Source organism: Limanda limanda, chromosome 1, assembly GCF_963576545.1.
Source record: "Limanda limanda chromosome 1, fLimLim1.1, whole genome shotgun sequence".
NCBI lineage: Eukaryota > Metazoa > Chordata > Actinopteri > Pleuronectiformes > Pleuronectidae > Limanda > Limanda limanda.
This window is the reverse complement of record NC_083636.1, coordinates 14,353,055-14,470,881: the sequence shown is the minus strand read 5'-3', so window position 1 is coordinate 14,470,881 and position 117,827 is coordinate 14,353,055. Positions and strand designations below refer to the sequence as shown.

Below are 117,827 nucleotides of genomic sequence, written 5' to 3'. Positions count from 1 at the left end.
TTTTCCTGTTGTGGGGCCAATAAAGGAATCTTATCTTATCTTATGTTGTCGTATTAGTGTAATCCAGTGGTTTTCAAGCCAGGGGGCATGAATGAGCTGTGGAAAATATAAAGTGACACCAAGTTGCATTAGTATGTTAGAAAAATAGACAAAAAAGTTTGCGTGATGCTGTTGACCTTTACCTTGTGTCCTTTTTAAAAAAATGAATTGCTTCCCCAATGATTATTAATGAGTGATAGGAAACTGTAGGGTCTGGTGGTTTGAGAACAACTGGTTTAATCCAATATCAAATATCTCTCTTTTTTTTTATCCCGTCCAAGGACATAAACATCGCAATGCTCTGCATGAACATGTGAGTTTCGGTTTAAACTAAGTTCTCAATAACAAAACCCAGATATTTCACTCCACATGTCTTTCAGAAGTTGAACTAATTGCTGCTGTTCTATTCAATAACATACTCATAATTATAAATATATATAAAAACAGATTCAGACTTTGTGATGCTAAATTTCTCCAAATTACATGACATTTCTACATATATATATATATATATATCTTTATATTATTGACAAATACATATATAACACTGACAAAGTAGTTTTGCTCATAGGCCATCAGCAGGGAGCAGACAAAATAATTTCAACATTTCTTTAAAAAAAGGAATTTGACCAAATTTAATTAGTTATAAGCTGTTACAAATCTAAATGCTAATTAGCCATAGAACAAACAACAATGAACACTTTTTCTTGTGAGTTTTCACAATAATAAGAAAATATTAAAGTGTATGTAAAAGTCACAGAAATCAGGATAAAGTGAAGAGAAAGGAGTGAAATATGTGACAGATATAAAGACGGGGGGGTCGATGAATACGTCTATTGGCATTTACGACATAATGCACAATTGTAGAAGTATTTGCCCTGACATATTTTACTTCACAGTAATACTGCATTTTCCCTGAGTGTTCACAGTATTCTGTCTACCTCCTCTGCATTATTATTGAAAACGTTAACCACAATCATTTAGTATCGTGTAACAAAATAAGTTAAACATTTCACGAATGCACATTTTCACAAAATTCCAAAAATGAAAATCACACAGGTTGGTCACTGAGAAGATGAGAAACAACAGTAGAACACGTAGAACTCTGTCCGCAGCAGGAAAACAGTGGAATGAAGGAAAATCTTCCCATGTTTCATTGATTGTGTTTTGGAAGTAAATCACTCAAACACAGAAAATTGTTATTGAAATACTAACCATCCTCTGCAGATGAGGCCACATAGCCTGCGGTCTGGAGGGATTCTTCGCCTGTTGATTCATAGAGGATCTGCCGACATCAGTCGTGTTTGTAACTGGCATTTCCTCCTGCCTACGGCCAGTTCTTTTGTGGCGAGAACAAGCGTTCCTTATGCTCGTGGCTGAGCTCATCCCATCCACCCATTTATCTATCTATCTATCCCTATCTCCCTCACTCTCTCTCACCCCGCCCGGCCCGTCTCTCGCTCCCCACTCCCTCTGTCATGTACAGTACGAGCGTGATCACACTCATGTTCCAATGACTGAACGGGGATTGACTCAGTGAATGAAACATTAAAAACTCGAACACACCCGCTGAGGCCGAGCAGCAGCTATAGATCACTGGGCAACAGCTTTGAGATACAATGACTGGATTGAAAGGGCCCCTGGCGATGGCTATCTGCCATCTGGTCAGATCTTTGACACACAAAGTGGGACGCTTGTTGAGCTGCTCTCGGGTGTTGTTTGCGACTAGCAGGTTCACATCTTGTAACAGATCACAGATCACAGAAGTACAAGACAAGCTGCTGCTGCAATTCAGTTGTTTTACTAAAGACTGGTTTGGTAGGAATGTGCCTCTTTGCCTGTTCCCCTATGCATCTCTGCAGGAATCAGGAAACGGGAGCAGGATGCGGCCGACAAGTTGATGACAGGTTTAGTATCTTGGAATGAAATGTCCTCAAAATGGAGTCATATCATTTTGATCTCTGATGTTTGATTGCAGCTTTAAGCTTGAACTCGGTGTTCCCTCTGAATGGCACCAGTGCAGAGTGGCAGGGAAAGTAAAATAAATCAACGTGATCTGCTCTAATGAAGCCAGTCGCCGGCTGATAAACGCCGGCCAAGGCGAGACGATACACGTCACCAGCCATGTTGGCAGATAACCTGTCGTGTGCATCTCTTAGCTTGGTTGGGATTTAGAAATGCTTGAGGGAAGTTTGCCCTTCCTCCTTCGCAGCAGGTGAGTTTCTATCATGGCCGCTGTCTCAAATGAGTGAAAGCAGGAGGAGGAGTGTCAGGCCACACCCGTTCCCATCCAGCAGGCTCCTGCCAAGAACTGGCCAACCTGCAGAGAGTTTTTCCTTCTCTCCTTAATTCCTGTGCTTCATCCACTCTCATGCTCGGGCATCGCCTCCCCCGCTGGCTGAGTGTCGGCAGCGTGGGTGAGTGTTTGAAGTGGGATGGAGACAGACACACTGGGGACCGTGTCAGAAGATGGCGTCGGGTTATTTTCGGTGTTGCACATTGGTAAGCGCCTTCGAGACTTGACCTAAAAAAATGGAAAAATTGAAAATGACTCTTCTATCCTGTTTTGTATGACGGACGCATGACATTATAAATCTCCAAAGCGAACATCATTACATTAGGTAATAACTGCGCCTCAAAGTACTGCTGAATATTTGATGAGCAGTTATTAACTTTACAGATTTGACTTCCAGGAAGTGCTGACTGAAACAAAGGCGCATTATCATGCAGGTTTTATAAGACTGACCAACAGAGACCGCGAGAGGCACAAGAGGCAACGTGGTCGATGCTGCAATAAGAACAAGCTTTGGGTGGAGGCTTCTCATAATGTATAACGTTAGAAAAGCCAGCAAGCCACTTTAGTTTAGGGCGTATACAGTTTATGGGATATACCCAGAGGGGCAGCTTCTCTGAATAAATAATAATAAAATGCACCCCAAGATCATTTTTCATCCTATGGAAGCAGCAGAACCATAAAACACTTGCTGACAAGTGTTGATAGTAAAGATAAAAGTAAATGCTTATCGTTCTATAGAAACTATTAAGTTCCTCTGGGTTTGACATTAGTGACCTTTCATACATACATTCAGTTGTTAGTTTGAATAATGCGATGATTGTGTTACAGTTACAGTGTTCGCAGTAAAACTGTAACTGTAATCTTGTTATGGTAATCATTTTCTAACATTGTCCGCTTCTGACGAATCTTTTACGTCCCGAGATGTTTTTCAGTTTTACGTCCGTTAGCTGTTAGAAACGTCACTGACACGCCCACTCTCACTGCTATTTCCTCACGTGGGCTCACTCGGACATTTTACTTGAAGAAAAAGTTTTTCAAAATTATCAGGATCTTGGAGAATTGCGTTCTCACATGCAGAACTTTGGGGGAAAGTTTTAAAAATGTTCGGACATGTGTGAAATCAGCTTTAGTTGTTTGTGCTACACACTTTCTAATGAGTACTGTATTTTCATTATATTTAAAAAAATAAATATATGAAAAATACTGGGTCAAATGTATCCTGATGATGGTGATTCTCATTGAAGGTTCACCTCAAAACAATCTCTCCATGTTTTCTATATTTCTTGTGTAGTGGTAAATACACACAGCATTCAAGGTGAAAATGTGACGGTTCATGTATTTACCTGCCACACTATGAGAACCACGCAGGCTATGAAGGGGATGAGAGCCAGGAGCATGGGCGTTCTCTTGGACCAGCTGTATTTACGTGCGTCTTCCTTCCCCCCTTGGGAAAGAAAATATTTTTTAAATTTAACTGAATACATAGTTACACCTCAGAAATCTGATAGAAGGAAGTCAGAAACACTTGTTTATTTGAACCAGTGAAGAGGATTCAGGTTGGACCAGTTTAGACGGTTTCTTTATTCACATTACTTCCCTCTTGAGATGTTGATTGGCATAAACAGGCTCTGCCAAATGGCTTCATGAATCTTCTCTTTAGATCATATCGTTTTTCTATTTATCCAAAGTATATGGTTTTAATTCCATGACCCCTAAATCAGTATCTTCTCTCGCAGGGCCGGCCCTAGCACATTTGGCGCTCTAGGCAAGCTTCACTCCTGGCGCCCCCCCCCCCCCAAAAAAAATAAAAAAACGTTTTTTCATGAAAACGGAATTGCAACTCTGTAATGCCCTGTAAGACTGCATTTATTTCAAATAAACGCAACAACGATCGCAACAATGAACAATTTTTAATTAAAGAACAAAATTACCGAGATAATGTTGAACAATATAGAATCCAAACAAACAATAATAATAACAAACAATACAATAATATATCTAAATGTAAGAGTGTTAAATAATCAAAATATAATATTAAAAATAAACAAATAAATTGTATAATATAAAAAGTGCAAATGAACGTTGTCTAAAAAACTATATACATTTCACTCCCTTCACTTCAAGTGTTACAGTGCAGACCTTCTGGCTTTCCTTGCTGCGAAGTCATCAATTACATCATTGTTTTGAATCTGACCACCAACTTCATGGTTAATGCTGATGACAGCCAGACCACTGAAAGGTTCTTGACACGTTTCTCTTCTTCTTCCTTTCTTTTCTTCTTAAATTGCGCCCCGGATGGCTTTTGCCTCTTCATTTTTTCTTTCCCTGAGCGACGCAACGCTGTGGAGGTGCATTGACGAGCAGACCGTCCCGATCGATGCTCGTAACAATATCAGCGTCAAGTGCGGCGGGCGCGCGGCCGCTGCGGGCCAGCAGGTGCGCGGGGCCGCTTGCCACCGCTCATCGTCAAGGGCGGCGGGCGCGCGGGCCCGCGGTACGTGCGCCGAAGCGTCCACGTAACTGCCTCTTGTCCAGTCGTGCGTTCGACCGGTATATATTGGTTGGAGATATAAAAGGGGGCGCAAAAAACTCTTTTTTTTTTTTTTTGCTGGGCGCAGTTTTGGCGCCCCCTTCTGAGGGGCGCCCTAGGCAACCGCCTATATCGCCTGTAGGAAAGACCGGCCCTGTTCTCTCGGCTACTAAGCTGGTTTAATTTTTGAGGCATCAATTGAAAATCAGAAATCACCAATGCAAATGAATGGTGTACCTGGTGGGTGTTGTGGATTGAGACACGGTGGCGGTGGCTTGCAGGAGAAGCCGGATGTCCCCGGAGCCGCGGCTTGTAAAATGTCTTTGATGTAGTCGAAGTAAAGTCCAGACATCAAGCTCCCTTCCCTGTAGTGACACTGGAATACCTGCATGGTGGTTTCCTGGTGGGAATCAGACCACAGGAGATCTCAGACGTAACTCGTTTATAGTATTGATTGTTCAAAATATGACAAACTCATGTCTAAATCGAGCTGCTGATGACTCACCAGCTCCTCGTGGTCGAAGGTGAAGCGTAGACTCTTCAGCATCGCGATGAAGACGATGATGTTTTCCTTGTTGGAGGAGATGGCCCCGAACATGCCGGCCAGCTTCCGAAGACTTTGCTCTAGAGGATAGATGTTTAACACCACCCAGCACGTGCCAGCCTGGAGACAGAGGAATGAACAGAGTCAGATATTAAAGTTTAATCTCCATTTAACAGGTTCACGCCGATTCTGCTGTCAGAGCTTCATACCTACCACTTCTTTGGGAATGTAACTAACAGGAATTTCATAATCGGACGGGATATTCTGCTTCTACGATGGAAAACATGACAGAGAAAGATTTTTTACAATCTAATATCAACAACATAGATTATGTGACAGCCATAAATACTGTAGTGTCTATAACTCTGTTAGCTCACCAGTAACTCCAGCTTGCTCACATCATCAGTTATCGGCGTGCCGAATTTTCCAGAGCAGAGATTCAAACTTGTGAACAGACTCAAGAGGAGACAAGGTGCTTTCAAGATCTGCAGGAGGTGAATCATTGAAAACATCACACAGTGTTTTATATATGAGATAGAGTCCACTGTATTTATTATACTGTAACAATGACCATAGACAATGCTTTTTTTTTCAAAGGACTCTCACTGACACCCACAGTGCCTTGCTCAAGTGAACGACGGTAAGGTTAGTCACCCTGATGAAGGCCAGTGTGCCGCAATGGGAAGGTGCATTGAAAAAAATTATATTTTCCATCCATTAGCTACAGTGATAAAGGCTTTTAATTTTTCCACATCAAGAGTACCTTGGTTTATTATTACTTTTTGCATCAAGCTTAACCACCTTTCAACAAATACAATTTTATGGAATTTTTTTATTATATTTCCAAACAGACTGAATTAGTTTCCCTGCCCAGGTAGGATGAGGTTTCCGATGCATTTTCCTAAACATATCGGCTGCTAAGTACTATGTCTTTTGATGTTCTTTGTGTATTTATTGTGTTGATAAAGGAAAAGGATGAAAGTCCTGGTGTTGGGGGGGGGGAACTAGGAAACAATTGATTACAAAACTGCAGAAACACTCGCACAGTGTATGCAGTAATGTATAATATTTTATCCTCTTCATAATACAGCAATCATTTCATGGTATTGTGCAAAGAAATCTTTCTTCACATTGGTTTGATGTTACATTTCCCAAGGGCTCAGTATCAGATTTCCTCCATTAGTATCTCAGCAAATCTCAAACAGAGCTGCATTGATTAGTCAATTAATCAATAAGTCAAACAAAACTTAATTAATCTGCTTCTATTTCGATAATCGATATACAATCTGGTCATTTTCTGAGCTAAAATATTAAGTATGTTCTGGTTCCAGCTTCTCACATGTGAATATTTGTTGTTGTTTTTTGCCAAATTTTAAGACAGTTAACAAAACGTATTGTATTGAACCATTAATTAGACAAAACTGGCAATGTTAAGACATAACCCAAGGCAGTGACACATTTTTAGTTTAATTGTTGTGAGTAGGAGCCCTAATCCAAAATATAAACTATTTCCAGATAATACTAAATAATAATTAGTAACTAAGAATGTTTTAGTGACAAGTGAAGAGACTCTTCAAAGATATTAAACAAAGAACTACACAATGAGCAAGTTTCCCTTAAAAATCCATTTCCTTCTCATGAGATATCATCTCACAGCAGACTGGAGTGAACTTGCAGTTGGATTCCTGGGAGGGAAACACATGCTTATCTTCCTCATTCAATATATATCGAGCAGCAGGATGTGAAGCAGTTACTACAGAACCCTGATCTCATTCAATACCAGCAGCAATGTTACTCATTAAAGGTGTGTTCTTCATTGCAACACCTTTAATAGAAAATGAACTCCACTATAAATACTACAGGAATGCTTATTTAAGGTAAGAGTTCATAAATATATGTGTACTTTTTCAGTTAATAGTAAGTAAACAACATAATATCAAACAACACACGCGAAGACATTTGTAAATTAGAAAAATTCAAAAAGGAAACCAACTCTATAAACACAAACAATAAATTCTGTTACTTACTTTCTTCCTCATATGGAGCAAAAATAGTGTGGTTGCTCAAATCCAGTGGATGAAAGTCAGTGTTTCTCTTTCAAAGACAGAGCTCATCTCTCCCTCTGTGTGTGTGTGTGTGTGAGAGAGAGAGAGAGAGAGAGAGTGAGTGTGTGTGTATAGTGTCCCAGCGTGTAGTGAAACTTGCGGATGGGCTGGCAGTGTGCTTTCACTCCAGACACATCGGTGCAGTCTTCTGACGCGGCGGAGAGAGGCCGCCTACAGGCTGAGTCACTGTGTCACAGGCTGACGCTGTCTGAGAGCTTTTTTCCCCCTTTTCCATAACTCCCACGTATCAATTTGTTTGTCAGGAGAAAGTGGGCACTCATTCTCTCGAGGGAAATATTTCGCAATATGCCGAGGTTATTCTGCAAGCTGGTGTTTGGAAAGTGGAAAAAAACACAATCTCATGTGGAGGATTGGTGCTCAAACTTCATTGTTGCTATCTATATTTCATCATTTCCTGTTGTTGCAGCTCAGAGAAGACATTTCTGACATTGTGGCTCCAGTATGAGTGTGTGTGTGCAGATGTGAAGAATTCCTGTTGCATAATCTCCTCATGACTTAAATTGATGAAGTGAATTCAAGTAAAAGCTATTATCCATAATTGATTCCGATTATCAAATCAATGGCAGTCACAGAGGATGCATTTGGGAAACACAAAGGGGGCAGATGAGTTACACAATGGTTCCTCGCACGGGAAACGTAACATGAGAAGATCTTGGACATGTAACGTTCTGCAAACGTGTAACGTGGGCTTGGTTTGCTGGAGCTGAGCGTGTGACAGACACACTCTGAGCTGAGTCAGATCGTCCACACTCCGCAGCAGGTCACGACTAAATATAACCCAGAGGGCTCAGGAGCCTGCAAAAACAAAAACAGGCAGTGCAGTGTGCGAGGTGGAGCGCTCAGCAGAACACCGTCACGTGAACAGGTGAGAGGAAAACGACCGGACTAATATCAAAAATATCACTTCATTCGTGGGATCCAATCAGATGCGAGGGCACACACTGATTTACTCACATATGAAGGCATTTCAAGCGTGAACGCTGCCAGAAGTCAGTCACTGATAAGCAAGTTGCACGTCTGCAGGACCGGACAAGGCACCAGCAATGCAGACATGTTGATTTTATCGAGTCAAATCTGCCCGCACATGTAGCAAAACTCTCATTAATGATTAGAAATCATTCAGGAAGCTCAGGGTTGGCGTCTAAAGAAGAAGAGCCAGTTTGTAACAACTTTTCCCTGCAGGCCATAAAACTGCTTGATTTACACAGTCCAAACAAGCTACTTCTACTGTTGTACCCTAGCATCCACTGTGCCTTTAATCATGGGTTTTTTGTGTTGTCTTTTAACTCTCTGCGTGTGCGTGTGTGATAAAGTCAAGTTCGTTCGACTGTCTGTTTTACAGATGCCGTTGGACAGATATAGATAAAGTCTAACTTTAAACCTGCAAACATATTTCACTGCTCGTCATAATAGAAATGGATGACTTGGAGCGAGAAGGTATAAATGAGGAGCTGATTCAGTTTGCCATCCGAGAGAGCGTTCAAGATGCCTTCAAGCTGCCACGTTCAGCACAAACACACAGGTAGGAGTCCAAAAGAGTCCTCTATGTCATCGTCCAGCCATGAAAAGTACTTCTTCTTAATTCTTTATTACTGTCGCTGATTTATTCATAGTTCATATTGTAGAGTTTTTATCTTTTTATGCGTGTAAGCATACCTCTATATGTTGTATGTGTGTTTTTATGTAGGTTTTTCATAATTTACAACTCTTGCAGTCTTTTAATGTTTCCCTTTTTGCTTAATTGCTTGAGAACAGCCCCGACACTGTTTTGACGCAGTTTCATTGTGTTTCTGCAGTAAAATATTTAATTTGATCCACTTTTCTTCTCTTGCTCACCAGAAAAGAACCAAACAGTGAAGACTTTGTGAAGATAATGGCGGCCATTTATAAAGGCAAGCTTCCTATTTCAATTCTTCCGCTTCCCTTCCTTGTTGGGGCAAAAAAATATATCTGCATCTGCTGCTGGGGTAAAAACAACAGGTGATGCTCTGTTAAGTTGTATCAGGTAGAAGCACCTAGAGATTAATACAAGTAAAGTAAGTTCCTGTTCTTGTGAGTGTATGTGCTTGAAATCACTGTTAAGCACACATATCACAGATGTATGTGTGTGTGTGTTCTGTGTGTGTCTTGGTTTGTTCTCCACAGGTGATGTGTGTGCACTGCAGGAGCTGTCAGGTTGTGTGTCGGCCTTCAGAGTGAGCGACAGCAGCGCCCGGCTGCCTCTGCACGTAGCAGCTGTGCAGCCGCAGCCTGAGATCCTGCATGCAGTGCTGCAGGGTGAGAGCTCAGTGCAACAGGCGGGGGGTGTAAAGTGTAAAGGGAAGAGCCTGGAGATGTGGAGTGTAACTTATTATGGTGTGTTCAGTGGTGATGACCTCCACAGAGCTGACCCTGGAGCAGCAGACGCAGGACGGGGACACGGCTCTAACTCTGGCGGTGGAGGCCGGCCTGGTGGACAACGTCAGGATGCTGCTGCAGCACGGAGCCTCACCACACAGCACCAACAGCAGGAACGAGTCTCCTCTGCTCATTGGTGGACACACACACACACACACACACACACACACACACACACACACACACACACACACACACACACACACACACACACACACACACACACACACACACACACACACACACACACACACACACACACACGCAGCCAACGCTTATACATCGGTCACACAAACTCAGCTTATTTAGTTGTTACCATATTATCAACTACTAGCATACTAACATGACTACATACAACAAAACTGAGATAATCCTAAAGATGGACGACATTGCAGCTCCCCAAAGTGAAGCTAAAGCATCTCAATCGCCAACTGGTGGCCGGCTGCTGTACAGGTCATAAACCACGCCTCCTCCATGCTAAGGAATTGGATATGAGCCAAACTAAAAACTACATTTTCAGAAAGTTCTTATCATGCTGACGTATGTTCAAGTGTAAAATTGTTTGGGGATACATTTTAATTGGCTTGACGTAATAAAATTGTGGTGAAACGTAATGATTGACAGTTAAGACATGATTGGTGGAGCACATAAGTATGTTTTCTCTGTATTCTGTTCATTTTGCAGCCGTGAGAGAAAGGTCATATGACATGGCTCTATCCCTCATCATGGGAGGGGCCCATGTGGAGCAGGTGTGTCTCACTAGGTGCACGGCCATCCATGAAGCTGCAAAGGTGATTAAGAGGCATTAATGGCGGCTACAAATGACAGAATCAGAAGGCGACACGTTCTCCTGTCTTCAGCTCCTCTATCCTTCCTTGTTTCCTCACCTCCTCCAGGTGGGTTGTCCAGCCATCGTGGCGCTGCTGCTTCGACATGGAGCCAAAGTGACGGGCCGAGACGGACACGGGGTCACGCCTCTGGGGGTGGCGGCTGAATACGGCAACACTGAAGCGTTGGACTTGCTCATACAGAACGGTAAACGTGCTCAAACGCTGTCAAGAAACCCACTGTGAGCACAGTGTACGCCTTCAAACCCTGCCGTATTGTCCCTGTCCTCCACTAGGTGGCGACGTGGACGCCCAGGCCAGCAACGGAGACACGGTCCTGTATGACGCGTCGGGATCTGGAAACCTGGACTGCATCAAGCTGCTCCTGCAGCACGGAGCCAACCCAAATGTGGCCAGCTATGCCTGCCAGCTGCCCATCCACAGAGCCGCATACGAAGGACACACACTGCGAGTTAACCTTTGTTTTTCTGAATCTGTGTGACTGTGCACGCACCAGAAGAACAGTCAGTCACCCTAACACAATCAAATCTGGCCATATTTTCGTGCCAAAAGCTCAACGCAGTCGTGAAGGCCCGAGAGAAAGAAATTGCCCAAGACAAATTAACATGAATTTCGAGAACATGTCCGTCTCCACCTCACAGCTGCTATGACAACTTAATTTCCCTTCGGGGATGAATAAAGTACTCTATCTATCTATCTATCTATCTATCTATCTATCTATCTATCTATCTATCTATCTATTTCCACAAAGAGCCTTCTGTTGATCGCTGTTTTTCACTCCCATCAAACCACAGTCTAATGAACATTTTTCTCTCTGTCCTGTTTTCTTCCTCTCGCATTTTCACTGTTTTCTACCCGCCCCCTCCCCTCACTCTCTCTCTCTCTCTCTCGCTGCAGAGCCCTGAGGACTCTCATCCCCATCACCACAAAGCGAGCGATCCGTCTCTCAGGCCAGAGCCCCGTCCACTCAGCAGCTGACGGGGGACAGGTTGAGTGTCTGGAGCTGCTCATACAGAGAGGATATGATGTCAGCGCCCTGTTGCACACGCACATCTCTGGTATGGATCAGGAAGTGTATTGATGAAACATGCAGGTCCCGAGCTCTGGACACACACATGTACTAATGCAGGCAAGACATTTATCTTAGAATGTGGAGCGTACGCACCATAGTACTTTTTTGTCTATTTGTTTGTGAGCAACATTACATTGAAAATACTTTACAAATTTCCACGAAACCGGGTGGAGGGATGGGAGATGAGCCAAGAAGGAAATCATGAAATTCTTGTTTGGATCTGGGCAAAGGGACGGAAAGAGGGTTTTGGACATTTTTACCAATTTCCCTTGAAAAATTTCATGGATCATGATAACAAAAAAGCAGCATAATCAGAGGAATGACAAGGAGTGTCTTAATACTGTTGGACCTTGGTGGAGGTGTGTGCTCTATTGAGTGCCATTCTAGTTACATATAGTAAAAAGTGTAAACCAGGGGGTCCCAAAAAGGTGAAGCTATTTGCCGATAATAAGCTAAATCTACATTTAAACCACTGGAAGTCCTTCAAGTGTGAAAAATGTAACAACACAATAATAACACAATTGTCCCTTTTAAATGAATGAATAAAATGAAATAATTTGAATTCCTAATCTTTTGCAGAAGTTCTAAGCAACTTATCTTGTGTAAATCTGGTTTCAGAGAACTACGGGGACCTCAGGAAGACACCTCTGTACTTCGCCGTCTCCAACGGTGACATGACCTGTGCCGAGATGTTGCTGGCGGCTGGAGCGAGAACCGACCTGGACCCGCTGCAATGCATCCTGGTCGCTGTACGAGCCGAGAGGTGCATTGTGTACATGTGTTTTATGAGTGTGTTTATTCACTGATAATAAGTGGTAGCAAGGTTGTTGTTGTTGTTGTTGCTGTAACCTTTTCTGTGCAGGTTCGAGCTGGTGCGTCTGCTGTTGTCCTACGGAGCCGAGGTGAACTGTTACTTCAGGGTGATCAGTAACACAGTGTTTCCCACGGCCCTGCAGTACTGCCTCAGCGACCAGGTCATGCTGCGGCTGCTGCTCAACAGCGGATACCACGCTGATAAGTACGAAGAGCTTCTGTCATATTAAAAGTCAACCCAAATTGAATAGATTTAATTTAAGTTTTAACTTGAATTCAATCGGAAAAAGCAATCATGTAGAAAACACTCTGCGATTACAATACGTCTGTGGTACAACGCCCCTGCTAGGTGTTTCCAGTGTTGCCATGCCGACGGTGAAGAAATGGACAGTACCTGGATTGACCTCCATAACCAAGTCTACCAAATTTACAGTCAACCTATTGTGGTCCCAGTAAGAGCAAGACACAGAAAGATATCAGATAATAAATGAACTGTTAATAATAATCTAGTTATTTTACTTTTGCTTTTTCAGTTCTGTGAGTTTGTGTCGGTGTCGTGGCTCACCCACCTGGCCGGCAGCGTGGTGAGGATGCTCCTGGACTACGTCGACTACGTCAGGATCTGTCCGGACCTCAGACACATCCTGGAGAGGAGGCCGGAGTGGGAGGAGATATCTGACATAATGAGTAAAAAAAAAAAAAAAACCTGTTGTAAATCTGTCTCTACATACAACTGGAGGTTATATGTTTATATGTGTGTGTGTGTGTGTCCCAAGGCAAACCTCGGTCCTTGCAGCACTTGTGTCGCTTGGTGATCAGACGTCACATGACCCTCAGGGCGATGAACGACCCCAAAGCCATGGCTGCTGCTCCTTTTCCTCCGAGACTGAAGAGCTTCCTGACCTACAGAGAGTACGACCTGTACGCTGACCTCTCCTCTACGTGAAAAGCTCGTAAATAGTTTTAACTAGAACATCTTTTATATGTCACGTGTTTATGAGAATATTTCCTCAAAGGCTCAAAATGTCCGATTAGCTCATTTCTACCCATCTAGTGAATATTTCATACATCATATCATATCACATAGCTATAAAATGCATTATTTATTCCTGTATAGATGAGGTGTAAAATGTTTTGGAAAGATATAAGCTACAAATTCAGTGTATTAATTATGTAGTATGAGATTTGAAATAAGAAAATGTTCCTTCTATTTTGTAATAAAAATGGCCAAATTCACCGTACAGCAACATTTTCCATTTTTCATTCTGTAAAAACAACTATTCTATAAAAGATCTATGACCATTATTCATCCCTCAACAGCAGATCAGGACAAACACAGCTATAAATGCCTGGAACAATGTCTCTATAATTCTTTCGTTATGTTCTCTGTAGGCGATGTGGAGCGATGACCCAGGTGATGAGCTATGTATGTGTGCAGCTCATGTGTCTGCGTTTGGAAAGCATGTACATGTGTTTTGTCTGTGTGTACATGAGTAATACAGTGTTGACCACACGGCAGGTCTGCGTGTTAATAACTTCCTGATGAGTAGATATCTGTTCTCGACCAGATCTACAGCAAAGGCAGAGGAAAGTGATAACTTTTGGAAGTCCAATCATAAATAAAGGAGTTGAAAAGCTATGGGATCTTCAACTCTATCCGGCTGAGGAGGGTCACTTAAAAACACAGATGTTAACTTCACTGTGGCTTTAGAGGTAATTCAGTAAGATTCAGCCTTTGTGGAAAATATAACTTTATGGCAATCCCAAAATATTTCTAGTTTGGACCAAAGTGGAGGGGCGACCAGGTGACACACAGACTGTATATAGGTATGGACCACATGACAGCCTTCCAAAAGTGAAGCCAAAGCATCTCAATCGCCCCCTGGTGGCTGGCTGCAGTACAGATTGTATTTTATCAACATCCAGATTAGTTGACGTTAAGAATGGAAGATGAGCCAACACCTCTGGACTATTGGACATGCGGAGACCAAGCCTGTGTCGATATTTGGGGTGACACATTATCTCTGTTTATCTTTCTTGTTCCGTGTGTCTGTTGGGTCCAGTTGGTCTTTTTTGGACACGGACAAATCCGCTCAGGCCACGTTGACAGACTGCCACGTTGACAGGCCTCGCAGTGTCTGAGCTCACATGCTTTTTGTGGCTCTGGCTCTCAGAGCACTGCCTCCCAAAAAAGACGCTGCATCATGGGGCCCGCACTTCGCTATGCTCCCCTCTGATCCCTCTCTTAAGGCCTGAGCAGCAGCTGGGGAGATTAGAGAGGAGAGGACACTGACACACACACACAAAGGTTCTTCCTCACAGCGAAACAGGCAGTCAGGACAGATCGGGCTGAGACAGGAGTGGATGCTCATCATCACAAGCACCCAGCTAGAACACGAATATCCAAACACCTTCTCTGGCAAAGATCTTCTTGACTGGACTAATTGGACTTTTGTCCTTGGCTCACCAGCCGCCTCACAACGGACCTCGTCTCTTGTTGGATTCTCTATCCCAATATTTCTCCTTTATTTTGGGGTCAACTCTGGGTCACATGCGACTCCAAAACGAGTCTATCTGTGTTATTTCAAAGTGATTCTGACTGGTCTGTGCGGCCCCTGCTTTGGCCATGAGTTGTTTCGGATACAGACGAGAGCTGAGTAAATATGAAGATGTGGACGAGGACGAGCTTCTGGCTTCCCTCAGCCCCGAGGAGATTGCCGAGCTGGAAAAGGAGCTGGCGGACATCGATCCTGACGCCAACGTGCCCATCGGACTCAGACAGAGAGACCAGACGGACAAGACCTCGACGGGCACCTTCAGCAGAGAGTCCCTCATGAACTACTGGGAATCCGAGACACGTAGACTGCTGGAGGACGAAATTGGTGGAGGAAGCCCCAAACTGGTCAGTGGTGGTGTTTAATTAGATTTGCTTGGCATTTGTAAAATGTGCCAGAGGCGGTGTCAGCTTGTTTGAAGTTGTATCAGATGGAACTCAGGACAGATTAACAAAAAAAGCTAAAAGTAAGAAGTTGTTTAGACTACTACTAGGAAGTCGAATTATACCAAATACTCACAGCTTCCTTAAAACCATCTGTTATTTATTTATACAATATGTGTATGTTCCATACGTTTTAACGAAAAAACGGTACTCATAATAACAATATTGCATTTCCAAACACTTTTAAAATACAGGATGAAGAACAGGAGGAAGAAGAGGAGTGTGTGACAGAAGAAAACAGTGAAGCAGAGGATGAAAAAGATGATGAAAATGAGAAAGAACTGACAAAATATGAAAGGAAGGAAGAAGAGGAGGAAGAACAGAATGATGAGGATGATGAAGAAGAAGAAGAAGAGGAAGAAGAAGAAGAAGAGAGTGAGGAAGAGGTGGAAGCTGCAACAGAGGAGGAGGAGGAGGAGGAGGAAGAGGAGGAAGAAGAGGGGGAACAAGAAAATAAATCAAAACTTGAACCCTCAAAAGATTCTGGGACGTCATGGGCAGAAACCCCAAATCTACTAAAACCTCAGAGGGTGGAGCCTGTTAGACTGACTCCTCCCCCTCCACCCGCTGACCCCAACGCGACCGGAAACCCAACTGTTGTTGACGAAGCTCTGCAGCGAGTCCTGAGCAACGATCCTGAACTCACAGAGGTCAATCTCAACAACATTGACGACATCTCAAAGGTACAAACAAGGACGAGACAAAATGTAAAACTACTTATGGAAAAAATAAAATTCACTTGAGGGAACGTTCAATATTATAGCAACATTTGCAAATTTTCCACCCGTTATGTTAGCCGCTAATATAGCCAAGTCTGACTCCTAATGAAAGCCAATCATATCAATAGGGGACAGGAAAATAAACCTTTAATGAGGAAAAATGTCTCATCGTATTTCTAGACTGTTCCACATCACAAAAGAACAAAGAAGTTTAGAAAAATCGTAAAAAAATCAAACAATCAAATCTACCTAATTTTTCAAGAAATTGGACCCATTTAATGTGTCTCTTAAAGAAACTGCTACAAATTGTGTGGATATCACATGATAAGTTAGAACATATTAACAATTTCTAATAAAGTTATGACTAGTGAATATCCTTCATTCCAACATACAAAGGACAAGTTTTAGGACATTTTTATGTAACAGCTATCAGTTTCCAACCTGATGGAGTTCTCTCCAAGGTAAACAGCTTCCTGCTATCTAGCATCCAGCTCCTCATTGTTGAGTTACTTTTGACCGTATGCCAACTTTCATTTTAGAACAAAGACTCTCACTGTGGTTGAGTAATGGACGCCGCACTTACACTACACATATGATACAAACACTTTGTGACTGGAAACTGAACAAAAACACAGAGTCCTCTGAGGTTACTGTTGAAATGGAGCAAGTGGTTTTAGTTTGTAAGTTGCAGCTAATTGCTTAATGTGCTCAATTTAGTATTGTGGGTAACGATTGAATCGCAAAAGAGCAAGAACTCTTGTGTTGACTTGATAAACACTGGTTCCTCTGAAGTGTTGGATAGTTTAAGTGGTGGTGGTGGAGAGTCAATGGTCCTTTATCCATCATCCCATTTAATGAACATTACGCTTCCTAAATATATATTTGTTGTAAACAGGTCAAACGGCATTCAATATGCTTTCATGCTACTTAAAGTGTAAACACTCTTTTCTTTCTCAGGACATCCTGATCCGATTTGCTGAAGCCCTGTGGTCCAACACACACGTGCAGATCTTTAGCCTCGCGAACACTCACGCCGACGACGCCGTGGCCCTGGCCACCGCCAAGATGCTGAGGGAGAACTCGTCCATCACCAGCCTGAATATAGAGTCCAACTATGTGACTGGAAAGGGCGTAATGGCGCTGGTTCAAGCACTTCCAGGAAACAACACCCTGACTGAGCTTCGGTTCCACAACCAGAGACACATGTGTGGAGGACAGGTTGGTTGTCTTCCCTGATCTCCTACTTTGGTTCCATCACCAAATCAGCCCATCTGTAACCCTGTCTTCCGTCCTGAAACTTCGACCCACAGGTGGAGATGGAGATGGTGAAGATTCTGAGGGAAAACTGCACCTTGATCAAGCTGGGATACCAGTTCAACCTCCCTGGTCCCAGGATGAGCATGACTGGGATCCTCACCAGGAACCAGGACCGCAAGAGACAGAAACGTCTGCAGGAGCAGAGACAGCAGCAGCAGCAGCAGGGACAACAAGGGGGGGCAGAGGGAGCCGTCAACCCCCGGACCACTGCACTAGTACGTAACTTTGCCCCAAAACGAGATTTATCACTGGTCCGACTGGAAGATGTCGATAATTAAATTGATCTATTTCCCTTGTCTCTGTCTCTAGAGAGGAACACCTAGTTCATCACCCTACAGCTCACCTTGGTCCTCACCCAAAGTCCCCCGGCGTGACCTGCCAAAGAAGCAGACCCCACCTGCTCCACCTCCTCCTCCACCACCACCTCCTCCGCCACCTCCTCCCCCGCCACCGCTCCCGCAAAAAGAGAAGACGAAGCCCACCAGGATGATCGCGGAGGTCATCAAGGCGCATGAGGCGGGCAGCAAGAAGTCGACCAAGGCCAAGGGGAAGAAAGGCAAGAAGGGCAAGCAGAAAGAGGAGACAAGCAGCATCCTGACGGAGCTGAAGAACGCGCTGAGGCCCGTGCTGCTGGAGAGGAGGGGGGCGGAGGAGGGCAGCCGGCCTTCCACGCCACTGAGGTCAGCCCACGACCAGCTGATGGAGTCCATCCGCAGCAGCGCCATGTGCAACCTGAAACGGGTGAGTGGAGCAATTGGGACGGTCGAATTATGTTTCTATTAAGCCCCCAAATTTTGCTGTTTCTCTTTTCATCAGCGGTTTTGTTCCCTGAATACTGGATCAGATTGACGCTGGGTAATTCAGAAACATCTGCAAGAACCCTTTCTCCTCCACAAGCAGTTCAGAAAAGTGCTAAAGGGAAAAAAACAGTCCCTCTAGAGGCAAAGTGGCGAGTAGGAAGTTGAATTTAGATGAGGATGACACAGAGTCATTGGTGTCTGAGTCATTGTGTCTCTACACAGCCTTTTGTCTGCCTACCACCGGCTTTCACAGCCCGAGAGACACAGGAAAGAGAAACAAGCGGCCAATGAAAATGTCAAGTATTCTCACACTGAACCGGAAGATACTTGAAAACACAGACAATTAGGCGAAGAATAAACGAGAAGGACTCGGTTGAAAACTGAGCATGTCTCTATTGTTGCATCGAGTGTTTGCTATATTTCACCCGGCGCAGAGAGATGAACATTACCGCGGCTGAAGCGCTAGCGAGGCTTGTTAGGTGGTTGGAGTGGAAAATCAGCTCTGCCCTCAGATGGCTGGGTGTCCTAGCTGTGAAATTCCAGCCACTTAGTGCAGGTATTTATAGAAGCTGTTCACCAGAGCTTTGATAAAGACCTCTACGACACGTTACCACAACAGCACACAACAAACAACACACGGGCGACAAATCAGAACGATAAAACCTTTATCTGTTTACATCATGACGCAATGTGGAAGGGTGTATCCGTCCAAAGCCATAAACTCAAAAGTTGACAATTGATTCATTGCTTCTTCTCATTTCTATATTTGCTCTCACCATAATATTGTTTAAAGGGCACAAATATATTCTTTGAAACTTGAAACTGATGAACTGTTGTCGTTTTCTAGGTGGAGGTGCCACCTCATCTACTATAGTACAAGCTGGGATAACAGAGGCCCATTCGTTACTGTGGAAATCTGATGATGATGATGATGGAGCGACTAACAGTGATGAAGGTGAAAACACGATGAGATGTCTGACGAGGCACAAGCTGATTTCTTACTCATTCAAACAAATATACTGGATATTTGCACTGCAGTTATCGCTTTACATTTGACGTATTATTTAAAAAGTACTCGTGCATCTAGACAACAGCATTTTGAAATGAGCTGAACTGTTTACTGGTAAATTGTCTGATTCACTGTAAAATTGTAAATACGATGTGTTGTTGGTTGAACTGTACGTTGAAATATAACCATTTGGTGTTTTCAATACGACTGTTTTCTTTTTCTTTGGTTGCTGGCGGGTTCCAAAGATGATTCATAATTCATCTATATTCAGCGTATCAATTATTTAAACATATTCAATAAAAGCATTAATTAGTGGTGTGAGTGGAATATGGAGAAAGATATATATGCTATATTTAATAACAGAACTGAGTTTGGCTCACATACAGGCTTCACTCCACACAGCACGCCGCTGGTCAATGACCACAGCGGCGCCGAATGCACAATGAATTCCTTCAGCTAAGTGTCTGAGAATAAAACTTCCTCTACTCAAGCACCACACTTTGTCATATCCGTCCAACTGTCAATAGAGGGGCCGTAAAATGCACCGACTTCCTGCGTGTAAGTGGGGTCTGTGCACTCAGGGTGGTCACTGCGTCATCAGGTCAGGACATTATCGTCAGGATGGACAGAGGTGTTCGTGCTCCTCAGGGAGATGTAATACGAGTCTCTGAGCTGCAGCAGAATCACAGCATTTGAATGTGTTCTGTAAATACTGAGCTACATTATAAGCCTTTAACGCCCAAGCTGATTCATTCATAGAAAGAAAATCTAGGAGCAAGTGCCTTTGGGAAATTTTCTTCTTGGGATGTTTTAACTTAACAACTAGCTAATTGGACATCTGACTGCATTGTATTAGCAAACACACACACACACACACACACACACACAATTGATTTGTGTAGGACATAATATTCGACTTGTGATATTCTGCTTTGGGCATCTCAATGCATTGTATTGGCATACGCTTATTTTATACATTTTATTCACTAACACAGATATAAATGCGTAATATATAACATATCTATATATACATACACACACACACATATATGTGCATTATAGATATAAATATGTATTTGACATAGCATTCTTCTTGTGAAATTCTGACTTTGATGTTATAGCATATCTGTATTATATATATACCCATATTTATATAAATACATATATTTAAAAATATACTAATATACCTATATGTTTGTGTATTTATAGGTTTACACTGTACATCAAGTCAAACTGCATGCATGCCGTGGCTTCTCTAAATGATTTATGTCTATCTGCATGAGTCTCTGTGTTGGTCGGGGGTCTCTGTGGAATCAGTGTCCATATCATCTGGTGGAAAGTACCACACCTGCTCTAATCCCCCTCATGAGCTCTGCAGCAGGGAACTGATACCAGGTCAGTGTGGTGGACATCACCTAAAAATAATTTGTAAAGGGGACCGAGTGGTTGTTGTCGTTTAGTCCCTGGCTTGTTTTCCTGGAAGGTCACTATGGTCATATTGTGTTCTTTTCTCTCACAGTTGGTGTATTTTTAGCTCACATGCACACTGACACGTGGACTCAGTGTTTCATTCTGCTGTGCTCATGTGTACCTGGAAAATAAATGTGACAGACGTCTGGTATCTGTGTGAGTTAGCCCCACAAGACAAAACCAACAATGTCTTCAACGTTCAACTATGTCAGTCCCTCACACACAATGAATCACTTTTATAGCCCAGAATGATATGCGAGTGACTTTTCTTCCTCTTTATGTGGAAACTGTAATTTTACACCCTCACACAGGAGTTTAAACAAAGATCTGTCCAACTCCCCATCTGTTGCAGATGAGGCCTGTATTCAAGATTCACAACACACACATATGAACAAAGAGATGCAAATACTCAAATTACATGACATAAGATCAAGTTTGTGACGATTAATAAATTAAATGTAAATGATCACGTCAGACAATAAAAAGCTGTTTTTCAAACACCTAGAAGCACAAATTATATCAACGGCCTGAAGATAAAAGAATCCAAAATACCACGGCATTTAAATCTCAACCTTTTTATTGGAGTGTACAACGTACGAGTTCATCATTTGTCAGGCCTCTCTGATGAGGCCCAGCATCCACATCTTATTAACCCACAGACGCGAACATCAGCGTAAACATGGCTAGGTTTCTATTTCCCCCCCCAAAAAGTATCTTGATATCCGACACAAGAGGTCGGTTCTTACATCTAACTAGTGGCAATTTGTCTCTCAAAGACTTTAACACCAACAGGCCTCTTTTGGCTGACAAGAGAAAAACAAAACAATTAAACAAAAGAGATATTTCAGCGTAATTATGTCGTTTTTCTGACACAGAGCGACAAACATTTCTGTATTGGCTCTTCTATAACCCACAGCCCCTTGTAGTGTTGCAAAACTTTCTTCAAAATATCTTTAAATATTGTTGTGCTAATGTTTGGTCCACAATATCTTGGATTATCAGGCGCCAAAGAGAAATAAACCAAGAGTCTGGTTGAATGAAAGAGCGAAATTCTAAACCTGCTTTAGGTCGACAAAGCAAGAAGGAAGGTTACAAACCAACTAACTACCGAGTTCTGAGGAGCCAAGATGGCTTCCATTAAAGCAGGACCACACAGCTTTTCAAAAGTTCAACGAACAAAGAACAAATTATTCCTTTAATTAAATTAAAGGAAAAATTTGTTCCTTTAATTAAATTTAATATTGAATCAGTAGAAAAACTCAATTTATTTTTATTTCAATTAACTCTGTATAAATAATATGGTTATAAACGAATGACAGTCTTCGCTTTACCACACTGAGACAATTTATAATCCAGGGGCAGATGTCGGCCATGTTTTTTAATCCATCCCTGTTACTGATTAAATAATTAGCGATATTTTAGCTTTGTGGCAAATCCACATACTCCAAGAATAACTGGGAAAAAGTAATTACACGTCGCCATGTGATAACTTGGTCTCTGCAGGGAAAGGTTGCCCACTGTCTGGTACAATGCCACACGCACTGGTTAGCCAAGACACTGTCGATTATTATTGAATAATGCCATGAACCCAACGATTGTCCCCGTCTCAGCACTTAGTGTCTACAAGAGGGACAACACCACCTGGCTGTCTCTGTACAGTAACTTAGTGTATGGACCCATTACAAGCATCAGAAGTGTAAAACGAAAATGTCTTTATTCCTCAAACTGAACATGATGAGATACCTGATTCCAACAAACAGGCATTTATCTTTCTGTAGAATCTGTAGTGTGACAATGACAAAAAAAGAGAACTAGAATTCACAATGGGTAGGCAGACATGACGTAGGCTGCCCCCTTGTGTTTACTGCATGTAGTGTAGTGAGATAACGGTTTCAAAAGCTTGACGTCCATATGGTCTTTGCCTCGTTTCCTAAAGCATGTCCATGTTCCAAACACAGACCTGGAAATGTCCTGTACTGAGACTCCACTTTCACTCGGTGTGCAAAAATATAACGAGACTCAAAACTCTGGAGCAAATTTACAGTCGACAGAAAACAGAGCTAAATATTTCCATTTCTTTTCTTCTTCTCAGTTTTAAGAAAATATGAGTGCTAAACTAGGATCATTTGAATAAGTAAAAATAAACTACAGAGCGATAGGGTATGAAAATAGTTTCTTTTTCTCTTCCTGATGGACAACGAGGACACGACTATTGAAGGTTTTGTGGCAACTGGTTTCGTAAAGCCCTCCTCTTCAATCACTGACCAAAGGGAAACATGAAACAAAGAAAATAATTAAGAATAAAAAACAAAAAAAACGTTAAACTCTAAGGTTCAAGAGACAACTTGATGTAAAATTGCACATGTTGATTCAAGGACTGGGGAATATGAGAGGGAGGGAACATGTGCGACGGGAGGCTGAGTGACAGATGGAGGTGATTAACATCACAGAGTCGGGGACGTGGGAAGAACACAGTTAAAATGACAGACGAGACATTTTACTGTCCAGAGACGGAAAAGGAGCCAACAAGGAACAGACGCGACGAAGATGAAGAGAAAAAACCTAAGATACGAGAGTGACAAACATTTACAGGTTAAATGAGGTATTGCACAGATTAATAAAAATAAAAAATAAAGCATAAAGGCAACAAAAATATACAGAAAATTGATAGAACATTTATCATTTTGAAATTAAAGATTTCTTTTTAGAAAGACGAGAACAATTTTTAGTGTCATAGTCATCCAGAGGGATAGGAAGGGGAGAAAAAAAAAAAGAAAAGAAAAAGCTAGTCGTCCCATTCGTCATCCTCTTCATAGTCATCGTCGTCTTCATCGTCATCGTCCTCGTCTGTGGAACAGAAGACGGATTTCACAGTAAGTGACGATGTGACAGCATTGCTCTTTTTATAGGTTTAAACAAATTCTATTCTCTATATATATATATATATATATATCTATTCTATCTAATTTTAAACGTGTTTCTGTAAATATGTGTGTTCTCGTCATGTTCCTTCTCCTGATGCATTTAAAGAAACTACTGTCGAGCAGGGAAGAGACGTTTCCACAATGAGATGCTTGAAATAGAATATCACAAGTTTGTTTGAGACCAACGAGGAAGAAGTGAAAGTTTGATTTATTTTGGAGACAAAACGTCACCTGACACACTGAATTACACAAAGTCTAGTTTCAATGTGAAGCTGATGCAGCAATTTTGTACAGAATTACTCATATGAAACACATGTGTTGTGGAATAAGCTTCTATTACAAAATCCTCTCATAACTGAATCTAAAACAATAATTAGGATCCTTCTTTGTATTAGTATATGACTCACTATAAAGAGTTTAGAAGTTATAATGACATCTAGTGCTCGTTCAAGATTCACTACATCAGTTACATAATAGTAAATTGAATATTTTGTTTTGGGGCTGTTAGTCGGACAAACCAAAACATTTCATAGTGTCACCGTGTCTGTTTTGTGTGTTTGTACCTGAAGAGTGAATGGCCTTCCTTCTCTGCATCACCTCCATCAGCGCTCCTACGATACCTGCCGAGGGACCTTGGCTGGCAGGAGGCGAGTCTGTATTGTCGTCTCTCTGTAAACGAGAAGGTAAAATCAGCCGCAGTTAAAGCACAGGATTCAGATTATGATGGTTGATTGACAGGCGAGCTGTGCGTGAGGATTGAGTGATTAGCTGACCACTTTAAGTTGGATTCCTTGTCGGATTTGGTCCAGAAGTGCGTTTCTGGGGGTGTTGGACACTGGCCTCTCTTTCTGCTCAGTCTTCTTCAGCTGCCTGCCCTCTCGGATCTGATCCAGCAGGGCCGATGTGCCGCCGGAGGCCGCAGCGCAGTCCCCTCTGTTATGCTCCTGGGGCATTGGAGGAGCAGGGGGTGGAGGGCCAGGGGGCGGGGGAGGAGGAGGCGGGGGAGGCGGTGCGCCGCCACCGGATGAGGATGAGGGCGGTGGTGGTGGAGGAGGCGGCGGGGCCACAGGAATTGAGGCATGAGCCGGCGGAGGGGGAGGCGGGAGAAAACCTCGGCTTGGAGGGGGGGGCGGCGGCGGGGGGGCAGACATGCCCGGTCGAGATGGAGGGGGAGGTGGGAGCGTGGAGATGGGAGCTCTGGAGGGAGGAGGTGGCGGCGGGGCACCTCGCCCTCGTGCAGGAGGAGGAGGGGGAGGAGGGGCCGAGCCGTGGTGTGGGGGTGGGGGAGGAGGACCACCTCTGGATGGAGGAGGTGGAGGAGCTGAGGAGAGAAAGAGAAATAAGAAATAAAATGTTAGAACAGACACTAATGATCAGTTTTCATCTTTCAGAGCTAAAACTGCAGCTGGAAGAAATTCATATTCGTAAAGATACTTTGGTGAAGAGGAGTAGGAAGATGTGGACATTCACAAAAAACTTCACAGCAAATCTTTTCAAAATGCTCATCAGTTCCCCACTTCTTGCTTGTAGCCATGCAGTTATAAAACCAAGCCACAGGGGGCAGCCTTCACCTATGTAACCAATGTTAATCTGTTGAGGAAAAGTTTCACAAAATATTTGTCAAATAAAGTCCAGTCAGACGTTAATACGTTGAAATTGTCCCTTCAATCATACAGACTTTGCATTTTCATGATTTACTCTTGAGAGTTTCAATCTGGTTTACTTGAGTCTGTCTACTGGTTGATAAGTTGCCAGTTCACATGCAGAATTCATTCACAGAGTTTACTGTAAAGCAAACCACAGGGAGAGTTTTACAAGTGTGGCTTCACCTCGTGTCAGACTCAGAGAGGAGTTGCACAGCAGAGACATAATCGTTGCATGATAACAACTTCGGGAATTTGACTAAAACACGATGCAGCCTGGACCGGAACGCTGTATTTATAGTGTCTCTGTTGATATTAATTAAGCCCGAAGACGGGTGATAAAAGCACATCCTCCTCAAGTACAAACAAGAGTAGAACAGCAAACACTGAGCTGACTTAAGGAACAACGAAAGCCTCACACGCTATCATTTATTGGCCTTTTTAAAGTGGAACTCCACATGCAGTCATGAGCTGTCACAGCAGGTCATGCATAGAAACCTACCGCTCCACCGGGGCGGACCTGGGGATAAAACCACCACACTGGTTAGATTGTCTTTAAATTGACAATCGGTGCTTTAAAAACACATGATGCCAATCCTGAAAAGTCCACGTCTGTCGTACCTTGTCTCCGCAGCTCGTTCTTCACAGCTTCAACGCCTCCTTTCTTCTCGATGAAGTCGTAGATGACCTTCGAGGTCTCTTTGTCTTTCAGCTGAGCCTCGGAGATGCCGCACATGTCAAAGAGGTTCTTCAGCTCAGGGTCCAAGTTATTCAACTGGAGGGGGGAAAAAAAACAGCAACTTTAATAGACAAGTCATATTTCTCACTTCTCTCCTTCGACACTGGCTATAATAAAAATATTATTCTGTTTTAATGAGGTGAACGTGAGACGTACTTAATCTTGTTCAATATTTATGCTAACAAGATTAAGTGTAAATTTCTGTGTGGAGACACTTTCTGCTCTCCCTGTAAAAACAGCTTAAAAGATGACCAAAATATCAGAGGGGATTCTGCCTCCTGGTGGTGTGAGGTAACACTACATCCTGCGATGCTGGAAAAACATATTTTTCATTCACCTGGAATTTAGATAGAAGTTCGAACAGGTCTGGCTACTTCAGCGCAGACGATAAAGTGATTAACTTTTAGGTTAGCTATGTGAAGGTGGACCAGTTAACACCCTTTGTAGATGTATTTTTTCCCCACCATTATAACTATATGATTCCAAATTGGTGTTTGATTATCTTTTAAGAAAAGGGACAAAATCTGAAATCCTTTAAAGTCCTTTTTACTTTATCTAAGGTGAAGTGCTTTATATTGGTTCCTTTGATATAAGGATGGAAAAGAATAAAGAGAAAAATGTATCTACTTAGAATATAAAATCTACTCCTTCACCAGAGTGTGAATCCACTCATTTTAAGCCCGAGGTTCTGAGAGGCGAGCGAGCTTTGTTTGACTGACGTCACACATTCAAATCAATCTAAGTCCTTGCAAGCATTACCTTATGAAACCAAATCATCTGATTCCCCCCCCATTTATGAACAGAGTAAGTCCTCTGACCTGCGTTATCACGAACTCGCCATGCAGCATAATTACTGACGCAGCTTTTTGGGAACGAGTCCATGGATTATGCAGATGCAGGTTGACTCTCTTCCCACCAAAATCTCCTTGTGTAACCCTCATGGCGACTTGGCCACGCAGCTCGGCTTAATATTTTGGAGCTGCTACTAAATTTGAAAAATGTGTCTTGAGGAGGAGGATGAGGGGGGCTGGTCTGACAAACGGATAAGCTCACAGGCCAAGTTTTAAGAATATCAAAGAGTCACGAACTGCGACATGTGCAGAATGTAGTTATGTCGTGTGAATTCTGCTTACATCAAAGCCTGTGTTTGGATCCCATCCTACGTGGCCGATGTGCCTGTGAGAAAAGAAAAACAAGAGGATGTGAGGTCATGTAAAGGTCAAAAAGAGCTTGCACCACACTGACGGAGGACAATAAATCTGTTTACTAACCCATCTTACAAACGCTGACACAGTTCCTGAGAGCACGGCACAGATTTGTCTGCATTGTTAAGCCTCATCACATATTTCACAGGATAAGTAAAGACAGCCTGGATTAATACCTCCCCCAGATTCAGCAGCACTTATATGGAGAGTAACAGGGACGGGATCAGACTGGGGGCAAGCGTGGTTCATATGGGAAGTGTATCTACGATAAAGCCAAATGTCCCCTACATTCAGCAGGTCTTTTACACTGACGTTTATTTATTTTAATGCTGATAAAACCATGACACCAATACCAAAATTCTGCAGAATATGTTTTAAGAGCATGTTCTTCATCTATTCCAGGGTCACGGTATAAAGGCAACCACATTGCGTCCCCCCAACTCACTGGAAGTTGCTCGGCGTGCCGATGTCCGCCTTGGTCAGCCTCTTCTTCCCCCCCTTGACCTTTTTCACCTTCTTGGGGAAGGCGGAGTGCACAATGTTGTTCACCTGAGAGTTGCTATGGTAACGATGAACATTGCTGATCTCCGGGTTTTTGATGTCGACCGTGGCCATGGGCAATGAGGGACCTGTGAAGGGGACAGAGTTACGGCTTATGTAACAGGGCACATGTAATTCATTAGAGAGGTTTGGTTAAAAACACACACAAAAAGGGGTTGTGGGTTTTCCATCATGTCGAAAGGTGTATTATTAAACAGTTAATACAGATATGTTTTTATATTTAAAGGGTCACAGGTGATAAAAGTCCGGTAATTGAGAAAACATAAAAGCGTTAAGTTTGTAACAAGTCATAAAACATGAAAAATGACCCCAGCTCCAGGGCCAGCAGTGTCCATTTTATTATGTATTCAATTATTTAATGGATTTTGCAGACTTTGGCTCACAGACGAGAAAGGTTTTATTGGGATTTAAGGGCGTGAAAGTGGCTCGGGCTATGTGGGATTATCGTGTCATCTCATTACTGCCACAAACAGAAATGTCAAAACTTGTTCAGACTGAGAGCCGATACTGAACGAAATCTTATTACAGTCAGACGGAAAAATGTCTCCGGGGTATAAAAGTTTGTAAATCTGGGGCAAAGCTTGTTTTGTGTTTGGTGACATACCATCTTCACAAAGGTGATCATTCCATACCATCGTTTCTCATTCTAATGCAAGATCCCTTTACAGATAATGCGTGTCTGAAACAATCCTTCAAACTGTCACTTATGTAAAACAACATTCTCTCACTTTTGAGTGAGGGCATTACACAATCTGAATGTGAAATCACTAAGTCCTGTTCCCAAGTTAAAAGAACACACTCCTAAATAAAGATAGGAAAAAAATGTCAAAAGTGCACTGAGATCAATTCTGACCACGGTGTTTGTAGAGAACTACAACACAGAGACATTACAATCTGGATGCTTTTTTTTTTTTTTTTTTTTTTTTACATTATTATACCATTAAACTAATATCAAAGCACAGTGGAATTGGTGTTTAATGAAAGCTAACATAATTAAGACCTACCGTTGCAAATTTAAGACTTAGTGCGTTATATTTAAACAAACGTAAGACTTTTTAAAGGCCTAAAATTCAGATGATTGAATATCATTAGACTTTTTAAGACCCCACACATACTCTGTAAATAATGGGAAACATGTTCAGCATTTCTAAATCAGTGTGAGGAGTAGGATGATTTTTTCGTTTGAAAATAAAAAAAAAAAAAAGAAGAGAAGCTGGGAACCTGGACATGGCCACAAATCATAGAACTGTACACAGTAATGTGGACAGCAAACAACCAATCAGATGGACCAACAACAACTGGACACGTGCAGCCAAACAACATGGGATTTAAGTCCACAACAAGAGGTCAGCATGCTGCAAAAGGTTCACTACACGCACCAGTCAGTATTTCAGTTTCTCTTATGGCACCAACCCCAAATTATCTATTTATGTCTGGTTTGTTCATATATACCATGTTTTCTCCACATGTTCCACAAGTCTCATCGTCTAAAAACTGAACACATTCAATATGGTCTCATTACTTCTTCCACCAGTGCCTCAGCCGTAGCACATACCTTTGACCCTCTCACTACAGGGACTTTTAGGCGTTTTGCTGGGTGAAGGCGAGGCCGAACGACTGCGGCGCCTTCTCACCCGGTCCCAAATGCACCCACTCTCCTCTTTGGCCGCACAGGTGGTCATACTGACGTCCAGGAGCATCGCGCCCACCAAGCTGCGAGCTCGCTCTTCGGGGCCAACTGAGCGCCGAGCGGTCTGGTCAGAGAGAGACGGGTAAAGATCGTCCTGAGGGAGAACGAGGCAGTGCAGGGAGGACAGGCAGCTACCTGGGCCCAAACCTCCACCTCCCATTGCTGTTCCCCCTCCTACGCCACTGCCCTCGGGGTTAAGTTCCTCAGAGGGAGCAGACAGAAAGGTGGTGCAGAACATCATTGTAGACGAGAGCTGGGCATGAGTGGTAAGGGAAGAGCAACTAAAAGTATCTTGTTCTGACGATTGATCTTGTGTCTTGGGCAAGATAAAAATGTACAGAAAAATAATAGAAGTTCCGATTGATGTAAGAAGTTTCTCAACCTCAAGAGGGGAAGACTGCTTCAGAAAAGAGCACCTTCCTCTTAGATGCAACTCCTTACGATGAAAGAAATAATAAAATCCACTTGACTCGTCTCAGCGATGATTCCATTCTTCTCAAGTTAAAGAGAACAAAGCGGATCCTCGAGATTTCCAAAACATCAGCCGAGGAAAAAAGTCAACGCGCGATGGACTTGGTGCATTTACTGACTAAATAACTTCTGCAGACATTTGGTGGAGCTGAAACACATGCTGTCTGAGCTGTGAAGGCTGACGTCCAGCAATGCCATGGGAAGGGAAAAGCGCCAGCCAGCCACTCAGCCAGCCAACAGCCGGAGTTGCTCTTCCTCTTACATTCCTTCCATTACTTTAACAGCGCTCTTCCATGTCTCCTGTTTTCCCAGTCCCTGTTTCTTTGCTGGGCCAGCCTGTCTGAGCTCTGCATATTTGTGTATCTACTTTGCAATCATTTTTTTCTATTCCCTTATTTCAACAGGGTGCACTGTTATATTATCGTGCTGACTGGCTCAATGCGATCCAGTTCCCCGCCCACCTCGGCCACAATCTCCTCCCATTCCCTGCAAAACACACAAATGGATCTAATCCCGGCAAATTATTAGGGATTTAGCCATGGACTTTACGTAACCATTAAACCCCCAACCCATGGCTTAATCTCACGTTAATCTCAGGGGTTTCTAAAGCATGATGAATCTGTGGGGTGAGACGATGGGCAAGAAAGGCATGGAGGCAGACAGGAAGAAAGAGAGAGAAAAGAGGGGAACTTAGGAGAAATTAAATGAGGAGCAGAGGGCAGACGGGGACAAACGATAAAAAGGGGTGAGCAGAAAGAGAAGAGCAGAAGAGAAGGAAAGACAGTAACACAGCTATGATGCAGTGGTGGAAGAGTGAGAGTGAGACAGATGGAGACGGAGGGAAGAAACGTCTGTGTGAGGACATCAAGGATGATTTCCTTTGGAACTGAACCAATTCAGAGACGAAGATGCATTTATTCTGAAACTGAAACCATGCAGGACTTATCCGAGAGAAACTCGCATAAACAGTGAGGCATGACGGCACGACTGGGCTCAGACACGTGTACTGCACAAGTCAGAGTCCCTCTCTGTAGGAAGTCAACCATCAGCGCAAGATGGTTTATCGCATCGCTCCAGGTTACATGTTGGGTTAGTGACATCATGACCATATATGGCATCTGAGCATGTGTGACCCAAATCAAAACATCCACAGGCCCAGTGCTGCTAAGCTGCTCGGAATATGAGCATCAGCTAAATGCTTAAATGTGTCAAATTGTGTAGTTAAGACTTCTGCACGGCTGCTCACACACACACACAACACACGCACACACGCACACACAAACACACAAACACACACTTTAATAAGCCCGCTCGGTGAAACTGTGCAGCCTCTTTTAAAAGCTGAGCTCATCTCCTGCTCCTACTGGCCCAAACTAGGCTGTGTATTTGACCATATGTGCAGAAAAAACCCAGATGTGTGCTTATCTACAAATACATTACATCTCTTAAGTCATCCGATCACACTCAGTGACAGAGTGAAGCCTTGAATGACACACAAGTCACAAGTTAAGACTCTACTACAGTGTGCTGTAATATTATGTTGTACTAGATGTAATCACAGTGCCATAATAATTAGATCATGGGGTTATATCTCCTCTGGTTTCCGACAGTATTCTATTTATTCTGACTTGAAATAAGTAGTCAATAGCACGGCTAAGAATTTCACACAGTAATCAAATGCCAGTCTGAAAAAAACCCTGAATAAAAAAAGACAGGGTTTGTGATTGTGGGGCTTAGTCCCGAACTGAACAGCAGGTGGCGCTGTGAGGGTATGGAGACTGGGAGCAGCTGCAAGGCCATGTTATCATATTCATTGATCCTAGTCAGGAAATGAGGAAGTAAGGTGTGGAATTACATTCAAGCCATTTTAAGGGATTTTCTTTCACAACAAACCCTTTGAAGATGAAATTTGTAGGAACAAATAAGAGTTTCAGGGATTCTAATAAGCTTTTAAAGTGGACTTGACTTGTTCATCTAAAAGTTTGCTTCTGTCCTCAGCTGAATAACATGTGTTTTTCTAGGTTGCTCTAATCTTCATGCGCTGCAGTAAAGAGTATAAAAAAAATGTACAGGTGGCAGAACAGATAATTGTGTCCAACTTCCAAAACACACTGTACTCGTCAGTCTTGAGCATGTAGTACAATCGGAAAATATCACAAGATTTGCACGATACGTATCAAATAATCTACAACGTCAATCTCAAGGTTTTTCCCACAAATGTATCACCACCGTTTACAGGTAGTTTTTCCTTCTATAAGAAGAATCCTCACTTTCCTCTGTGCATTGCATTGAGGGACAATGGTGTCCATCAACGTAGCACTAATGTTTTGACTTTGCTTTAAGGACAACTCATTGATAAAATTCTATGTATGCTGCACAGCCTTGACATGTTGCCAAGTAAAACAAATATTTGAGACCTCACCCAGCTGACATACCACACAGACTGACCCAAACGTTTCCCAGCATCATCAGACACACACCAGAAGCGGGCTTAACACTCCTCCTCTGTTCATATCTGAGGTTATTTTCAAGAAATGGTGAATAACGTACCATTTGGAGGGTCACGTCTCTTCTCTGTGAACACACAGACAAAAATCAAACCATTACAATCCAGCGCTGAGCAGCGGATTGGGTTAGTGAGAAGAGAATGTGCACGAGAGCACAGAAGAAAGTGTTGTTTGTTTTAAGCGAAGGGCTCGACGGGATGTGAAAGTTATTCGGAGGAAAAATTGCCAAGCAAAGTGTTCGATTAGTGCGTTAACGGGACGTAAATCAGACATTACTTTCATTCACTCACACATTACAGCTAATGTGATCCATATTATATAAATTATATCCATATATGAATGCATAACAGTCAACCATCTATAGAGGGCAATATGCTTCCTCCTTTCTGTCTCACATAGCACCAAAAATATACCATAAAACACTCAGACATTAACCTCACACATAAACAGACATAAAATACTTATGGGCTTGTGGATAAGATGAGGATCCAATGCAGATAGCTTAAGAGGAAAAGATTAAAGAGGACGATCCATTTGAAAAGGTCAGGGAATGACCCAGCGGAGGAGGAAGAAGGAAGACGGACCGTCGTAATCAAGCAAGCGATGATAAAAGTGCCAGAATAATAGGGTTAACAATGTATCCGTGTGGTTTTGCATGAAGTAGGTGTCTTCAACTGAATCCTCACTCTGTTCAGACCCACACAAACATTCACAGCTCATTTCCTTAGATGAGGAGATAAGATAGAAGGTGGAACGCAGAACAAAGACAGTGTAAATGTTCCATTAGGTCTTGTAGTCCCAAAGTTTAAATGTTGGTGCTGGATAAAAGCATTTAATATTTTATTGATATTGAAAAGTCACCTTTTTCTATATATCAATCATGCTCATTTTAAACTGAAACTATAGCGCCCCCTTTGGGCCAGTCAACATAATTTTCAGAACCATTCGATCCAGCAGATTCTTCATATTGATCCAGAATGTCCCATTGACTGTTGTGTGTGGGTTGGGAAAGATAAAATTGCAGTCCATGGTAAATGTGAGGTTTTCCATACAGGGAAACATTTGTTAGATGACTTTAAATTGTTAAAATGTGCATTTTTAAGGAGTTTGGGTTAAATTCTGACCGCATTAATTTATACATGAGGACCTGAAGAGCGAAGGCTGAAGGAGGGTTTGCAAATTTGCAGAAAAAGAAGAATGAGTAGTGACAGTACCAGGCAAAAATATATGATACTTTAGATCAGACGTTTAAGTCTATGTAAACCGGAGAACAGTTCACATAGCAGCTAGAGGACGTCAATCTAGGACCTCCACATTTATTTTCTTCATGTATTGAAATGTTTTTGCCCAGTTCTGTATGTGCAAGAGCTTAATAAAAATGACATGTTTAGAAATGAATTTGCACTTGTGCTCATATCAGTCAGATAAGTTCAAGCCAAAACCTCACACTGCACCTTTTAATGTTCATTACAGCAAGACGTTTTGGCTTGATACAGGTTTTTAAAAAGCTGCTGTATTTTGAGCAAAGGTTTCATAATTACTAAACATGCATTTTTTTTAAATTGTGTTAGGAGAGCAGGTAGGTTTGTAGAAGAGTCTGCTGCAAGAATAAGTTGGTACCGGTTTTTCTCTGTCTTTTCCCCACCAGCTCTGTCAAATGGCCGTAGAAACGCTTGGTCTCATCTTCACTGGCAAAGTTCAGACCCACTTGGCATGTCTGTAAACACACACACACAAACCAAACAATAGTACAAATTCAACAAAAGTACATTTGTAAAGTCAGTAAGGTTTTGTGAGGTGCCAACAACCTCCCTAGCTATAAGTTTTTTATGACTGCATTTACAAATCCATCTCCAGTGAACTATCCCGGTCTTATCAGCACAGACAGCAGATACCACATACCTCATGGTCTGCTGGAGTCTGAGCCACTGAACCCACCAGCTAAGACAGTCCACAAATAAAAGGGGTCTTATCACGTAGATTTAAAATAAATGTTGTTTTAAATGATGGGAGCAGACGTCATCAAGATTATGACTAGATTTCTGATGAAGGAAATAACTTGCACGTGTATGTTTTGTTAAAGAATATAACAAATAGACTCAAACTGTGACTCCGTGAGGAAAAGCATTATGACATGAGAGGCAGAAATTGTTGGTGAGGCTTTTTCATTAAATAGATAAATAAGCAAAATGAATAGAGAAAGGAACTCACGTCTCCAGCGAATGTAAGAAAGTAGGGTTTTGGGGTGTTGACACTGAAGTTATTGTACAGCTCCTGTTCAAACAGAATTTTGCCATCCTATGGAAAGAAACAGACAGTTAAAGAACAAATATACATGGACACCAATATACCCATATTAACCTGATTAAGACAATCGTCTGAATAAGATGCTGCCATGTAAACAGCATTTTGTGATCAACTTAACCCGAATAATAATAGTGAAAAGCTTTGCCTGAAAGAAAACACAGATGCATTTTGCCTTAAAGTATTTCAGTTTGGGGTTTTAAAAGTTTGGCTGGAATGTCGCACATATTACAATGTGGCTGTTAAGTTGACAAGAGAATGAATTATACTCAGTAACATGTGAACGTGAATATGAATGGAATATTCCATGAGCAACTAATAGCGAGTAAGGTTGATAGAGTATTGGTGTACACAAAAATACAGAGGACAATAAATGCTATACGCCTTACGTTTAATAACAGACATCCCACAGATTGTACTGTGTGGCTACGAATACATAAAGTTGAACATGGATATCGAACAGTGGTGCACCACCGCTGACGTTCATTGTAGGGAGTTCAATCATCTCTTAACACCAGCTAGCGATAATCACAAATTGTCAGTAATCCTCAAAGTGTCTTTTTGGCTGTTTGCTGCATCTTCACTTACCTTGAGCTCAAGGACCCTGATGAAGTAGGATCGCAGCGGGTTGTCTTTGACCAGACAGGCCACCCCACCGCATTTCTTACTCCAGCTAGAGTTCCTATCTGCTACGAACACCTGGGCCACTGCTGAGGACAAGGACTGCAGGGAGGAAGACAGAAAGGGAGAGTCACACTGGGCCTGTACTGTGTAATGGACAGTCCCTCAAGTGGTGTGTTTTTTAGAAGCCATGTAAAGGTCTCTCGCCGGGGTTTTAAAAGATGCACACCACAGGAAGAGAATAAAATAAAATCCGTACAGGAACTGTGAGATGTGAGTACATTTTAGCAGGGAACACTGAATAGGGGATAAATAAAAGTAAAGGTCTTAAGCTTAAGAATATTAAGAATTTGCCCAAAAAATGTATTTAAATCCTCCACAATCATAGCTGAAAGAAAATCTGACTTGACTGAAACTTTCACTACAAGCCGCCATCCAAAAATGATTTACCACTGTTTGGTGGGCAGCATCAAAGTATTACGACCATATTACTGATGACTGAGTGACAGTGACTCTGTGGGCTGTCGAGAGCTCTGCCCTGGGGATCGGTCAATGCCAAACGTCCGACAAGCAGAAACTAAAGCTGATTTTGTGTCACTATCAGCAAACACTTGTCTGTCAAAGAGATCGAGTCTCTTGTTTGACAGGAAGGGCACACTTGTCCAGGAAGTCACCAAGGACACACACTACCCCCAACTACAGCTGCAAGAGATGAGCTCACTCTTGTTGTGTTTCAAGGACACTGCAAATATTTGAGCATCACCTGAAGCAGGAAAACCCTCAAGGATGAATGCTATATTAAGACTGAACATACACCATAAAAACACCTTAGTGACTACACCGTGTGAAATCAACTATAACAGACATATAAGCAATTGTGGGGCATCTTCTATGGTGTGTAACAGTCACTGGAGGTTACATAAAACCACACCTGCAGCGAGCACAGAGACACGTCTATGATCACAAGACCAGATCAGACTGCCACTGGTTTTACAGGTTGCTCCGAGGGACTCCTCACGCTGAGGGGTCCGTGCTCTCAGTCATTACCACATAGATGAAAGCAGGAGCATCAACGGGGGGAGACGCCTGGTGATTTTTATTAGTCAGCACTCAGCACAAGACTTCCAGGAATTCTTGCATCAGTGCAGCATAGAGACTTGTGGGGTTTATTTTCTGCTTTGGCTTCTTTTTTGCTTGAATTTAGGCTGGCCCGACGCTATTCTGTCTTTTTGGGTCATTCGGGAGTAAATGGTGTTAAGTTGTGCTGACACTTGACAGACTGGCCCCTTGCCTGTGCCAAATATCACATAAACACGCCACCTTTACTCCTTGTACTCGCTCGTGCTTTAGGTGCAGCCTTCAAATACACAAGGGGTGTTGCTGTTGTAAAAACAAAAAAACACAACTACTGTTTCTACAGTGTTCTACACTCATTAAAATGATTTTCCACTGATATCACACATCTCTTCACTAGAGTGGAAAAAAATGAGTGTTCTCATGGATTTGGCCACAGCTCTGCATATAGGAGATAATTTTCATCTTCACTGTTTGTACAGCCACAGGGAATCAGCTGAAAGGCTGATAATAGTCGGAGCTAATGTAGCTTTGTTCAACATTAATATGCACATTACACAGCCTGTGTGAGATAACAGAAGCACACGTGCACTTGCAGAGGAACCGTTACATCATAGTGATAGTTTGTAAGTCAGTTTTAAACTCGCAACGTGAATGACGCTGCAGAACATCGCGGACTCTCTCACGACCTCATAGCTGCATTTATCAACACTATAGTGTTTGTTTCAAATGTATAGACAAGTCCCATTGTGTTAATAACAGGTATTTAAACTATGTGTTTATATGTATGTGCAAAATATTTCTATTTATATCTCTACAAACATAGAGTTTGTTTGTTTGTTTCTAAAACATTTTGATTAAAAGAATAATATGAATTCTGCTTTATTACTAAATTTCTCTTTGAGTGTAGCAGTGTGGAGGCTCGGAGGCCCTGGGGTTTCATCTGCCCGTGGAGCAGTGATTCCTCATGACGGGGCCAAAGGCTGCAGGAAGCCAAGCTCTATGGCATCATCAAAACCCGCCAAAAATACACTTTCTCACGGACAAATTCTCCGTCTCTAGAGCACAAACCAGTCAGTAGCTACAGCTACACATGACCTGATCTACGGTGATGATGATGATGTAATCACCTGGGCAAGACACGCATGGGAGGTGTTTTAACTAGAGTTGAGCTGGACAGTAAGAGGGAACTGCTGATATCTGTGCAGGTTACATAATTTTTAATTTTTTTATGTTTCTATATGTACGAACCATACATTTCATCAATACAGTATTTAGGAGTCAAAAAGAGATGGAAAATAAACAGAAACATTGTGATGAAAAAGATTCACCATTTAAAAAAAATCTGAAACTCAGGAAGTGGGTGTGTCAAAATTAATAAAACTGTCAAAAAGGAAAACATTAACAATTGGATCTGAAACACAGTGTGTCAAAAAGCTGTACAAGTCAGACAAACAAACTAGGGCCTGTGTCCTGATTTGACATCATCCATTTTGTCAAGCTGTTCCATCCTGACACAAACTATGAGCTATTCCACGTCTTCACACGATCTCCTGGGGAGGAAGCGGGTGAATGATGCGATGGAGTGGGAAGAAACAGAAGACGCGATAAGTGGCTGACGCACAAAGGCAGTGTGGTAAAGAAGAGACAGGAAAGGAGGAAGAATGGGAAAAGAAGCAAAAGATGGGTTGAAGGAAACTGTGAGAAATGTAGAAAAGCAAGGGATTGGATCAGATAATAAAGAAAGAGCTCAGGTGAGAGTGTGGAAGGAGGGCATTTTATAAAGAAGGAGAAGCGGAGGAAAAGAGGAGTCATGTTCCACTTCTCCAGCACAAATCACCAGAGGAGGCCGACCACAGGACTTCCTGTAGGACAGGACTGCTGATCAGGCAGTCTGTGCACACACACACACACACACAGTGCAAATTGGACCTCTTCCACCTTTTGCCCAGTCAGGCAGCATTGCTGACAGTGGAAACAGCACAAGGAATGCCAACGAGTGAAACCAACAAGTACAGTTGACTGCGTGTGCACCTGAATGCGATTACGACATGCAGCACGCAGGGTGTGTACACAATTCCCAAGTTATGCATTTGCCAATAACTGCTGCAGAATGACACACACAGGAAAGAATCAAATTGGTGCTCTTAAAATCCTAAACCACAAGTTGCAGCAATAGAACAATATGTGTATTTAATGAGAACTTGCCATTTTTAGAAGTGGCAACATATTTTAGGCACAGACCGAGGCACTAAAAATTCACAAACAGGTAGGGAGAGCTTTGCTTTCACAGACTGTATGTGCACACAGGCAGCTCAGGCCTGGGCTAGACAGCACAAAGAAATAAAGCCAAGGCGACTTTCCGATTCTTACATTGTCTGCATAATAAGAGCATTACATAACACACAATCACTCAGTCAGCCACTAAATCACTGATGGGCATTTTAATTAGATTGGTCAGGGAGACACACAATGTCCTCTTTCGCACTCTCTCTCTCTCGCTCTCAACACACAAAAACACTCTCTCTTTCTAACCCACTCTGCATGCAAAGACGTGTACAGACACACAAGAGCGTAGGACAGTGAGGAATGTTCCCCGATTCCTCGTCTCAGTCACATGTCGAGCGACACAGTTGACAGAATGCCAGTGGAACGTCGTCAGTGGATTTTTAAAACAGGTTACAGAGACGTAGGAGGACGCGCCTCTGAGAGTTGTTTGTTCGTGTAAGAAAAGGGGGGGGGAGGGGCAGGACATCCCGCCATATGACCACACACGGGCCTGACATACTTGTGTCATGGGACAGGAAGTGTGTTCTTTCCAAAGCACATGTGAGGAACTACAGGTACCTCACGAACCGAGGGCACAACTGGTTCACGGCCGAAAGTTTACAAAGGGGAAAACTTCCTCTGAGTCTGTACAATTAATAGGTAACTGTGGTCACTATGAGGAAGTGACCTGAGTGAACATTTACAGAGGAACTGTTGCTGCGCTTCTGTCTTTTACCTGAACTGACCAATATCCACAGAGCAAAGCTGAATGTAGGTCACACAGCTCCACTTTAAAGCCCATCTTATCTGTGAAGGGGATCGGTCACAGGTGAGGTTGTGACAGTCTCTCCGGCTGATATCTCCACGTGTTATTTGCAGAAACGGGACGGCAAAGAAAAATGACCCAATTTCAAACCCTTTTGAACCAATACAGACATAGTGGTGCATCACTGCCTTAAAGGTGGTGGCGCACTGAGCAGAAGACTCATGAGGTGACGCAAAGGGTCCCGATGATGTTGCTGTAAAACACGCAACCACTTATGCCACAGTGCCCGTCTGCATGTGCATCATTTAATTAAGTCTACATACTGTGTACAACTACTTAAGACAGCATACCGGTAATATAATATGATGTATTAGTTTGCTTTCTAAGCTAGTTGATGAATAATATATTGTACCATCCAGTGAGGATTATTGAAAAGTAAAAGCTGTCTTGTAAGATCGTAGAGGGGGGAAACCAATCATTAAACAAACATGACCACTAGTTTTTAAGTCTACTGGTAAGCATGAAGCTGAAAACGTTTCATTGGGGCTGGATAATAAAATAATAGCAAATAATTATCACAATTGTCATAAATCGATATGAGGCTTATTGTGCAGAAACCATGAGGAGGTATAACACATTATTGATTGTTCTCTGTCGATGCAGAAGAGCTTAGACCCACAACCTTGACTCAGGAGCAGAACTCAGTCTTTTACCTTTGACAAATATTGTAATATTATCAATGATATCAACATTTTTATCTTGATATACTTTCTGGCCATATCGTCCAGCCCCAAGTGATAGAAAGACACACAAGCACTTACGCCCCAGAGCCCAGGTGTGTCGCCAAGTACATAAGGATCATCTATAATAAATCTACATATTGTTTATTCAGCAGTGGAATGATCTGTTTAATTCTGGGTGTGAAACGACAAACCACTTAATGCTGGTAATATATTTGTAATATACATGTTCCTTTCTGAAATAAGGGCCTTGCCTACCTATGAATATGAAATTGTCTAAGCCAGTAGGGATGTTTGACTAATATTGATATAAGAAACTGTCCTGCATTAGAATAAAGTGGGAAAACCAATAACTAAAGACTCGATTTAAGTCCACTATTATTCATGCAGCTGCCAACGCCTCACCTACAAGGCACGTACGCTTACTGACAGTGTAATTCTAGGTGTGGAACTACAGGCATCCACTGAACGCGTGTCATGCATTTTATTAGTTTCCTTTCTGAAATAGTTCACATGTGTTATTATGATTATTATAGTGTGCGAGTCAGTGAGGTGTATTGAAAAGTAAAAACCGTCGTGTTGACTATGCTGCAGTATCATAAGAGGGAAAAGTGATCACTGAACAAACATGAGGTCTAGATTTAAGTCTAGTATTGATGTAGCGGCCAACGCCTCACCTGCAAGGCATGCACATTTACTGTTTAGTCAAACTGACAACCACTCAATGTTGGTGATGGATTAGCAATTATTACATTATGCCAGCCGGAGATGATAATTGACTGAGAATTATTGAGGAGGGAGAACTGTTCACTAAACAGTCATGAACACTAGTTTGAAGTCTACTAGTGTTCGTGAGCAATCCACGAGCAGCGAGCTGACGGTGGATCGTGGAGCTCGCTGCACAATCCACGATGCACACAAACATGATTCAGCAGGATGCAAAACGTGCTACGTAATGAGACTGTGGGAGAGTGTCGAGTCGTGACGTTGCAGTAATGTTGTGACGTCAGGTCCTGCAGGAGGAGGACGCCACACACACACACACACACACACACACACACACACACACACACACACACACACACACACACACACACACACACACACACACACACACACACACACACACACACACACACACACACACACACACACACACACACACACACACACACACACACACACACACACTTCCTGACAACAACCCAGGTGCAGCTATGTTGTGGAACACCAATGCAATAAAAAACAACATCATTGTTTACCACTGATGGATTTAGCAGACCGCCCCATTATAAACAGAAACACACCCAGGGATATGAACCCCCCCTGCTGGCGGACCAGGGTGAGTGTGATCTGGGTGTCACAGGAATGTCTGGGTGAGTTCAGGTGTGTCCGCGGCGGAGAGGACACCTGGAGCTCGGGTGGAACTTGCCATTCGCCCCCTGAAGAAAGGTCCCAAACCGGGCTACTTAGCTAGCTCCCATCACTCCCTCCCTCCTCGGTCGCCCAGGCTGTCAAAACAAACCCACCTCCTTCACCCTATCATCACAACAAATAGGTCCAGGCTCACAAACACACACACATGTACACCTCTCCGCTCGCCCACGTCCCCGGACAGGAAACGAGCTAGCAGTGTTAGCTTGTTTTGGAAGCTAACTAGAAGTTCAAGTTTCCTGAGGAGGAGAAGGGGGAAACTTACGATGCATTTCCTGCCGAGGTGCTGGAAGAGGAGCTCGTTCTGCTGCGCGGACAGGAGCGTGGAGCCCGAGTTGGCTTGCCGCCGCTGCTGCGGGTGTCCACTCATGGTGGCTGGGTTCGTGAAGCTACCAGCGACCGGGACTGGTTCCACAAGATCCGATATGACACTTTAAACAATTCCCACCGGGAGCTCCGTGGCCTTCCTGCGACCCCCTTCCTCCCGTCGCCTCGCACCGGCTCGTCCCTCGTGTTCCCCCCGGGGGTAGAGTGCGCTTCCTTCAGGGCAGAGCCGTGACACGTCGAGCTCAGCTGCGACCGGAGCCGAGACGAGAAGTGTTTAAACTTTCCTGGGAAGTCGTGTCGCTGCAGAGCCGGAGTCAGCTCCGAGCAAGATGGCAGCGCCGGTGTCGTGGAGATAAAAGGATCCTCTGGCAGAAGGCGTCCACGGGAGCGCGCACGCAGCCTGTCGAGACAGCGCCGCCCCTTTTATTTCCCCACAGTTGTGTTTTCTTATGTTTATGTGACAGAATGATCAGAATTAATTGAGACTTCCTTTATTAACATGTTGGTGGGTGGGTGGCAGTTTGTCTCCAGCAGGTCTGGAGCTGGTGGGATCTCTACTGGGAGTGGAGGGGGGCTGTCTGTTGAGCAGCTCCATAAAATGTAAAGTCCATCTCTGGAGTCGACCTTCCTTTATTGTGCTGTTTGTGTCCTTTATGTGTAATTTGTGAGTAACTGTCTTTGTGGTTAAATAGAGTTCATCTTACAAAGGACTGGGTGAGTTTTAATTACACTTTTAATTACAAACCAGGAGCTGCATTCACTTTTTGGCAAGAGGAAAGGGGTGTGGATTTCAAACATCCATAATCTGCTCTTGCAGACATGATTGGCTATTAACCTGGTCCCAGAGCAGGTCAAAATAATGCAGAGTCACAAAGATGATGTGGAAAAAGATAATGTCTTTATTTTATATGTAGCAAATCCATAAATCTTGTTAGTTACAGTCTAGTAATATTGTCTGAACATGGATAATAGATAAAAACATAATAGACAAATTGTGATCATTCGGTTAAGATAAACGTTGTTGTTATTATTATTATTGTTATGATTATCACGTTGTAATACTTTGTGTCAGATAGAAGCAGCTGTGGACGAATAGAAACGGGGCGATACAACTTTAACAGCCAGCGGGCGCGCTCCCGCGGACGGAGATCAGTTTCTGGCAGAGGATCGTTTTTGGGCAGAACACCGGGACGAGACCACTGTCTGTGCATAGAGGGGGGGCACGCTTTCCCCCTTTGTGTTCCACATCACTACTTATAGGGAAAATCAGCACTGAAAACGACAATAAGCCTCCTTACAAGTCAGTTCAACATTATAATGTATTTATTTAAAGGGTGAGGTGGTACAATCTAGCTTCATAAAATTCTCTGGACGACTTCCGCGGAGATGGTTTGGTCCAGTCCGCTTTGATGACAGGAATGTGAGCGAGAGCAGAAACAAGGTGCACGTTGCCAGGATCCTGTTCTGACGCTGCCTGTGAGATTTAGTAACATTTAAAATGAATTTAAGTAACATTTTAAATTAATTTAACTAACATTTAAAATTCATTTAACTAACATAAATTAATTTAACTAACATTTTAAAATTAAGACAAATATTTCTTTGGTATAACCACTGACACTGTCACTGCAGGAGTGGAGTTGTTTGATGACGGCTCAGTATCAAAGGATTCATGGTCCATGTATGTCCACGATACAGAACCTTGTGTTTTAATGGCGTGTCATCAAACTTTGAGGCCACGCCACGGTCACACCGTGGCGATCTTTGAGTTAGTTTGTATCTCCGTCTTGTTGTCAATGTGATGACACTCACTGCACATTTTGGTAAGAATTTGAGAATGTTAAAGCCCTCAAAAAGCAAATTAATTTGCCTGAAAAACAAAAATAATAATCCTTACAATTTCAATAGGGCCTCACTGTCTGTCAGTGCCTGTCAGTGCTCAGGCCCTAATGAAAGTAAATATCACAATAAATCAATCAATACTTATTTCTGTCACATTTAAAAGACTTGATTAAGGTTTTGATTTTAAACTCTTCTTTACGAGCAGAGAATAAAAAAACACCGAGGTTGCAAATTAAAACCAATGATGTGTCACAATGCATAAGAAATCTATTGATATATATATATTGAACTATTCTCATATTGCTATATTTATATATTATGATTCTTGTTTTTGGTTGCTGGGATATATAATGATTTGAAATGCCTTTGTTTCACTGAAAGAAACTATAAAGAGTATATAAATAAAGTGAAGTTAAGACTGAAATTAAGACTGCTCCAGTTTCTAAATTCAGCCTCAGGGGGAGGTTGTCAGATCTGACATATGTCTGACACATATTTGTCTCCGGAATCCGTAAATTGAGTCTCTAAAATAAAACACACATTGTTCTTGGTGTATGAAAATAGCTTTTTTACAGGAAACATTTCACTCTTCATGATGAATAGAGCTCAGCCGTGATCAAACAGGCCTGTTTAGTGGCCGAAAACAAGGGCGGACCACATGAAGCTGAACATATTTTAATAATGTGCTGAAGGGCGTCTGCAGCATGCTCAGTCAGGCTCATAAATGGGTTTCGTTTGCAGGATGGGAGACTGAGAGGCCATTCAAAGAAACGCTTTTCCCAATGATCAACAGACCTTTCTAGTGTTCCCATATGTGCATCTTTCATACTTTTTGAAATTAATCCTTTGTCGGGTAACAGATCTCATGTTCTTATGTCACTTTAGTCTAATCATTGTATGCTGTACATTTAAATCAGTCTATATGCTGTTATCTGCCAAATTATGTAAACACAGTGGACACAGTGTGTGAAATGTCACCTCGAGCTTAATTATTCTGCCTCAGATTTAATCAAATGTGCAGCCAAGCCGTCTGTCACTGTGTTAGGGCGAAGATTTTGTTTGGAAAATATTCCTTTCCCTCCAGTCTTTCCCTCCCTTATTACTCACACTTTGCTTTTGGTTGTGTCAAAAACCCTCTTTGCCCTTTCAGGTCCTGAATGTGATTATCTGTAAGGACCCGTTTTTCTTGCAGGCATCCATGAATGAGTGTGTGTGATCATGTATTTTGGATTGAGTGTGGGTTTAGCAGCTCTCCTCTCTTACTGGGTCAGTGTGGGGTGAGAGAAAGTTCCTGTGGCACTTATCACATAGATAAATGATACGAGACAACTGTTGTGAATAACGCGGCACATTCACCAAACAGAGCGTGTTTGTTAGTATTTGATAGATGAATATGAGCCGTATGAACTACTATTAAAATATTTGACCCTTGTTTACAATAAAATCTGCAAAAACGTTCCCAATTTTTTGCATTTTACCTCATTATATTAATGTGAGCATAAGAAATAAACTACACTTTAGAATTGAAAACCCAGATACATTAATTTGTTAAACAGCTGATCGTGAGGTGGTAATGTTTGTTTAAAGAGCAGCTTACACAGATTGAAACATGCCACACACACATAGGCCAAAACCTCAACTCCTCCTCTACATTCTTCCACCGGCTTCAACCGAGTCCGCTGTCGTTGCAGCAGAGTCTGGTCAGACTTGAAAAACCCGACCGACAGGCAGAGAAACACCTCGGGACACTTTGCATCGCTCCACCTGGCCTCCGGTTTAGAGAGATTTAGAAATGACTCATCCTGAATAAAGGACACTGCCTTAATTTATGCAAGAGGGGGTGAGAATAATGGCATTTCAGAGCAGGAAAAAGGTTGAGTGGGGAGAGGAGGGAAAATATGCTTGAGATAGAAAATTTAAAAAAAGTAAAGTAAATGGAAAGAGAAGCTGTAGTTGTTGTTTTGTCGTTTAACTTAAGTTTAGTATTTTCTTATATATTACTGATCATTTGTTGACCATTTGCACTATCTATCTATCCAGAATGATCCAGATGCTCTATTCACAGAAAGGAGTGACACTGACAATACTGGTCGGTATGCACTCACTCACACAATGACAATCAGAGAGCTGGACGGAGGACACCCTGCTGCTTGTGTTAGATACCTCACTGACGTTTATGAATAGCATGGGGGAGGTGTGATCATGAGCAGGAAATTAATTTTAACACGTGTATAAGTATCTATGTGTGTTTCTGCATATTAGGCTAAGATGGTTGAGGAATGGATGTAGGTGTTTACGATGTGTTTGTTTTTCGGGGGGTTATCTGGACCGTTGCAGTCAAACCTTCAGGGGCTGCCCTCGTGAAAAGGTTCGCTTGACCCACTTTCCACAACAAAAGAGAATCGAGGTTACTGGAGAAGCAGGGAAGAGGACGACATGAATATTATATTTGAGATTCTGGAGGAAGATATCCCCTGAAGGCCCCCGGTATGAATATTTAATAAAATTGGCCTTTCCCTGTCTCTTCGGCGTGTTCGACAGTGTGAATTTAGGGTGAATGTCACCACAGGGTCACACACACTGTACAAGCGAGTGTTGTGATGAGTAAAGGTGGCATTTTACTCTGGTTGAGGGTCAGAGGATGACACAGGTTGGCACGTACATGGCATACACCCTGATTCAGAGATAATAGTCAGAAAAGATAAGAGTTGGTGGCTGCAACACTGACGGTGCCTTCTATTGGTTCGTTACCCACAAACTTCAGTTTCAAGCCCTAATTTAAGGTGAATACATCAAACTTTAATTCTTCCCCCAAAATCTTATGCAATATTAGCTTTTTATCTAAAAATCATGGATGATTTTACCAATTAATGCTTTTAAATTTGGTTCAATTGAACAGCAAGGTGCCAAAAAGTGTGTGGAAGCCCAATTTTCAAGATGGTTTGATTTCGTAGAGGCTGCAAAGTCCAAGTTGATGTCTTCAGATTTCTTGTTCTGTCTTGTGCATGTGCAGCTAGGGCTCAGGAGGTAGAGGGTCGTTAGTTAGAATCCCCAAGCACCTCCACTCTCCATTTTGAAGGGCCTTCGGGCAAGATACTGAACCCCAAACTGTCCCTTAACGGTGAGTGACAGAAAAAGTGGAATCCCTGTATGAACGTGTGTTTGAATGCAGTTTATTGTACTCCTGCATTAACTGTCATACTATAAACGCACGTTTAAACCACAAGATGGCAGCATCACATCAGATACACTTCTGCTGCAGGAGGGTGCACTGAGCTCAACGGTTAATATTTCAAGTCACAGCAGGACAACACAGGCACCAAAACACAAAACCTGCTCCAAGCTGTGGTGCATGCCTGCACATGTCATCACACAACAAGCAGTTTGATGAGTCACCTGCACCCGTCTGCAGCAGCAAAGTATGAAGAGCCTTAGGTTGACTCTGAGGTTAACACAGTCTGAGAGTTTGGTGGTTGAGGCTTCATGTGGCTGCTTGGAACTGATTCAATCTTGTGTATTTTATTTTGTCAAGTGACAAATGAGATTTAATCTCTGCAAAAGAAGGCAGAAAAACATAGAGGAGGATGGAACATATTTATCTTATGTTGCATCAGTACATTTTTGTTTTGTATCAACACGTTTCCTGAGTCAACCAAGCACAACAGCATACCGTCTTTAGTATCAGATCTTTAGGGCTTAAAGAAACACCACACAATTTATTAACCTTAGATGTGCAGCTTCCAAATGAGTCTGATGATTCACTGACTTGGAAAAGGGAGAGAGGTGCGGCTTATTCCCTCTGCTCAACCTGAACGTCTGTTCTCGTTAAATGCAAATCTGGTGAGCAGGTACGATTTTCTGTGAGAAGTGTGTAACTGACAGAGTCGCAGCTTCAATCAGGTCTGACAAGTTGAAGTAATTGCTGAGCTGTAGATCTGTTCAAAAGACTTAGAAGTCTCTCAAAACCAGCGCTTATCTCCCGTATCCAGGGAGGAAACTTTTAAAATAATAAACAGAGCTTGGTGGATTTTAGCTCTTCTGGTTGAGGAAGCCGGGGATCATGGGTAATATATATATATATATATATATATATATATATATATATATATATATATATATATATATATATATATATAGTATATGCAGTTGTGTTTCAGTTCAGTGAGTGGGACTACACACTCAACCCCTTGATGGACTTTGGGTCTCTACATGAAAATTGCTCGGACACAGAGAACAGAATTCATGTGGCTGCAGGGGGGGCTGTTGCTCAGTAAAACCTATATTTTATAACTTTAAGTGGGCATTTGAAAGTGCTGAGCTGGAGTTAACCAACAAATCCTTCTAATCCAATCTAACCTAATCTAATCCAAACTAATCTAACCTAATCTGGGCTATAATGAAGTGCAGCCCAGGGTTTCATTCTAGTGCTGCTGTACATCGGAAAAACATCATATTAAGAAAATATATCCTGAAATCATGAACCCCATATTGATCCTAACTGTCGTAGAAATGAATCCTTATTGATGTAGTTCTGCAAGAGGAAATGATTTTTTACTGAGACATAGTTCTGTTTACTTTACCACATTCACCTTCTAGTAGGATTTCAGCAGACGTGCACACAGGTACACACACTTCATTCCAAACAAACACGTAGCAGGGTCACAGGTCCCTGTCCCAATGTTCACACTGTGCCACTAACATGAGAAACAACCACCACCATTTGGTATCACATGACGCAGACACACAAACACGCTACACACACACACAGTACATGCAGGGTGAAAACAAGTCCTATGTTCTCTATGTATACTGCACGTCCCAGACAGTTCCCTGTTATTTACTAACATGGAGGAGAAATGTGCTGGTGTGTGCGCTATTGTTTTTCGTCTGTAAACTTCAGTGTGTGTCTCATGTAATTACATTCACACGGAAAGTTGAAGTGCTGTTATTAATACCATCCAACTCATGTTTTAGCAGCCAGGTGTCAGACTCGCCTGTCTCCAAACAGCAGGGGGGAGCGTGTAAGGAATCTTGGCTGCAGTTAAGCATATGATGCATTTATTTTTAACCCTGTTTACCGATAGAGTGTTGTATAAAGACAACGTTTAAAGATAATTTCCAGCAATAAAATAATCACATTTCTCTTTTATGACATTTAGAATATAATTTTGCAACAAGACAGTTATTCCTGGATCTACATAGGATTTAATTTGTTGGTGATGAAACTAATTTAACCAATCAGGCCTCTACAATGTATCTACTTGGTGTCAAACCCACAACCTGAACTGCAAAGTCCAAATAGCATTGAATGAATGAATAACAGTCCAAAGGGGATGACATTAACATCAATGCGTTTTTACATTTCATTTTACTGAAGGATATCAAACTGCAGTTGCCAGTGTTGTTGTTATTTTCTGAAAACCCGTCCGAGCAGCAGCATCAACACCAGAGCACCAGCAGCTTCCGTCCCAGCTCAGTGGGCCACGGTGCACGCTCCATAACCTCACACCCAGGTGTGCCTCCCTCCTCTGCTCCAAGTCAAACTTGGCACACGGAAAACAAAACAATGTTTTTCTGACACAAACAAGTGGGGAACACGCTCGTGCACGGCTCAGCCCACCGGGTCTCTCCCCTCTTGTTATATCACACAGTGTCACTCCAGCGAGGACACTCTCACCCGCTCTGCTCCTGTCAAGACGTCTCACGGTGACACGGCTCCCCTGAAGGCATGTCCAGGTATTGTGTTCTTATTTACACTGTTAAGTCAGTTTTGTGTTGGTACTGTACATTGTGTTTTGTGATTGTAAAGGGTGTTTTGTGGTAGTTTGTGGTTCATGTGAGGCAGGATTACATTTTGGAGGAGTTGTTTTGTTCTGATTAAAATCAGAAGGATGAGAGCAGACTTGCTGTGGGACTGTAGATGTGAAAGTCTCAGGTTATGAATCGAGAAATCGTGGACCTTCGCCTCGTGGCGGAGCTTCGCCACAAATCAAGGAAACTACAGCCTCAGTAAAATGACTTATATGATGGTTTGTTAAAGTCTATACTGGAACAGTCCCCTTCTAAAACCACATTTGAAATCACCAGATCCTGATTTATATTTTGTATACGTGACAAATCGCACACGCTCCTAAAGTCCTATACAGATACCAGATTTTTTTTATCAAGATACATGAACATAACCCTGAAAAATCAATGACAGGTTGCAAAATGCATTATCTTGCAATGTTATACAAATTGAAAACCTACGATGAGTAGAAACCAGACTGTCACTGCAGGATTTGGGGCCATTCGTTACTTCTGTGCCTTTTCGTGTGCTCTGAACATCTTGTAACATCTTTCTTGTTTTGATATTCTGAAATACAGAGTTTAACAGTCTCTATTCCTTGTCCACAGGCAGGTGAAAGGATGGTTTCCGTCGCACAGAAGAGCCGAAGCTGTGTGCTGCTTCTCCTCTCGCTCACACATTCCATCCTCCCCCCTCAGGCCCTCTTCTCTTTCTTCTCCGTGGCAATCGTTTCCGTCTGGCCTGCTCTCGCGTCAGCCGACCTGAGGACGACAAAGGCCCCGACCCTTCCTGTCAGTGGCATGAACAAATCCACCTCAACCACGGTTTCTACAGCTTTTGCCAACTCGGCGATCAAAAGCTCATCCCCCACATCGCAGGCAACAGACTTCTCTTCCTTAACTGCCGTTACATCGTCTCTGTCAAAAATCTCTATTTCAACAAGTTTGATACCATCTTCTATCGATGTCCAAAACTCGTCCACACTTTCCAACAAGGCCTCTCTGACTCCTGATTCCTTCCATGCTCATCCGGCATCTCATTGTCTTCTTCGACCCCTAAAACCCATTTTTCAGCAGCTACCAGAGTCCTGCAAACATTCGACTATGTCTCTTAAAACAATGGCGCCTCTTTTAAGCACAGACTCTCAGTCCTCCTTGTCCGAAATGTCTCTGCATCCTGCTCAACCTCAGACTTCTGTCTCGCCAACGTCTACATTTTCTTCCTCCTATTCAGTTTTACCTCCCAAACCTTCCTGGTCTTCTACTACTACAAACAAGACACTCTCCCCCGTTTCAACATCATCTTTTCCTGTGACATTCTCGTCTCTCATTTCAAAAACTCTCGCCGAACTTCCACCCGTTCCTCTCCTCGAACCGTCCCCATTTCCCACAAAGGAATCGAACCCTCATCGTTCCAAGCTACCTCTGCTTCGATCCCTCCCTCACACCACAGGTCCGCTGTTCAAGCACCAACCTTTCACTGTGAGCTGGAACATCCCTGATCTGGTGTGTAACAGATACAACATCTCCCTGGACACCTCAGCGTTTAAAGGAGTGGCCACGCCTGCAAAGGTGAGGGGACCAAAACTCGGATGATTTCCGTTGGACATTTTAAAATTTACATCACCTTGTGAATATCTGGTTTGTGGTTTGGAAAGTAGGGCCAGAAAATAAGAGGAGGAAGAGTTTCTTTCCTTCTATATTTTGTAGAATTAAGTGAAAATGCTGATGATAAAGTCAAACTAAATCAGTGGAAGATATTTTTTGGCACAATCTCCTCAATGTCTGAATACTGATCACCACACTGTGTTTTATTAAAAAGAGAAAGAATCTCCTTGTTAATTAAACTGGAGAGCAATTTCACCAGTTCCTCTACTCGTGTCATTTTGTAGATGAATCACTTGCTTCACAAAGTTTGATGTTTTCTTTGCCTTTAATCTTCGAATTTCAAGTTTATTCTTATTTCACCTTAACATTTATTCTTCGTGCTAAAATCCTCCTGTTCCACTTGTTGAAGTTGATTCCTTTCTCTGTCGTAGGTCCCGGGTCAGTTCCTGTCTCTGTTCTACACAGACCGGCTGGGTCTTTACCCACATGTAGACCTTGTTGGTAGAAAACAGTTGTATGGAGGTATTCCTCAGAGGGGCAACCTGAGAGCCAGCATGAACAAGGCCAGAGCTGATATCACCTACTACATCACATCCAAGTGAGTCTCAGAAATCCAACCTTTAGTAACTGGCCATGTTTTGACACTGATCCCTAACCTCCTCTTCCTCCTGTCTTCCTCTGCAGGACCAGCCGGGGTTTGGCTGTGATAGACTGGGAGGAATGGCGCCCCCTCTGGGAAAGGAACTGGGGCACTAAGAGAATCTACCAGCTCTTATCTGTGGCCCATGCCATGCAGACAAACCGCTCGCTCACAGTGGAGCAGGCCACAGAAAAAGCCAAACAACGGTTCCAGGTCTGATTTAACTATGAGAACAAATTCAAAGTAGATATCTGGTTGGTGAATAATCATGAGCAGCCCTTTCTTTTGTAGGTGGCAGCCAGAAGTTTGATGTCAGGGATGTTGACGATGGGCAGAGCCATGAGGCCCAACTACCTCTGGGGCTTCTACCTGTTTCCCAACTGCTATAACTACGGCTGGTTGGAGCCCGGCTACACAGGCCGGTGCTCCAAGGAGGTGAGGAGGCAGAACGATGAGCTCCTGTGGCTGTGGGAGTCCAGCACGGCCCTCTACCCATCGGTCTACCTGCAGGTTGGTTTGTAAAAAAAGGGCCATCCTGAGTGTTGCTTACAGATTTCCGACCTCTCAGGTTGATTTGTTGTGTTTCTGTTCTCAGGCCTCACTGGCAGATAACCCCAGAGCTGCCCTGATGGTGAGGAACCGTGTCCAGGAGGCTCTGCGAGTGTCCACCCTGCCACAGCGCAGTGGAGGCACTGCGCCCGTGTTTGTTTACACACGTCCCGTCTTTGTCGATCAGAACAGACGCTTCCTCAGCCAGGTAAACACGAGCCGAGTAAATGTTGATTTGTTTAATACAGGCCTCACTCACGAGATGCAGACGTAAAGGGCGCACAGCATCAGACCTATTTACCAATCTTTCTAAATAAATAAATAATTATATCCACCATCTTTTGAAAACACCTCATTCCTTTATTACAGTTAGTATAATTAATAAAGTGAATTTGATTTTACTAATCACATTAATTAAGGTTGTGCTCTACTAAGATAGAGCCTTGATGAATCAAACACCTGAGTCAACTCTTTCATGTCAAAATGGCGGCTGTGAAAAAGGTGTTATAATGAACCTATTTTTCTTTTGTGCTTTTTATTTAACATCTTTTTATGACTATGATTAAGATTATTATTATTAGTAGTAGTAGTATTACAGTACCTTGTCTTGAACCTCCCACCTTACATGTATGCTCTGCCAAATTACAGTTTTTTTATTTAGAAAACACACACACAAACACACGCACACACACACACAAACACACACACGCGTGCGCACACACGCACACACGCAAATAAAAAAAAAGACAATAGAAATATGCCATTAGGGAGCGGCCACACGCTGAACTAGATGAGCTACATCTTAAGTTACACCTTCATCTCAGCAGTGACGAGTTTCCCGCCTGAGGTCGACTTTGAGGTGGAGTTTGGTTTCTGTGGTTTAACGACAGCCTGTGCAGGTGGTAACCCTCACCTGAGCGTGTAATCCTCCTCCTCTCTTCTCACCTCGTTTGTGTCTATTCATACATTAACGTGTCTTAAGCCTTACCGTCTGTGCAGTGTGCATGTAAACATGTATTCATCATCTTTAAGTCTACAGAGGCATTTTATAGGGACCGTGTTTAACCATTTGTGTCCAGGGGGACTTGGTGAGCACCGTGGGGGAGAGTGCAGCCGTGGGAGCGTCTGGTGCTGTGCTGTGGGGGGCCAGCGCTGACTATAACGACCAGGTAACATCACACCGCAGACCCCCACTGCTGTGCTGAAAGACATGGAGCTGTAGTGACGGCGGCTGGTCAGAAACAGACAAAGGGTTCAGTAAGATGATATAAGAGTCTGTTACCCATCCAAAGCCAAGACTTACCACAAGCTACGAGACTGTGAAATGATGTTAAACCCTGCTGTAGAACCACTAGACTTCATGGTATCAGCTGCGTTTTAAGAAAAATGGGTTTTATTCACACTACCCACAATCCTCAGGGGTTATAGCGATGTCTCTGATTGGTGGAGCTCGCTGTTACTGTGGAAGTGTTTACGACTGGAAAACTCATGTTGGCTTCAATCAGGTCATTCAGCGTTAGTACACAAGGTTACTATACTATAGTCTGTACAAGGATTCACAATGGTTTATGGGATGTGTAGTTCATTTAAAATAATATGTACGTTATGTCAATTTTACAATATCTTTTATAGTCACAATTACTCCAGTAGTTGGTCGACCTGGTTCCAGACTTAAAACTAAAACTAAAAGGATTTTCTGAAACGTCAGTGAAGGGCCCCCCAGGCTCCTGCGTTTAACAATCTCATCCAACAACAGGATTTCCTATATCCACAAGCTGCTCAGTAACATACATGACGACTGTTAAACATGTATATTTGCTTTTTGAGTACTTCTCCCTTCTTGCTCTTTAATGTCCCTTCCTCCACTCCCCTTCCTTCCCTCCCCAGGCCTCTTGTGAATCCCTCTCATCCTACCTCACCTCAACCCTCAATCCTTACGTCACCAACGTCTCCGCGGCCGCCCAGCTCTGCAGCAGCTTCCTGTGTCGGGGGAACGGCCGCTGCGTCCGCAAAAACTACAATTCCAACCACTACCTCCACCTGAACCCTGACAGTTTCCGGGTCGTGCATATTCAGAGGCGCTACCTGGCCCTTGGGAGAGCTACCTTCGTGGACCTGAAGGCTCTGAGCCGGGGATTCACCTGTCAATGCTACAGAGGCCTGAGCTGCACTCCCAGGACTCCCAGGGAGCTCGCCAAGGCCCTGAGGTTCAGTGTGAAACAGGGGCTGCACCAAAAAGCCCACACACTCAATAAAGCGGCATTGGATGATATGCAACAAGGTAGTATTTCTAAAGACAATACTGAGAAGAACTTGAAAGTTTAGCTTGTTGCACAAATCAAACCAAACTGCTCCTTCAGTTCAGACATGGAGAATCCACAGTCCAGCTGCAGACCCTGAAATCCAGATGATCAGAAGGCGTCTGCGTGTTTCACCCCATTAGACTGATTTTCATTTCCTGTGATTGAAATAGAAAAGACGGCCGGCTTTTGCTCGACTGGAGCTCTTCCTCCCGGCTCCTATCACAAATAAATACATTTAAAGGACTCAGGAAGCCTCACCTCATCAAAGCCTCTGCACTGTGACCACACTGACAGAACCTGAACAAATCTGTCAGCAGTCGGCAGTTAACAACCAAACCAGGAGGAAAGGAATCAAAGAGACGGTGCCTTATCAAACACGTCTTATTATTCACTGTAGGCATTTGTATGTGATTTGACTGTACATGTAAATAAATGGAAAGACAGGGTGCGACAGTGTTGTAATGTGTTCAACTTCTCACGGTAGTTTTTAATATCAAATCCCAAAATATAGTCAAATCCAATCCAATTGATTTAAATATAGATTTACAATTGAGCTTCATTCATATTCTATTTCAAAAGGTGCTGTGTTGTGAGAACATGAGGCTGCTCACTCTTCCTCATAACAATGACAACAGCTCATTCAGGCTGAAGTAACGTGTGCAACATCACAGCTCTGACACTCAAGCTAAATGGAAATGATTTCCTCTTTGCTTCTTCGTCTGTGAAATGTAGTATAGTATATTAGAATATTATGTGTATCATAAAAAGACTAATAATATAATATTATATTGTGAATCTTTTTGAAAGCAGCATCTTGTTGCTACTGCAAACAGGGCGGATAATGTACAGTGTAAACAACAGGGTTTATCTGTTTGTTTCCATGTGTGTGTGAAAGCCTGTTTTCATGTTTGTCTCTGGAGGGGTTGTGTGTTCTATTCCCATCGTGGCGTTGTCAGCAGATACTGTGGGTCATTGGTGTATTAGTGTGGGTCCTCTGGGTGCTGAGTGGGAGGTTGAGACTGAATGTGTGTGGGTGTGTGTTTGCTTGGTTTCCTGAAGAAGTGGTTTGACATGTTGATTTTTGCATCACGGCTTGATCACTCAAATGTGTTGCTTGGTTATTTGCTTTTGTTTGTTACTTATCTATGCTGTGTCTCGGGAGGTAGAGCGGGTCGTCCACAAACCAGAAGGTCAGTGGTTCGATCCCAGTCTCCCCTATGCTGCAGGTGTGAGTGTATGTGAAAAGTGCTGTACATAGTTGCAGCGCAGTGACTGGGTGACAGGTAAAACTGTATTGTAAAGCCCATTAAAATTCATGCAAAACTTGTATTGACTTGCTGCTCAGACCGAGTTTGACATGACAAACAGATTCTGCTGAACTGCTTCCTCTACACTATCCCTGCAATAAAACAGTAATAATAGAGTGCACCAGGAACTACTGTGTGTTCTACTGTGACTAACAGAGCTTAAAACCAACATCACCTGTAATATAATCTGCTTGCTAGTGTCTTTGGACATATACAGAGTATATAGACAAACACAGATGTACAATGAAGTGCTATCTGCAGCTGACGACACCACGTCAGTCTTGTGAGTCAACCAGAGAATGAGGGCACAACAACCAGCATGGAAAAAAAACAAGACAAAGGAAAAACCTGTTTTTCCATCTTGCCTTCGCCTGCTCTGCGTCATTTTCCCCTTTTGCAATCCTGCTTTACAACTAGAGCAGTCAAATTAAAAATAGGTTCAAGCTTTTATGTGGACGCTCCTCATCTGTTTTATGACCAGAGGTAGTCATGTTGGGTACAAAGTGGAACATATTCACTTAGAACTCTGCTGAATGGTGCTCGTCAACATTTGAAGGGAAGAAAAGGTGGAGTCACGTTGCAGAAAAGAATATTTAATTGAAAGTGTGAGTCATAGAGTACATGCCATTGGAAGTCAGCCATCCATTTCTATTCTAACCTTTTCTAAAAGCACTTTGACTAACACAACACAGAAGGAAATCTGAATTACAGTTATTTGACCATTGAAAATCTCAATGTCACTCGCTCATGTGACGATAAAAGGAATGCTTAACAGATAAAATGAATTCTAAGAATCCAAAGTGAATAATTCTAATAAATGTTAATGATGCCTGATAATTTTGAATGATATTCCAGAGTGTACAAGGCCATAAACCTTTTATTGTATTTTGCACTAAAATGGTATATTTTACGACAGATGGATTATCAAACTCTCAAAACAACTTTGTATGGTAAATCTAAAACCTTCAACGTTAGGAAAAGGTTAAGACATTCCCAGAGTAATTCAATAGAAATGACCTACATCTAGAGTTGAATTGAGAACAACCTGCAACCTCAATTTACACAATTGTATTAAAAGGCAGCTTCATACATGGCAAGATTATGATTATTCACAGTGCACATTAGACTAAAGACCACTGTAAAGTCAGGTTTCAAAACAGCTTTAGTAAAATGTGTTCCCCCTGAACTCATGAGTGATATCTACGTCAAGATAAGTTGATCAATTTATATTTGTATTAGATGTTTTCCTCTCTGAGATTTAAATGTCAGCCCTGACGCTGATTGACGGAGATGATATGAAATGTACAAATCCGTCAGTTGGTGATAAACTTGCTCAGTCAAAGTGCTTCGGCATTAATTTGATTCGATTAAGCTCAGACCTATAAAAAACTCTTTAGTTTAAGGACATAGCAATGTTCGAATTTAAACATCACTTGCATTGACATTGGTTATAGTTCATGCTCTTTTCTTTAGAAACAGGACAAACTGAGGAACAGACGGAGACCCGTGGGACACTTGGTCCGTTTGAGTGCAGCCAGCTCGGTTTGCAGAGGAAGGCACTGCAGCAAAGTCACGTTTGGTTCATGAAAGATTCACAGTAACATCTCACTCGGCTCCTCGGCTCTGCTCAGCTACAAGTTTTCGCATTGCTACTCTTGGTTTATCTCTATGTGCTAATAGGTGCCATGCGTCACTCTAATACGCTCATAAAACAATAAAATCTGAAAATGGGGCAAATGGATACAAGTCTCTTGTTGGAACTTTTGAAAAAATATTTAAAAACTGCCTTATAACTTTTAGGTGGTAATATGTGAGTTTTAAATTATAAAACTAAAAGTGTATTTCTACTTCTTGGTGTTTTAGCTACAGTTAAAGCATGCCAGTGCATATAATCTGACCCAAGCTACTCTACCACTGCAGGTATTTAAAAATATTCACACTTTCAGTTGTGAAACGGCTTAATATTAAAACCACAGGTCACGTCTGACAAGTAAAAATGGCAGTAAAGTGAATTTAAACATGTTAAAAAACAGGCTCGTGTTTTTATCCTCAGAAATGGACCCAGAAATATCAGGCTTTAATGTCTCATCTTCATATTTGTCCTCATTCCCGAATCTGAGAATCTCCCCATCTGTTGTCACAGTAACACATGTCCCCTCCCAACAGACTGAACTCAAAGTATCTGAAGCTGTTTTCAGACATGAACTCCGGACTTTCTCCGGAGTTCGCATTTCACACGTGAAACAAGACAGCAGGAGATTTTAAATCTGTCGCGTGTTAGAAACTCTGTGTAAGTCTGAAAGCAGCTTTATAGATATATGGCCTCCAAGACTGGTCCCACATTATAACATACTTTACCTAAACTTTAACCTTTTTGTCATTGAATACGTTTTGAGTAATAAATATAAGGCCTGTTCATTTTCTGTTAGAATAAATAGTTGTCAGTAGGACGCGGTTCAGACAAGTAAGGATTAAAACTTCTGTAAGAAAATATGAAAGTTTTTATTTATTCTTGGAGTCCAGCTCTCCGTTGACCTCTTTGCTCTCCTCGCCCAAGTCATTCCCATCTTTGGGGCACACTTTGATCCTCATCAGTACATTGGACAGGACGTCCTGATACAGGCTGAGGCCGACCCAGCCGGGCAGGTACAGCAGGGTGATGAGCCCCATGACGTTGTAGGGGTAGTGGGAGTAATCCCAGGAGCAGGCGTTAAACTGCCTGAGGAACAGGCCCCAGCAGAACTCCCAGGTGTAGATGAAGCAGACGTAGATGGGGAGCCGCTGCCACGTCCTCCAGCCCCGGCGGAAGCGCAGGTGCAGGTAGAGCTTCTCCACTACGAAGCTGCAGCTGCCGTACATCAGGAAGGACCACGGGGACGTGTGGCCGCTCAGGCTTCGGTCCGACTTCTCCACCAGGTGGAAGATGGCGGTGAAGATCACCTCGTCCAGAAGGCCCTGCATCCCGAAGAAGAGGAATCGCACCAAGCCGGGGAGACCCTCGGGCGCATGCGGGCGCTTGTCCCCCCTGTCCCCCGGGCTCCGGAGGTCAGGGGTGCCCGAGGAGCTGTACCGCAGCCTGGACACCCATCTGTGGAACACCTGGGTGAAGTAGAGAGCCAGGAGGTAGTGCACTACCAGCTGGGACCCGGACACCACCCTCACCTGCTCGGGCAGCGTGCTCAAGCTGCCGATGAGCAGCTGCAGCCCAATGTAGATGGAGGGATAGAAAACCAGGTGAAACACCGCGGGCCGACCCCCGAAGCTGCTCTTCTGCGCGTACACCTTCTCCAGCAAGAAGTGGTTCAGCGCGTGCACGAGGCACAGGTACGGGGAGGAGAAGCCCAGCAGCTTGGGGTCGCGGTGGTCCGAGACCCCCTGCAGCGAGGACAGCAGCACGTCCAGGGACACGCCGTGCATCCCGTACAAGTACACCTTGATCCATCGAGGCAGATCCCGCAGCGACCCCGCCGAGTGCCCGGTCTCCCCGGACGGTTCTTCTCGGCGGGAGCAGCGGCTGCGAGCACCGGCCATGGTCGGTCAGCGTGTGTGCAGAGATCCAGCTGAGCTCCGGCTCCACATTGTTATCTGTTGTGTTTCGCTGCACCAGCACTCTGAAGACCGAGCTGCGCCTGAAAGCACCATACACTCCTGTGGTGATTTATGCTGAGTTCATGTACTTGCTGGAAAATTGTAATTTGGAATTTTCCGCGTCTCCACTTCCCTGTGTTTTTTATAGCATTGAATAACTGATTGAAACCAAACTAACGGAAAACTTGAACGTAGATCAGTGTGATTAGAAGTAAGTAAAATGACAGAAACCATATTTGAGAAAAGCTTAGGTGTTTTTTCACTTTTTTGGGGGGTCCAAGTCCCATTCACTAACATGGAGGAGGTAGGGTTTTTTACCTATAATGTAGCCGGCCACCAGGTCCGATTGAGACGTTTTGGCTTTCTCAAATTTTAAGAAGGCACCATCTTGTCCATCTTTACATGGAATTAAATTAAGCTGTTCATTTCCATAAAAGAGTTTGACCGACAAATCCACCGAAACGACACAGAATTGATTTCATTAGCAGGAGCTGCGTTCAGAGTCTTCAGAGAAATTCCCAGCAGCACTTTAAGATACAACACTAAGGACCTGATGGAGGCTTCATCTCTCACATAATATCTTTAATATTAACAACAGAAAACAATCATGTTGCTATAAGAGCCCCTCAATAAACTAATCTGTTAGAAAAGGAGCTCATTAAATACTATTTGTAAATATTCTTTTATCAAATCACAAAAAGTGCTGTGTGTAAAGGATGGTGATTTAAAAGGGTTTTAAAAGGGTTTACAATAATGCAGAAAGATAAATATAACTAAAACTGTAAAAAAAAAAGATTAGAAAGTACAACAGTTTCACTTTGTGTACATGTGTAATGAATTGGAAGTGCAAATGATGACGGGACGTGGGCATGATTACTTTATACTTACTCCAGATTAAATTGCCATTAATCCTTAATCCAACCCCTGCAGTGATCAGAGGGTTTGCAGTATACCTGGATGGCCACAGGGGGCACTGCTTTCAGAGTGTGTGTGTGTGAGAGAGGACGCCATCTGGTGTTCCAACGCCTCCATTTCTTCTTGAGATGTGTCCGACTGTAGTAAAGATTGTGGATGAAGAGTGTGTGTCAGTGTGTGTTGGATAAACACAATAGTGCGTAGAAAGTCCGATTGGTTTTGTGTTGGTGTGCACAAGAAGGGAGAGAGGATCAATTTGAGCATATTTGTCAGCAAATTCGTGCTTTTTCGAGCAAATAGAAGCAAATAGTAACGACAATTTTTATAAAACAATAGAAACAATGAAGATAAAATAAATAAAATAAGATAAAACAAATAAATAATAATAATAATAATAAAAAAATACAAATTAATTAAATATATATAAACCAGGATTGCTCTACCCTTGAAAGTACCAACTATAAAATACAATTTCTAAAATGTCTAGGGCTGCAAAGCAGCACTGGGGCCCGAGCATATGCATTTTGAAGCATTGCATGCGTTTTGCCTGAAATAAAAATAAAATGACTTGAGGAAATATTTACAGATAGAGCTGTTCAGGATTGGACTCTGATCATGAGACAGAAGTTTGGTGGTGATAGGACAATGCAGAGTGTAGTTATGACAACATCGTCTCCTTTGTCGAAGGATGAACCTTCACCGTACCTCAATGTTTTCACGGTTTGAGGAAATGTCCCAATTCTGAGAGAGAGAGAGACGTCACCTTTGCAAGACATAAATATTCCTTTGATCTTTGACCACTGTCACTGCAGGAGTGTAGTTTGGCGGTGATGACGGGACGTGGGCATGATTACTTTATACTTACTCCAGATTAAATTGCCATTAATCCTTAATCCAACCCCTGCAGTGATCAGAGGGTTTGCAGTATACCTGGATGGCCACAGGGGGCACTGCTTTCAGAGTGTGTGTGTGTGTGTGTGTGTGTGAGAGAGGACGCCATCTGGTGTTCCAACGCCTCCATTTCTTCTTGAGATGTGTCCGACTGTAGTAAAGATTGTGGATGAAGAGTGTGTGTCAGTGTGTGTTGGATAAACACAATAGTGCGTAGAAAGTCAGATTGGTTTTGTGTTTGTGTGCACACGAAGGGAGAGAGGATCAATTTGATCATATTTGTCAGTAAATTCGTGCTTTTTCGAGCAAATAGAAGCAAATAGTAACGACAATTTTTATAAAACAATAGAAACAATGAAGATAAAATAAATAAAATAAGATAAAACAAATAAATAATAATAATAAAAAAAAATACAAATTAATTAAATATATATAAACCAGGATTGCTCTACCCTTGAAAGTACCAACTATAAAATACAATTTCTAAAATGTCTAGGGCTGCAAAGCAGCACTGGGGCCCGAGCATATGCATTTTGAAGCATTGCATGCGTTTTGCCTGAAATAAAAATAAAATGACTTGAGGAAATATTGACAGATAGAGCTGTTCAGGATTGGACTCTGATCATGAGACAGAAGTTTGGTGGTGATAGGACAATGCAGAGTAGAGTTATGACAACATCGTCTCCTTTGTCGAAGGATGAACCTTCACCGTACCTCAATGTCTTCACGGTTTGAGGAAATGTCCCAATTCTGAGAGAGAGAGAGAGAGACGTCACCTTTGCAAGACATAAATATTCCTTTGATCTTTGACCACTGTCACTGCAGGAGTGTAGTTTTTGTTTACGACTCAGCATCAAAGGATTCATGGTCCATGTATGTCCGGGTTACAGAACAGTTTTAACGTTGTGCAATCAAATTTGACGCCACGCCACAGTCACAGCGTGTGATTAAAAAAATCGATCTCTGAGTTAGTTTGTTTCTGCGTCTTGTTGTGATGACACTCATCTCAATTTGAAGTTAATATGATGAAAGCCCTGGTACAAGTACCTCAAAGTAAAAAAGCGGACTATGGCCAAAATGGCCAATAAATGCAAAATAGCAGGCTTCCTGTTGCGTTTTTCCAATTACACCTCAGACTTTTTTGTTTGTCTGGTCATGATACACCTGTGTATCGATTTGTCAAGATCGGTCAATGTATATTCTCACCACTTTCTAATTTACTGCAAACTTTTAAAGATTTTTGAGCATGTTGAAGCCGTCAAAAAGCCCATTCACTACGCTCAGAAGAATTCTTACAATTTCAATAGGGCCACACCTGTCAGTACCTGTCAGTGCTCGGGCCCTAATAAAGATTCTCTCTGTTCATAAAGAAAATAACAACACGGAGCCGAACAATCCTCTATCGTCATGACAACACATCTTCACTAGCAGATCATCTTTTCACCTGTCGAGTACAAAAATGAATTAAATCCACAGAGAAACTTCTGTTAGTTTAAAGAGGCCTTTACCTCCGTGTGTGGAGCGGAGTCAATCTATTCTCAACGTTTTGGAGTTCACTTAATTAGCAGCTTCATTATTGATCCATATTTAATCCTCCTCCTCCTCCACTTTACATCTCGTCTTGTTAGTTCCTCTAACTTTTAGTTTCTCCTCCTCTGTCCTTTTCTCTCTCCATCACCAACTTTAACCGGAATCACAAAGAAGTCAGCCAAAGAAAATTAATAATGTAACTCATAGTTTCTAGTTGCTTTCCTCGCACACGGGTTAAAAACAAACACAACTGCAGTATTTGTGTCTCATTGTGGTGATGACAGCTCAGAAAATTAGAAGAATGAGCAGAAAATATATATAAAGACACACTTTCTTAAACAATCTATGAGGAAACCAGGTCATCAGAGCAAAATGACTTTATAAAGACACAGGGGCAGGAAATGCAAAGTTATTATGATCTGACTCAGTATCCATCCATCCATCCATCTCTCTCTCTCTCATGATGTTTTTAATTCTCTCTCATCCTCCCTTCCCGTCCAACATCACTCCTCTTTTTGCCTTTTACTCTGATCCTTCAACAAATCCTATTTACATGATCCACAGGAAACTACAAGCGTTTCATGTTGAAAAGCTTCAAAGCCTCTTTACGTTCCCCTTATCAACAAGGTGAGAATTAAAATGATGAAAGTACAAAAGGAAACAACAAGGACGTAAACAAAGCTCTTGCTCTGCAGCTACGTTAGCATCACAACTCTTCACGAACAAAAACACAAGAAATGAAACTGTGCAGTACAATTACTCACACAATTACAACACTGAATAAACCAAAGAACATTTAAACAGGCTCCAGGTTCCATAAAGAATTGATGCAGACTCCAGGTGCTTAAAGTGCGTGAAACGTGTATTATCCGGAATGACCAACAGGGGGCGACTCCACTGGTTGTTTCTGTAGAAGTCTATGAGAAAATGTCAGGTCTCTCAGTCAGGTCTCTCAGTCAGGCTCCACCCCCTGTCACTCCATATATGGTTTCTTCTGGTTTCCATGAAACTAAGATGGCGCTGATCACAAGGTTGGGTTGACCCGTGTTCTGGACTCACTGATGCAGATCCTGTCCGAGGGATCGGATCTCTACTCTGATCTGATTGGCTGAGATGCACCTGAACACCAGGTCTGATGTTTGTTCCTGAGCTTGTTGTTTTCAGAGATAAAAACAACCCCAGGTTTCTCTTCAGCACTGTAGCCAGGCTGAGAGTCACACCTCCACCGAACCCAGTATCCCTCCATCCCTAAATAGCAATATCTTTATGACCTTTTTTAATGATAAAATTCTAACTATTAGGAATAAAATCAACCATCTCCTGCCCTCAATTGGCACTAATACCCTCCCAACAACAGAGATCTCAGAAACGGCTGAGAATCCTTCCTATTATTTAGACAGCTTCTCTCTGATCACCGGTGATCAGTTTACCAAAATAATCTCAGGTTCTAAACCAACAACCTGTATCTTAGATCCGATTCCAACTAAATTACTTAAAGAAATTCTGCCCCTAATAGATAGTTTGTTACTTAACACAATCAATCTGTCATTATCATCAGGTTATGTACCACAGTCTTTTAAAATAGCTGTAATCAAACCCCTACTCAAAAAACCCACCCTAGACCCAGAGGTTTTAGCAAATTACAGGCCAATATCTAATCTCCCCTTCCTGTCTAAAATCTTAGAAAAAGCTGTGTGAGTTTCTCCAGGAAAATAATATATATGAAGACTTTCAGTCTGGGTTTAGAACCAATCACAGCACAGAGACAGCCCTGGCAAAAGTCACTAATGACCTTCTAATAGCTTCAGATCCGGGACTTGTGTCTGTCCTCGTTCTGTTAGATCTCAGTGCAGCATTCCACACAATTTACCATCACATTTTATTAGAGAGACTAAAACAGTCAATTAACATTAATGGAACCGCGCTAAACTGGTTTAAATCTTATTTTTCTGATCGCTCCCAATTCGTACAAATTAATGATGAGTCATCTGTGCGCACCAAAGTTAACCATGGTGTTCCACAGGGCTCTGCGCTCTGCCCAATTTTATTCTCATTGTATATGCTTCCACTAGGAAACATTATAAGGACACTCGGTAAATTTTCACTGCTATGCGGATGACACCCAGTTATACTTGTCAATAAAACCTGAACAAAGTAATCAATTAACTAAACTTCGAGCATGTCTCAAGGACATAAAAACCTGGATGACCTGCAATTTTCTCTTATTAAACTCAGATAAAACAGAGGTTATAATACTTGGCCCTAAACACCTTAGAGAAACATTATCTAATGATGAAGCTGCGCTAGACGACATTGCCCTTGCTTCCAATGAAACAGTCAGGAACTTGGGAGTGATCTTCGATCCTGATTTGTCCTTTAATAGTCACTTAAAACAAATTTCTAGGACCGCCTTTTTCCACTTGCGCAATATCTCAAAAATCAGACATGTCCTTTCACAAAAAGATGCAGAAAAACTAGTCCACGCCTTTGTTACATCGAGACTGGACTACTGTAATTCACTATTATCAAGCTCCAGCAGTAAGTCTTTAAAGACTCTGCAGCTTGTCCAAAATGCCGCAGCACGTGTCCTGACGAGAACCAAGAAAAGAGAGCACATTTCTCCAGTATAAGCATCGCTACACTGGCTTCCAGTTAAATCTAGAATAAAATTTAAAATTCTCCTCACCTTCAAGGCCCTTAATAAAATGGCACCTTTTTATCTTAAAGAGATGTTAGTACCTTATCAACCCACTAGAGGGCTCCGATCCCAGAATTCAGGTTTACTTGTCGTCTCTAAAAGTAGAGGAGGAGCCAGAGCTTTAAGCCATCAAGCCCCACTGCTGTGGAATAATCTCTCACTTTCAGTTCGGGAAGCAGACACCATCTGTTCGTTTAAGAGTAGACTTAAAACCTTCCTTTTTGATAAAGCTTATAGTTAGAGCTAATTAGTGCGGCAGAAAGTAACTTGTCCTATATGACACATGACACACGGAGCTTCTCTTTCCTGCTTCTCCTTCCTCTTCTCCAGCCTTATCACATCAAAGTAACTCATCTCATCAGTACATGTTACTAACTTGACCCCTCCCCCGGAGTTTCTGTGCCGCACCATGGATTATGATTGTGGATCGCGTGTCGGAGGTCTCGGTGGTGGATCCAGTTTGGTGGATTCTGTATCGTGCCAGCTGATCGTAGTGGTAATGGAGGATCCTTTATCACGTTGGCATCGGATGGTGGTGGACCACGACCGAGGTGGCAGCTGATGATGGATCCTAACTGGCGGCAGTGGACAATGACTGTGGACTATAGTGGATCCCATCTTGATGCTGGATCGTGATCTTGCTGGTTGCTGACCAGAGACTATGATGCAGCAGGACTGCTTGACATATAGTATTGAAGTTATCCTTCAAAAATGTTTACCCTCATCGATGCTGCTAAAAATCTTTAATCCCGATGATGTTTTCCTACACTTGACATCTATTGCACTTCTGTCCGTCCTGGGAGACGGATCCTCACAAGTGGCTCTCTCTGAGGTTTCTACATATTTTTATCTGTTAAAAGGGTTTTTAGTAGTTTGTCCTGACTCTTGCTGAGGGTGAAGGACAGAGGATGTCTCACCATGTTAAAGCCCTATGAGACGAATTGTTATTTGTGAATGTGGGCTATACAAATACAATTTGATTGATTGATTGATTGATATTACCAGGCCAAAGCAGAACACTAGCCAAGTGGCCTGAGACTCCCAGGTTTACTCTGTGTTATTTGGGTTTTCATATTTTCAATAATCACAAACTTGTTGGAAATTCTTACCAGTGAGAATATCAGCTCTGATGGGTCGTTGATCCCCCACCTGCTCTTTTTGTGGCACCCTGGGTGAATCTCTAGTTTGAAGAATCTAATTGGTTTGGTTATTTCATAATAGATAGAGAACTTATAGGCTGTAATCAACAAGTATTTCCATTCATAAGATGTCTCGAAATTATTTTCTCATTACAGGTTAACATACCATAATATCTTGTTTAGTCTGAAGAGCTGTCAAAAGTTTGAGGATGTTGGGGCTAGTAGAATAGGAAACTAGGGAAAATGGCAAGTATTTAGATTTAGAGAGAACAGATTTTTGGGGAATTTCTTCTTTTAAAAAAGACTTTGATGATTAATTAACTATCAACATCACTGCCAGTTCATCTTCTGTCCACCAGCTAAGGGATTCATCATGAGGGCTCTAACAAAACTATCCACCTTTTAAGGGTCTCTACTCAGAGCACAGAGTTTTTATACTTCATACTTTTACAAGGATCACATATGGATTTTTTTTTTTTTCCCCTCTCAGGTAAATTCCTTCCAATGAAAACAATGCTGGCCCCCAGATACGATGAACGAGTTTCAGTGGTGAACAGGTTCAGTCCAGAATGGCTGAAAAGCTACTTAAAAGGAGAAAAAGTAAGTATCTCCACCATGACTTAAATTATGATTCTGAAACTGAAAAATTAAGCACGTGCTGTGTTGTGGCCGTCTCCAGATGGAAATGGGTTTGCTTGTGAATTGGACGATCGCTTCTCGCTTTTACAACTGCGGAGACTTCGAGACAGAGGGCATAGAATGTCTGCAGTTAGAATGGTAAGAGTGGAGTTGCTGTCATGAGTTTGACAAATTGTAAGTTGTTCCTTCAGTGATAATTATGTAGTAAGTCTAACGAGCCTCTGTTTGTTTTAGCCCAGGAGAAATCCCTTCAGAAGAAACCACTGACCTGTTCATCAGAACCTGCGAAAAATTCATATACCTGAAACCAACAGAAATGATAGGTAAGCGAACCGTAGAAACCGTAACAGTTGGATCCATCTTTCTTTTATCTATACCATGTATCCCCTGGACAGGTCACCTGCATGTCACACACCAACACATGGAGTCAAACAACTATTCGCTCTCACATTCACACCTACAGTCAATTCAGAGTCTCAAATTCACCTAACCCAAATTTAGCTCGTCTTTGAACTGTGGGAAGAAGCCAGAGAACCTAAAGCATATCCACACAAACACGTATGGAACATGTTAACTCCACACAGAAAAACTGTATTCTCACCTTGAATTCGTGTTAATTTGTGAAAAACTAATTGAAGATTTCTATTACAATGTTGTAACATGATTGCATTACCCTATGTTACCAGCAGAAAGCAGCCTTACTCTAACATTGGACAGGTGCGAATGAAAGCAAGGTTATGTCTCATCTTAAAAACAACCCCCAGATACGATGAACGAGTTTCAGTGGTGAACAGGTTCAGTCCAGAATGGCTGAAAAGCTACTTAAAAGGAGAAAAAGTAAGTATCTCCACCATGACTTAAATTCTGATTCTGAAACTGAAAAATTAAGCACGTGCTGTGTTGTGGCCGTCTCCAGATGGAAATGGGTTTGCTTGTGAATTGGACGATCGCTTCTCGCTTTTACAACTGCGGAGACTTCGAGACAGAGGGCATAGAATGTCTGCAGTTAGAATGGTACACTGTAAACCCGAACATAGTACGAACTCATAAGAATTATGGTTAGAGCACTCAAAAACAACTATCGAGTAAACCAAACAATAAACTTCTGAGTTCTGTTAACTATTGATGCTGTTTTAATTTCCAATGGATCAAATTTTCTGAGTGAACATCCAGATATAAATTAAAATGTATGAGTAAACGGAGGAACGTAGCATCTGACGTCGACAGCGTAACGTCTGACGTCATGACGTAACGTAGTTCAGGCTCGGTTTTCGAAACATACAAGATGGCTACCCTGATGCGAGCGAGAGGAGTACAGTAAAAACTTAAGTAAGTCACTTCAGTTACTTGGAGACAGTTGGGAGCGTCGCTATTTCGGTAAGTAATTTAACATTTCTCCATTCATTGAAACCTTTTGAGTCGTCAACGGCAATAAGTGTGTTGCCGGTTTTTGTTATAATCTGTCTGGTCTGGTGGGTTTCTACCGGTTAGTACCGGTAAAAACTGTTTATTGCGCTGTAACGTAGCGCACATACTAACGTTGCTGTCTGAAGTTAGCTTGTTAACTTCAGACAGCAACGTAGCGCACATGCTAACTTTGCTGTTCGAAGTTAGCTTGTTAACCACCATCGTGTGTCAGCACATTTTCGATATATGAGGACCGGTAGAAACTTAATTACGCTGTAACGTAGCTCACATGCTAACTTTGCTGTTCGGAGTTAGCTTGTTTACCACCATCGTGTGTCAGCACATTTTCGATATATGAGGACCGGTAGAAACTTAATTACGCTGTAACGTAGCTCACATGCTAACTTTGCTTTTCGGAGTTAGCTTGTTTACCACCATCGTGTGTCAGCACATTTTCGATATATGAGGACCGGTAGAAACTTAATTACGCTGTAACGTAGCTCACATGCTAACTTTGCTTTTCGGAGTTAGCTTGTTTACCACCATCGTGTGTCAGGACATTTTCGATATATGAGGACCGGTAGAAACTTATTACGCTGTAACGTAGCTCACATGCTAACTTTGCTGTTCGGAGTTAGCTTGTTTACCACCATCGTGTGTCAGCACATTTTCGATATATGAGGACCGGTAGAAACTTAATTACGCTGTAACGTAGCACAAATGCTAACTTTGCTGTTCAGAGTTAGCTTGTTAACTTCTGTTGTGTGTCTCTGTGTGTGTCTCTCTGTGTGTCTCTGTGTGTGTGTGTCTCTGTTTGTGTGTGTGTGTGTCTGTGTGTGTGTGTCTGTGTGTCTCTGCGTGTGTCCCTGTGTGTGTGTGTGTCTCTGTGTGTGTCTCTGAGTGTGTGTGTGTGTCTTTGTGTCTCTGTGTGTGTCTCTGTGTGTGTGGTTGTGTGTGTCTCTACGTGTTCGATAAATAGATAGATAGAGGACCAGTAGTCATTTTCATTTTCATTTAACAAAAAAAGGAATGTCTTCAATCTGGGATATTTTCAGATCCTCTATTCAATTGGAATAGCAGGCAGTTCAAATTTAGCATAGTCCAAAGATTAAATAAGAATAAAATGTGGGACTGATTCAAGGAAAAAAAGGAAGGAACATATACTTTTTGTGAGCCACATGTCCAATGAACCTTTTTTTAGTATCATTAAAATGTTAAACAGTCAAGTATGGGCTCCTAAAATTGTACTTTAGATTGAGTGCAATAATTGAGTAAATACTACACTCAGGGTTCATACACATTTTGACCAATGGATTTCCATGACTTTTCCATGACTTTAAACCAAATTTCCATGACCGAACATTTCGTGAAATCTCGGTGTATACGCGAAAAAGTGACAAAATGTAGTATTCAAAGTAACAATGAGAATTCCAAGGCATACAGTGTACCTTAAATGACACAAACCCAAGTATGCCTGCTTATATTTTGAGCATATTTCTTTAAAAATATATGAATTATTTAAAACTCAGCGTAAATGAACTAGGGATGGGCATTCGATTAAATTGTCTTAATCGATCGTCGGAAAAATTAACGATCGATTTTTCAATTAATCATTCATATTTTTATATTAAAATTCACTATTTATAGCCTATATTAAAATGCAGTGAAAATAGAAAAAACAGCGTGTTTCCTCATTGAGATCTTTATTACAAGATGAACAACTCTTGTGGCAGTTAAACGGGATCCGTTCAATGTTACACTTGAAAATATGCGCTGCTGTAATCTTGAGCCCCGAGAGAGAGCAGCTAGCCGCTGAGAGCTAGCTCGATCTGACGGCTCTCGACCTCTCAGTCCGGTCGTTGTAACGCCCTCACTCCCGGAACCCCTCACCCAGACCCGGGTCTGTCCGGGTTACCCTCCGCGTGGACTGACGGTCCGTGTGCGGACATGAAGCCGAGCAGCGGAGGCTTAGCTCCGGGCTGCTTCCTCCAGCTGCTAACAGCCTCGCTGTGCTGCGTTCAGGGCAACTCGGATATTCCGACCTCCTGCCACATAGCGAACATGCAATAGTTTATCGATGAAAAAATGTCATCAATGAAATTCTTAATGATCAATTAATCAATAGTCGAGTAATTATGCCCATCCCTAAAACGAACGACATGAAAATAGGAATAGAACAAATTTCCATGACTTTTCCAAAACTTTTGGGAGATTATTTTTTTCCATGACTTTTCCAGGCCTGGAAAAACACATTTTAAAATTCCATGACTTTTCCAGGTTTTCCATGACCGTACGAACCCTGTACACTCCTAATAAGCTAAATAAAAAGAGTATAAACTGTAAGTACAATGTTTGAGTCCTCTGTTTTTATGATGAATATAAAATGCCTTTCTATGATCTTGAAGTCATATTTAATAATTTACTAATTGTTCCCATTTTATGTGAATAAATATTTTTTCCTGACCATTAATTTGTATTATATGCCCATTACAGGTTATAGAAACTGATGGTGAGAGCCTTTAATCATCCACTCACCAGAAAACCAATAATTTGTCGGTGAGTTTAATTGTGCAATTCTGTTTTTAAATCTGCATTTGATTATAATGTCCATGACTGTACTAAGGTGACTTATCTCATATTGTTTTTAAATGTGCTCATGCAGGACCACATTGTGGGTGACACTGGTGTTTCTGCAATATAAGGTATTTTTTCTATTTGCATGTCTTGCACGTTAAGAATCTTTACAAGCATCATAAGATATTCCTTAAAATAGATGTATCTTCCTCACTGATAACCAGGATTCCAGTGATTCAATGGAATGGAAGTGCAAGTTGTGCTCTGTATCCCTAAACACTCGAGCAAAGTTATTTAGACACTATCGTTTGCATCATAGCCAGTTTTCAAGAGTTAGCCCTTTGCCATGCCCCTACAGCAATTGCATTTGTACTTTTAAGTCATTTAATGCAATAAAAACTCATGTATCACGGTGTCATAGAGACCCAGAAGAAATAGTCACAGCTGAAGGAGCACATGCATTTTTCACTTGTCCCTTGTGTGCTTTTAAGCAGCCATTTTCTAAGGCAACACTATTTTGTCATTTGAGGGGTCATTTAAGAAGTCATGAGACGGTGGTATGCCCATTCAAGAACTGTACATACAGCACAAATGTATATTCATCATTTAATGCACACCAAAGTAGAAAACATTATGGTAGCTCAGACTTTGATGATAATGTTTTTTCATCAGAAAATAACAATTACCCAGACATGGCGACAGCTGAATGTGCAGGCGAGGGACCTAGCCAGTGTGAGAGCACAGATGCATTAGATCTTTCTGAGGTTGAGAGTCAATGTGACAGTGACAGTTTAGGAGCCCAGTTGCACCATAACTTGGCATCATTGTTCCTAAAAATGCAAACAATTCTTCATGTATCTGACATGGCATCTCAGGAAATTGTGGACCATTTGACTCAGATATTTTCCTTGTCCCAACCTCTTCTCAAGAAGACCATTAGAGAGGTCTTAGAAAGTCATGACATATCTGCTAGTGAAAACACTCTGGATGCAGTAGCCAGTGTTGTTATGGACAGTAACATTTTCATCAGTGCCACAGCTAAAGGGGGGCAATTATCTTCATGCAAGAGAAGGAAAACCTTTGTTGAGAAAAACTTCCCTGTGGTAATGCCTGTACAGTATGTGCTAGAGCCAGGACATACAGCAGTGCACATTCCCATTCTTGAGATGATCCAGAGACTGTTCACACATACTGACATTCACGACAAAATTTTAGAAACAAAGAGGGCAGTAAACGGTCATTATGAGAGCCATCAAGATGGCTCATACTATCAAGATAATGATTTATTGTCTTCCTCTGATGAGCTCAAGCTGCCACTCATTTTGTACATTGATGATCTTGAAATAGCAAATCCACTTGGCACATCACGGAAAATCCACAAACTCTGTTCAGTCTACTGGGTTTTTGCTGATTTACCCAGTAAATACAGATCAGCCTTGCATGTGATTCAGCTAGCAGCATGTTGTAAAGTGTCTGACGTACAGCAGTTTGGCTATGAAAAAGCACTTGGTCCTCTGTTACGAGACCTCCGTACTCTTGAAAGAGATGGTGTATTCATTGAGTCCATTGGTAAGGCAGTTCGGGCACAGTCATGTGTGTGGTGTCTGATAATCTTGCAGCCCATTCCTTAGCAGGGTTCACTAAGTGTTTCAGAGCGCAATACATGTGTCGATTCTGCACAACTACTCGAGGCAAAATTCAGTCTCATGAAGTTTGAGGACGAAAGCCAGCCATGACATCGATGTGCGTGCTGTAATGCATGGGGATATTCAGGGTCAATGTGGTGTTCAGGGAGACTGTGTCCTGAGCCAGAGTCTGGAGTATTTTCATACAGTCACTGGTTTCCCACCCGATGTCCTTCATGAGCTTTTTGAGGGTATTGTGCCTGTAGAGCTCGCCCTGTGTATTGGGGAGATGATCCGATGCAAATACTTTACCCTTGACTCTTTAAACAGGAAAATTGGCACATTTCCATACCTGCACACCGACAAGGTTGACAGACCCAAGCCTATTTCCAAAGGTTTTGCTGTAAAGAAGACTATTGGTGGCAATGGCCATGAAAATGCAGCATTACTTAGACTGATGCCATTGATTATTGGTGATCTAGTTCCTGAGGATGATGGAGCATGGGCTGTACTGATGGACTTGAAAGAGGTGGTTGAGTTGGTGCTTAGCACAGCATTTACAGATGAATCCATCCAGTATTTGCAGACAAAGATACAGGACCATAGACAAATGCTGCAGGAGGTTTTTCCTGATTTCAGACTCAGACCTAAACATCACTACATTGAACATTACCCTGACCTCATACGTCGTTTTGGGCCTCTCATCCACCTCTAGACAATGAGATTTGAGGGTTAACACGGCTTTTATAAGCGTGTTGTGCATGACACACAAAACTTTAAGAATGTGCTGAAAACTCTTGCAACCAGACATCAACACATGGTCGCATACTATCTCAGTGCCCCATCGTTCTTCAAACCTCATCAGCAGACATCAAGTGTCTCTTCTCAGGGCTCCAGACTAACTTTTTGGCTTAGGAGCACTGTGCTCCTAACCCAGAAAAATTGGGAGCACCAGCAAAAATCTAGGCGCACCACTATAAAACGTTGGCCAAACCAAGTAATACTACTATTGATCATTGTTAACAACCTGGAATAACATGTTTGAACAGATTATAAAAGGTAAGTCATGACCTTGCTTAGATAAAGGCCTACATTGATAGGTGGAAAATAATTGCACGGTATTTTAGGTGGTTTAGATGGTAGGGGAAGTAGGACAAATCACACCATTTGTTTTAACCAAATTCTTTATTACTCAGACTGCTCTTGTACCTGCAGTCAACTGTTGAAAAATAAATAACAAGAATATTATAACATTAAGAAACCATGGTGACACTGATTTTGGATTTCAGGATTGATTTTGACATTAATAGCTATAAATATAATCAGTTTTACGGTCATGATCAGTAGAACAACATATTACCAGAGGTGGGACCAAGTCATTTGTTTGCAAGTTCCAAGTAAGTCTCAAGTCTATGCCCTCAAGTCCCGAGTCAAGTCCCAAGTCAAGACAGGCAAGTCCCGAGTCAAGTCCCAAGTCAAGACAGGCAAGTCCCGAGTCAAGTCCAAAGTCAAGACTGACAAGTCTCAAGTCAAGTCCTGCAGTTTGAGTTTCGAGTCCTTTCAAGTCCTTTTGTTCACAGAGTAATAATATATTTACACAGATCATGTATGCTTTTAAAATCTGTATTTATTTATTAAAACAAGTGCAATTGAAATTGCACTTGCGGGGGCCGCTCCTATGCAGTGCAAAAAAGGACAACGGCTCATAAATCCAATCCAAAAACAGTTATTTTTTAATTAAAGGAGATCTTTACAAATTTAAGTGCAATGACATTAAACATGTCAAACATTAAACATTTAATATGTCAACACAACATTTAAGAACTTTTGGGAGTACATGTCAAGACATGAACCACATGACAGCTAAAATAAAAAGTTAAAATGCCGCTGCCCCACTGAATATTTAAACTTTTGGTTAAACTTTGGTCCACCTTTCGAGCACTAGTCTACAAACATCTTGTTGAGTTTGAGCAGCAGCTGATTCTCAAGGTGAGTAGAGCTCATCTGGGCTCACTTTGCATTGAACAGCAATCCAGCGCAGCTGAAGAGTCACCCGCAGGTGGCTGAGGCAGGTATGCCAGTAGGCTATTGAGTTTCAGGCAGTGTTGTGCACTCATTGAACACGTTCATTTTTATGAGAACATTGAACTAAACGCAACTTAATGACAAATAATGAATTTGAACGGTAAACACGTTCATATTATCTGAGGTCAAGCTGAAACGTTACGTAATGTTTTCCTTCTCCTGAGGAGAGACGCTGTCTAAAACGAATGCTTGCACCATGTTGTTGTGATCGTTGTTGTGTTTATTTGAAAAGAAATGCAGTCTTAAAGGGCAAAAATACCGTCTGAAAGTTGCAATTCCGTTTTTCAACTTTTTTTTGTTGAGGGGGGGGGCTCTTGCATAGAGCGCCAAATATGCTAGGACCGCCCCTGTGTAGCGCAGTGATTCTCTGTATGGTGCGCCCCTCCGGTGCGGCGCGGAGGCATAACAGGCTGGCGACCGGGAGGAGAAAATGCGAGGCGGATCTAATATTATAGCCGAACTAATGTTTTGACGTCCGCACTCTTTAACGGCGGAGCAGTAAACAAACAAACAAATCGCTCTTTCGCCGCAGCCAGGGGTCTGCAGCCCGTGGCTCTGCAGCCCCTCCGCAGTGGATCCCTGTGCAGTGTTGTGCATGTCGCGCATATTTTTCGCAAGCAGTGAACTTTACGATCAGTTTTCATATGTTGAATGTGCACGTTAGGGAACGTCATCCACTCCATGCAGCATCTACCACTGCGGTGAGAATTGCCTTGCCTTTCGTTACTTTACACCCCTGACGCACACATACACAATGAAAGAAACAGAGCGTTCCTTAATAACATACTTTTTAATCTTTGGGTTTTGGGGAAAGGAGCAAGTCTTATCAAGTCAAAAGGCTCAAGTCCAAGTGAAGTCACGAGTCATTGATGTCCAAGTCGAGTTGCAAGTCTCTTTACATTTTGTCATGTCGAGTCTAAAGTCATCAAATTCATGACTCGAGTCTGACTCGAGTCCAAGTCATGTGACTCGAGTCCACACCTCTGCATATTACTATCTACTACATGTGCCATAGTGTTACAACACTATATATATAATGTCCTTTAAGTTTCTTACTTACTCAACATCATACATGTACATAAGAAAAAACAACAACGTTAACAGTCAGCTCATTAGACAGGGCAGGGACGGCTGAACTCCGGTCTCCTGGCTCTACGGCCGGCTCTGATTAAGTGGATCAAAGTCCTCCAGTGAAGGACCATCCGCAGAGATGCGGATTAAATCCTCCACGGTGCCCACACCCATGCTGGCTCTAGTGGAGCTCTTGATTCGTCTCTGAATTATGGATCGGTGCGCTGCTAGCGCTGCCAGCGATAGCGCTTCCGGGTTCTGTGTAAACGGGCGAGTGACAGCAACTATCATTCTATCGCTTGTGTCAGAGTAGTTTATTTGATCGCTTGTTTCTGTCAGGGGACTAGTTTTCGCCAGCGGGGCGTGGATCTTATTATTTCTAGCGCTCATACCAGCTTAAGGCGCACACCTGAAATTTTTGCTTATATTTATAGGCGCACGCGTGCGACCGTGATTTCAAATCAAGTCGCACGGCCAGAATTCCAGTCGCATATGCGACCAGATCAGTCGCAGTCACGAGCCCTGCTTCTGTCATGGTGTCAGAGCTTCCTGATGTTGCCAAGGCATACATTAATCAAATAACAGACAGCAGCATGATTTACAGCACATCGCAGGTCAGCATAGATGGAATGGGTTATGGTGTAAGCATGTTTGTGTCTGTCGGACAGGAGGGAGGCCTGCCTCAGTTCTGCAGAATCGAACAAATCCTACTTGTCAACAACTAGGTTGCTTTTCTTTGCAGAGAACACAAGTCACACTACATTGAACACCTGCGATCCTATAACCTTACACCAGGGATTTTGTCTGTTCACACTGTACCAGAGCTCAATGACATGGCACCTCTCTCTGCATACAACACAAATGGAACATTGCTCTTAACACCCAAACGATTTACTTTACTGCACTGAAAAGTAGATTGGTCTTTGTACGCAATAATGAAATCCACTTCAATCGAGACCCACATTTAAGCATGGGTTTTAACGGTCAATGCCAATTCACTTTCATGTTTTAGGTATATTGACTTTAAATAGAGCATACAGTCTCAGTGGCTAACAGGGTTGCTTCAGGATTCTGAATCTTTGAAAATGATACAACCATCAACTTCTCTTCTATGACAATTCATGCACTAATGAAAACTTTGTTTTTTATTTCGGAAACAGAGCAGTGAAACACCAACACATCCCGATATGGCTGTTCCCCAGAAATTTCTGCTCCGTGTTTATGTTGCCACTGATGTTGCCATGAAGCTGATGCTTACTGAACGACTACACTCAGTAGACGATCTGAAGAGCCTAATGCAGGAGAAGTTCAAGCCAAGGCTGGACTTTGACTTTACCCTGGCTTATGAAGATCCAGACTTTGGTGGACAACTTACCGTTCTTTCGGATATTCAGGAGTTGCCTGAGAAGGGCACATTGAAAGTCGGGAACTCTGAAAGATATGATGGCTCAACTGCAAGTTCTGATATAGACATACTTCCACATGTGCCTTTAACACAGCGCCAGAAGTCGTGGCCTGAACATTTCTCCGTGCCTACTTTTTCTTATGAAGTGGAGCACATCCTCGCAGAAGGAAATGCTGTCTTTGATAGATCTGGGACAACACTGAAGCTGTCAAGGTCCCAAAAGCACAACATCCTCGAAAAAATGGCTGAACAGATGCATAGCTTCAAACCATACCCACAGGACAAGGAAGTGGGTAAGGCAGCTGAAGCTCTGATTACAGCACATCCATGTCTCAGAGAACTCGCAAGTCGGAATGGATGGTATGGATGGAAGATCTCCTTGAAATTCAAGATGGGGAATTATCGTACCAAGCTTGCCAGATCTGGGTGTGCAGAGGTGCTGGTCAATACAGGCAGGAAGAGCCAAACCAACCCTTTAAGCCAACCACCCCATTGCAACATCAAACGGGCCAAACGAGCTGAGGTGAACTTCTTACCCAACTTTCCACGCGGAGAGAACCAGGCCAGTTTGGAGCAGATGCAACTTCAAATCCTGCAAGAAGTTGTCAAGACAGAGAGAGACAATGTTCTGATTGAGAATCTAATGCAGTCGACCTTTTCCCTTCGTCGCAAAGACATTGTCGAGGGAAATCCTCAGGTGGGGGACTTTTTGGAGAGATGGCCAGCCCTGCGTGTTCAGTCGCAGGTAAAAACTGTTCCTCTTATGTTTGCCATATAGTAACATGAACATAAATGCTTACCTGTGAAAATCTAAGTAGAAATCTCTCAATTAATCTATATACATGAATGTGTTTTTTTGACTGCAGGTTTTTGCGGAGTTCCATAGAATCACAAATGTGAACTTGCGCAGCCAATTCTACTGCGAGCTTGATCGACACACACCAAAACTACTTGCCCTGTACAGGGAGAAGGCAACCAAGACAGGCAAAACGGCAAACGCACTTCGGGATATCCTCAGGGTTTATGACTGCCAGGTAAGTTTAAGATAAATTTGAACCTGAACAGTACTAACGTGTATTTTGTGTTTGATTCGTTTTGATTTTATGAGGAAGTTATTTAAAAATGTGTGCACCGTGTCCACATAGTTCCTCTGCTAAACTTAACACAACAAGTGGAAAGTAAGGACATGGGTTAAAGTGAGCAGAACGATCATGATCTGACTGACACTATAGATTAATAACTAAATACAGGTGGTTGTCAGTTTTTGTGAGCGACACAGACGGGCAGACACACACACACACACTGCAGACAGAAGTGTTAGAAGTACTTTTCTCACACGTTAAGATTTTTTAAACTTCATTGTTGCAGAAGAAGCTATGCCTTGTTTATCTCGGAAGATAAATATCATTTCTGCAGGTTTTTATAAAAATCTTAAGTTTGAATCATGTATAATTACTTTTCCTTTTATTCAAGGAACAAGTGGATATTGACAAGAAGCGCATCCTGACCCTTCGTGCACTCCCTGTGTACCTATGGGAGGATGGCTCACAATTCTTCAAGACCTTCTGTGTAAGTACTCAATTCAAGCACTGAAATGTCAATATCAGTTACTACTGCAAGCATGACAAATTGTTAATATATGTATTTAAAGTTAAAAAAAAACTTTTGTAGAAATGCACAGAAGAAAAGTAAAAAAAACTCGATACAGATGATGTGACCAGGTTCTCTAAACATGCATTTTGACCTGTGAGTGTTACATCTAGACACACTAGGGGTAATATCAACTTGTTGTTTTTTGGGAGATCACAGATGAGCATACAGTGCATGATTTGCAAACTTGCTTCTGAAATTATCCCTTTAACAGGATTGCTTGTATTTTGCAGCGGGACGATGAGCCAGACATTTCAGATACCCCTGTGGCTCTACTCACTCTGGTCACTGAAGACGCAAGCGCTGCAGTCCACTTTAATGCAGTGAACACTTCTGTTGTGGTGGAGGACGAAATTGTTGTCGGTGATCTCCCCAGGTTGACAGATGCGCTCGTTCTTTGTTTTGGCTTGTTCTATGCACTGAATTTAAATTATCCTCAACAACTAATCAACACATTCACCTTCATACAGAAGATGGTGATGTGTCTTGATGATAACAAACCACTGAAACCGTGCCTACTGAATCTCAAGCACGAGTTGTTAAATGTAGCGTGACTCTAACATGCATGAATACAGTTGCATTTTTTTTTATTTGCACTTTTAAATAACCCTTTATTGGTTATTGTCTTTTATTTGTACTTTTGAATAACCCTTTATTGGTTATTTTCTGTTATTTGCACTTTTATATAACTGAAAGGTTGTTGGAGATTTAGTTGTTTGATACTCCTAAAAGCATTTTAAAGCCAACCTCACAATGTTTCTTTAAATGATGTTCAATTTTCTCTTCTACCTCACAAGTTCTATTGTTTGCAACATTTCCAGTTGGGGTACTTAAGCTGAAGTAAACGTTTTGGGTTGCCTTTTTTTTATTGGTTAATAATTAATTTTATTTGCACATTTGAATAACCCTTTATTGGTTATTGTCTTTTATTTGTACTTTTGAATAACCCTTTATTGGTTATTTTCTGTTATTTGCACTTTTATATAACTGAAAGGTTGTTGGAGATTTAGTTGTTTGATACTCCTAAAAGCATTTTAAAGCCAACCTCACAATGTTCCTTTAAATGATGTTCAATTTTCTCTTCTACCTCACAAGTTCTATTGTTTGCAACATTTCCAATTGGGGTGCTTAAGCTGAAGTAAACGTTTTGGGTTGCCTTTTTTTTATTGGTTAATAATTTATTTTATTTGCACATTTAAATAAACCTTTATTGGTTATTTTCTTTTAATACGCTTTTAAATAACCCTTACTGGTTATTTTCTTTTATTTGCACTTTTAAATAACGCTTGTAGTAAATTTGCTGCAATGGACATTTATTGTTAATTGTTGAATAGAAATGCCAATATTTCAATGAAATAGTGAAATTGCTGGAAATGTTTCAAGTTGATAGTTTTATTGTAAATAAAAAACTTGAATTGTTATAATGGAGTTGTATTCATACTTTTGAGCATTGCTAACTAAGAATGGCGAATTTTGTAAATTTTAAGTTGACTAATAGTAAATGTGTTGAGTGACTTGAGTTAATTTCCCAGCCTTTAAGTTGTGCAAAATCAAATTTTTTAGTCCGGCCCCTCCATCGTCCACCGCAAATGCTTCTAAACAGACTGTTCCTCCTCTCACTCCCCAACCAAACGCCCAACAACTTCAGCTCTGTGCAAAACAACCACACCACACATCTCTCATACACACTCAGGCGCAGAGCCTAGATGACCAACTCATTGGCATGGCTTCAGTTAATTTTGGCGCTTGACTCAGGATTTTAAAACTGGAACGATGGAGACAGTAATGTTTGGCTAGGTTTAAAAAGAAACAGCACCCCAAGGTTCTGCAGTTGCATCTGGGGACTTAGAATTGTACATTTGTTTTTTTTTCTTTAGTTTTTTTAAATGAACCTAAATGAATAGTCAGTGCAATGTAAATCTAATAAGCATTGTTAATTTAATTTGATTGAGCACGTGGAATTTCAAAATTTTAGGTAATGTACCAAATAGATTTAAGTTCAGATAAACTAAATTTCTTTGAAAAATAATTAAAATGTTCAAGTTGACAAATGTACACTTTTTAAGTACTACTTAACTTAAAAGTTATGGTTCTGTTACTTAATTTTTTTTAGGTAATCAGTTACCTCAAATATTTTGAGTACTGTGAACTTATTCGGTTTTACAGTGTAAGAGTGGAGTTGCTGTCATGAGTTTGACAAATTGTAAGTTGTTCCTTCAGTGATAATTATGTAGTAAGTCTAACGAGCCTCTGTTTGTTTTAGCCCAGGAGAAATCCCTTCAGAAGAAACCACTGACCTGTTCATCAGAACCTGCGAAAAATTCATATACCTGAAACCAACAGAAATGATAGGTAAGCGAACCGTAGAAACTGTAACAGTTGGATCCATCTTTCTTTTATCTATACCATGTATCCCCTGGACAGGTCGCCTGCGTGTCACACACCAACACATGGAGTCAAACAACTATTCGCTCTCACATTCACACCTACGGTCAATTCAGAGTCTCAAATTCACCTAACCCAAATTTAGCTCGTCTTTGAACTGTGGGAAGAAGCCAGAGAACCTAAAGCATATCCACACAAACACGTATGGAACATGTTAACTCCACACAGAAAAACTGTATTCTCACCTTGAATTCGTGTTAATTTGTGAAAAACTAATTGAAGATTTCTATTACAATGTTGTAACATGATTGCATTACCCTATGTTACCAGCAGAAAGCAGCCTTACTCTAACATGGACAGGTGCGAATGAAAGCAAGGTTATGTCTCATCTTAAAAACAACCCCCAGATACGATGAACGAGTTTCAGTGGTGAACAGGTTCAGTCCAGAATGGCTGAAAAGCTACTTAAAAGGAGAAAAAGTAAGTATCTCCACCATGACTTAAATTCTGATTCTGAAACTGAAAAATTAACCAAGTGCTGTGTTGTGGCCGTCTCCAGGTGGAAATGGGTTTGCTTGTGAATTGGACGATCGCTTCTCGCTTTTACAACTGCGGAGACTTCGAGACAGAGGGCATAGAATGTCTGCAGTTAGAATGGTAAGAGTGGAGTTGCTGTCATGAGTTTGACAAATTGTAAGTTGTTCCTTCAGTGATAATTATGTAGTAAGTCTAATGAGCCTCTGTTTGTTTTAGCCCAGGAGAAATCCCTTCAGAAGAAACCACTGACCTGTTCATCAGAACCTGCGAAAAATTCATATACCTGAAACCAACAGAAATGATAGGTAAGCGAACCGTAGAAACCGTAACAGTTGGATCCATCTTTCTTTTATCTATACCATGTATCCCCTGGACAGGTCGCCTGCGTGTCACACACCAACACATGGAGTCAAACAACTATTCGCTCTCACATTCACACCTACGGTCAATTCAGAGTCTCAAATTCACTTAACCCAAATTTAGCTCGTCTTTGAACTGTGGGAAGAAGCCAGAGAACCTAAAGAAGCCAGAGAACCTAAAGCATATCCACACAAACACGTATGGAACTTATGGAATGTTAACTCCACACAGTAAAACAGTATTCTCACCTTGAATTCGTGTTAATTTGTGAAAAACTAATTGAAGATTTCTATTACAATGTTGTAACATGATTGCATTACCCTATGTTACCAGCAGAAAGCAGCCTTACTCTAACATTGGACAGGTGCGAATGAAAGCAAGGTTATGTCTCATCTTAAAAACAATAATTCATAATTTTTGTCTGACATCAAACAGCTTCCCTGTACAACCAGTTTGCTCAGTGTTCTCGTGTGTTACTGTCCGGGGCTGCACATGCACCTCTCCAGATGTGCATGACCGTTAAACAGATCATATATCAACACAGTCTTGTGCAAGTCATTTTATTTTTGTTTTTTTAAGTATGTAGGAGTTCCACATGAGAAACAAAACACTTCCCTCCCAAAGAACACTGTAGGGGATATTCAAAAGGCACAAAGGCTAAAACCTGTTTCAACAGGTGGGCTGATGATTGTATTCTCTGTTGTTCTGACTAAATTGTATTTTTTTATTTCCATGAAAATTGTATAGTTGTATCAGTAAAAAAATGTTAGCAACAGCAGCAGTTACATTTGGATCAGGACCTTCAGTGAGAGGTGGAGCCACAGTGTGAGGAGGCAGAATCCCTGGAAGCTGCAGAAAACCCGCCCACCACTTCCTGTGATATGAATATTCTGAGGGCATTGACAGCCCTGGTCCAGTATCATGCGATGGTAGATAATTCGGCGAACAAATGATCAACGCTGCTTTATCTTTTATCATTTTGCATATAAATACATGCATTAAAAAAAATCTGCATTTAATGGCAGTCATATCTTTAAAGCATGTGTTCAAGCAAGTGCATGTAGCATGTACTAATAAGTAATTGATTAAATAGTAGAATCATTTAACGGATAAGGACCTCCAGAGAAAAGCTTATCACAGACAGGAATACTTTTTCAATATTATGATCCTATGGGCAAATATTGTTTGTTTCCTTTGAAATCAAATCTTATCTTTAACAGACAGTGTTTTTTAAAAGAAAGTCTTAAGTTAGGCCATATTCAGGAAATACATAGAATTAACGTACACTAAGGAATAAAAGATTAAACCTTATCATAAGACAACCTGTCTGTTTTCTTTTCTTATCAGCATCGGACAGGCTGTGGAGGCTTTCCGCAAGTCCAGGGATCCAGGGATCTACGAGGAAGACTGCCTTAGAGAGCTTTTCGTTCGCTATGGAGACGAAAAGGACATACCCCTGGTAGAACCACCCAAGTGGAGCCTTGTCAAACCGGGCCACCTATTTATGCAATAAATGCCTTAAGTAACAGTTTTTAGTTACTTTCACTGCATGAAAAGAAGCGTTTGTGTCAATCTGTGTCGCAGAGAAGTGTTGGCACATCCTTCGGTTAACGACTTTCACACGTATCTGCAGGCAGCAAAGGAAACGCTCAGGGTTCCTGCAGTTGTCAAGCCTGTGAGCTGTTGAGATTTGACCCCCCCTGCTCCAACTCCTAGAGGACGCTTTCACATGCAAATGACAATGCTCTGAGCTTCACAAATGCAAATCAGTTTCCCTGAGAGCAGATAACACCAATGTGTAAGAGGCACCAACAAACTATCTGGCTGAGTAAACCAGGCTTAAAATAAATATTAAACCTGAAATTTTAAATTGTTCTTAAGTAAGTAAGTGTGCTATAATGAATTATATTGTATACCACGAACAAAGGTCAATGCAGTCAAAAGAAATGAAACAATGCACTTTATTTCAAATTTTTATTGTCATCCAATCCTAAATCTCAACAACTGTACAGAGTGGCATGATTACAGTCACTTTTTCAATTGTGCTGGTTAAATGCACAGAGGAAGTGTAAACCACACCTCTACCAGCAAATAAATGATGCTGGGTATGATCATCTGTGTCCTGTAAGCTCCAAACTTCTACTGGCTTTCCATAAAAATATCTGTCCTCCCAAAATACTGGCATCAAATTCACATGTCAATGGCAAACTAAGCTGTTCCATGAATTATAAATGGTACCTTTTCACCACTACTTTCAAAATTGCTATGAAACATACATTGATTTAATGATTTATTTTTTCAGTGTAATATTTAATCCCCCATGGACTGCACAGTGACAAAACACAGCAGCCGGCTGTTTGGATACAACATACATCTCCACTCAGTTTGATTATTATTTTAAATATAAAGGAGACACAATATAGAGCTTAAATTCCTTCATAATTTGAACTTCAATTGTCTAATTGTTGTTATTAAACTTTCTCAGTATTCCATTAAAACAGTCAACACTTTTATCCAAAGCGACTTACGATAAGTGCATTCAACTATAAGGTTACGAACACAGAACAGCGTGAATCATGTGTGTAAATGTACTAAACACCACAAAAAATAAACCTGGCCTCAGTCAAATACTTATCCCATATGAAGTAACCGCTGCTCACGTCACCCGCTCGCGTCATCAGCTGATGGACTCGTCCAATCAGAGCCTCGTAAACGCCGTGCAGCAGCGTCGAGTGTCCCGCAGACAGGAAGCGGCTCGTGTTTAGCTTGTCCCGTACGAGTGACTCTGTCTTCGGGGTAAATAACTTGCTGAAGTCGACACGACGCTGTTCCCTGGAGGAGAAGATGAGTGCGTGTGGAAGCAGAGCCGCGGGCCCGGTGTGGACGAGTCGAGGCGGAGAAGACGGGCGCACAGTCCCTGAGTTACGGTGAGCTAGAGACGCCATGCTAACCACTAAGCTAACTGGTACATCTGAAAGCATGTCCGCCACTCTTTGGGATAGCGAGAAAGTTGCTAAAATACGAATACAGCATCGAGTGCTGGAGCAGATCTAGTGCATGTGTAAATATGTATGAATTACTTAGATGTAACAGTTTGTTCTCGTTAAGTTTTTTCATCAACGTGACTTTTTTCTGTATGTTTTCACAGCCTCAGCCCCCCCCCCCCCCACACACACACACACACAAACAAAGAGGCGTTAGGCTGAGACGCTGAAAGTCCGGATTTGAAGTGCAGAAAATTAAGCCATTGAATGTAAGTAACTGTTTATGAATTGTTTTGGTGTTTTTTTGCTGTGGATCTTCCAACGGTGATGCAGCGCGGCTATTTCCGTTTATTAATAATAAAGTCATGTTACATGTGTTGTTTTCCAGCTGCCTGTCCATGATGTAGTAAGACACACTATGAGCCAGTATGATCCGACCAGACCTTACATCAGCATTGAGGAGTTGTCGGAGAAGAAAGAGGGTAAGGTTATATTCATTAAATAATTTTCCAGTTACATGTAAAGGTGTATGTTGTCATTGAACTGTGCTAATTTTACTGAATGTGTTTACAGCTGATTGAAGCGGGACAGATGACATGGATCCATCCTTCCACAGCCAGGAGCGCACCGACCTGTGTCCCACACTTCATATAAGACTGGAAGCTACACTGATCTCACAGCTACACACCACAGACGTCTACACACTGGAGAAGAGTCCCACAAAGAAGTCATGACCCAGAGGCTGCAGAGAAACATTTCAAGCCTCATCTGAGTTTTTGTACAATATTTTTGCTGTATGTAAATAAAGCTTTCACTCCACATATACCTTGTTCACATTTGTTCCCTGTACAATATGTTCACCTATAACATCAAGCATCACATGAATGTTTAGTTTTAATTAACTGCAGTGCTTTTGGTAAAGGCTTACTTATAAATAATAATAAATATTAATATATACATTTTTATTATAAATATTGTGTGGGAGGGGCTTACCCCACGTGCGGAATGCTGTGACCCCACGTGTGCACTGCAATGACCCATAAGGTGACCAATAGCAACACTTCTACCAACCAATCACGAGTGACATTAGTTTCAAGGGTCTGTGGTTTCCTCCAATGGTGAGTAGAGAGAGGTTCTAGCCAGCGGCTGGACTCCGATTCATATGCTAATTAGATCACACGTCGCGATCGGTCCGCGAGGCTCAGCGAGCCCCCCCGCGGCTCTCTCCTTTGTTCTCCAAATCCCCCTTAAGGTCCGCAAACGCCGATAGACCCACCTTGTCTTCACTGGCGAACGCCGAGGTAACATCATGGAAACAGTTGGTTACAGCAGGGGATTAGGCCTGTCCGTAGAGGTTCACTGTGACAATAATACTGCTTTTCGTCTAGTGTTTATTGTTAACCATCCGTGCCTCTTTGTGGAAACGTCTTGGAGAGTTTGTATTGTCATACCTTCCTGATTGTGAAGTTATCGTGTTCTGACACCACAGTGAACAACATCTACGGACAGTTCATTGTTTTTATAACCGTCTTAGTATTTTTTATAACCGTATTTCTCGGTGCTGCAGTTTCTGTTGAATCCCGTAATGTTTAAAATGCAAATGTCAAAACTGAGGATCCCGTGTAAACGTCTGTTTGAAGGTCACAGAGTCTCTGTGTAGAAGCTCTCGTCCATCACCAGCTACAGCCACAGTTACACTTTGTGTCACCACGTCACACAGTTGTTTCCACGGAAACAGCTTCACGCTGAGAGGAATTATTTCCAGTGAACCTAAATATCATTTGTAAAGTTTCTGTCTGGGAGCCTTGTGCTGTGGATCCGCTGCTCCTCGGGATCCGGCTCAGGCCTTATGTCTTCTTTTGTCCTTTGATCTCTTAACTTCACAATAAAGGTCCAAATGTTTACTTCACTGATGCATTGAATTGATAATTGACACTGACTGAAGAGCCCAGAAATAAAACCAATGCCTTTGTGCCACGGGGGGGGATTGAAAGTAAGAAGATGCATCTGGTCCCTGTTTGATGGACCTGTGGTGAACGATTATTTAAAACCACAATATCAATTCTTTAGTCCCCAAATTACAATGTGAAACCAAAACGAACCAGATCAAGTGAAATATGGAACCAACACGAGAAAACGTCTCCGATGAAACTAATATTGTGATTCCCACTGAACTTCTCAAAGAAACCAAACATCATTAAAGTGAATTCGGCTGGTCCCTCAGGTCAAAGGTCACTGCAGCTCGTGTGTCCCTGAGGCGTCTTCACACGAGACAGTTTGGTTCCCTCAGAAAGTCCAGAGCAGTTTCTCACAGAGAGCAATCAGCTCATGACTCCACAGGGAACTGATCACCTTGTTAAACAATAAAATCTTTTTTTGAACATCAGAGGATTCGTGTACTTCACCACCTGGTAGAATAATCCCAAAAAACTTTATTAATACAGAACCTTTTATACAAGAAATGCATTATGTACAGTAGAGATAAGAAATAAAAGCATGTTAAAATGTAATTCAAATGAGAAGAGATATTAAGAAACATAGGAACATGTAAAATTACATTTAAAGGCAATACAATATCAAATTGTAAGATCTAGTTAAAGTCTGAAGTAAAGAGAAATGTTTTAAAGACGTTTCCTGAACCAGCTTCTCTGATATCGATCAGATCCACAGCTTGCATCTCAGATCTTCTTTGGGCTTGAACCTCTGATAGATGCTGATGTTCTCAGTGTTCTGAGAGAGGCAGCTGTGGAACTGGGTCAGAAGCTTGTGTGTGAGGAGGAGAACCTGGAGGTCAGGCCTGTGTGGTCTGGTCCTCTCTGGTTAACGAGCTGCAGAGCTCTGAATGAATCTCTCTTGCTTTCTATGGGACGCCTGTGTAAAGTGCATTAATCCAGTTCCATAGAAATAAATGCATAAATATGCTTTATGTTGCTAGATGTGGAAAACGGTCACAGCTCCATCCAAAGTGAAAAAGATCATTTAAATCCTGTTGGTAATGAGCAGAGGTTTTCTCTACTTCTTAAAATGTGATCTCTCAGGAAGAATCCAAGTGGATCTGCAGATCTTCTGTGTTTATTCTTACGCTTGTGTGGAATTCTTTAATTTAGCTGTGATGTCTTATGACCGATACCTGGCCATCTGTTGTCTTCTGCAGTACAACACACGTATGACAACTCAAACAGTTACGATGCTAATTGCTGTAACATGGTTGTTCCCTTTTCTTGCGATTGCTGTTTTGATATCGTTGACTTCCCCTTTACAGCTGTGTGGGAACATCATTCACAAAGTTTACAGTGGAAACTACTCTGTGGTAAAACTGTCGTGTTCTGACACTGACGTGTATTCTGGTCGGCCAAGAGGTCGCCGTGTTGTTGTAGAAGTTGATGATGAAGGAAAGGACCGCGGACCCAGTACTTACAAGTAAAATTATGTTTATTAAACAACAGCAGTACAGGTCAAGACAAGCTCCGGAACTTGGAGAAATCACCCAGGCCAAAATGGTGAAATCTGTCTTGCCCCTGCAGGGCAAGAAATTTTATAGGTGGGAGGTGGGACCCCAAAACTAGAGATAACATGACATCACACAACAGGGCTTCAGCCTAAATAAGGAGTTGTTTTGCACATGAAGATGAAAATGCATTGGTCAAGGACCGTCCCTTTTCTGGTCAGAGGTCATTCCCTAGGTAAAAGGTCTTTCCAAAGAGGGACAGACCTCCTTGAATAAAGATCTGGAGGATTCTCTGGGAATGTCTGAGAGTCACGAAGATAAGCATCATATATATCAGCTTGTCATTGTATTTAAGCACATGCTAAAGTCATTAACTCTAGTGAATACACGACATAACCCCCCTTCGAGACTAAATAAAGTCTTGACATAACCAAAAGAATAAAACATACAGGTGTATGATTCCAATAATAAAGCAACTGTGTTTAGGAGTTTAGTTGTGAGAGCGAAAAACCCAGTCTGGCAGCTATCTTTCTTGATATTATCCATCAAACAATCTAGACAGGAAAATTCTCTCACGGCCCCTCTGCCTAGGCGACCATACATAGTACTCCTACACCACTGAAATTAGGTTTTTAGCAAATTGTGTAAGAAATGTCTTTAAGCAAATACATATGGAACTCTCAGCAAATAAAAACAAAACAATGTCCATGGTCAGGCTGGTCGACCCATAGGACCCTTCAATGGACCTTTTCCTGCCTAGCCCCACTGTCCCTTAGCGTCAAGAAAATAAAGAAAACATCTGAGGTCCCAGTATATTTACCTAATAACAGAAAACATAATTTTTCCCGGTAATTAACACACAAAGAATATAAGTCACTTTTAATATTACTCATGCAATATATGTAAGACATAAGAATGTATAACACTGCAGTTTCTCAGCAGCATTGACTCCCAGTTGTAGTATCAATGACGTTTTGAATCTGGATGTTGTATCGTTGTCCAGAGTCCTTCAGTCCATTCGCATTGTTCATGTTTGAAGCGTCCATTCAACACATCGGAGTCCCTGAACAATCCACCCTCATAGTGATCGTCCCCCAATATGTTCTAGAATGAAAGAAAAGAAAACCAGTATCTTTACATACAACACAGATACAAATTAAAAGATCCATACAGATTAACATTCTATAAGTGAATGAGAAATTAGAAGTCACATTTTCCATTTCCCCCCTGGAAACACATCACTAATGTAATAAGAAACTATGAAATAACTAAACAGTAACAGAGGTAAATGTCAGGATTATAACAACTTCAGATATTCAAAAGGGATATGTTTCCACCATTGGGCCCCTTATCACGTCGTCCTCATCAGCATCCGCGTCAGCACCATGTAATAATGGCATCTGAATTTGATCACCGGGCATCACTACTCCAACCCATCTCATTATCATAACCTTTGCAAAGGTCAACAGCAGCGTACAAAAACAAAACATCACACTCAACGCTATAAGGAGTGCTGCCAAAATCTGAACTAATACTGCTCCTACTGGCCCTAATTTCTCTCGCAACAAAGAATTTGCAGACCATCCAGCGTCCTCCGACGGGCCAAACGCATCTCTTATAACCTTCAATGCATCTATGACACTAGTCATATTGTCAGCGCTATCAGGAATCAGAGTATAACAAGCATTTCCAGTCAAGTTCATAGCCAAACAAAGGCCACCTTGTTTGGCCAAAATGTAGTCAAGAGCCATGTCATGTTTTAGCAACGTCAATCTGTGGCTTTTCTGAGTATTTGACAAAAATTCAAAGCCTCTTATGGTTTTGTTTGCAAAACCCTGTAGAGTGTAGGTAATGTTATCAATGTGATCTGCCAAGAATGTCACGCCATACCATGGAAATAATCCTATTCCCCACTTCTCTCCTATACTTATCCTCCAATGGTAAGATTCCAAATTGTTAAACTGTGCCATCTCCCGTTTCTTCCTGCTTCCGGGAGCGACATTAGATTGGGCCTCTTCTGGCTCTTCTCCCTTGTGCATAGTTAAAACCTCATATGGGAGTTTCAACATTGCCATATAACAGCATCCTGTCCACCCATACGGTAGAAATATGTATGCCTTATCACCACAAACCCACCAAATATCCTTGAAATTCCCTATGGTCACATTCCCAGGCAGGCTGATGTGTCGTACCCTTAAAGTTTTATTTAGTTTTTGATGTGGCACATGAATAGTCACTTCATATGTATTTCAATTGCAATTGAATTCAATTATGAATTCATTGCTGAATTTATGTTCACGCTTACCCAAGTCCATTATACAGTATATTCGTCACAATCTGACACCCCCATAAACATTCCCGGCCCATTGTAAGTTTTGTTTAAACAAAAACATCTGTTAGTTCTTGCTGATGTCACTACCATTATATCAGGAACCGCCATTCTGATATCTTCATGCCGATCAAGTACATTTACATATTTTAAGTCCATCAACCAAGCACAAGTGGATTTAGGCTTAAACAAACTAACTGAAAGGGCCATCGCTCGATTTGTTGCTGACCGCTGCTGATACATCAGCCAAGATAGTGCATAAGATTGGCATAACGGGGTTAGTGGTTCTGGTACAGTCTCTAAAATTGAAGACCATGAGTTCGGCGATGGAACTTTTACCACACATGGACCCTTCTGATTCATAACCGATCTTACGGAATGAGTTAATTGCTGGAACCATAAGTTCCTGCTCGCCCATGGGTCTGCGATTTGTAACACTGAAGGATCAAACCCAAACGCCTTCCATTTGGTGTCTCTCTTTTGTACTGTATGGTATTGATCAGTCATGCGTTCTGGTGTCTGAACCGAGTCAAATAAGTCATTGCCCCCGTCTGACACAGTCGTCTGAGTTGTTACAGATGAATCTGCATCATTCTTTTCCATCATACGTGTACTAATCACCCCTGGAGTGGTTACTGTGGTAAATTGTTCCCGAACTCCTGTAGTAACCATGAAATCTCCAATAGGACTCAAACCTTTTATCATGAATGTCACTATATGTACTCTAAACCCAAAATCGGACCACTCACTTCGAAAATGTGGATCATAAAAAGAGCATGTATAATCGCCTTGATCTTCCTGTTTAGGCCTATATACATAAAGACTACAATCTCCCTTAACCTTCAATCTCCTTTTGTCATTAATTAATGTATACTTACTCAATGGTGATATTCCTGACAGAACTAAAACCTTACCATGGTTATCTTTCCACTCAACTCTAAGCTGCCCCTTACCACTATTCTCTTCTGCACACTGACATGGAAGCTGAACTGACTCTCCCAAGGCTGCTTCAACCCTGGTTCTAGTAATAGTTTGGTTTAACCCTTTTCCTAACGGGTCGTGGGCTCCTTTGTTTAACTGGATCCCTGAGTTGTCCTGAAACCGAGTCACAGTCCTTTGGTATCTCCGGCGCTTCGCTGGCAACTGAAATAGGTCCTGCTGTTTCTGGGACATGTTGAGAGACGATGTCACTGAATCTTCCTTCCTGTCCATTAACTGCAGAGTAATTTCCGGCATTATCAGAAATGTGCACAGAATCATCAACATTGTCCAAAACGTGGACGATCTCTCTTTCTGAGTTCTGATTCTGGGGATTTTCATGCATCTCCCTGTCTGGTGTAGGTTCTTCCACATTATCTCTTGGCTCTCTTGAACCATCAACATCTTGGTTTTGTATGTGTGGTGTCTCTTCACTTGGTGCTTTGACACAATGTGATAAATGATACCACGTTGGAGATCCTTTAACCTGGACTGCAGTTCCAGTACTGCGAACCACTTCAAATGGTCCTTCACGGCGTTCGTTATACCACTTTCTTCTAAACACCTTCACGAAAACATTGTCTCCTGGTTGCACTGTGTTCCTTGTTTGCTCATCGAGCTTGTCCTGCACCTCCGCTTTTCTTTGCCTGTCAGAAACATATGTGGATATTCTTTTATGCAGATTAACCATATATGTGACATATGCCCGCATTTCATCTTCCAAAAGGGCCAGGCTTGGACCCTTTCCACTTGTACGTAAACAAGGCGTTGGCATCAGTCTTCCCGTAACTAACTCATGCGGTGTCATATGCAAATCGCGCAACTCACTAGAGCGACATACCATAAGGGCCAGTGGAAGTGCTGCAATCCAGTTCAAACCCGTATGCTGACATATTTTCACAATACGATTTTTCAAAACACCATTCATTCTATTAACCATCCCTTGACTTTGAGGATGATAGACTGAGCCAAGACGCTGTTTGATTCCCTTTTTGCAAGATCAGTTTCACCGTCTTATCCACAAACTCTTTCCCATTGTCTGAGGATATTCGATCTGGGAGTCCCCACCTGCTTATGACCTCTTTACATAAGAACTTGGCAACTGACTGAGCATCCTTTCGTTTGGTTGGACAAGCCTCGGGCCATCGTGAAAATCTGTCCACGACGACTAGCATGTACCTCTTACCTTCAATCGGTTTTATCATGTCAACATAGTCCACAACTAGTTCACGCATAGGACCCCTCGGAGTTGGAATGTAACCAGGAGGAGCCGTCACTCCCCTCCGAACATTGTTTTTCAGACAGATTGTGCACCTGCCTATGACATAATCAATCTGTTCAAGCAAACATGGTGCCCAAAATCAATAGTCCTTTGTAATTTTTCTCCTAACTTCCCCCCTTGCAACGTGAGCTAACCCATGTGCCTCCTGAATCATTAAACCCAACAAGTCTGGAGGTGCTATTATCAGCCCCTCATGATTCCTCCAAAGTTCAGTAGAATCTCGGGTGGCACCTCGGTCTAGCCACAACTGTTTATCCATGTCAGGAGCAGCTTCTTACATTAAAATCACATCTTTAAGCGTGATTTTGTCTTCCAAGTTCACTTCGTGAGTGACCAGAAGAACTTTGCCCAATTTATCTGCTCCTGTGACTGTTTTTGCAACTTCATCAGCTGCTCTGTTTCCTTGTGAAACCTTTGACGCATCCCTCTTATGTGCCGTGCATTTAGCTATTGCTATTTCTTTAGGCTTCATCATAGCATGTAGCAGTTTCATGATCTGGGCGTGATGCTGTATTGGAGAACCATCCGTTTTCTTAAACCCTCGGTTCTTCCACACCGCTCCAAACAAGTGACACACATTATGTGCATATGCAGAGTCAGTATATATTGTCACTCGCTTACCTTCTGCCAACAAGCATGCTGCAGTTAGGCCCACAAGCTCAGCAAGCTGTGCAGATGCAGGCTGTGAAATCACTTCAGCCTTCTCGACAACAAATCCAGTTCCTTGGGCTTTTACTACTGCGTAGCCAGCACTCAATTTATCGCCCACACGATAACAGGACCCATCAGTCCAATACTCCAGGTCTGCCTCATGCAATGGGAGGGCTTGCAAATCTGATCTAAGTCTAGAGTATTTCTCTGCTTCCTGAACACAATCGTGTGGCTCACCGTCCTCTGGAGTTGGTAAATGTTCAGCTGGATTCACCGTAGCACATCTTGCTAGAGTGACATCTTCCTGCTCCAAAAGCCTATGATAGTCTCTGAGCCTAGACATAGTCAATGTGTATTTACCATAGTTCAAAAGATTTCTGAGACTATGATGTGTCAGAATTGTCACTGGATAACCCATTGTGACAGACGATGCTTTATTGTACATTAAAGAAACTCCCACCATCGCTCTGTAGCACAGTGGTAGCCCTAACTCTACTTCTGAATAAGCAGTGGAGTAGTAAGAAATAGGTTGAGGACTTATCCCCGTACCTGTTGGTTGACATAGAACTGCACATGCATATTTTCCCCCAGTGGAAGTAGATACGTATAATAAGAAGTTCTTAGAGTAGTCTGGAAGTGCTAGCGCCGGAGCCTCTTGCAACTTCTTTTTGGTTGTTTCAAATGCCACAAGGCCATCCTGTGTCCAAGAAAGATTACAATGGAGTTTGTCATTCCCAGTATCTTTGATCATAGCTCTCAAAGGCCCCGTCAAACTAGCATAATCCTCTACCCATGCTGAGGAATATCCTGCAATACCAAGAAATGTCAACATCTCACGCACCGTTCTGGGTTTTGGAGCCTTGCGAATGGCCTCCAAATGACTAACAGAAATGCTTCTGTGTCCCTTTGTTAGTATCTGACCCAAATAAGCTACCTTCTCCTGACAATACTGCAGCTTTTTCTGAGAGGCCTTATGCCCCTTTTCTGCCAGTATTTGTAGCAATTTAATGGAGTCTTTATGACATGTCTCCTCATCTGGTGAACAAATGATAATATCATCCACATATTGAACTACAGTACTTTTTAACAGTCGATCTATTCCTACCAGATCATCCTTCAATATTTTATTGAAAATGTGAGGGCTATGTTTGAACCCTTGTGGCAATCTCTCATATTCATAATACTGTCCTTTGTATGTGAAACCAAATAAGCCTTGACTTTCTATACTTAGTGGGACACTGAAAAACGCACCACATAGATCTAACACTGTGAAATGTGTCGCATCTGGAGGCATTTGGGCTAGCAGAGTATGTGGATCTGGCACTTCAGCTGGAAAATCAGCTACCACTTCATTCACTGCTCTCAAATCATGTACTAGACAAGGGGTGTCCAAACTTTTTATCACGAGGGCCACATACAGAAAAAAATACGAAGGTCTGTCACCACGCCCCCCTGCCCTGGAGCGGACTGATGACAATCGCATCGCTCAGGGCGGGGGGGGGGGGGGGGCGTAACGGTGTTAACTGAGAAGTACAATACAGTGGGCCATAGTCCATTACATTACATTTAGCTGACGCTTTTATCCAAAGCTACTTATATTAAGTGCATTCAAGGGTACCCGAGGGTACAAACCCAGAACAACAAGAATCAAGAAAGTACAATTTCTTCAAAAATAGAGCAAAACTACAATAAGTGTGTATAAGTAAGTACCATTTAAGTGCTACTTAATTGAAAAAAAAAAAAAAAATATTATTATTTTTTTTTCTTAATTTTTTATTTTTTGATTATTTTTTCAATTTAAAATGGATGGCGGGCCGCAGATGGCCCGCGGGCCGTAGTTTGGACACCCCTGTACTAGACGATATGAATCATCTGGCTTCTTTACTGGCAAAAGAGGCGTGTTACTCTGGGGATTCTGTGTTATCTTCAAAACACCCGCTTTCAAAAGTCCTTCAATCTGTGGTTCAATTCCTCGGATTGCCTCTTCCTTCAGTGGATATTGGTTCTTCCAAGGAGGTTTGACTCCTGGTCGGAGTTCAGCTTTCACTGGTTGGGCTGACTTCACAAGTCCAATATCAGTACTATGTCGAGACCACAAACATTCTGGAACTTGTTGCAGCATCTCTTCTCTCATTGAGTCGGAGTCCATCCTAGCACTGAAAATTGTCTCATGTGTCATCTGAACAGTTTGTGGCTTTCCTTGTCCTTGAGCAGAGATCATAATCTTAATGAATCTCTGATCCTCACTCCTCCAGATGGCAAGATTTTCTTTTACCGGTATGAAAACAGCTTCTTCTGCTTCTGCCATCATTTCTCCTATATGCTTTTGTGCATATTCTTCACACACCAACAAGGTCACATGTGGCACACTCTTCTTGATATCAAACTCTTTATCCTCCTGGTTCTACCGTCGGTTTATTGTGTTTTTATTAGGTTTGCTGTTTGTTTTTATTTTTAATTTTATTCTATTGTATTGTATTGTATTGTATTTTATTGTATTCAATTATACCGGCTGCTATGACAACTTAATTTCCCTTCGGGGATGAATAAAGTACTCTATCTATCTATCTATCAAATAGTCATCTCTATGTATCTTCATAGCTGCTCCTTGTGGTCCCAAAATTATACAGCCTGAACTGAGTTGAACTTGCTTTGATTGATAATTCAACCATTCTTCGGTGTTTGGTTGGGCATCATTCTTGAAATACTTGAGCGTGCAGTGAAATGGATACTCTAGAGGCTTTGCATCAGGCATGTTTGCGGTGATGAACTTTTCCCACAATTTAGCTGGCTTCAAAAGATCCGAATTAAGACTTCCGATCCAAAATACTGTAGAAGCTTCAGTTTCCGTTGTCATCAGTGATTGGTGAAAAATTTTGTTTGGCATTTCCACCAGACAGCCGCCTGGTGAACACTTTATTGTACACTCCAATTTACACAAAGCATCTCTTCCCAAAAGTGCAATAGGTGTATGTTCTGATACTAATATGGGTATTTTAATTTTCTGATTTTTGTAGCAGAGCTCAATTGGTTCTGTAAGAGGTATCAGCTGTTTTACTCCCTCAAACCCGATTGTCCGTATCCATTGACCGGACATAGGGAGATGTATAGCATCTTCAGGCCGAATACAGGTAAAAGCAGCTATGCTATCCACCATCACTTCCAATGGTCGATTATTTACTTTCACCTCTATTGTTGGATCTCTCTCCGGCCCAGATACTATCAGCTGACACCCCCCTTTCGAGTCTTCAGGGCACCTCTAGAATCCTGGTCCCGGGCCCCTGTAAGGGTTCACCGGTCCCCTGGGTGGCCCTGATCGTCCCCTGAATCCTCCTCTGAAGTTTCCTCTGAAATTACCTCCTGACCTATTGCACTCGCGGGCAAAATGGCCTAATTGCCCACAATTATAACATTCGTCCTCCCCAGGTCTGTGCTTGATCAAAACCTGGCTGTGGGTAGGAAACAACTGGATCCACCGATGATGGCTGGAACGATTGGTGCTGAACCTGGTTTGGTTGATCTAGTGGAGCTTTATTCTGTATAACCAGAGCTTGCTTCTTCTCCATCTTCTTGTTATCCACCAGTTGTATTTGATTGAGTTTTCTGAGGGTCTCTTGGTCCTGTTCTTTTTGATCTTGTTCCTTCTTTCTATACAGCATCACCTGATGGGCTATATGCTGCGTATAAACACTTTTTTCCATGCTTCCAAGACCGACCACCTCTGCCAGCTTGCTTCTCACTGGTTGGGGCAACCCCTTCTGTATTTTTGCTCTCAAAATTGACTGCTCCATTTGATTCAAATCAGGGTCATTTCCTGTAACATTTCTCCACACTTGATGAGTTCTTGACACATAGGCCCTCGGGGTTTCTTCCTTTCCCAATGGTTCAATAAGAATATTGTCAGGATGTACATTTGTCGGAAATGTCTCTCTCAGCGCTCTACACACTCGACCTCTGTTTGCAGAAAACAGTTCTGAGTCATTCACAGCAGTTCCCACATATCGATTAAGTCCAGCTTTCAGTAGAATCTCTCCCATAGCATGAACTCCGAGGAGATTAGCCAAGATTCTCTTAATATCTCCCATGGCAGGTTGGTCTCCCACCATAATCTCTTCCAATTTTGAAATCCAGGAATGGGCTCCATCTTGAAGAGTAGGTAACTTGTCAATTATGCTTGACATATCTGCATTCTGCCAGGGCTTATACTCCAAATTCTGCCCTTGGACGACCACTGGAAGCATCTTCCTGGGTGTCGACTGTTTTCTTGAGCGTAATGCATCCCTCATGCCCCATTGTTGGGATTCTTCTCTCTGCAGCTTCTTCCTCAATGTCTGCAGCTTCTCTATCTGGTCTTCCAGTATACTTTGTCTTTCTGGAGTAATAGGTGAATCCATGTCGAGGAAGCATTGGTCTATTTGACTTGTGATCACTTTTAAATCCTCTTCAATTTCAGTACTGGGTATCGCAGGAATAAACCTTTTTGAAGATGAAGGAGTTTGGAGCTCCAAATCTTCATCGCTGTCTTCATCCTCACTATCGTTAGTGGTTTTACCTCCTCTTTTTTCCGCTCTAGCCAGTATGAACCTGACTGCAGGGTCATATCCTCACATGGCCCCTTCCAGATCACTTTGGTCATCGTATCCACATTCCAGCCTTCTGATCCTAGTTCCTGAACTTGTCGTTCTCTCCTTACTTTTGGAACTCTTCTTCTTACTTTTGGAACTTGGGTACATCGTTATCGTTGTTTCCGCTTTTCCTGTTTCTATTATTTTGTCATCCTCGTCTCTGATATGGTAGTTACCCTCCTGGCTGATCACTGGGAGCTGAGGATAGAGTCTTTTAGACTTTGTCTCTGCCTCATAAGGTGGAGGTCTTTTTACCGGGTTCATATGTGAGAAAAATGGTTTGCTGTCTGTCAACAGTTTTTCTGTTTGTTTTGTATTTTGTCCCATTTCTTGTACGTCTTTCTCTCTCTTATCGTTAGCAGCTTTGATCAGTTTCTGTCCCTCATTATCAAACAACTGGAGAATGCCAAGCTCCACTTGTCTTTTTTCTTTCCGTGTCTTCCCCTTTTTGCCTTTCTTTTGCCCCGCCTTGTACGTGGACACAAGTACTTGCATTACTGTGATTACATCTGGGTTAAGAGTCCCCTCTACTGGCCATGGTTGATCAATTTCAGGCCAGCGTTTATGCCATTTCTCCGATATCTTTGCAATGTTAGCGATGCCTTTAACTAAAGGATTATTCTTCTGTACTACATCAACAGGAGTAATTACTTTTGGGATTTTTGTGGCTTTCTTCCACATTGTAGCGATGTACTAATGTTCTCTTATTGTAAATTTTCAGTAATTTCTAAAAATTCAAAGCTATTTAGATTACTCCCCCCACTTTTTTTTTTTCAACCAATCAATCAATTAATTAATCAATCAATTAATGAATCAATCGACAAATTCAAACAATCAATCAACAAATCAATCAACAAATTCAAACAACTAATCAACAAATTCAAACAATCAATCGATCCATCGACCAACAAATTAATCAATTCTTAAATCAATTAATCAAACAAATCAATCAATCACGTGGTAAAGCCACTAATTCACCACAGCCAATAAAATGAAATTGATTCACTAACTGAAAAGGAATTAAAAACAACACAACCCAAAAGTCCCCCTATAATATTTGACAAAAAGGTCACACGTCAAATCGTCAAACAGCCACAATATCGAATCTCCAACACAGCTCAGATCAGAATGAACCACGCACAAACAATGAAACCAGCACTTTTATTTCCTTATACTGTCTGCACAGTCTCGCTTTATCATAAAGAAACAAACAAACAAATAATGATTTTTAGCTTAAACTATTAAAATAATTGTTTTCTTAAAATCTTCGAATCTCCAACACAGCTCAGATCAGAATGAACCACGCACAAACAATGAAACCCACTTTTGCAACTACACAGCGGGAGTTGAGACCAAACAATCAAAGTCCAGTAATTAAGCAAATGCATTAACCGGTCAGTCTGTTGCCAAGCCCTTTATTTTTATTGAATTTATTTTGACTGACTAAAGTGTAGTATTGCATGTGTATGTAAACAGATGAATGTGCTCTATTAATATCCTTATAATAGCTCACAAATGAAAGCAGGTTAAAATGTTTATCAGCAATAATAACCACAAATGAGAACACACACAAATGTACAAATGCAGGTTTTTTCTAAAGAGTTTGTGGATAAAATGTACTGGCCTTGATCAGACTGGAGACAGGAACTGCGCACGCTGACGTCAGCAGGCCTCAGGCTGCGTGCTGCACAGGCCAGCAGCCTTTTCGTCTTCCGACCTCAATTCTCACCCACCGTAAATAGATAAGAGAAAAAAACAGACAACGATTTAGTATCTTATGAACCCATTAGGGAGCAAAATAGGAAACTTAATAATACAAACATCATCAAAATAATGTAACACCCCCTATCCAATAATCCATTCAGTTCTTTGGAGGGAGAACAAGCAATAAAAATATCCAACAGCTTTCAGGTCATGCACAGTTCAGACCACCAAAACAGTCCGAGTCATAAACTATTTTGACAGTTTACATAGGCATGTGGATACAGATCATGAAATCGACCCCTCAACTTTGACATAAGTCTCAACCATACTCAGTAAATTTTTTCTATACTTCAAGTCACATATAAGATGCATCAACTATAATACTGTTGGAGAAAACAAACTGCTGTTGTTGTGGACACAGTTATGCACCTTTGTTTAACCAATGCTGTAAAAATTTCAGCCAACATCCTTTCTAAACATGATTCGTCCCATGCGTTAACTTTCATTATCAGAGAAAGTGTGAGACAGAGAGTGACTGACTAGTCACATGCGTCATTCCCAGTGAGGAAAAACAGATATGTTATTTTTACTTTATACCAGCCCTTAGTGTATATGTTGGCACTCTTGATACTAGCACATTCACATTGTTTATTCAAAGCAAATAATCTCCTCAATCCGTTTATTAAAATGATCTTTATCCATTATTTAAAGTCCAAGATGCCAAATTAAACGCAATTTGTTCCCAAAGTGAACCAATAACTAGGTATTGTTGAATGTAATGAAAACTAAATGAAATAAAAAGCTCCAGCGGTAAAAGATTTTTATAAAACTACAGCCATATCCAATCTAGCTGGTTTAAACAAGCAATTTTATTTCCTTTTACTGTCTGCACAGTCTCGCTTTATCATTAAGAAACAAACAAACAAATTATGATTTTTAGCTTAAACTATTAAAATAATTGTTTTCTTAAAATCTTGTGACTTTTTCCTGTGTCTCACAGAAGGGTGTAATTTACAGAGGTGAGATCTCAAAGATCTCCCCTCATGTCACTGCACTAAAGTTTCAGAGGATTTACTACACTCCTCTGGGATGCACATTCATCCCCTCTCTGAACAGATGCTTTTGTCCCAGGGGAACTTTGGAGAGGTCTCTTTCAATGATTTCTTTTTTTTTTTTTTTTTTCAAATTTAGCCAACAATCACACATTTCCTAATTTAAACCCAGACTTGTTCAATAGTCAAAGTTCCTTTAATATTTTAAACAGCTCTCTCTCCTCTGTTTTGAGAGTCTATTTAGATCTCCCTTGCAAAGCGCATAAGTGTAATTCCCATTATTTGTTAAGGGAGTTCCTAAAACTCTCACCCCACACTTTATTTTATCTATTTCTTATTACACTAGAGAGAAAAAGAGAGAGAGAGAGTTCTTTAAAATATGTGAGTCTGTCGCTGTGACCCAGAAGAGATTGTTATCACAGTGAAAATCCCCCTTCATGTTTCCAAACTCCCCTCCCTGCTCCAAACAGGAGCGATGCAGAGGGAAGTTCACACACGAGAAACACACAGACACACCAGAAAGGTGGGGGCTGTGGCAGCAGGGGAGGCAGACTCCCGTCTCTAATTATTTTATTTAACATAGAGAGCAAAATGTCTGTCCTTATAGTTTACCAAATTTCCCGTTTTGTAATCACAACATATATATATATTTAATCAATCATAAAACCTTTTGTTAATTCAGACCAAACAGATCAGCTCCTGCTGCACTTATCTTTTCTCACACAGCCATGTCCTCATTCATCATACACACACACCAGCACATGGAGAAAGTGGAGGGAATGAATGGTTATATTTATTAAGTGCCCCTAACGAGGATCATCATGTCATTACGTCCTCTTATAAGGGAGGTTCATAGTTCATAAGTCCCCTTAAAAGAGGCTCATTGTGTTATTACGAGGCTCATGTTTTTATAGTCCTCTCATATATTTTATTCAATCATGTTTATTCAATTCTGGCTAGAAAACAACAAAATACACACACACACATCCAAAAACAACACTGCAAATTCAACTCACACAGCTCGAGCACAGCAATGAACACAATCTTCTCACACACACATCCAAAAAACAACACTGCAGATTCAACTCACACAGCCAGAGATCTCTTTCACACCACGAACTAGCTAGTCAGCCGCTTTTTCTTAATTTCTGCTACCCAATGAGATGAAAATATCCGGTGACTGGCTACATCCGACGCAATTCGTCAATAATGTCAGAGCGGGAGCATATTACACGGATGTATATTTCTTCATCTCCAGTTATTAAAACTGAGGCCCGTTCTGCTGCTCCTTCTCTGAGGGCTTTAATATCCAGATTTTGCGGCTGATCCCTGTGGTCATCTCCTTACTCTTATCCTCCTCTCATTACTCCTTACCCTTTACATTTATTTATTTATTTATTCAAATGACCTGGATTTTCTGACTATGCCTTAGCAAATTGTAACGCAGTGATTAATCCACATATGTCTTACTGTTTACAAAATTTGAGGTACCTTCTTTTTAAACTTGCACGATGTCATTTAACACACCTTATCTTTACAATTAAGCTATTCTAAACCATGTCCTGTACCTTATTACTTTTTTAAACTTTAATATCTCATTTCCCCCCTATTTGCGTCATGCAATACGCAAATAAAATCAAATTTAGCACGGAGCTTTACTCCACATCAAACAGCACAACAAACCCCCACACACAGGTCGTTTATCGGTGTGGAAAGACACAGACACACATTCAACAGCCCCAATGAACGAACCAGCGTCCAAACAAAATGAGAAAATGCTCACCGTGTCGAAGCTGTTGGAGGCGTCGCAGTGCACAAATCGTCTCAGTTCAGTGACGCCAAAGTCTGACGTGTAGTCTGGTCGGCCGAGAGGTCGCCGTGTTGTTGTAGAAGTTGATGATGAAGGAAAGGACCGCGGACCCAGTACTTACAAGTAAAATGATGTTTTTTAAACAACAGCTTTACAGGTCAAGACAAGCTCCGGAACTTGGAGAAATCACCCAGGCCAAAATGGCGAAATCTGTCTTGCCCCTGCAGGGCAAGAAGTTCTATAGGTGGGAGGTGGGACCCCAAAACTAGAGATAACATGACATCACACAACAGGGCTTCAGCCTAAATAAGGAGTTGTTTTGCACATGAAGATGAAAATGCATTGGTCAAGGACCGTCCCTTTTCTGGTCAGAGGTCATTCCCTAGGTAAAAGGTCTTTCCAAAGAGGTACAGACCTCCTTGAATAAAGATCTGGAGGATTCTCTGGGAATGTCTGAGAGTCACGAAGATAAGCATCATATATATCAGCCTGTCATTGTATTTAAGCACATGCTAAAGTCATTAACTCTAGTGAATACACAACAACACCACAGTCAACAACGTCTACGGACTCATCTACACATTCATCTCCATCATCCTTCCTCTGTTTTTAATCCTCTACACGTACATGAGGATTTTAAAGGTTTGTTTCTCTGGTTCCAAGCAGACGAGACAAAAGGCCCTCAGCACCTGCAACCCCCACCTGGCCTCGCTCCTCAACTTCTCCTTCGGTTGTTGATTTGAAATCGTGCAGAGCAGATTTAATATGAACAGTTTACACAACATCATTTGTTTCATAATGTGTTTATCCTTGTACTTTATAACATGTCTGCCGCTCTTCAACCCTTTACTGTCCGGACTGAACAGGACTAAGATTCGTACCTTGTGGAAAAGTTCCTTCAAATGATTGGATCAGTTTGACCAACAACAGAAAACAAGTGGATGCTACTGAATGTTCTAATGCCACTGACTGTGTAGCTGTTAAATATGCAACAGATTTTAGTAATAAAATATCACTAATAATAATAAGCAGATCTTTTCATCTAAAGTATCTGAGTAAAGTCTCTGAGTAAAGTCTCTGAGTAAAGTCTCTGAGTAAAGTATCTGAGTAAAGTCTCTGAGTAAAGTCTCTGAGTAAAGTCTCTGAGTAAAGTCTCTGAGTAAAGTATCTGAGTAAAGTCTCTGAGTAAAGTCTGAGTAAAGTATCTGAGTAAAGTCTGAGTAAAGTATCTGAGTAAAGTCTCTGAGTAAAGTCTCTGAGTAAAGTATCTGAGTAAAGTCTCTGAGTAAAGTATCTGAGTAAAGTCTCTGAGTAAAGTATCTGAGTAAAGTCTGAGTAAAGTATCTGAGTAAAGTCTCTGAGTAAAGTCTGAGTAAAGTCTCTGAGTAAAGTCTCCGAGTAAAGTCTCTGAGTAAAGTATCTGAGTAAACTCTCTTAGTAAAGTCTCTGAGTAAAGTCTCTTAGTAAAGTCTCTGAGTAAAGTCTCTGAGTAAAGTATCTGAGTAAAGTCTCTGAGTAAAGTCTCTGAGTAAAGTCTCTGAGTAAAGTCTCTGAGTAAAGTCTGAGTAAAGTATCTGAGTAAAGTCTGAGTAAAGTATCTGAGTAAAGTCTCTGAGTAAAGTCTGAGTAAAGTATCTGAGTAAAGTCTGAGTAAAGTATCTGAGTAAAGTCTCTGAGTAAAGTATCTGAGTAAAGTATCTGAGTAAAGTATCTGAGTAAAGTCTCTGAGTAAAGTATCTGAGTAAATTATCTGAGTAGAGTCTGAGTAAAGTCTCTGAGTAAAGTCTCTGAGTAAAGTTTCTGAGTAAAGTCTCTGAGTAAAGTATCTGAGTAAAGTATCTGAGTGAAGTATCTGAGTAAAGTCTCAAAGTCTCTAGAAATGTAAAAAAACAAAGAAAAATAAATATTTTTTCACTGAAAACAAATCAAACAGCATATTCGTTGTTTGTCACAGTCAAACACATTGAAACTTATCTTCCTACATTTTAATACAACATCATCTCAAATGATATTACTGACACATGTGAAATGACATTTATTGTCTTTTATTCAAACACTTTTGCTGGAGGGACTGAAGAGCAGACTCTTACACAGCAGGCGGATTCTGGACAGATTCAGTCCGTACATGATGGAGTTAAAGAGCTTTTTCCATCAGAGTAGAAATTAGCTTTTTCTCTTTCACACACCAACACGTCTCCATCTCCTCCTGCTGCTGTCGCACATCCTCTCCCCTTCATTAAAAGCACTGCCACAGGTAATTGCAGCCATTTTTCTTCATCTGCAGCATATTGACAGCAACCCTTCGCACATCAATAATTCAATACCCCACTCATTCTAAGACATTATTACAATTACTGTAAAGAAATGACACAATCACTGATGGAAACTGCAAACGCAGAACATTCCCCTGAGTATTCAAAATTAGATCTTTGTTCGAAAGTAGAAATTGAGCATTTCAGGTGAGCATTATTAATAGTATTCTTTATAGTAAGAATAACAATTTGGTGGAGGGCATAAATAAGGATTTTCAAAAACATTCAATAAGAAATAAGATAAATAAATACAAAATTGGTGCTTTAAAACTTATCCATGTCATGTTGCTGCTGATGTGGTTATGTTGTGTTGTTATAAATCATCATTAATAATATTTCTTATGGTCACAAATATGTAAATTAAGTCAGTTTGCACAGGGGACTTAAGAGAAGGCAACTTTAAACTACTTTAATGCCTGATATACAAATACCCATTTTCCTCACATACAATTTTTCATGATTTAGATTATGAATAAGGTTCTAGTCAAGGTTATTGTATGAGTAACCAGACAAAAAAATCCACTCCCTTATGAATTTTTTCTGAGTTTTTAAATAATATTCTCTGCAGTGAAGCTTCACTCTGTCCCTAATCTGAGTCAGACAGATAGAAAAGGTCGCTGCTGCCTCATATATTAGATTCTTTTGTATTCCTATGTGATGTCTGTTATATTTTACAGCTTCTTTTCATTAACCAGGGGACACAAAGAACCAGCCAAATTCATTATGTGATGTGAGGGAAGTCAAACCTAAAAATAAGGGAAAAAGGATGTGATGGTACCTTTTGTAATCCAGATAAAAACATGTTTTTGCGGAGCTGTAAATTATTTCATGATGTGGCAAAATTACTTTTCATCTCCTGGGTTTTAGAGTTGATACAAAATAATTCCGTCCTCATGTCTCATTACTTTTATTCAGATGACTTCCAGACTCACACAGAGGCTGAGTCATAACAGAGGCTGCGGATACTCAATATGCTACAAGTCAAACAATGAAGCATCTACATTTCCCCTGTTGAAAACACCCAACACGATATCTGACCTTTGTGCCGATGAGCTCTTTTGTGCATCAACTAAATTCCTGTAGATGTAAAACCCTGGGTTTGTGTATTTTATGCCCTCAATAACAGACCTCATTCCATCTATTTAAGATGGATGACCGGTCTCCATTTTCTCACACTTGCCAGAAATGAAGCCAAAATGTTCAGGATACGAACGCCGCCATCTTGCACCGATGACGTTGTTGGGAGCCAGAGTGGGCACAGTGGTGATCGAGTGATGGAGCCACGGTTGTGAGGTCGGGTTGATTCACGCGCTCAACAAACGGTGACTCAATCATGACGTTTCACCCTTTCAAAAATGTATAATCATGACATTTACATTTTCATGTCTCATACATTAACATAGAGGAGGCTGGGTTTACGACCTGCACCACCAGGAGGCGATCAAGGCGCTTTGGCCTCACTTTGAGGGAGCTTTCACAGTGTACATCTGTACATCCTTAAATCTGATAGTCCTTCTTAGTTTTGCATATGTCCCATTCACTAACATGGAGGAGGCCAGCTACCGGGGGGAAGATTGAGATGCTTTGCCTTCACTTTTGAGGAGCTGTCATGTTGTCCATCTTTATATACAGTCTATGTGTTCACTACATTTATGCTCCACAGATATTACTTTGCTTTGGTGGATCCTCGATGGGGATTAGTGAAAATGGTGCAGACAGTATGTGGCACAATAATTCCTGCTCTTTTATAAAATTTGAAATATTAAAAAAATGACATATTTACACGTCACAGAGCTCAAACTGCTACTCCAGAAATCCACATTATGCTGCATGAAAGCAACGTTTTCAACACTAGGTGGCAGCAGTGTGACACAGTCTCCTATGGTTTGGGTGGGCCCCTCTGACTTGTTTTCATTCACAGAAACACAATACTACTGTGTTAGCAGGCAATGAATTTTAATGCACAGCGGTTAGAGCATCAATGATGATCAGTGTAGCGTGAAGTGTTTATCCTCATCACTTCGCTGACAGTCACGGTAACAATGGAAGACTGAAGCTTACTCCACACACAACATATTGTTATAAATGGGAATTAAAGCCATTTACCTTCTGATCGTGGTCGGACAGGATCTTGTAAATACACTTTTCATATCAGGGGCTCGACAGCCTCCACTCGGTTGCATACAGAAACATTTTCTCATCAGATACGTCCTATTAGGCTCATTACGGGCGGTGAGCGGCTGCCAGATGAAGCTGTGTGATGTTTGATTTATGTGACGCTTGACCGAGTCCCACAGGAAATGAATGTGAATCTGCCGTAGTGCACTTAAAATGAGAACCTCTGAAAATGTAATTTCAGAAGCCATTTCCTCCAATTTGAGCCATTATTGAATGGACCGCTGGCCCCTCAGTGTGTGTGTGAGTGTGTATGTGTGTGTGTGTGTGTGTGTGTGTGTGTGTACATAGGCTCATGATCTGTCTTTGTATTTTCTCCAGTTTGTGGCTTGGTTGCTCTCATTTGTATATTTTTTGTCCTGCAAATATTATTTCGTATAATATCGATTAAATCATTCAGTGCTCCTTTCCTTGCTGCTGTTATCATTAAGATTATTAAATCTGTGAGTATTACTGTTGTTGTTATCATTATAGCAGATATAGTCTGATGGTGCTTAAAACCATCAGCTGTTGAGTATTTATCTTCATTGCCGTGTACGACGAAGAACTCAAAACACTTCGCTGCTTCTCCGATGTTTTGGTGCTTCAATGGACTTTGTGGGCCAAAGGCAACAGAGTCCTTGACAGCACAAACACAACTGTAATTGCTGTGGAACAACAGAGTAAGCTGTTCTTGGGGGGGCCCCTTGTCAGTTCGGAGGCCCCAGGCTATTGCAACGGCCCTGTTTTGTTGCCGTAATTGTCCACGCAGGATGGCTCTGCTTGCTAGCGTTCGTAGCAAAACAACTTAACATCGCTGGCTTTCTCTGATTGGGCAAGAGGGCGCGCAATAGGTGACAGTGAGCGCCCTCTGCTGGACGACAAGGCAAACTACCTCAGACGGCCAGATGCAATCCTAGGCTGTTTATTTGTGTTGTTCGTAGAGAGAGTGTGTAGGAGAGACGGAGGGAAACTCATCATTCTAACTGATCCCAGGAGCAGCTCAGGCTCTTGTTTGCCGTTTCTCTCCTCATTAGGAATTCTGTGTTACCCTGACGACCCTCCAGAGAGTCACCCGGTCACATGGCAACACTACACCTCGACTCACCCGTCTCACCTGGGTTTACCCTTCTCTACTCCCCCCCGACTCCCCCCCCCTGTCCTGTCCTCTTGACATTGTAATTCATTAAATATCTGACTCGTCCTCCCACTCCTAAGTCCCCTTCACTCACCGCCTCCTCCGAATGTTTTATGAACCGCATCTTCTCCAAATCCGAGGCAATAAGTCCCAGTGATCTACTCGTATAATTAATCGGCGCCTTTCCCACCTCTGCTCACCCATCTCATTCTCCCGCTTATCCTCTCCTCCTCTCTCATTTCATCTCATCCTCTCCGCGGTCACCTTAGCGACCTTCCTTTTAACCTTCTAACCGCCTCCTCCTCCCTTATGTTTTACAACCTTCATTTCCCCTCTTACCCCACCTAGCTTGTCTTATCTTTTCTGAAAACATGTCGTAACGTCTCCTGCTTGTTGGGTTTCTCGGTGCACCGCTTCGATCCAGGGTGAAATATCTTAACAGCTATTGAACGCAGCCTTCCGTGACCTTTTTTTGTGCGACATTTCAAAGCTCCCATGTACGGATACCGTCGGATGGATACGTTTTCAACCTCCTGCGCGTTAAAATCAATACAAACACACGACATCGACTTGCTTCAAAGGCCTGATGCAATGAAAACAGGCCTTTGCACCTCTCATCCCTCATCTTCAACGAAACCATCTTTCTTCTCGTCTAAAACCCGTTTTAACCTCCCGACTTAAGCCTCCCTCTTCTGTCAGGTGGCTGTGACTTTCTCCCATCTTAATCCCCCGCTCCTGTATAACCCCCTCCAGATCCTCTTTACCTTCCTGTCGACTCATTCCGACTATTACAAGTCTTTTGTTTGCGTTTTGACCTTTTGCTCCGCCCAATTACTTTGCCTCAGACAGCCCGCCGTGACTTCGTACCTGACACTCTCTCTCTCCCTTCTCATCCTGCGCTCTCCTCCTCCGCATGTCTAATCAGCTCAGAGCAAACCTAGTTAGTTAACTCCGGCGCTCCAGATGCCCTGGGTGTCCCTGTCTGCAGACATCCTGTCCTCTTTTCTGCCCTCTCTCCCTTGGTCTCCTTTAGTCTAGACAGTCGAGGGCGGCGGTGGCGGCGGCGGATGGCGTGATTTCATTTCGTTGGGTTGTAAACTCTGGTGAGAAAGTGTGTGTTTTTAAAGTTGGGACGAGCTCTGTCGTGATTCACAGTGATGGGTGGAGAGAAATCAGACTCTGTGTCGGGAGTCTTTTGTGCATCCCGTCCATTTTGCTTACCATCCTTTGTACGCCTCAGGGGGTCTGGGAGATTGTAGCCATGGGATACCAAGACTCCATGATGTGTGTCGCGCTCTGATTGGTGCAGCCAGCCACCAACTGGGACATTTTCTGGACCTGTAGTAATATGGATATGGATCAGTGAAGATGCGCCCTCTCTTTTCTGCCTCGTGTGTCTCTCACTTCTTTCCTTACTGTGTCTTTTTCTTTGTCCGTGCACGGTCACAGCGATGCAGTGAAAGTGATGGAGAAGAAAAGGGGGCAGGAGATTGAGAGTTGTCGGTGGGGTGGCTGATGGGTCAGCACTGTGGAGACGTCCAGTGAGAGCAAAGCGTAGGAAGATGTCTGTTAACGATGGCGCCAGGAGGGAAACAGGAAGAAGCAGCAGGTGTCTGGTCTTTCAAACGTCGGTGTCTGCTGACCTCACATCTCTGACCTTATGGATATATGTCTCTGAGCCTTCCCCCGTAGAGTGTGAGCTCAGGTTTCAAAGAGCAGGCGAGGTGAAATGAAAGTTTGAATGAGGGTGTCTGTTGTAACCTCTGTCACGGACACACGACCTCTTCCTGGAAACCTAAATCTAAGAGTTAAAGAACCAATCCATACATTGTCGAATGGTCTGCAACTATTTTGGGCTTGTATAATGTCACAGTATATAAAGATGGATGACATGACAGCTCCCCAGAAAAGAAGCCAAAACGTCTCAATCGCCACCGGGTGAGGAAGATGGTTTCTCTCGTTGTAAATAGTAAAAATAGCACTGATGTACAATCAAATACTTATGAATCTCTTATTTGATGCAATAAAAACAGGATAATTTAGAACATATATCATAAAAACATCTGTATTGGCTAAAAAGTATAGTGTTAGGTTTTCAGACTGGTTGTTCCTGCTTAAGATGCTGGGATACGGGATGTTGTGGCTTCCTGTCTGGATAGTGGGAGGAAGTGGATTCGCGTCATCCATCTAGCACATAGTAAAAAGTGGAGTCACCTTTTACCTTCTCCACCCGAGCTGTTACCGTGAGTGGCACTAACTTCAAGAAAAAAAGAAAAAATCTCATCTTTCACTTGAAGAAATTGTTTGATTGATATTTGTTCCTCAGAGAATGAGGCACCACGCTCACCACCTAAGAATAGATGACCTATACTTTTACATCTATCTCCAATGAAAGAAGAAAGATGTATTATCACACTATTATCAATACCGCCTTGATTAAAACATACCAAGTCTAACAACTTAAATATTTTGCGCTTTATCTCATAAGTATTAGCTTGGCTCCCTCAATGGATATCACAGGTTATTGATGTACGGTCACAATCACTAAATCCTATTAAAAACAAACACATTTTGACATTAAGTATCAGTTCCCAAGAGAAATTTGCCTCTATTCTTGCTCTATAAAGTCTATTCTTAGCACCACTAGTGTCTTTTGTTGAGCATAACAATTGTTTGAATATGGAAATAAGACACTGTGTTGAACTCCATCCTGTCAAAACGCCTCATAACCCTAAAATAACGTCGCTGGATGAAGATGGAAATCGAGATGCGACTCCGCTGTTGGACGGAAACATGCAACGAGGAAACAGAAAAGAAACCCCAGCACAAAACAAACAGAGCTTCCCCTCTAATGAGGTCCCACGGTGGCCTCCCTCCACGGGTTCACAAGAAAAACACTCCAGTGGGTTTTCTTGAATGTTTTCCCCTGAAACATGAATTCATTGTTCGCCAGGAAAAGCTGCAACATGGTTCATGAAGAGGTCACGTTGATCTTGATGTGTATGAATTCACATACTGCATATTTGTTCATTTTTAAAGGTTCGATGAATAGTTGTTATTTCTTAAATGAACTGGTCTGTGCAAAGTCTTGGAATCGGAGTTGCCATCAGTAAGGGAAATATGGCATCTGAACATCTTGAGTTGAGTTTGTGTCACAGAGGGACCTTGATACTACGACTCCATCTGGCTGTTGCTACGGTGCAGAGTTTGGCTCCAAATGCACAAGATGGCAGCTTTAGTGTCAGGGATATTTTCTCTTCATTTCTGGACAGCGGGAGGAAGAGGAGACACGTCGTCTATCTTCATTTATAGGCTGTGGTTTAGGTGTCAAAGCAGGAAAATGCTCATATGTTCTGGTCTGTCAGTCTAGTTGAAAGAATAAATCATTATTAATCTGTGATATAAACACTGAGAACCACAACAATGATATGACGGATCCTTAAGCAGACTGATCCTCTTTGCATCAACATAACTCCCAAATTAAAATCTGTCATTTTCAATCTTTCCCATGAATCACTGGGGCCACTCGTTACTTTTTATATTAGCTGCCATTAAAATGATTGCTTTGAAATGAATGTAAATGAATGTCACTCAGCGCGACACGTCTCTGACGGTACTGTCCCTGAGGAATACTGTTTGTGCCTCGTACAGTATCGGCTCATGAGAGCACCACTCCCTCATCCGTCTTTCCCTCTTCTGCCCCCACTCGTCTTTCTTTCACCTTTTTTAATTGAGCCATTTTCCCTGAACAGCTCCATCAACGCTCCTCTCCTCCTCCGACTGTTTTTCTTCCTTTCATTTCTAACCTCCACCTCTCGCCTCCTCCTCTTCAAATCAGCTTTAAAGTATCCTGCAGTGCTGCTGAATGTTTCAGAGGATGCAGATGCTGCATGCTCTGCACTGCATTAGCATAGAGGTGGTCCCTCTCATCTGCTCTCTAAGTGAATGTCTCGGTTTCTAATAAGCGTGGGTTGCAGCAGTCATATTAATGAGAGGTTGATTTGATGTTCACATTAGTCAAGTAGCCAACATGGGAAACTGCAGAAGAGAGAAGGTTCCAATGCTTGAATGTGAGTTTTATTTTTTATCTTCAACATACAGTAAAACACATGAAAAACATTTTTCCATTAAGCCTTGTAAACATTCAAAATAAGCTGAAGTGGAAGAGTCATTATCTGGAAACAAGAGCATCTCTTGTCCTAAACCATTACCCTGGACTATCAGCGACGCATTAGTCAGTTTCCAAAGGGCACAAGACGCTGAAAGAACAAATCAAAACAAACAATTTCCTCAAGAGCGTCATTAAAATTGCATCTTGCTACAGTGCAGTGGAAACAACAGCAAAAACTGGCTGTGGGCTACGCTCGAGAACCAGAGGCTGCATCTGTTTTGAAATAAGCCAGCTTTTTATACTTCTATTGCACATTTATGCAAAAGCAACACTTGAATACGTCAATTTAAAAACTAAAAACTACCAGATCATTACATTTAAAACGTCCCTCACGATCAGTGTGTTTATCCCATCACAACCAACGCACAGATACTTGATCCTTGTGTCCATGCACAGTCATTATTCTTGTTAACAGTGCTACGATGTTATACAATAATAATACAAACTATTGATTCAGCACTTTTTCGAAAACGTGTTTCTCAGACATAAAAATTGAGAAATGCAAAGTGCATTTGCAGGTTTAAACAAGTTAATGCAGGAGACATTGGATAAAACATAAAATTGAGAACTATTCTACATGTTATTTTAAACATGAAAATGCTTTTTTGAAAAAAAACATGGCATGTCTGTCTGTTAAAGGAAGGTTATTCCACAGATTTGGAGCCTTTACAGTACAAACTCTACCACCCTCTGTCTCAACTCTTGCCCTTCACTGAGAGAAACAGCTGGTTTGAAGGTATAGGTAACTGGTATTGCAGTGTATAAGGGATGAGAAGGTATGATAGGCAAGACCAATCAGTGATTTAAAAACAAACACTAAAATGTTGACATCAATTTTGAAAACCAAGGATAACCAGTGCAATGAGGCGAGGATGAGTCTAATGGACATTCTAAGATTTCCGAGCTGTTGTAACAACCTGCAGCTGCTGTGTTTTGTACAAGTTGAAGGCCGTTAACTGATTTGTGGTACAGGCCTCGAGCAATGAGAGACAGTGGCCGGTAACAATAGCGTGAGTGAGGGTTTGATGTCTAAGTGGTTGGACGACTGTTGAAATAATTTTGCACAAACACATTTGTCGAACTGGAAATCAGCTGCTGAAGGAGAAGAGAAACCCTCCTACACAGTCAGAAAGTCGTTTGACTCATTGAGCAGCCTCATTAGTAAACTGCCAGCATTCCAGAGTCAGACCCTGACTTTGTCTGACCTGCGGGAGCTCTGCCTGAACAGAAACAGTAATTTGAAAAACTTTTCTTGATAACTTCAACTCGAGTTCAATGAACTGGAAATATGTTTAGACAGGTGCTTCTGGATATCAGGCACAGCTATAGTTCCTTTGCCCGTCCCTGGAGCAAAACTCACAGTAGTAATAACACTGGGATGCTCGATTGACGCCCGATATTGACACGGGCCAGAGCCAATTAAGGTCACGGTGCTGACCAATCCCAATCGGCCATGATCAGCAGGAAATGTTAAATAATACATAAAATTGTATTTAAGTCCATTCTCTGCTTGACAGCCCAACATATTATTCTCTTAGCGTGCTTATTGAGTTCCAAATATTCCTAGATCGTAACACATGCTGAAAAATATCCACCCACAGAACGATGCATCAAACCCATAGAGAGAGAGAGAAAAACATGTAATTCAAAATTCTTACACTAAATCGTGGACCTTCAGTTAAATGAAATGTCTTTATTGAAAAACCCATCAACCCACTCAGTCATTGCTCTTGAGAAAAAGAGAAAAAGAAGCTTGCAGGTACAAAGAGCCTCAGCGCCCTGAGTTGGAGACAAGGACATGATGTTATTCATGATGTTATTGTTGATGTAATGAATTAGAAAATGTCTCTTTTTCAACCTCGGAGGCCTCCGTCATCACCGTCCTTATGCTAAAGATGGAGGGTTCAGGGAGCGTGTTAAGGTCGTATTGACCCTTTTAGCCCCCAGCACATGATGCTGGGGGCGGTGGCAGACATCAGTATACTTACAGCCGCACACACTCATGCATGCATGTATACAGTGTATCTATACACTAACACACCCCTAAGCTGCACACGCACTACCGTGTCAGTGACTAACTAGGTTAGGGGCGGGGCAGGGCATTTCTCTGTGTATCACTGACCCGCATTAAGTTACATCATATTCCCCAAGAGATGGAATATGATCCTCTGTGTCACAGGATGATGAATGGAGAACGGAAATAGTGGGGGGAGGAGGAGGAGGAATAGCAGAGAGATGGGAGGGCGAGAGAGAAAGAGAGAGAGATAAGAAGGAGGGAAGAGGCGACATCAACGTGTGAGGGTTGAGAGAGAGAGAGAGAAAATCCCGGAGAGGATGAAGGGAAGACTGATGCAAACATGTAGAGACAGTTTGATATTTCAATCTGCCAGAAGTCAATGAGAAAATGAAAGTTCAAGGGTAAATATGGTTTATTACAAAATAGTTTTTATTTTTTAAGTTCATTCTTTCACCAAATTAGTATCTGAGGTCCCGGAATCACTATACAAAGAGGTGTAGAAATAGATTTTAATACAGACAGGAGGTGATTTGTTTCTGTCGGGGTTGGGTTGTGGGGGGACGACACCCCTGTAGAAGAGAACTGTTCCGCGAATGCGCACAGTGAAAACTATAAACTATACTATACCGACTTCGTTCTGAGTTTTGCCTACCTGCCAAATACAGTAAAATCTCTATGGGCAGCCCCAGATCACCGACGTAGCCAGGATTTCCCCCGGTGCTGCTGATGTTCGATCTGACTGATACACTCAGTGTCAACTTTAAAAAAGAAGCCGCAGATGCCATGATTTAGTTTGAGCACTATAGGATGCTCATCTACAAACACAAATCCCACTCACTCTCTTATACGAGATGGCTAAGAGGATATTGCAAGGTTTTCTTTTGGAAATGTGGTCTCACCCTCGTGCAGATTTAAAAACAAACTCAGGTGAGCCAAACTAAAGGTAAACAGGGAAGTTATTACTCAAAGGCTGTGTCTAAAATCCCTTCACTACAACTCATATCATAATTTCTTTCGTCTTTCTCTTATAGATTTGCACTTGTACAGTTTGTACATTTTAAATTGCGTGTTATGTATGAAAGTACCTGTGGATTTCTACTTATTTTTCTCTACATGACTATACGTGAATCTATCTACAGTGCTCACTGTAGGGGTTTAGATATTCTGTCTGACTGTGTGAGTGCCTGTGTTTGTTGTTGCCCTGAGTGATTTCAAAGTGTTATCGCAGCTATTAGTTATTAATTATTTGCTCTGATGTCGTCTTGAATCAACGGCACAAATATTAAAAACGAGATCCGAAATGGAAAAAACTGAAATAATTTTCAAGGATCATTTCTCCTCTAAATAAATCTGAACATAATCACCAAAATTGGATTTGAGGCTGTGATGTGATGAACAGTCGGGCAGAAAATCTGTGATTATTTAAAAACAGAGAACGTTGGCTGATGATGCCTTTGGTTTATTTATTTATTTATCTGTCTTTCCCACTCACTGTCTCAGCTTTGCTTATTTTTTCCGTCTTGACCTCTTTGACTCACCTTTGCTCTTTTCACCCGCTCTGTTTTGTTGTTTATCTCCCTCCCTTTCTCCTGTCGTCCCCATCCCTGCCACCGCTCTCTCTCTCTCTTCCACACACCACCCACTCCCACTGCTGTCTTCCTGCCTGTAATACACACACACGCGCACAAACGCACACACATACTTATAGCAGCTGAAGCCCTTTTCCAGAGAAATGTCAGGGGAACGCTGAGCTAATGCCAACCATTAGATTCTACCAAAATCTGGCAAAATGTGTGCATGTGCACATGAGCTTAAATATGATAAGGACACGCGGGAGCAAATGTGCAAAAGTATGTGACTGAGAGTGACGCTGCATTGGCAGACGTTGGTGAACATTTATATCTGTCATCTGTCGTCTATTATCTGTCACATAGGTCTTGCAGACTGACAGTATTTGAGATGAAGAGATGAAAAATGGAGGAGATAATACATACATCATATCTCTTTCAATTTTTCTTCTGGATGTTTCTCCTCCAGGCAATTTCCTTTTGCTTGGATTCAGCACCATGGATTAACCGCAGTGTTAACAGACGTATGGTAATTATTATGATTGCATGCATGATAATGTATCAATTTGTACATCAATAGTAACATGTCAGATTTTTCCATCTTTTAAAGCCACAAAGTCGTGTGCGCATATTATACTACGTGAACATGTCAATATGTCAAATATACAAACTAGAGTGTGACAGATAAAAATGTAACGTTTGTTGTGTTAATTCAAGTTGTTTATATTTAGTGTTTTCTTTTCATTTATACTTATTTATAATGAGTCATAGATAGATAGATAGACAGATAGACAGATAGACAGATAGACAGATAGAC

At 41.9% G+C, this 117,827-nt stretch overlaps 6 protein-coding genes, 1 long non-coding RNA gene and 1 pseudogene across 8 annotated transcripts; 5 read left to right on the top strand and 3 right to left on the bottom strand.

Annotated features, from left to right (window-relative positions):
• Positions 1–2,398: 2,398 nt before the first annotated feature.
• LOC132995789 (uncharacterized) lies at positions 2,399–7,503 on the bottom strand. Its single transcript, XM_061070728.1, has 7 exons — positions 7,437–7,503; positions 5,787–5,894; positions 5,623–5,679; positions 5,371–5,529; positions 5,103–5,265; positions 3,679–3,779; positions 2,399–2,563 (listed from the first exon to the last, which is right to left on the bottom strand). The coding sequence occupies exons 1-7, from the start codon at positions 7,446–7,448 to the stop codon at positions 2,399–2,401; spliced, it is 765 nt and encodes a 254-aa protein (XP_060926711.1). The 5' UTR covers positions 7,449–7,503.
• Positions 7,504–8,950: 1,447 nt separating this feature from the next.
• asb15b (ankyrin repeat and SOCS box containing 15b) lies at positions 8,951–14,902 on the top strand. Its single transcript, XM_061071780.1, has 15 exons — positions 8,951–9,057; positions 9,375–9,427; positions 9,681–9,812; positions 9,901–10,068; positions 10,617–10,723; positions 10,829–10,967; positions 11,056–11,227; positions 11,678–11,838; positions 12,471–12,615; positions 12,715–12,885; positions 12,967–13,117; positions 13,199–13,352; positions 13,442–13,607; positions 14,058–14,079; positions 14,840–14,902. The coding sequence occupies exons 1-15, from the start codon at positions 8,951–8,953 to the stop codon at positions 14,900–14,902; spliced, it is 1,911 nt and encodes a 636-aa protein (XP_060927763.1).
• Positions 14,903–15,291: 389 nt separating this feature from the next.
• lmod2b (leiomodin 2 (cardiac) b) lies at positions 15,292–19,373 on the top strand. Its single transcript, XM_061078954.1, has 6 exons — positions 15,292–15,567; positions 15,858–16,346; positions 17,340–17,600; positions 17,693–17,914; positions 18,009–18,440; positions 19,347–19,373. The coding sequence occupies exons 1-6, from the start codon at positions 15,292–15,294 to the stop codon at positions 19,371–19,373; spliced, it is 1,707 nt and encodes a 568-aa protein (XP_060934937.1).
• A 2,164-nt stretch (positions 19,374–21,537) lies between these two features.
• Positions 21,538–42,579, bottom strand: waslb (WASP like actin nucleation promoting factor b). 2 transcript variants are annotated; one of them, XM_061068679.1, is made up of 11 exons: positions 42,191–42,579; positions 35,611–35,745; positions 34,930–35,016; positions 34,339–34,435; positions 32,762–32,785; positions 27,935–28,118; positions 27,418–27,460; positions 26,167–26,320; positions 24,676–25,223; positions 24,466–24,571; positions 21,538–23,825 (listed from the first exon to the last, which is right to left on the bottom strand). In XM_061068679.1, the coding sequence occupies exons 1-11, from the start codon at positions 42,293–42,295 to the stop codon at positions 23,764–23,766; spliced, it is 1,545 nt and encodes a 514-aa protein (XP_060924662.1). In that variant the 5' UTR covers positions 42,296–42,579; the 3' UTR covers positions 21,538–23,763. The 2 variants fall into 2 exon arrangements, with proteins under 2 accessions (XP_060924662.1, XP_060924670.1); XM_061068687.1 differs by lacking the exon at positions 32,762–32,785.
• Positions 42,580–50,344: 7,765 nt separating this feature from the next.
• LOC133000603 (hyaluronidase PH-20-like) lies at positions 50,345–55,003 on the top strand. The gene is made up of 10 exons (XM_061070729.1): positions 50,345–50,406; positions 50,491–50,494; positions 50,581–50,760; positions 51,277–51,453; positions 51,921–52,087; positions 52,174–52,342; positions 52,421–52,639; positions 52,725–52,886; positions 53,758–53,847; positions 54,566–55,003. Exons 1-10 carry the CDS (start codon positions 50,345–50,347, stop codon positions 55,001–55,003), a joined length of 1,668 nt encoding a protein of 555 aa, XP_060926712.1.
• Positions 55,004–58,790: 3,787 nt separating this feature from the next.
• tmem229a (transmembrane protein 229A) lies at positions 58,791–59,819 on the bottom strand. The gene has a single exon (XM_061069799.1). It carries the CDS (start codon positions 59,817–59,819, stop codon positions 58,791–58,793), a length of 1,029 nt encoding a protein of 342 aa, XP_060925782.1.
• A 26,121-nt stretch (positions 59,820–85,940) lies between these two features.
• On the top strand, positions 85,941–86,592 carry LOC133010529 (uncharacterized). Its single transcript, XR_009680684.1, has 3 exons — positions 85,941–86,040; positions 86,160–86,253; positions 86,345–86,592. It is a non-coding gene; the product is annotated as an uncharacterized LOC133010529 (long non-coding RNA).
• Positions 86,593–88,766: 2,174 nt separating this feature from the next.
• Positions 88,767–104,556, top strand: LOC132998666 (olfactory receptor 4S2-like; annotated as a pseudogene).
• Positions 104,557–117,827: the final 13,271 nt, after the last annotated feature.

Excerpts from the sequence above, each read along its gene's own strand:
- LOC132995789 (XM_061070728.1), bottom strand. Across the intron at positions 5,530-5,622 it reads GTTACATTCCCAAAGAAGTG|GCTGGCACGTGCTGGGTGGT; the intron begins GTAGGTATGAAG and ends CTCTGTCTCCAG. Across the intron at positions 5,266-5,370 it reads CCTTCGACCACGAGGAGCTG|GAAACCACCATGCAGGTATT; the intron begins GTGAGTCATCAG and ends GATTCCCACCAG.
- tmem229a (XM_061069799.1), bottom strand. The coding sequence starts at position 59,819 with ATGGCCGGTGCTCGCAGCCGCTGCTCCCGCCGAGAAGAACCGTCCGGG.
- LOC133000603 (XM_061070729.1), top strand. The coding sequence starts at position 50,345 with ATGAGTAGAAACCAGACTGTCACTGCAGGATTTGGGGCCATTCGTTAC. Across the intron at positions 51,454-51,920 it reads GAGTGGCCACGCCTGCAAAG|GTCCCGGGTCAGTTCCTGTC; the intron begins GTGAGGGGACCA and ends TCTCTGTCGTAG. Across the intron at positions 52,887-53,757 it reads ACAGACGCTTCCTCAGCCAG|GGGGACTTGGTGAGCACCGT; the intron begins GTAAACACGAGC and ends ATTTGTGTCCAG.
- lmod2b (XM_061078954.1), top strand. The coding sequence starts at position 15,292 with ATGAGTTGTTTCGGATACAGACGAGAGCTGAGTAAATATGAAGATGTG. Across the intron at positions 15,568-15,857 it reads GTGGAGGAAGCCCCAAACTG|GATGAAGAACAGGAGGAAGA; the intron begins GTCAGTGGTGGT and ends TTTAAAATACAG. Across the intron at positions 17,601-17,692 it reads GACACATGTGTGGAGGACAG|GTGGAGATGGAGATGGTGAA; the intron begins GTTGGTTGTCTT and ends TTCGACCCACAG.
- asb15b (XM_061071780.1), top strand. The coding sequence starts at position 8,951 with ATGGATGACTTGGAGCGAGAAGGTATAAATGAGGAGCTGATTCAGTTT. Across the intron at positions 11,228-11,677 it reads GCATACGAAGGACACACACT|AGCCCTGAGGACTCTCATCC; the intron begins GCGAGTTAACCT and ends CTCTCGCTGCAG. Across the intron at positions 12,616-12,714 it reads GTCGCTGTACGAGCCGAGAG|GTTCGAGCTGGTGCGTCTGC; the intron begins GTGCATTGTGTA and ends TTTTCTGTGCAG.
- waslb (XM_061068679.1), bottom strand. The coding sequence starts at position 42,295 with ATGAGTGGACACCCGCAGCAGCGGCGGCAAGCCAACTCGGGCTCCACG. Across the intron at positions 28,119-32,761 it reads GAGACGTGACCCTCCAAATG|GTCCCTCATTGCCCATGGCC; the intron begins GTACGTTATTCA and ends TCCCCTTCACAG. Across the intron at positions 23,826-24,465 it reads GAAGGCCATTCACTCTTCAG|ACGAGGACGATGACGATGAA; the intron begins GTACAAACACAC and ends TCTGTTCCACAG.